This window comes from Anguilla rostrata, chromosome 9 (genome assembly GCF_018555375.3).
Source record: "Anguilla rostrata isolate EN2019 chromosome 9, ASM1855537v3, whole genome shotgun sequence".
In the NCBI taxonomy this organism is placed as follows: domain Eukaryota; kingdom Metazoa; phylum Chordata; class Actinopteri; order Anguilliformes; family Anguillidae; genus Anguilla; species Anguilla rostrata.
The window spans coordinates 30,582,103-30,703,998 of record NC_057941.1 but is presented as its reverse complement, the minus strand read 5'-3'; the positions used below and the strand labels follow the sequence as shown (position 1 = coordinate 30,703,998).

Genomic DNA, 121,896 nt, shown 5'->3' with positions numbered 1-121,896 from the left:
CAGTCAGCACAGTAATGCACAATACAACACCACACAGCACATTTAAGGAAGAATATGGTGTGGTAGCTGCACTTTGTCCACCTTGACTTGCTACACGAGTCGGAAGGTTGCAGAAGCGCATCCCAGATGGGGAAGTGTTACACCCTAGGCCTGGTGTAAGGTATTTAACCTGAATCACATTATTAAATATGCAGCCATCCTGGATAGGCATGTGTGCTTAGTAAATAAATAAGTTGGTGAATCAGAATTTCCCTGGGTCTGGGTTTTGTTTTCTTGCTGAATTGGAGTTGACATTTGTGGTATGACGATGTTGTAATCTGTACTTTGTTCCTTTCACAAGTGTGTATGGTTATTATAGGAGTAATAATTACTCACAGATGGACACATAGATAAGAGGCATACATATGTCTGGGAGATATCACCTTTATTAATGTAGCCTTGATTTATATTCACATTTTAAACATTCCAATTTTTTAATAGAGATTTTAAAAAATAAAATCCAAATATTTTTAATGAGAGCAAGAGTTGTGCCCATTCATTGATCAAACATTCCAAATCTGCCATTGTTATGTTAGAAGAACCAGGCATCCCCCATTTGCCCTATGGGTAAATGAGTATGTTAGCCAGGGAACTTCTCCTGTCCTAAATACTCAACTTTTCCAGTGGATCTCAGGAGGATATGAAGGATATACCAGAATATAACGTGACTGTTGCACAATTAAAAAAAAAAGTGTAAACTCTTACAGAGTACAAATGTCCTATTGGACTCATGTGTAGGCCTACTATGTTAGAGTTCAATTAACACGGGGTATTTTACTGTGTGGTGCATGTTCTTTTGCAGTCTGAGCGAGCTCCACTTGTGCGAGCCCAGCTGCCTCCGTCTATCCGCCCCTTCTCTCTCTCACTGATTATAAATAAACTTCTGCGCACTCTGGAAAATCCCAGCGTCCTTATTCTCCCAATAGTTTAGGCGCTGTGATAAGAGTCCCCTTCCTCCGCTTGTTTCTCCCCAGATTCTCAGATTCTCCCCCTCCATCCACGCTTTCCCTGTGAGTTCCACTTGGGGGAAGAAACAAAACCAGCTGACCCTAACGAATGTGTTTAAATGGGTAAAAGTGTGTCAATATGGCAATGTTCTTCAGTAGCCTAGTAGCACTAGAAGTAGTAGGCTAGTAGTAGCCTTGTTGTATCCTAATAATAATACACAGTCTCAGGATTTTGTTACACATTCTCAGGATTCTCAGTACATTGGTTTTACATTTACATTTATTATTATTGTTACTATGATTATTATAGGTATACTCATATTGCTATTATGATTTTTCTATATATAACAGCAACAACAAAAATATGATTATTCTAGACAACAGCAACAACAACAATAATTAAAAAATAATAATAACGAGAATAATTTCATGATGTTGTCAATTTCTGTTTCTTACTTCACCTAAGTTAATTGATTAATTTGATAAAGATACAAAGGCTTTTCAGTTCTATAGGATTAAGCTTATCAGATTTAAAGGGAAATGACAATATCAATCCTGATTAGGACTGGGAACCATGCTGAACAAACGAGATCCAAAGTCTGAGCGATTATGCCGCCAGCGGTGTACTTTTACCGACAGTTTGCAGACAGTCAATTTTGCATACTGCTTCATCATCAGTGCTTTGCGTGCCTCTCCCTGTTCCCAGCCTCGCATTTACTTAGCTCTCTGCTCTTCTGTAGTAACCCGAACGTTTTGTCACAGCAAATATCCTGAGGACTTACCTTCGGAAACTGCACTGAAAGTGCTCTTTGGACGGGACTACCAAAACTGCTGTACTTGGTCTGCGATAAAAAAGACTATGGATTAACCCATTCGTTTCTTGTGTCCGTTTCAACAATTGTTAAGGACCAAGGACTGCACGTCGCAAGCCAGAAGAGCGACTAGGCTACCCTTTGCGTTATGTTAACTGGCTCAAATAACTGTAAATAATAAACATACTGTTTTAAGCGACAGTACAATCAGTCAGAAGTTTTGAAACATAGGATAGGCTACCAAGTAAGGAAACATTAAAACGATCTAACGTTAACCTACGCAGTCTATATCATGATTCTGGGTCGGTTCCTCTTATGAGCGGGTAATTAGTTTCCGTACATAGCTTTGTGTTTTGTGCGCGTATTTTTCCGCTAGTTTGCAAGGGGGATGGCGACAATTCGCGAGGACTTCATCTGCCTCCGGAACGATGTCAATGTTTAGATCGACAGCATGCTTGTTTCCCCGAATACGACTTGTCATACGGCAACTGTCAGTGGTTTCTATATCTTTACTACAAGGGGGGGAAGACAAGGCATTGCTATTTAGGTATTAATTATTCCTCCGACATACGCCTTGTCCCAGTAAACCAGCTATCAACATGACTTCGGTCTGGAAGAGACTTCAACGGGTCGGCAAAAAAGCCACGAAATTTCAGTTTGTGGCTTCCTACCAAGAATTGATAGTCGAGTGCACGAAGAAGTGGTAAGTAACTCAAAGCAACACCCGCACCCCCTCTTCCTCCAGCTAGCGAGTTCAACCTAAAGAAAAAAGAACGCGTGACACGAGGGCGTTTCATCCCGTATAAAACATTATCTGATGGGGCATATTGCCCATAATAGCCTACTTTACCCGTTTGATTGAAATTTACATTTTCTTTTCCACTGTGAATGTAATGATGCAGTATAGGCTACTGTAGCCCAACTGAAAGAACGTTTGTGATGGCTTACAGCTAAAAGTGTTGCGTTTCCTGTACGATGGTGACATTTGACAGCAAGGCTGCCTTGCTGAACTTTGTTAAGGCAATGTGGAAATTGAAAGCTAGATATGATGGTTGCTCGATCGAATGTACTTCCGCGTTGACTTTCTCTAATGCTGGCTTCTTATTGTGAGGCTATCGTCACCAGTAGACTACGCATTTTACAAACGTTATAACATTATACAGTATGATAAAATGAACATTGTAAGTTCGAAGTTGAAATTGGAAATATTTGATATAATACAACGAATCTAAAATGAATTAAACGAACACGTCCCTCCGAATATACCTTAAAATAGAATTGGAACGTGATATAATCATAATAATAATAATAATTATTATTATTGTTGCTATTGTTTTTGTTATTGGTGTTGTTGTCATATTATTAATAGTTTCGACAACAACTGCAACAAAAATTGTCGTATTTTGTCCCATCATTCTGTTTACTTAATTTGCCTGATTGTTTCATTGGCTCAGAATTGACTTCAATTTTTAATTAGGACCTAGTAGACTATTACCCTTGGAAAGGGCATGGAAAGGATGCATGTCAAAGGGTGCAGTATGTGCTGTGCGCGTGCATGCATTTTTGTTTGTATGATTTTTGCGTTTGTATGACTTGCAATATTGCATTGATAGGCTGGAGCTATATTCTAAACACATTATTTCCCCTGAAGCAGTCGTGTAGAGCGCAGTCTCGTGCTTCCTTGTGTGGTTAAATTTACATTCCAGCAGTCACTCTGGCTGTCCTGGCCTGTATCATTGCACAGGAAGCTAAAAAGCGAGGAAATAGTCTAACTTCAGCAGTCAGGGAAGAGTTATAACTATATCTATGTAACTAGTCCAAACGAAGACATATGCGATTGTTTTCTTACACCATTTAATGTCTCACATAGGGAGAATTGTGCAACCTTTACAAAAACTACCATAGAATAATGACCTTGCTGTGAGGTTGAAGTAAGCAGATAATTCCAGAAAATAGTTTTCCAAAAGACCAAGGCAAATATATTCTGTACATTTCTTGATTTAAAAAAATATGTTGTAGATACTGTATCATGGCTGTCCTTGTTATCATCAGCTTCCAACCCAAAGAGGGGTCTCCAGTGATTAGTCAGCATTCAGTGAGATAATTCGAAGGATCCTGAAACAGTACAAACTTTTTAGCAAATACCATCACAGGCCCAGATTCTAACCAAATCATATATTTTTTCTTAAAAACATGTTCGTATGCCCGCTGCACCAATAATCTCAGAAACAGGGCAAACAAGGATTTTTATTTTTAATTTTGCAAGTAATTTGGGAGTTTGCTATATGTAAGTTTGGATGTGGCAAAAGAAGTTGAGGAGGACGGGAAGATTTTCCTCTTATTTGGTTGCAGCGCGGATGTGTCCTGTTAGTGCGGCGCATTGAACCGTGTTGGTGTAGCACGGCTGGTCTGATGTAGCGACACACGCGCAGGTCATTTGGCTTCTCATCACAGCGGAAGGCTGTGTTCCTGGAAAGCCTTCTTCAGGTTTCTGAAGTCACTCCAGACTAGTGCATGGTTATGTGGTATAAATATTTATTCAGTTATTCTCTCTCTCGCTCTCAAAGTTAATTTAGAATGGAATTGAATGTAAGTATAAAAGTATTATTCAAAAATAGAAAACAATTATTTTTTGAACAAAGGATTTATTATTTATTAAGTAGGGAGCAGGCTAGCCTGCAACAGGTATGACCCATTTAACTTGGAATATCATGCACCAGTGTAATTAAGCAATATCCCTGAGTTGATAGAAAGAAATGCTATAAATTACACTCTCACCTTATTAGTTGTGCCTGCTGATAGGATACAAATAAGCTTATGGTTCCCAGTACTCCTTAGTGAGCAATTTTTATGCTGTGTGCAAGAAAATATGTTTATAGTTTAGAGTACAGACCAAATAGATCAATTAAAAAACAATGAAATCAGTTATTTATTTAACTTTGTGCCTTTACCAAGATCTAAAATGAGACTAGAGGGACAAAGGGTCAATACATTTGGTGGCACTGGTAAATATAGACTGCATTACCAAAATTCCTTGAGTAAATGTACTGACCTAAGGAAAACCCCTGTGTGCTCTCTGGTCCATTTTGTATTTGTGTGTGCGACACATTGTGCTTGAGTGTTATGAACAATTACCATGTTAAAGAATGACATTTTTGTGAATAAAAGCCAAATAGCCCGCTGGTCATGCTGGGAATTTTTTTGGATTTTTGGTGATAATATCATCAACTTGAATAATATGCATGCGTCTAGTTTTTTAAATATAGCCGCAGTGCAACTTCTGAATTTGTATTTACAAAGATGTCTCCTCTACGGTATACACAAAGATGCTTCACTACAAAGCAAAGTGGATTTGGACATGCGACATGGGGAAGCCAATGATCACGTTCATTTATCCATCACTATTTAAAATAATGAAAAGCTAAAATCAACTAAACAATGCATACATCATTAACCATTCATGTTCAATAGAAATGAAATGGGTGAAACAGGGTCGTGTGCAGCATGGCACTTTGCCACTTGCTGTAATAATGGAAAAGCTGAAGCCATTTAGACATTGATGCAAAGCCACAACAGGCGTATTGGACTGGTGTTACCTCAGAGAGTGGGACAGATGAGTCATACGAAACCTTCGGTAGGCATGAAGGCCCCTTGCAGGGCTGTGTTTGACTTGCCTGTAATTTTTTCTTGTGGGCACCAGTGGCGTGGGGCCAGTTTGGGTTGTTCTGCTATAACGGTTTTGCCTTTTAAAACACTGTGCCTATTTTTAACTTTAACTTTGAAAATAGTCCGCCAATTCTGAAGTTTTGTGAAGATTTTCATTACTGTCCACTGTGCACTCAGCTGTGTAAGCCTGTGTCACGACCTGGCTCAAGGGCCATGACAAAAAGGGAGACACCCACTGACACATTTAAAAGTTAGCAAGTTCACATTTATTCTAACTAACCTAATTATACAAAAAAGGACAAATGTAAGGGTGTGAAAGTCAGCATTATCAGTAGTGTAGGTGAGTGGATGTGTGAAAGGTATACTGAAGCAATGTATGGTGTAAAACCAAAAACACAGCCAACACCTAAACAGAAGCCAAAAGGTGGGGAGAGAGCTCCTCCCCTAATCTGGAGACAGGCAATCTTAATCTCTGGACACAGGTGCTCCCAACTGCACCAACGACCCTCAGCTCCGCCCTTTAGGCACCTGTGAACAATACCACAATGAGCAGCATGGGCAGCAGGTTAGGGGGTCGTACAGCCTATATAAAAGCTTTCTTTTTGGAGACAGCTATCATGCCTTGCACATTTTTTTTCCCTGTAATTTTGATTGGAATATGAATATTGTGTGTTTTCTACATGCTCCAACTTAATGTCTCATCAGGTAAAACGTATTTAAAACATGCAATTTGTTTGATTAGCTTTTATCTAACTAGAAGAAAGCAAATTAGGTGTCCAATAAGGTTAAAAGGTCTGTTGGGCTGGAGCTGGTAACCAAAGAAGCTGCACCCATTATTGCCACAAGTATGACCCATATCTCTGTGTGTCACTTTTAGTTCCGGGACACACAGACATTTGGGAATCAGAGTCACTGGTAGTTTGTGCTACAAAGGGACAGTACTTGGGTGTTGGTGATGTCACAGGAGGAAGGTGTTGGTGTGATGTCACAGGAGAGAAGTGTTAGTGTGCTGTCACAGGAGAGAGGTGTTGGTGTGCTGTCACAGGAGAGAGGTGTTGGTGTGCTGTCACAGGAGAGAGGTGTTGGTGTGCTGTCACAGGAGAGAGGTGTTGGTGTGCTGTTACAGGAGAGAAGTGTTGGTGTGCTGTCGCAGGAGAGAGGTGTTGGTGTGCTGTTGCAGGAGAGAGGTGTTGGTGTGCTGTCGCAGGAGAGAAGTGTTGGTGTGTTGTCACAGGAGAGAAGTGTTGGTGTACTGTTACGGGAGAGACTTGTTGTGTGATGTCACAGGAGAGAGGTGTTGGTGTGCTGTCACAGGAGAGAAGTGTTGGTGTGCTGTCGCAGGAGAGAGGTGTTGGTGTGCTGTTTCAGGAGAGACTTGTTGGTGTGCTGTCACAGGAGAGAGGTGTTGGTGTGCTGTCACAGGAGAGAGGTGTTGGTGTGCTGTCACAGGAGAGAAGTGTTGGTGTAATGTCACAGGAGAGAGGTGTTGGTGTGCTGTTACAGGAGAGAAGTGTTGGTGTGCTGTCACAGGAGAGAGGTGTTGGTGTGCTGTCACAGGAGAGAAGTGTTGGTGTGCTGTCACAGGAGAGAAGTGTTGGTGTAATATCACAGGAGAGAAGTGTTGGTGTGCTGTCACAGGAGAGAAGTGTTGGTGTGCTGTCGCAGGAGAGAGGTGTTGGTGTGCTGTTACAGGAGAGACTTGTGTGATGTCACAGAAGAGTTGTTGGTTTCTGGTCACAGGAGAAAGCTGTTGCATATGGGACTTGGAGTGGAGTGCAGTGTGTGGACACTGGACAGATGTGTGGCATGTCCATCCTGTTTATTTTGGGCCTGCATTTATAGCAGAATCTTGTATATAGCCTTATATATATTCAGGGGAACTACAACTTTTTCATTTATCCTACTTTTTTGACAATTTTTGATATGATATAAAATCATATAACAATCTGTCATAACTTTTCAGAACCAATAGACTTTTTATTTTACTGTATTTTAGAAAATCCCTGTCAGCAAATCAGTAGGCATTCAAGCCTGAGCCTTGATTTATAGTATGGGTGGCATGTTTAAACAGAGCAGTGCTCTTTGGTTGCATATGCTTGCTAAACAATGCTTAATCAACTGGCAAACCTGGCCTGATGTTAAAGACAGGGATCCGGTCTGAGCATACCTGTGAATGTGCAATACCAGATGTTTAAACTCAGGGTCTTCCAAGTGCTGATTTTAATCACTGTTTCCAAAGTGCGCTCTTCAGATTAGCAAATTACAACACACTTGTGTGGAAAATCAACAACCCCTTGAGATTAATGGCAATTCCGAGGCTGAGAAACATTTAGGAAAGAATGAAAAGATAAAAATACTGTAAAGGTTTTTTTTTTAACAAACATTGCATTCCTTTGACATACTTGGCAGTCAAGGGGAGAAAGTCTGGTACTTTTCATATGGCTTTAAACTAAGCATTAAGTTGAACTGTTTTGGTTCCACATAATGAATGTAGACTCTGTTCTTTTGCTAGCGTGGACGGTAGACAGGCTAGTGAGCTATCTTACATTATCAATGATGACAGTGGTATGTGAATTTTTTGAATTGTGACACACAATCAAGGAATTGACAGGATGGTGTGTAGCAGGGGTGAGGCAGACTAGTTGATTATTTTCATATTTGACATTTGACCATTGCTATGTCACTAGTCAGTTATTAGACCCAGTGTAAATTCCTTTTAATAAAGAAAAAGCTTTTTATTAAAAACAAATTTGTGATAGAGTACAAAACCCTGAATTGAACATGTTTATTTCAGAATGAATTAATTTTACAAATATCTCACCCAAAATGTATGAGAATATCTAGATCCATTTTTATTTTATGTTCCATACTGCATAAAAAAATAATTGTAAATTGGGGGGTCTGATTATTTTAATGTATAACCATGGGAAAAACAAAATATTAAAATATCAAGATAATAAAATTATGAATTCTCAAAATAAAGTGTATGTTCATCAGCTGGTAAACCCCATTGTTTGTAGTTTGTAAAGCTGGAAATTGTACTGTATAGTATTGCATAGTACTGTTGGAAGAATGTCTTGTTGTCCAGTGAGAAAAACAGAGGCGTAAACTGGACTGCACTGGGTTGGGGTTCGAAAGGCTGGCTGAGCAGGTGGGTTAGACACATGGGGGTGGGCGGTCGCAGCTGGGTGTGGCGTTCACAAGCTCGGACAGCTGACGCTGCGTCATGCCACCGCCTCAGACCCAGGACAGACTTTCCGGTGGTGACCGACCGCGGGGGTAGAGCGCTCTCTGACCTCATGCTTTAGCCAGCCAGGCCCCCTGTCTATTTTTAATGCCCCACGCCACCCTCCCGCTCCCTCATAGCTTCCCCACCCAATGTGGCCTTTATGTCCTATTTGCACCGATGCTATAACTAGCCTGCAACTTGAGAAAGGACGGAAGAACTGCCACTGGGGCGATCTCTCACCCCCCTGTGGATTTCCCACTGTACAGCTGTCGGTTCAGTGCTAAAGCAACATAGCCTAACCCCACTCTGCCAGCCCAACACATCACCCCCCTCTCCAGCCCACGTCATTTTCAAGATTCAGCATTTTTGTGACAAAAAAAATACAATGAAAAGAGAAAAAAGATAAAAGGTCATGAAACAAGTAATAATTTATTCCAGTGATTCTATTCCCATGTGTTCTGGAAAGTGTACTGGAATGTGTCTAGGGAATCAGAGATTCCACAGGGGTTTTACTGGGAATTTTGTCCAAGGCAATTCACACAAGACCCTCATGTTTGATAACGGAGGCATGCGTGAGTTACCTTCCATTGGTCTGGTTATGTCTGAGAAAAGGCTTTCACTCTTCATTTAGAATATTCTGCATATTTGCTTCTCATATTTTCCCATTTAGGGTCAATTGTATCTTCTGTGTGTCACACTAAAAGCAGGCCTTTACGAAAGCCCAACAATACTAAAAAAGCATGATACTGTGGAATAATATTTAATCCAAAAAGCACCAAGAGATTCGGAAGCACCTTTCGGACACCGCAATCCAGGTGCTATTCATTTCTGTTTATGAAAAACGTAGCGGTAAGGAGTCTAGACCTTTGAAACAACCTGCTGCAAGATGTTTTGTGGTGGGCGGGGCTTTTTTGTACTTTCCATATTTAGGGAGGACTGGATAGGCCACACCCTCTGCATGTAAACAGAACTGAAACCAGAGCCAAAGACCAGAGCCAAAATGGCTCTTCCTGTCATTCTCATGTGGGGTCAATGGTCAGCTTTTACTGTATGTGCAAAGGAAACAGGAAAATCCATTTCCCAGTTTTCTCTGGCTACTTACAATTTGCATTTGGTTGGAATGGTTTCTCAAACTTAATATTTCATATTTGGTAACAAATGTTTCTGCCTTACTGCCTTTTTTCATTTCAGTTACATAACACAGAAAATGTTTTTTTTAAAATTAGAAATAGCATGTATTATACATGTTGACAACTTTTTTGAATGCTTGAGCAAAGATTCTCAGCTTTCACTTTCTTTTGTTTTTACTTAAAGGCTCTGTCCTTTGCTGACAGGCACCTAAATTATTTTTCAGCGTGATTTTAATAGAACACATCTGTTTGTCTTGGTAAGCGGCCATGGAGAGGAAACATCTCTACGTCACTGAAGGCCGAGGGGGACCGTTACCAAGCAGCACACACATCTGCTCTCAGACCACTTTCTTCATTGTTTGAAACCTATTCCTCCGACTGGAGGCACATTCCTAACTGCTCTCCGTATTTGTTGTTGCCGTTCTAAACCAGGGGCCGTTCCTGGTGGTTCCCGTGTGACTGCGGCCGTCTCAGTCCAGCTCCGCTGCGGACAGTAATGCTCATCTCGTGATGGATGTCTGAACAAGACCGTGCCTGTCTGTAACTTCAGCCTCTCAGCTTAACTGTGATGACAAAACAAACGTAGAGAACATTGAGCAAAGCAGGAATATAAGCAAACAGTGGAGAAAAAGCCATTCATATAAATATTAAAAAGCAAAACTATCTTAAGTTTAATTTGGACATTTGTTTTTTAAAAAGGACTGTGGCAGCGTTTTTAACTTCACATTAATATTTTTTTTTCGGGTGCCAGGCTTGTGCTACCACGATACCAGTTTCAAATATGTTCAGGTAGCCACTAGCCTCTATAAAACAGTCAGATTTTCAGTACATGGTGTACTTTTACTTTTTTCTATTTCATGTAGCACCAGTGAGGCACTGAATAACATGAGAAATACCTTCAAAATTCCTTGAGAGGCTTTTGTGGGGGGTTGGGGTGTGGAATTGTTATTATGCATTTCCATTGTTTTTTTTTCCTCGTCACTCTTGGACGGGTTCTAGCATCTCAGCAGCTGCTTTTGATTTGAGATAAAGGCTGATCTCAGTTCAGCAGTGAGCTTCTAACGTGGTCTGCACTGAGAAACCTACGATACTGAGTGATGTCATATGTGGGCTCTCCTGTGGGTTTAGCTTGGTTCTGCATGGTCCCGCTGAGGCAGTGTGGAGTATGGTGTGTAAGTGTGTGTGTGTGAGTGTGAGTGTGAGTGTGTGTGTGTCCTGGGTTTATGTTACTGGTAATAATAATATTATAGTGTATGTGGAGTATGCTTAAGCGACAGGGGTTTGCACTGTCCGAGGCAGAGATCAACAGAAATGCCACACTTTCATCAAAATTCTTTTTTTGCTGCTATAGTTATACTGAAAAATGCAGACTACAGGGAGTGATCAGTAAATATGCAAAAATAGCATGAGGGAGGGTGGTATTTCCTGTTTTAGCTTTAATGATTTTATTTCATTATTGAGTAAAAATCTGATGCAAGTCAAAATATAGATATTGTCACTACCCCACCGCTATTACACCCTACCGCCTGCCACCAACCCCCATGATTCACAGAAAGAAAAATATTTGTTCTGATGGTGGTGGAAGCACACGTGTGTTTGTGTGCACTGTGTGAGTATGTGTGTGTCTGTGTTCCTGTGCCTCTGTACCTGTGCCTGTGCATCCAGTTTGTGTGTGTATGTGTGTGTGTGTGGTGTGGTTAGTGTGAGGAAGGGTGTGTCTTTGTGAGAGAAATTGTTATTGTACAACTTTTTTTACTAAACCACGTCAGTACACCCATCTCTCCAAGTTTCTTTCTTTCTTTCCCTCTTTCTTTCTTTCACTCTTTATCTTTCCTCCCTCCTCTGTCTTGAAACTTCTTATGAATATACCCTACTTGTCTTCTTCAGTTAATTATTGCCTGATATCAACAAGATAACTAGAAGGGAGTTGGAGGTAATGTTATCCAAAATGAATTGATCATTTTGAATTTACTAAAGAGTTTTTCTCAAGGTAATTAATTGTGGTTACTTGTCTATTTTTTGTACAGTACTGATGACATACAAAATTCTGTAAAAATCTTCCCTAGAGAAGATTGTTATGTTTGTGGCCCAGTGCCGTTGAGGATTGAAAGGTGAAAGGTCACCGAAAGCTGAGATTTACCGAGGCCTGGCAAAGATATGGCTGATAACAGGGGGTGTTATCGAGGCTGTCTGTACTGTGTGCCTGTGCATGAGGGTGCGTGACTGTGCGCACATGTGCAGTCTTCTGCATAAACACTTCCACAGAATGAGCGTGCGTGTTGTACATCTCACTGCTCCAGATCTTTCTGGTTCTCCTGTAATGTTAATGTGATGTTAATGTAATGTTGGTGTGTAATATGATACCTGTGTTGTGTGATTGCAGGCAGCCAGACAAACTGAGAGTGGTGTGGACCAGGAGGAATAGACGAATCTGCTCCAAGGTAAAATGTGATAAAACCAACAATTATACTATTAATTATGACTGTTATTTTACTTAAACATATAAATATCAGTCATGGAGTTGTTATAGGATTTAAAGCAGTAATCATAGTCTTTAACCATAAAAAACACAAACAGTTAATTCATTATTAAGTGCTCATAGTATTGACTCTGTGGATTACCTTCTCTTGGGAGACTCACACAACCCTTTCACGCAGCTGTAAGGATTAGTGAAGCTACCCAGCCTGGCACCCCAGGCTCAAACACACAACCACTTGGTTGCAAGGCCAGAGGCTCTACACTGCCTCCTCTGGCTAAAGCATTAACAGCGGCAGCAGCAGGGAGGAACATAAGTTAAAATGGCATGCGCAGGTGTAACACTGATGAGTAACGGTTGTGGCGGCAGTGGCTGCCCTTTCAGTTGTGATGTAAAACACGACACCTGTAGTAAAATTCAGGTCTGTTGGAGAAATATGGGCATTTATTTACATTAGTGCTGTAGAAGTGTAGAATATCCTAAGTGTTGATGCAGGATACTGCATGCATGGCTCATCTTTCATAGGGTTCATATCTGGAGCAGAAATGGAGTGATGTTGGCTCTTAGCACTTTCTACAATATCTATATTGCCCTTTATCATGTCTTATGCCTTCTGTACTGGCGTTTAGCACTCCATACACTATCTGTATTGACCTTTAGCAGTCCGCACAGTATCTATACTGACCTTTAGCATTCCCTATAGCAGTGGTGCACAAATGTCTTCATTAACGACCCGGAGACAACAGCCATGCCTATATACATGTTTTGTTTTGATTACTTAAAATCTAAAGGAGAAAGTTGCTGAAATTAGCTGACAATTTACCCTCTCTCCATTTAAAATAAATTACTTGTGGCGAGATGTTATAAATCTGGGGTAACTCATAATGCCCATAATGATTTGAGGACCCAATAGATTTCTCCCCCTATAATATCTATATTGGACTTTGGCATTCCATGTGGTATCTCTTTTTGCCTCCATACAGTCTTTGTGCAAGTTATGTATACACCACCCACGGGCTCTTGCTGAGGCTCTGGTTCTTTGTGTAGTGACACACCCTGTAGTCTTGATCAAATCCTGACCATACCTGTTCTGTGGCCAGTAGTTCCAATGGGCAATGCATTATTGACCACTGGGTCACCCAGTGAGCAAGGGTTTGACTAGCCAGGGTAAGAACTTTGGTCCCCTAGTCCATCAGGTATCTGTGATATGCTTTTTAAGTTCTAAATGAAAAGTACTGCTTCTTTTGAGGGCTGAAATTTCTTTAGACTTTCCCCCTTGGAAATCTCTGAGGGGCAACAGAGGTTCTGCTAGTGGACACAGTTGACCCCAGGCTCAGCAGTGGAGGAGCCCTGCAGTACCCCAGGCAGTCTGGAGACAGATTCACACTTTTTCCTTCTCAGTTCGCAGTGCCCTGATTTGTGCTTGTTGGAAGGTTTTTGCTGTTGGTTTTCACCCGGTTCTCACCTGGTTCTGGTCATGTGTCTGTCCAGCTTCACGGATGGCAGCCTGGGATCAAGAACCCATACCGGGGGATGGTGGTGTGGCCGGTACCGGAAAACGTGGACATCACTGTCACACTATTCAAGGTACGCCTGTCAGGAACACAAACATACCGAACTGTGAGGGGAGTCGTGGGTGGGTGGTGACCCTCAAAAACAGTTTGCTTTTCTGAGAGGAAGGCAAGTATACATGAAATGAAATGTCAAACAAAAAAAAGGCTCTGAGCAACCGAGTGCACTAGTACCCGCCTTGTGCACTGCACACAGAATCAATGTATTCTGCACATTTTGCCATTCATTCATATATGCACCCCAAGCAACAGGTTGACAGTTGCAATAAAAAACATTTCAACTGTGGTCATGTTGTATGGAGATCAACAATAATGGTGAATCATCTCACAGCAGGGCACAAGGGAGTTATGAGTGGTGGACAGATGTCATCCACAACTTGACCAATACAAACATTCCATTAGAAAAAACTGGACAACCCCAAATTGTGTGCATTTCTCAATAAGCAAGTAATCAATGAAAGAGCAAGGTTCAGACTGACCAACAAAAGTCAAACCTGAGCCATGCAAACCCAAATGGGGCAGTTGGTATTCTGTAGTGACACAGCATCCCCAGTACCTCAGTGTCTCTTCCAGATTTGTGGAGCTGGAGATGAACGTGTCACCAAATACCGCTAGGCTCACATAGCTTAAGGTCACAGATCATGTTGTTAGGTGTGCGAGCAGAGAAATCAGAATACATGAAAAATACAATTAGATTGAAGAACTAAGAAATGTATACCAAACAGTTCTTCACCAGACGCACAGTGCGGTCAAAACAGTAAATAGATAATGTAACAAAACATTGAAAGGCGCAGAGAAACTGACAATTTATCACAACCCAGATGCTCTCCAAAAGAATGGATGGATTTTTGAAACCTAGAAATCCTGCACACTAGACTTGACCAAACTCACTGCACTTGATTCTGGAATTTTGTAGGGACTGTCCTTCTAACCTTGCCTTCACAAATTATTCACACAAGAAAACATCACTGTAATGTTACTGGGGGAGTTGTGGGACAGGTGAGAAAATCTTTCCAAATATTTTGCAGAGAGCAAAACTACATGCTTCATTCCAACCATCTCCTTTGATGCAGAAACTGTTTGGGAGGGGAAAATTGTGACACCAGCCAAGATGCATGTTCACGGTTCAGTGATGAAGTCCAAGGCCTGGACCTCCTCCTGGCCATGCTAGTGCTGACTGTGATCAGAAGTCCCTTGGGGAAATACATCATTTCCAAGCTTCCCCAAAGCTATGAGGATTTCAGTCAGTGGGGTATCACACACAAATGATTAGATTCCCAGCTCCCCTGGTTTTTCAGGTGCTTGAGTTTTGCCTTAACCCTGGACACCAGTCAAACGATACCTCTCCATAATGCCTGAGCAATACTCCTGGGTAATGGCTGGCCAGTCCAGCTGGCAGATAATGCATTACTTGCTAGTGTGCTCCCTCCCTGAGCTCATGGCTACAATTGAGCATTGTGTTCCAAACTGGGCAAAAGAAAGAGCAGGAACGTGCATTAATTAGACAGGAAGAACATGCATTATTCTGGGAGAATGTGGATTCTGTGATTAGAAGATTGTGGTAGTCGTGAGTCAGGCTCCTTCTAACCTGTTGATCTTAGTCACAGGCCTTCTCCTTGTCTCTCAGGATCCCCATTCTGATGTGTATGAAGACAAGGAGTGGACCTTCGTCATTGAGAACGTGAGTGTCTGTCTCTGTATAGGATGTTTGTGTGGCATCCTGCCATACCTGGTGCCCCGTGGAAGGCCAAGTAGCTGAAAAATGACTGTTCATCTTTAGATTCAATTAAATAAAATAACAGGGATTAAATATTGGGAGGCGCTGACTGGATAATACAGGCTCTTCTTCTTGCAATATGTAAACATATGTTCTCTGCACTGATATACGGGATTCATGGTTCTGATGATGTAAGTCTTCACATTCCAGGAAGGGCACATAGACTGTGACTCTTTTACTGGAGTCTTATTTCAATCTGGAGGAGATTAAGTAAAAAAACAGCAGCACTCTTCCCATAAAATTCTCAGTAGTAGCCCAGAGGCAAAATGATTTTTTTTTAAATAGTTTTTTTGCAGTTTATGGTTGCCAGTCATGCATATGCCAGAGATTTACAGTATATCAGCTCTTGTAGGTGATAACATTATTTTTTTCTATTTTTCCTATTTGTCAGGTAACTGAAAAAATTGTATTGCCATTTTATGACTAATTTATACCAGCAGTACTGGTTCCGTTTTGTAAACGTTTTTGTTTGTGAGCAAAAGGTACAATTACCATGTGTTTACCAAGGGTGCTTTTTTTTTTTGAAAATGCAGCAATAACTTTATAAAAATATCACTCCGTCTTTTTTGTCTCAGGACGCTAAAACAACATAGAGCACTATTCAGATCACATCTCATGTGCATCTGTGCTGAAAATGTGATTAGCACATAATGCAGAGCGATTTGATGAGTGATGTAATGATGGGTGCACCCTGCTCCCCGGCTCCCCCCGCAGGAGACGAAGGGCCACCGCAAGGTGCTTGCGTCAGTGGACGTGAACATGAAGAAGTTTGCCAGCGCCACGCCCACTCAGACGGACCTGACGCTGAAGCTGAAGCCGCTGTCGGTGAAGGTGGTGGAGGCCACACTGAAGCTGTCCCTCTCCTGTGTCTTCCTCAGGGAGGGGAAGGCCACGTGAGTACCAATACCCGCTACTGCTAAAATGCTTTTTATTATTACCCGCTACCGCTTAAATGCCTTTCATTATTACTCAGTACTGCTAATAAACTGCCTTTTATTATTACCCACTACTGCTTAAATGCCTTTTATTATTACTCAGTACTGCTTAAATGCCTTTCATTATTACTCAGTACTGCTAATAAACTGCCTTTTATTATTACCCACTACTGCTAATAAACTGCCTTTCATTATTACTCAGTACTGCTAATAAACTGCCTTTTATTATTACCCACTACTGCTTAAATGCCTTTTATTATTACCCACTACTGCTTAAATGCCTTTCATTATTACCCACTACTGCTTAAATGCCTTTTATTATTACCCACTACTGCTTAAATGCCTTTTATTATTACTCAGTACTGCTTAAATGCCTTTTATTATTACCCACTACTGCTTAAATGCCTTTTATTATTACCATACTGCTTAAATGCCTTTATTATTACCACTACTGCTTAAATGCCTTTTATTATTACCACTACTGCTTAAATGCCTTTCATTATTACCCACTACTGCTTAAATGCCTTTATTATTACTCATACTGCTTAAATGCCTTTCATTATTACCAGTACTGCTTAAATGCCTTTCATTATTATCCATACTGCTTAAATGCCTTTCATTATTACTCAGTACTGCTTAAATGCCTTTCATTATTACCCACTACTGCTTAAATGCCTTTCATTATTACTCAGTACTGCTTAAATGCCTTTCATTATTACTCAGTACTGCTTAAATGCCTTTCATTATTACTCAGTACTGCTTAAATGCCTTTTATTATTACCCACTACTGCTTAAATGCCTTTTATTATTACTCAGTACTGCTTAAATGCCTTTCATTATTACTCAGTACTGCTTAAATGCCTTTCATTATTACTCAGTACTGCTAATATACTGCCTTTTATTATTACCCACTACTGCTTAAATGCCTTTCATTATTACTCAGTACTGCTAATATACTGCCTTTTATTATTACCCACTACTGCTTAAATGCCTTTCATTATTACTCGTATGCTTTATGTTTATTACCCCTACTGCTTAAATGCCTTTATTATTACCCACTATGCTTAAATGCCTTTATTATTCTCCTACTGCTAAGTGCTTTTATTTACCCGCTAATGCTAAACTGCCTTTTATTACCCGCTAATGCTAAACTGCCTTTTATTACCCGCTAATGCTAAACTGCCTTTTATTATTGCCCATTTGTCTAACCAGCCTATGTTGCTATTACTTACCAGGTTTTGTTATGCCCAATTCCTGAGGCCTAATTGGTCTAAATAGTTCATTTGCATAATATTGCATGCTTGGAGTATATATGTGAATGAGAGTGTGAGTGAGATTGTTGTTCTGTATAAGGGAGCAAGTATTGATTAGTGATCAGTAACACTCAGTGCTGTCCCCTAGTGATGAGGACATGCAGAGCTTGGCCAGTCTGATGAGTGTGAAGCCCACTGACATTGGAAACCTGGACGACTTCAATGAGAGTGATGATGAGGAAGACAAGAGAGCTAGCAGTGGAGCCAGCATGGCTGCTGCAGGTACTGCTTATACACAGACACGCACACTCACACACACGTGCACGCCACAGACACACACACACACACATACCTTCCCACGCACACATGCACACACACACCCCCCACACACGCGCACACATGCACACACACAGTCGTGCATATGCACCCACATGCGCACAAACACACACATGCACATAAGTACACACACACACAGGTATATAGTCTCAAGCCCATACAGTGTTCAGCACCCCTCAGAATCTCTCTTTCCTGCTCCTGCAGGCTGTCGAGTCTTTAGGCTTTCTGTTCTTTCCTGTACTTCTGTGTCTGTTTTACCTTAATGTCATTACTTATCCTCTTTTTTCCTCCCTTTTCCCACCTCTTTTCTCTTTTTTCCTCCACTCTGCTGTATTATGCCCTGCTATGCTGTTTACCCTCATCCTCCCCCTGCCCCTCCTCCCTCCTTCCACTATCTATCTTTCCTGCTCCTCTGTGTCATTGCTCTCTCTCTCCCCCTTTCTTTCCCCCTCTATCTCCTTCTCCTATTTTTTCTCCTTCTCTCCCTCCTTCTGTCCATCAGCCCCTCTGGCTCCAATGCGGCGGGTGCGTGACGAGGAGTGTAAACCTCCGGTAGTGCCCTCCCACCCAAAGAAAGGTATACCTTCACCGGCCCCCTCGAACCCCCCCCCCCCAAAAAAAAACCCCACCACCCTCCACCCCTGGAGGCTTTTTCCATTGGCAATGGCAACCAACCCTGTTCCTGGAGGGCTACCGTCCTGTAGGTTTTCACTCCAACCCTAATAGAGTACACCTCATTCAACAGCTAGAGATTTAATTGAGCTGCTAATTAGTAGAATCGGGTGTGCCAAATTTGGGTTGAAATGAAAACCTCCTGGATGGTTGATCTCCAGGAGCAGGGTTGGTTACCCCTGTGTTAGGCTATTGTTAGTGTCATTTTTGACAGCACTTGCTGTAGTGCATGTATTTGGGCAATAGCTGACTACTCCAAAGCAATAGAATATTTGCTAGATTGAACTAGAAATTCTCAGGTAAAAAGCGTAACTCTAGCTTTTATTTCCATTGTTGTGTGTCTAAGAGCAGTTGCTGTCATTCATTTTTCCATTTCATTCATTTTGTTTCTTTTTCCATCTCTCTCCATCTCTTCTCTGGGTGCCCTAATCCACCCTTCTCCACTCACTCTATCCTTTACCCCTCTTCCACTTCCTCACTCCCATTTATACCTGCAATGTCTTCTCCATTCATAACCTCACCCACCCCATGCACTATATCCATTTTTCCTTTCTCCCTCTCCTCTCTCTGCTTCTCTCCCCCTTCTTTCTGGCTGTCTTATTTATTTTCTACCCTCCTCCTTGCACTCGTTCTTTTGCCACTTTTTCTTCCTCTTCTCTCTCTCCCTTTCTGCTTGTCTTTCACTCTTTTTTACTCTTCCTTTGCTCCTTCTCTGTTTCTCCTTTTCTACACCTTCCTCTTCTTCTCTCTCTCTCTCTCTCTCTCTCTCTCGCCCCAGTTCCCTCATCCACTGTCAGTGTGAAAGAGAAGTGTGGTTCTGCTGGCCCACCCTCCAAAGTGCCTAAGTTCTTCCGAAAGTCACACCCCTCACAGCCAGCCCCCTCTGCACCTCCTGCCCCCCCTGCACCCCTGCCCCCGCCTACCCCCTCTGCACCCCTGCCCCCGCCTACCCCCCCTGCCCACTCTGCCCCCTCTGCCCACCTGGCCCCCCCTGCCCCATCTTCCCCAGTGGCCCCCCCTGCTCCTCCTGACCCCCCTGCCTTGCCAGATGCTCCCCCCCAACACGCCCTCACGGGCCCCTCTGCCCCGCAGCAGGTTCACCCACCCCCTTATGCACCCACGGTGGCCACCCTAACCCGGGCACACCCACCGGCTCTGCCCAAAATCTTCCAGCCCACTGCTGGCTCAGGTACTGACAGACAGACTCCGCCTGACCGACAGAATGACTCACTGCTACAGTGTTTAGAGGTTCTTGTGTGATGGGAGCCTTCAAAAATCTAAAAATGCACTGAGCTACCATGTACTGTCAATCATTTGTGCAAACCAATCAAAAGCCTCTTCTCATTGTGAAACGCTATGATTGGTTCACTTCAGGGAGTGATTGAGAACATGACAGCTCCACTCTGTATTTTGTTTTGTGAAGCCTCACCATACCTTCATCAGCACCTGTGTTGCTGGATGTATAGCGTGCAAGATTGTTTTGCCTGAACAGTCATTATGAATCACCCATGGGTTAGTAAGCCACATTTGGAGACCTCAACGTCTTCTGAAACATTAATCTTACTGAGGTTTATATCAGAATGTAAAAAAATCCACAAAATGATGGAATTTCCCATCCACAGAAGACCAGCTGTGTGAAATATGAGCAACCAAAAGTTCATTTGGCCTATTAGTTTCATTTTCTGTGTATTCATGTCAAATTCTCCTTAGGAGTAGCAGGTTATAAAATGTGTTTTCAGCTTTTTCTGTCTGGCACATGCTCTTATGAGTTTCTTCCTCTTCCTTTTTCTCAAACTAACACTTTCTGTTCTCTCTTCCTTTACTTCTCTTTCCCTCTCTCTCTGTCTCCCCCCCCCCGTCTCTCCCTCGCTTGCTCCCTCTCTCTCTTTCTCTGTCTCTCTCTCTGTCTCTCACTCTCCCTCCCTATCTCTCTCTGTCTCTCTCTCTCCCTCTCTCTCTCTTGGCCCTCAGTGCCCTTGTCTCTGGGGCGGAGGCTCTCTGGGGAGCAGAGTGGCCCCTGGCCAGGCTCTGGGCCCCCAGCCGGCTCTGCGGCCTCTGTGTTCCCCCAGCCCAGGCCGGACATGTCTGCTCTCTCCCGGCCCGAGCCTGCCTCTGCCTTCCTCCCTGCCCCGCCCCCCAGCCCGCAGACAGGTACGAGGGTCACCCGTCCCCTGCCTGCTCAGTTCCTCATTCTCTGTCCCTTTCCTAATTGTGGTGTTCTAATGTGCTCACTTCTTTTTCAGTTTCAATTCAGTTCAATAATGCTTTATTTGTATGGCTGTATATAAACAGTGCTTCTCTTTCTTTCTCTGTTTCTTCCGCTCTCCTCCCCCCTCTTATATCTGTGTCCCTCTGCTGTTCCTGCTATGCTCACTTACCCAGCATCCCTAGCTGCCGCCAGTGTCTGGGGTCCTCAGACTGCCCCAACTGTTACCGCTATGCCCTCCTCTCCCACGGGTGCGACACTCCCGCCAAAAACTGCGTCAGCCACCCTCCCAAAATCCACCTTCGCCCCTACCCTGTCAGCGGACCCCTACTCTGCCCCTCAGACAGGTACCGGGACACAGTGGTATGCAGAAACGTGACATTATGGAGCCTTAGAGGCGGTCAGCGGGTTTTAAATGTTCTTAGCGCAGTAGTGCATGGCTCCGCCACAAAGCCACAAACTCAGACTGTGAGTGATTTGCGGGCCGCACGGACCAAAGGTCTTCCGCCTGCTGTTGGCATAGTGCTGAGCCTCTCTCCTTATGCTGGCGTCCGCTGGTGGTAATGCCATTTCCTCTCTTCTGTCTGTCTTCACTCTTTCCACCTGCCCCATAATCACCACAACTCACTCCACGCCCACTTCCACTCTTTCTCTCTCCTCATCCCTCGTTCTCTCAGCCTCTGTCCCTGCTCCCTGGAGGAGTGAGTGGCGGACGCCCCGGGTCCAGACGCCCCTCTCCTCTGGTCTCTCCCCCTCCTATTTCACCTCCTCTCCAGCTGAGCCCGTGGTCCCCGTCCCCCTCCAGACCAGACCAGACCTGGAGGCCCTGTGTGATCCGGTCTCTTCTCCTTACCCTCCCCTCTTTCTGACCCCTCCCCTTTCTCTTTCTCCCACCCCTTCTCTGTCCCCTCCCCCTCCCCTGTCTCCGCCCCCTTCTATATCACCACCTCTTGCTTTAACTCCTCCCCCTGCCCCCTCTCCCTTCTCTGACCCACCTCTTCCTGAACCAGCTCTGTCTGTTGCTTCTGAGTCAGGTACAGACCAAGAGCGATTCGGTCCTATTCTGCTTTTTTGTAGCAATCTCAAAGTGCTTCACCTAACCATGGTCTGCTCATAGTTCTGAATCTTGTTCACCATCAAATCTATATCAAATGATTTTCTTATTTTCTGTCATCTTTCTTGCTTCTCTCTCTCTCTCAGAATCTTCCTCTGAACCCCCTCTGTCTGAGTCTAAGCCCCAGGGTGTGACTTTCGAGGTTTCCCCACCCTCTGCTGCCATTTCCTTGCCTTCTGAGTCATCGTCCTATGCTCCCCCCCTGCCCAAACCCTCCTCAGCAGCCCTTTCTCAAGCCTCCTCCGCCCCCGCCCTATTGGGCAGCCAAGCCTCCTTCCACCCAGGTACATAGCAGAGTGGTAGAGCCACTTGCATTGACACAGAAATCACAGGCACTGATTGACAGTGACAGTGATTCCTTATTGGCCTTCTCCAGTAACCTGTGTCTGTGCTGGTGAGATGGGTCATCCTTATTTATGTCAGCACCCTTGCTAATCACTCTGGCTGTAATGAGCTGATATGAATGTTGAAGGCACCGTCAACTGAAACATAGCACTGACCCAAACATGGCACTGACCCAGACGCAGCACAGAACCAAACACAGCATTGACCCAAACATGAGCACAAACCTAAATACATCACTGACCCAAACATTGCATTGACCAAAATGCGGCACTAACGCAAACTCAGCACTTCAATTCAAATACATCACTGACCATCACATCACCACAGTACAGACTCAAACACACCAATTACTCAAACACACCACTGATCCAAACGTAGCACAAACCCAAATCCAGTACTGACTTGAGTGAGAGCTGGGGTCTGAGTATGTTTGGTTTCTGACTTTCAGTGACAAAGGTGGGGGCTGTCTGCATGTTTGTTGACTGTGTACGATTTTGCTGTTTTTAGAACCTCATAGAGACTCAAACCTCCGGACAGAATTGGATTTCCCTGGTTCTGCAGTTCAGAGTGAGTAGCCAGCCTGTGTCGTCTCACTAATGTTTCCTCATGTTTCCTGTGAAAGGTGCCAAGGCCTCTTCTGCTTGCCTTGGAAGAGAGCAGCAGACTTGGTAATATTTTCCCATCATGAGGTCAAAATATGCGGGGTGACATCACAGGAGGACGTGTGTAAATATATCATTCCAAACATTGGCCCAAAATAAGTTAAAAACATGTGGGTTTTTGTGTTAATCACTACAAAGCCCTTACTTATCTTTTGAATGGGTTATGTTAGTGAATGTTAGTCCAGCTAGTAATAACTTTCATACTGCAGAAACAAATGAAATTTCCTGCTTGCATATTGCTTTCATTTCATTTAGCCATAATACAGCTGTACCTATGGGATTTTGTACAAAACATACCATACTTGCATCCTATACTTCGCTGTTGGAATTGTTGTTCCGTTTAGTTGCTGTGACCCATTGTTAATAACATGTAGGATTTGAGCTGGTACCATTACCAATAATTTAAAACATTGTAGTAAGTGCTGTCAATGATTTGTAAACATAAAGGCAGGAAATGATTGCCAGTCATTTTTAATCATGCTGCCAATGATTGTCAATGGGTGCCACCACATCAGTGTAGAAACCTAACAAAAATGTGTGGATAAATTTGGCCAGCATCTTCAAAGCTCAATATAAATAAACAAATGAAACTAAGTTCAGTGATGCTCTGTCACAACCTCACTGTTAGCTGCCGCAGATAAATGCTTCTTTTATGAGGCCCTGACCTGACCTGTAGTAAGAGCTCAGCAGTGCTTGACTGTTTCTTTTGGTCGTCTCCTCAGGTGTGAAGCACCCCCCTGTGCAGTCCACGACCACGCCCAAAACCCTGGCCTTTGGCCGTCAGGATGAGGCCCAGCACTCCCACCGCACCGCCGGCGGCATCAGCATCGCCAACCAGCTCCCACCCCCCACCACAGAGAGGCCGCTATTGATCAAGCCCATCCCCACATTTGCCCCAGGAACCAATCAGAGGACAGAAAGGCCAGGGACAGGACAAGGATTAGAGCCTCTGAAGACTGCCATTGGGTAAGTGCTGGGGAGGAATCCTTTGTATGCAGCTGCGGTCTGCTTGGCTCAGGTATACGCACAAATTGCTTAAAGGCCGATGTTTACTTTCCACATCCACACAGGCAAAATTACATGTAATACACGGCTGTCCCCTGCTGTCCACTTTAGATGTTTTTGCGCACGTCCGACATTTTGTGTCTTTGCGGGCCTTTGCGGAGCATGCTTGCACTGCCTGCATAGAGCGCTAGAAGACAACATGGACGTGCTTCCTGATCTGTTGTCAAGATTTGGTTTCTAGTGTACATGTACAGAATGTATACTTTCAGTATAACAAATTTTAGTGTGAAAATGTGGTAGACTGCACTGGAGGATGCTAGGGCACTATGGAACTCACATATGTAGGTCAGTGCTGTGTCATGAGCAACACATCATATCCGGACTCTGCCAATGCATGGCTGGGCATAGTGTTGTCTTGATTTTTTGGTGTAGCAGCTGAGTTAGTAGAATTAGTTTAGGACTGCACAAGCACTCATCTCTTGATTGGGCCCGAGTTCTGTACGGCATGCTACGTGCATGCACAGCAAGTGATTTTCAGTGTGGTTTCTCACTGCAAGCCAATGTGTGTGAAAACTAATGCTCACAGCGGAACTCTTATCTTCTCTTCATATGACGGCAGTATGCACTGAGAATTTAATAATATACGTCAGTGGAGATTGATGCTTGGTTTAAAAGGGCATTTCTAAGCTGTGCGTGTTATGTTCTTGGGATTGGGTTTGGTTTATTGGCTTTATTGTTTCTGTTGCACCATCATGGTTTTTAGCTAAAATGTCAGACTGACACTATGCTATTTATAATATATTTTGCAAAGCGCATGCTGATTGCCTTTGCTGCACAGCTTTCGTATCCCTGACTGCTCTTTGGTGTGTGGAGCGTAACAGTGGGATGAGGGTGACTCACGTTGGCCTCAGTGCTTGGCACAAAAGCAGCTCTATGGAAAAGATAAATGCCGGTCCAAGGGGCTTTTTGTGCTACGTTCCCATCCTGGGCTCAGTTGGAGTGCCTAATATGGCGGTGACCCATTTGTTGCTGGTGCATTCCTATCTGTAACGTGTCTGTAGTACATTTTTTATGGAAGAGGCTCACTTGCTGTGGTCTTGTCTCACAGCCAAACCTTTACTGCATCCCATGCAGCTGTCTATGCTGTGCTATTTTTAAGCTGCTAATTCCATCCTGATGAGTGAGTGTGGCTTCCCCCCCATTACTTTGCGCTTACACACCTGATTGGCCGATTTCCTCACCTGCTGTCACGTGTGGTCTCTGCTCTTCAGCACTCTGAATTCTGACCTTAGTTCCTCTATCCCTCAGCACAGATTCTCCATGCTAACCAGATGGTCAGCATTATTGTTCTGTCAACTGGAGTTGAAATATTTGAAACATTTGATACACCTTATGAAACTTCATGAAGAAGCGCCCCCTTACTAACTGGAACTTCTTGAGTAAGGAAGTTGAGATTTGATGGAAGAAAAATGGTCTTACACTTTGGTTACTATAGAGAATCTGTGCCCTCACTGTTCTCCCTGACCTCTGAACTCTGACCCCAGTTTCTCTGTCCCTCAGCCCTCAAAGTACAGCTGCCCTGCCATCATTTCCAAGGGCCAGTGTCCTTGGTTCTCCACCCACAGAGCCAACTGATTCAGAGGAGTTAGAGGTGGAGGAGAAACTGATGGAGGCCGTTCCCCCTCCCTGGCCATTCTCTTCTCCTGTGCTCCCCGAAGCGATGCGTAGCCCAACACAAGAGCCCCCAGCCAGGACCACCCATCCATTTGGTACCGAAAATCTGCCTTTGGCTGTGGCAGATCATGACCTCAAAGAAATGGCTACATCCAATCAGACAAAGCAGAAGATTGCCCCAGACCCTGAAGTTCACCTACCTCCCCCACCCCCTTATGAGACATCATTAGTCACTGCGCCATTGGCTGAACCAGAACCTGACTTTGAGGTGATGATCACTGAGAATGTTTCAGAGAAAGCCAAAGAGAATATTCGTGAGATCGTCCTTGAGAATATTCAGGAGAAAGTCAATGAGGATATTTCCAAAACAGCCAGTGGTGATGTTTCTGAGACAGCCAGTGAGAATCTTACTGAGGCAGTCAATAAAAATGTTCAGGCGATAGCCAGTGAAAATTTTATAGAGACAGCAGATGCAGCTGTTTGGGAGATAGTGGGAGATAATATTCAGGAGAAATCCAGTGAAAAAGTTCCTGAGACAACCAATGAGAACGTTTCTGAGACAGCCAATGAGAATGTTCAGGAGATGGCTAATGAGAATGTTCAGAAGAAAGTCAGTGAGAATGTTCCTGAGACAGCCAAGGAGAATGTTCTAAAGGAAGCCAATACGGATGTTCAGAAGACCATCAAGGAGAGGAAGGAGTCGCAAATCAACCTCCTGATCTCCAATGAAGGCCGGCTTTTGGAAAAGGAAGTTGTTGAGAGGCAGCAGGAGCTGAGTTTTCCTCTTTTGAAGGAAGTGCCAGCAAATGCAGCCCTAGGCTACCAGGATGAGTGGTAAGTGGGGCCCAGCGTACGCTTCAAGCTCATCTTTCCCCCATTCACTGGGTCCTTACTTGACGCAATGCTTGAAACGCACCTCTTGTACGGTGAGATGTATTGTTATTGGCTGGCATAGATCTAACACTATGTAATATCACACCTGTTTGAGTTCAGTGGTGCTGTGAATTTTGTGACATTTGATGACAGTTTCCTAATATGGCACACGTTCATACACAAACACACACATGTCCATCTCCACATTCCCCCACACACATGCATGTGTTCATACACACTCACGCACACACCTCCATACCTACATGCATATGACCAAACACACTTGTACATGCATATACACGTGCACACACACACACACACACACACACGCACAGTTCATTTGAACAGTCTTGGCATGGAACTGTGGAAATTTTGTACTGCTTGACTCGCGTGTTTGCCCTCTTCCCTGATGGAAGAGTATTATTGCTGTATTAACCTTTCGGGAATTAGTCCTGATTCCCTGTCACCGGGGACATAAATACACTGACCTCTTTGCTCTGCTAGTGGTCTTAGGTTTGAATCTACAGACCACTTCTCACTGTGCTGTACAGACAGCATTGCAGTATACCTAACCTGTAGCCTACTGAATGTCAACTGCAGCCAAACCCTGCTTTGCTTTGTGTGTTCGGAGACTTGGGAGCTTGGCACATTTTTGGAGAAGACAAGATGAGTAAAATCTTGGTGGTTCTCTGATGTACCACACTGTGGCACAGGAGCATTTTGTCTGTGGGCAACATTACGCACTGTGGACGTGCTTCAGAGGGACCCATCCAGCTTTATTCACTTTCTTATTTCACCTGCTTCCTCTGTTCTGCTTAACCACCCACCCACATTCTCACAGCTATTTGCTCTCCTCCTTTCCTCTTTCCCTCTTCGTAACTCCTTTCTGCACTCGTCTTTTCCTCTCTCCCTCTCTCATAGTCCTGAACGCTACTCCCCGGAGCCACAGCTCTTGGTGGCAGGGGACAGGGCGGACAGAGAGGGGGTGCCCCAGCGGCCTCCCTCCCCACAGCCCTGCCTTTCTGAACTCGGGGCACCGCCTAGCCCAGACAGGGAGTCCCCGACCCTACCTGAGTGGCCAGCTCTGTATATAACTGAGATTCCCGAGGAGGATGAGGAGGAGTGGGAGGCACAGGAGGCGCAGGAGGCGCAGGAGGCGCAGCTCCGAAAGGAGACGTTAATGCAGGCAGTGAGCCCATTATGGGAGATGGAGCGGGAGGTGGAGCAGGGTTCAAGACAAGAGGCTGCTCCTGCTGTAGAGGGCTGGGAGGAGCTTGGATCGAGCGCAGTGGAGCCAGCTGAGCAGGGCTTGGAGCGGGGGTGAGTGTGGGCTGGTTGTGTGGTGACTGGGCTTGTAACCAGAAGCTTGTGGGTTTGAATCTTTGGTGAGATACGCCACTGTTGAACCTGTGACCTTCTTGCCCTGTTATCCTCCTTAATAGATTTAGCTGCATAAATGGATACCATATATGCATATCCACACTGCACAAAAGAATACTATCTATGTGCAAAATATGCAAATGCTGCTGGGTAAATGGTGTCCTCTAAGCAAATGAATTTAAACATTTTAAAATGGAGTTTAGATCCTGGTCTCCTGTTTTTGGTTTTGCTTAGTCATCTTTTCTCTGCTTTCCATGAGTGCGAGTTGTATTTCGGAGTTTCCTAGTGTGGAGAGTGTGGAAATACCCTGCTATCCCATGTGCTTAAATGGGCCATGTTAGCCTGATGACTGCATCTGATCCTATGCCAAACAAGCATTGACCATTAAAAAGAAGGTGTTTTTGGTTGGTACTATTAGCTAGTCATTGGCAGTAGAAGGTTTAATCCATCTGGAAGGTTAATAAAGCTTTGCATTGTTGGTATGCTATGAAACTGAAACATAATTTCTCTGCCTGTGGATTGACTGTGAAGTGTTGACTGTGGCTTAAAAACGTAGAGGACTGTATATAGGTGTGTGTTTATGATGGGAATTCAGTGAGTAGGTGGTGTTGGCTTATAGATGTCCGAACGTATGGTTTTTGTAAGATTATCCAAGATCCAATACAGATATGAAGTGTGTGTGCATGTTTCTCCATGTGTGCATGTGTGTGGCTTGAGCAGTTCTCATGAATTTGTCTAGGCCTTAATAATGTTTACAGAAACAAGGTATATTCTTGTCAGATGTGGCACAGCAGTATTTGTTTCTGATGGAGATTATTAGCTCACTTTGCCAGCGGAATTTATGATCTGTTTTTTTTTTTTTTTTAAACATGTAAATGTGATTATAGCTTTATAAGTGCAGTATCACTTTATTAAAAATTAGGGTTATGATGTAATACTTGACCATTGACCACATTGAATGTCCTTGTCCCTCAGCCTAGAAGTAGTGACCCCCAAGTTTCAGCCATCTGGACCAAAAGTTGACAAAGACTGGATAGAAAGTTATAAAAAGCTAGAGGTTCCCACAGAAGAACCTGACAGGTCAGTGCATGCATTCCTCAGTACCACCATGCGGGAGGAAACAGGAAGTGACATCACTGCCGACACGGAAGCGCCAGAGATCTCGATCCCATCCAAACGCCCCCACGCCAGCCTTAAGGTGATGCGCTCATTACAGCCTGAAATACTGCCACTGTCGGAAAGTGGCGAACCCTCCGAGATGGACTGGAGTGATGAGTCACATGATGCATCCAAACTTGCACGCTTTCCATCTGAGGCTGAGAGCCCCATTTCAGTGGAGCTCGCTGTGGAGAAGGAGGGTGTGATGGGGGAAATTCTTGGCGTAACACAGTCAGAGGAGGATACATTGGATGGGAGGTAAGGAGACATCACAGTAGTGGCAGCATGTGGGCTTGGAATGTGCAAGGCGCAAGTTTTACCATTAAACTCAGTGATGCTCCTGACCTGTTTTTCTTTTTTTTTTTGCTTAATTAATAAGTTTTGCTGCTTAGTAGTAATATATATATATATTTTTTTTTTAAAGCAAATCCATTTATGTTCATTTTATTTCCATTGTTTATTCATGTCATGAGACAGTTCAATGTAATCAAATTAATACAGCGATTAAAAATTGACACAAATGATCAATAGAGATGATGAGAAAAAGAATCACTTGTCATCACGTACAGATTATTTGGACAGCTTCATTATTAATCAGAGGAAGGCTGATATCACACATGGCCTTTATAAAACAAAAAAGTAGTTCAACAAACAGCCTACTAAGTCCAAGATCTTCACTAGCATGGCTTGGAGTGAAACTAATATGGATCCCAATTACATACATCTGTCTGAATTAAACAACTTTTTTTTGGTTGTACTGGTGTGGTGGTTGTTGCCTTGCATTGATTAACTGAGGCCTGTGTCTTCAAGGCAAGGCACTGATTCTCTTCATAAGGGGGGGGGGGTGGTTGTTCCAAGAGCCCTGATTGACAGGGGCCCTGGATAAAATATTAAACATAGGATTTTCTTTGGGGGTGGGGCCCAATGTCAGATATTTTCATGGGGTCCAAAATCCCTGGTGGTGCCCGTGTCTCTTAGTCTTGTGTGTCGTGCTTGCTTTCCCTTTATGGAACCAGATACAGCTTCCCTGTTGTATTGCCAAGTGTAATTGACTAACCCACCTGGCACTAGGACCTGGTTTCCCTCTGCTGTTCTGTTGACTGGAATCTGTCAGCCCTATTTTCCGTTTTTCTGTCAGGATGTGATGCTGCTTTGAGAATATTGGAACCCTCCTGACTGAAGCCTTGCGTGCAGTGTCAATCCTGTTTGTGTAGTTTTTCCCCATGTGTGAAAATGATGCAAATGGGGGAGGTTTTGCAGTTGCACAATGCTTTTGGTTTCTTTATTTAAAAACTCAGTCCAGGTTCATCATGCACAGGCACAATATATGAGCATGCTAAATGGTGAGCTAAAGATTAAAGCAGCATGTTACATACTGTGCTATCAAATTGCACAGACCGTCGGTGATAGGAAATAGAATCAGAAGTAGAGACTAGGAAAGGATAAACACAGAAAAGAAGATTAAAATGTAGAGCTACTGAGAGTTCTCACTGTCCACTGTTCCTGTCAGTGTCTCTGACAGCCCAGCCTCAATGAAACCCCCAGCAGAAGAATCCCAGGGGGTGGAAATCCCAGAGGAGGCACCTCCTGCACCTCCTGTGGCACAGAATGAGACCGATGGAGAGGAGGTGCCTGCCCTGAGGAGTCTGGTTGCTCCTGTTCCTCTCCTCGAACCCTCGGCTGCACCCCCTGAACTGCCCCGCACCCCCGAAATGGAGTCTCTCTCCCGGGAGCAGCCATCTTACAAGGCAAAGAGGCCCCTGTGGGCTGAGGCTGACTATTCCTTTGAGTCGGAAGCAGTGGAGATCCAGCAGGAAGAGCATGGTTTGCTGCCTCCCCCCTCCACTGCAGGCCTGCCTCAGGCCGAGCCTCAGGAAACAGTTCCCCTGGAGGAAAGGGTCAAAGAGGAAGAACCAGAGCTGGTGTCTTGTACTGAGCTGGTGGATGAGCCGGATGTCATCTCAGGGCAGGAGGAGAAGACTGTGGGCTTTATGTCCGTGATAGTGGGTGCCCTGCACAAAAGGTAAGCGTGGGAGTAAAGCTAGCCTGCTCCTCCTTATGGCTTGCTTTGGCATGGCTTAGCAAAGACCAGCTTTATACTCTGATACTGTGATACATTCTGCAGTATTTTCATAAATGGTCTCTAACTGAGGGTGGTCAATATTGGTGGCAGCAGTGATACTGAGCAGCATCTGACCTCAGATTCTGCATGTTAAACCAAGTTAATGACTTCTGGATAGTTGCATGTTCTAATAAAGCCACACTTGTGATTCAACAGTGTGACACTAACCTGAATCTGCCAGAACATGCCTATACATTGACTACTAAAGTCTTTTTGGACATCCAGACTCCTAAGTCTTTGTGAACGGTCAGAAAAAACAACCAAAACCAACTTTGTTTGATAGCTTGAAGCTTTGTGAGATAAGAAATGTATTTTTGCTAAGGATAGATTTATTTTTTTGTTTTATTGGATTGGTCCATTGGTTTCCTGGACCAAAATGAATTAGCGCCTGCTGTAAATTCAAATCACATGCTTTTGTGAGATACTTGACATGAGCGTTTGCTAAAATATCCCCCTCCCATCTCAGTTTTGAGATGGTGGCCACCATCTTGCAGCCGTATATTCCAGAAGCGGTCTCCAATGGGGTGGAAAAACCCAAAGAGATGGGCTCAGGGGCCCCAGGTCCCAGCCAAGTACACCCATCCCCCCTGTGGGAGCCCGAGTGCGGTTCCCCTGAGGGAACACCAGTACTCAACCAGGAACCTCTAAAAATAGAAAACAACTTCTTGGCAGGCAAGAAGCCTCAATGCCAAGAAGAAAATGAGAATAGAGCGTTGCCCACTGTGGGTGAAGATGTTCCTACAATGAGTTTGGTGGAGTGCTTGCGATTGGCTGCCTTGGAAGAGTCCATCCGTGGGAAAACAAGTGTGTCAGAGCAGAGCGAACAGAGGCAGAACACGGAATCTCGGACTTCGTCTCGGACGCCCACTAGGGCACCATCCCGCGTAGCCCCGGAGAAAGAGCAGCTTTCCTCTGCATTGCCAGACAGAAAAGAGGGCCCCAAAAATGCAGAAGGACAGAGCTCTGTTAAAAAACCACTACAATCGATGGAAGGGGATGTCAAGAAAGTGACCCGGGAAGAACATAGAGAGACTGGCAAAACAGCGCCCCCTGTGGCTACAGAGACTAAGAGGGAGAAGATGATGAAGGAAAAAGCCGAACCGAAGCAGGGTTTAGAGTTGGACAGCACGCAAGGAGAGGAGATGGAGTTTGAGGACGGGGAAGAGGATATAGGCACAGTGTGGTCATCGTCACTATACATGGATGGAGGGTAAGTGCCTGGGGGCATGTTGCTCTCTGCACTACTCCACTCGCCTGCATGGCCTGACACAACATCTGTCTTCGTGGTCCCTCACATGGAAATGCTCTCCTCCGGAATGTTTCTTTCTTTTTTTTTTCGGTACGATGGCTGAACATGCCGAGTAGTGCACTTTATTTCTTTGTGAAATGAGCTCCGTTACGTGTCATGGTTTGAAGCTGCCTGGTTTTATTCTTTTTGAGCCCATGTGGATGCAAAGCCTTGGTCTTTAGTGCTGTGACATGCATACACCACTGCCCTGGCTGTTTGGAGTTGATGGGACGGGCCTGTATGCATGGAAAGGAATGCTGGTAGATTTGGTTGAAAAATGCTTGGTGTCATTTTGTCTGATTGATATCAGCTTTCATTCGCTGATTGATCCTGCTGTTTTGGCAATGGTCAGTGTACGTCTTGCCCCCCCACTGTTTTTTGTGACACTGCTGAAAAGCTGTGTGGCAGTGTGGGAGGGGGGCCATGCTGGGGTCATTGGGCTAAATGATTAAAGAGTTACGCATAACCCAGTGTGTGACACTGAGGCTTGAGTCTCTAACATCAGTATATTTGTCCCTCAGCCTGGAGGACCCATCTGCAACGCTGCTCACCACAAATGCAGCCAAAGACACTGGGGGCGCACGCTGGCCCCCGTCTGCAGCAGCAGGGCTCCCGGCAGAACAGAAACTGGGTAGCATGGGACCTCCTCCGGATGTCCTACGGGATGTAGGCAGTGCCAGAGTGTTCCCTGTGCCAGAAACCAAGGACGTGGCCCCGCCCCGTCGTGGTAAAAAATTTCAGCTCCTTTCCCTGGTGCCACTGCAGGAAGAAGGCCCTGAGGATGTCAGCCAGGCCTCCCCAGCCATGCCCACCACCAGTGATGTAGTTCCGCCACATCGCAGCAAGAGGAAGACCTTTTCAGCAGAGGAAGTGGCCCCACAGAACACCGTCCCCGCCAGCAGACAGTGTACCGTAGTCGCTAGCGAACCAATTCCGCCCCAGCGTGGCAAAAAGAACCCTCTCCCCTCAGAGATGGGAGGTGGGGAGAAGGTGGATGAAGATGAGCAGCAGCCACCTTGCTCGGCCATGACCTCAGATAAAGGACGGCTAGTGGCCCTGGAGAACTCCAGGGACGCAGAAGAAAACCGGAACCTGAAGGAGGCAATCTCAGAAGAAGACGTTTCTAAAAGCTCGGTGGTCCCCTGGCCTCTACCTTCTACCCCAGAGCTCTTACACAGAGAGCACAAGTCTCTCAGTGGGGAGGAAGAAAGCCTATCACTGCCAAAAAGTCTGCAGGTGGAGGAGACTAGCCCCACAGACTCAATTGGTTCCATTCCTCAACTGGAAACACAACTGAGCTCCTCCCTCCCTGACCAGACCCAGCCACTTGACTCCACCCTCTCTTTACTGCCCGACACTCCTGATGCCCAAGTGTCTTCCTTTGGGGGCGCGGGAGAGCCAGCTTCCAATCAGGAGGAAGTCCCCACCCCTACAGCTACAGAACTACTACAGCCTAAACAGCACATAAAGGAAGACCTCCCTCTTCCTTTGACTCCTCAAGAGGAAGGCACAGGCCTAACCAATCAGGGTGCAGCTCTTGTCCCAGACACTAATGAAGTTCAGATATCATTGCCCCAGGCCGGGGATTTAGGAGTCTGTGAGAATGGTCTGGACGAAGCCAGTGAGACTGTGATGCTTTCCTCAGTCTGTGTGAATATAGGAGGTGGTGAGAAGGACCTGAAAGAGACAAACAATCAGCTCCTTCCAAACACCATTCCCCCATCTCCTGACCAGAGCCAGGGAGTGGTCACCCCAGAAGCCAATCAGGAAGCAGCACCAGACTTGACAGCAAATGAGAGATTCCCATTCTTAGATTCTGCTCTGGGTGAGGGGGTCCCTTCAGGCGAGTGGGAGCGGCCTAGAGAAGAGCTCCCAATGACTGGTGTATCCAATCAGGATCAGGAAACCAGCAGTCAACTGCTCCGCACCCATGTTCCTCCATCCCAGGATGAGAGCTTGTTGCTAAGGATCATAGAGGAGGGAGCCAATCAGAAAGAAACAAAGCCAGAGATAGAGATAAGCACTACACTTGTAGACGAGGAGGTGTGTTGTTCGTTAGGGAAGGCAGAGATGCTCGTATATCCAGCGCAAGCACTGGATAAAGGGTAAGTCTGGTAGGACACCCTTAAATGTATGTACCGGATTAGCCCTTACTTCCGCATTATTAAAATGTCATAGTCATCTTGACTTTAGCCATCCTTAAGCCAAAATATGTGCATTATGTTGCTTCTTGAAAAGAAAGTAGTTTAATGTTTAGACATTGATTTTTGGAGAGTAATCAAATATTTACATCTAATTTGTGTTGCGTGTAGTTGTGTTGTGGTGTGCATCTTGCCTGATTTAGATTCTAGCTTTTCTTAAATCAGTTTGCATTTTGCAGTGTCTTTGGGATAACAGTGTCAGTGCACAGTGTTAATACCACTGTTGGATTGTACAGTTGGCATTGAGGCTAATTATTCAGTGAATTGTTTTACAAAATATCAGAGTACCACATAAAAACGTACCTGTTTCATGTGAACCTCAGTGCGGTTCATTATTAGTGAGAACTCAATCTGACATACAGTAGCTACAGGACACAACTAAAATATGCTATGTATTATTGGTTGAAGGCAGATGTTGACGACTGCTGGGTAAAAGAAAAGTAGCATTATATATTATGTTTAATGCCTGTGTCACAGAACAGAATTTAAACCACTTAAGCAACCTTAAACTTAAGTGTTGAAAAGACTAGTGATTGAAAAGTATTCAGACACTATGGCAACTGAACACATGACTGGTCTTACCTGGTTCCTCTTCTGTGGAAGAAGTCAACATGTCATGGCCAGCACACTTCAGAGCCTGCCTTTTATTCATTGTGGCAGCAGTGCATCATCGCTGAGTACTGTAACCTAACTGAACTCAATGAGAAATTCAATAAAGGAGTATCTTATAGAAAAATTAACTGAAGTGCCCAGAGGCTTTACATATTTAAACAGCCAATTGAGTGTAGATTAAACAATTTACAAAATAATAAATAGCAGCTGCCTGTTTCCAGTGATACTGTGAGTACACTTTTGAATTCTTGAGATGAAATTGCTTTTATGTAATTGAACTGCATCGACCTATTATAAGCTTGGATTCTGAATCAACTCTAGTCAGCATTGGGTTGACCCTTAAAAACTTGTACACAATTATGTCAAATTCCATAATGGTGCTATTCAGTTATGCATTACCTGGATTTTTTGAATACTTTCAACAAGTTGTCATAAAATACTTGAATCAATAACTAGTTAAAAGTCCAGAGCTCTACTAAAAATAAGGCCTTTGTTTCCACATGCTCATAAGAAATTAACAGACTTATGTTATTTCTGCTACTGGACTTGTTTTAACTCTTTGCCTGGGGAGCTAGGTTTGAATCACTGATGTATGATCCCTGTCTGCTGAGCCTGTGAGTTATGCTCAGAAAAACTGTGAGGGAGGAACAACAATTGGTTTTAAAACTGAGTAAATATATCAGATATGTATATATATATGATATCATTCACTGAGCCTCTCTGTGTTTGTATACCTGACATAAGTACTAATATTTGTTATTGCTTTATCCGTATATGGTAGGGCTGTCATGTTAAGTTTTTGGGGTGTGTTTTTACAGTAACATTGAGAGCTATGTTTTAAAAATGTGAACAAAAACAAAAAGAAGCTTTGGTTAGCTGATTTGCCATTTGAGTTGCCTCTACTAACACAAAATATTTTTACCATGTTGGAGAATATTCAAGTTATATTCTAATTTGGCTGTGAGATAACATTATGATGAAAACATTCCCCACACTTAGAAGGTTTTATTGGTTCAAACTTGTTCTGCCAAATTCACACAAAAATGTTCCAAACAGGTTAAAATAACAAAATGAACGGGCAACATCGACTCAAGGTTATTATTGGATGTATTTCTTGTTAAAATGTTCTGAATGAAAGCATTCAAAAGGCAGATTTGCTTAACATTGCTAAAATTCCAGAAAAAATGACCGTCCACAATTTGAATTGAATAACAGAGGTGAATAACATTCTCAGGCTGTTTCTGCAGTGCAGTGCATGCGACTAACTTTCAGGGGACTGCCAGGAAACTTGACAAATGCCTTCTGGGAATGTTTTGAGAAGCAAAACATGATTAGCTGGTCCAGTGTTACTTTCTGTAAGCTCATTGCTCATGTCAGGGTTTTTGACATGATCTCGTTGCTTCACCACATAGCCTTTTTTTGTTGTTGCATGGCATAGTCTTACTTTATTTAAAGGTATTTTTGCAATAATTTAGCATGTTTGTAATCATTTTTCTATTAACCTATTAATTCTTGCATAAAACCAATGTCGTTCTATTAATTACTGGGCTTTGCGGGAATTAAGTGATTGTTCGCGTATTACTTACACAGAGAAAACTGCTGTTTCATATATAGATGGGGAAAAGAGCACAGTAATTAATTTATTTTGATATGCTATCTTTGCAACCGTAGAATATTTGAATATCAGATTATTCACAGTGTATGTAGTACAAAGTTTTCTCCAACCTGTGGGAAGCCACAGAGAGGTGCTGCTGGTGGGAAAGTTGAGTTCCTGAGTTCTTTGTTCCATCATGTTTCCATTGTTGCCATGGCGGTTCTTTGACTGTGACTCTCTCATGTTCTCTCTCCTCAGTCCTCAGACGCAGTTGGAGAAAGAGGAACCTGCGAGTTTGCTGGTCGCAGAGCAGCATGGGAAGGAACATCCCGCCCCCTCCCCTGCCCCCTCTCCGGCAGAGACCACCGCTGTAGCGGTGGGCCCCTCTGAGTCCCAGGTGCCCCTCCGTCGTGCCAAAAAGAAGATCTTCCCCCCTCCAGAGCTCTTAGAGAAATATGACCTGAGCCCTGTCCATGTGTCTACCAAGGGAGAGGAGTCCACACTGGAGGTGGTGATAATAATAATAATAATGAAAATAATAATGAAAATAATAATAATAATAACTGCTATGCATACAGCGAATTCATCTTTAGTGGAGCAGTTGGGCAGCCTCAGGGGTATATCATTAGAATAATAATAATATGGATAACAGTTACATAATGAATATTGTACCCTATCGGACCTGTGTTTTGTATTTGTCTGATGACCTTCGGTATGCACTTATCGTATGTCGCTTTGGATAAAAGCCAAATAAATGCAATGTAATCTAGTAATAATAATATTAATAATAATGTCGAGTGAGACAGACAGGTGCCTGATACTCTCTGATCTGTCCTCAGATCTCCAGCTCTCTGCCCAGTGCTGATGTGCCCCCGGCCAGTGACGATCGGGCCCCTCCCACCGCGGATCTGGTCACCTCCACCCAGTTCCTGCTGGAGTGGTGCCAGGAGGTCACTCAGGGCTACAAGGGGGTCAAGGTCACCAACTTCAGCACCTCCTGGCGGAATGGGCTGGCGTTCTGCGCCATCCTCCACCATTTCTGTCCGGAAAAGATGTGCGTAGCTGTTAAATTACATTTGTTCATCATCAATTTGCCTAGGGATATGTCTCTATTGTTTATTTCAAAGCTGAAGCTGCAGTTGATGTTCCTGAAGTTTGTTTCTTTTCATCTCGTATTGACACTGATTGGAAGCTCATTCATACATACTGAATTGTAGTGGTACATGAATGAGGCTTGGGTGAAATGTAACCAATTTGTTGTTTTTTTCCTGTTTCCTGTCAAAACGTTTTCATTTGGTTCAAACAAGTCAGTGTTTGACAGCCCATTGTAGTTCATACATTATGGGGTTTATGAATCCCCATAATGTGTAAGCTTAATGAACTTGAAAAAAATAGCCAGTGTAAGCTTGCTTTTTTTTCAACTTAATTCAGTAAAAGAATGTCAGAATCCATACTGTATTCTTTCACTTCAAGAGGATATTTGCTTGGATAGTTCACAGAAGTGACAAGTTACACACAGTACTTCACTGAAGAGTGCAACAGTTTTGCATCGACTGGGTTGCATACCTGCAACCTTTCTGTTACATGCCTCACTCTCTCACCCCTGCTCCACGCCCTATGTGCAAACACACCTGCCTGCTTTGATATGTACAACATGTTACACTACTGCTGTCTAAAGACATTATTTCCTACCCTTTCAGAAACTACGACACGCTGGACCCCTACGACATAAAATTCAACAATAAGAAGGTGAGTACATCCTGCATCCCTCAGGCCACATCAGTTCTTTAAAGAACTGATCATTTAATTTCTCTCTTACTTTCTCTTGTTCTCTCCATCTCTCTCTGTCGGTCTCTTCCTCTCTCTCTCAGGCATTCGATGGCTTTGCGGCTTTGGGAATTTCGCGGCTGATCGAGCCATCGGACATGGTTCTGCTCCCTGTGCCAGATCGGCTCATCGTGATGACCTACCTGTGCCAGATCCGCACCCATTTCACCGGGCAGGAGCTGAGCGTGCTGCAGATCGAGCACAACAGCAGCCAGTCCAGCTACTCCGTGGGGGAGCCCAGGGAGGGCGCGGACCCGGACGCCGCCGCCCGCTACTGCGCCGAGAGGCTTCAGGCGGGCGCCATCGCCCTGGAGACCAACGGCAAGGCTGCCGAGAAGGAGGCGGAGCCTGAGCCGGAGCCGGAGAGAGACGCCAAGCCGAACGGGGGCCTGGTGCCCCCGCCCCGTACGAAACGGCTCCAGAAGGCGGAGGAGAGCGGCGGCCAGCCGGAAGGGGGCGGGGCTCCCACCCCCGTGCCCCCGCCACGCCTTCACGCCTCCGCGTCCAAGTCCAGCTTCAGCCACGTGAGGGACGCCGACCTGGTGAAGAAGAGGCGCTCGCGGCTGAAGAGCGAGTCCATGGAGGAGCAGGACACCCCCCCGCAGCACAGCGCCCCCCAGCGCACCACGAAGGTATCACGCCTCATTCTGTTCTCATTTCCCCTCTCCCTCCGTTCACCTCTTTTCCTCGATTGTACAGCATAAGCATGTTTTTCCTTGTACAACATAAGGATAGTGTAGACGGCATCTCTGCAGAATGAATGTTTTTGTGGTGAAAAGTGAGTGAAACCCTGTCAGGGCATTCAGATTAAATCCCAACTACATTTGGTTGAAAAGTGAAAGTTTTCTAGCCAATTGTACGTAGCCAGGCTACATCCGGGTAAAACCTGAGCTATATTGGGGTTAAACTAGTCAGTTTGTCAAAACATCTCTTAACTTACATTTCCATCCCTGTAGGCATCTAGACTCCAGCTTTTGCTCACTGGATCTGTTCTGTGTTGTGACTTTACAGGCCCCTGAAGGGCAAGTGGAGATTGAAGTGAAGAACGGCTCAACAGAACACACTGAATCAGGTACAGGCCTCATCTGGGTTATACTGCTTCAGATTCCTTCTTCCTATATTGGGAATCCTAATCAGTCAATTATCTGTCTATTTTATTTATATAGTGCATTTGCACGGTCAGGATTGTCACGAAGATAGTCTCATTTAAGAAATCAAAGTGGGAAGATGTTTCGTGAATTCAGCTGTAATAATAATGATTGCAAATTAAAATAAGGGTCAACATAAAAACAACCCTCTACTGGTTACAGGATAAAACACTGTACTAAACCCTGAACCTAACAACCTGTGACAAACTAGTTAGATGGCAGTAGATGCCAGGCAGTGATCATGTGAAAGCACGTTTCTGTAGGATTTTCCTCTTCCATTTTAGGGTGGGTAACAACAGCAACCATTGCTTTTGTAGGGACATCCCAGTTATGACAAAACTTTCTCACAATGTTGCTGCCGTGTAGTGGCAATATTATAACACTGATGAAACATTCTAGTAACATTGTGAGAACATTTTGTGTTAGCTGGGATGCTGTGTGTGCTTTACAGTGGTGTAAGAGGTGGAAGTATATTTATGAATCTCTGGCGGGCTGAGTCTGTGCCGTTGCTGCCGTTAGTGTGCCTAAGCTTGACCGAAGCAAAGCGTGACCTGAAGTGTGTTTTGTTTCACAGACACGAGGAGCTCCATCGTGGCCCAGGAGTCGTTGACCCCTGGCGAGGAGAGCAGGCCAGAGGACAGCCTGGTCAGTTTGGTTTCTTACACCTTACAAGCTCTTCCTTCTGTTCATCCTCTGAGGGCTCGCTTTCAAATACAGCACAGCTTCCCTTCGGCTGTTCCTCCTATGATTTCTGTAGCTAGGCCAGTTCATTGCACAAAGATGACAATGCGCAGTTATATTAATGACCTGCTGTTTGCCCAGCTTAACAATTGTATTAATGACCTGTTTCTTGCCCAGCTTAACATGGGGGGCGTGGCTGTGTACGTATCTGTGTGTCTATCTGTGCGTGGCTATATCTGCGTGTTTGTGTGTGTGTGTCTGCGTTTCTGTGTGTGTGCGTGTGTGTCCGTGTCTTTCTGTTTATATGTAATCCTGTGCTCATCTGTATGTTTCTCTGGCTGTGTCTGTATGAATTTGTCTCTGCCACACATCTGTCTGCATGGCTACTCATCTTTGTGTCTGTCCTACGTGCCGTGATTTACCCGTGTGTGTGACTTAACCGTTTGTCCGTGTTTGTCTCTGTGTCTCTCTCCGTGTCTGTTGGTGGGTCTGTGAGCCCAGCGCCTCCAGGACACCAGTCAGTACGTGCTGAGCGAGATTAAGGCCCTGGAGAGCGAACAGAAGCACATCGACAGCAGGGCGGCCATAGTGGAGAGGAAGCTCAGATACCTGATGGAGACAGGTGAGCAAACTGACTGTCACCTGATGGAGATGCTTTGTTGGTACATAATAAGTGAGAGAACAGGTAAGAAAGGAGGAAAAAACTGAAAATGAATAACAGGAGACAGCATTGTGAACAATGAGGAGGAGTATGGTATGCAGTTTGGGAAACTGTATGGTGAACAGTATGGTGAAGAGCATGGTGAGCAGTGTAGGGAGCAGTATGATGAACAGTGTGTTTTGTGGGATCTACTTTCCCAGGTAGTGACCGGGATGAGGAGGAAAGGCTGATCCAGGAGTGGTTCATTCTGGTCAACAAGAAGAACGCCCTGATCAGGCGGCAGGATCACCTGGAGCTGCTGTGAGTCCCACGCCCCTCTCTGCTGGTCTGTGAGAGCCCTGCTTGTCTCTGCCTTTCATCTTTGAGAGAGCTGCTCATCTGTGAGAATGCTGCTCATCTGTGAGAGAGTAGCTCATCTGTGAGAGACATGCTCATCTGTGAGAGCCCTGCTCGTCTCTGCCTTTCATCTGTGAGAGTGCTGCTCATCTGTGAGAGTGCTGCTCAACTGTGAAAGAGCTGTTCAACTGTGAGAGAGCTGCTCTTCTGTGAGAAAGTTGCTCCTCTCTTCCTGTTCCTTTGTCTGTTTGCTCCTCTTCTTAAAAGCAAGAAAATGTTTTAATCTGTCTTCCTCACGCAACACTGGCTGTAAGGTTGAAATGAGGTAAAGTGTGCCACTTTAGAGTTGGGACCTCTCAGGCTGTTTGGATACTGATGTATCTTGTGCTTTAGCCCCATCTGCGTTATAAATAATTACTTTCATGCGCTATGCTTGTGCATTTTTATGCCCTGTTTGTGTCATTGAAGTAATTTTTATTTTAGTAATATTATAGGTCTCTGAGCTTTGACCCTGTGGGTGATGGCAGTGTCTCAACTCGTCTTTGCAGGCAAGAGGAACAGGACCTGGAGAGGAGGTTTGAGCTGTTGACCAGGGAACTGAGAGCCATGATGGCTACTGAGGGTAAGCCCCCGGCCGAAATGGGGTTAATGCCTTGAAGAACTTCACAGCTGGGGCCTGTTAAATAAGATGTGTGAGAAGAAAGATAAGGAGGCTTGGCGGGATTCAAAACCTTTTTTCATTTGGAAACATTTCTTTCTATTCGCGTTCCAGCATTTTTTGAAAAAGACTCGCAAATCATGTTCTGTACACCAGGGTTCATACAGGAATGAATACTTCACTGTTACTTGTAATTAAACATCAAACATGTACTTTAGGAAAGTTTACATTACGCAACATTACATTATATATAATGTAAACTTATACATAGAATATATGGGTATGTTATACTATACGTTTTAGCTGTTTTTGGAGTGCAGCTTATATCTGTGATTCTTTGAAGTGTCTTTCGTGAACAGCGTGATACAACACTGTCCAAGAGCATGATGTTGTGCAAGCCTCATTCCTTTTTATTTTTGTGTGTGGCACAAAAAAACTGCTACCATTGGCTATTAATGGTGGGTGGAAGAAGTTGCTCAATTGCGTTGCTCACACATCTGCTGTAATAACATCACTTTATCATGTGTTGGAAAGGTGTTCTCCAGAGAGATCTGGCTGTTACTAGGTCTTCAGTAGTGCACAGTTGCTGTTGCAAAATTAAATACTGCTTGCAGCACATCAGAAGTAAGCATTCGGATTAGTCGCTGAGGACCTGGGCGCAAGCGGGAGGTTGTAGGTTTGAGGGCTAATTGGGGAGTGTAACTAACCGAATTGCTTGCGTAGATATACCCTACAAATGTGGCATGTCTGTTTCATTGTTGAGCACTGGTGGATATGGTGGGAGTCACAATTGGAGGTTACCTCTGGCACTTTAGTGACTGTGGTATAATCAGCAACTGTGCTGGCAAATCAGAAACTGAGACTAGCTCATAAGAATAGCCCAACAATTCGTCAGATGCTCTTCGCTGAAAAGCAAACCGCATAAAGGACCATCTTGGATGATGTTTGTTGGGCTATTATCGGTGCCTGTGTTGGAGCATTCCTGAAAACACCCCGGGCTGCCCTCAAGCAAACCATATTGCACAATGTTAAAAATGACATATGGTCTACAATGAGTACTTTTTGCTGGGAGTTCAGACGTATAAATGGATACGTTTTCCAATGTAAGAATGTAAATGTGTTTGTAGGCTACATACATTACCATATGTAATTGTAGTGCACACGTATGATGTTCAGTCAGTGACTCTTGTACATCCTGCTTCTCTCCCTGGTCAGAGTGGCAGAAGACCCAAGCACAACAGCACAGGGAACAGCTGCTGCTGCAGGAGCTGGTGTCGCTGGTCAACCAGAGGGATGAACTGGTCCGTGACATGGATGCCAAAGAGAGAGGGTGAGAATACTGCCGTCTTATCTCAGGCCAGCTCTGTTAGGACTGTCTTGTCAAACCTCTTTCAAAGAAGGTTAAGTGTTCAAATTACTGTTCCAAAGTAAATTATTGTTGTTGAGCATCTCATGATCAGTGTGTCTGTGTTCAGTGTCTGTGCTCATCTCTGTACTCAGTGTGTCTGTACTCACCTCTGTACTCAGTGTGTCTGTATTCATTTCTGTACTCAGTATGTTTGTACTCATCTCTGTACTTAGTGTGTCTGTATTCATGTCTGTACTCAGTGTGCCTCTCTTAATCTCTGTTGCAGGGCGCTGGAGGAGGATGAGAGACTGGAAAGGGGGTTGGAGATGAGGCGCAGGAAGTTAAGCCACAAGGAGAAATGTGTGCTACAGTGAGATCCCTCCCCCCTGAAAAATTGCCATAAACTCCTCCTCCCATAAACCTCTACTGTAGTAAACCCCTCCCCTCCCCCTTTAGAAACCCATACGTGGCCCTTCCCCCTAGTCGGTGCCAACACCCAAGGCTTGTTTGTGTGTCTAAGTTGTCCTGGACCTGATTGGCTGGATTGGGTCAGAAACAGCCTGCTGTGGGTCAAAGGCAGCCGACATGGGTCAAAAAGACCCGTGAACCAAACTAAGCCTGGTTCATGTTCTTGTTGCTAGGCAACTTTTCGCTGTTCCCTGTGGATCTGATATTGTTGCGTGTGCATTTTGGAGTTGTGTTTAAGGTCTTTATTAGGGAGGCAGGTTTGCTTTTTGTTACAGAAGCCTTGTATTACGCGACCGAGCGGGAACGTGATGTCGCGTAGTGTTGCCGTTTGCTCAGGAACCTCACTCACCTGGCTCTGTAAAGCATGTATCCCTACGGAACGTGGCTCTCTCTTTTGAGTGATATCAAACGTATGTGTCTAGCCTGGGCCCAACTCCCTGGGTCCCAGTGTCTCTGACTGATCAGCTGTCTGTTCACTGGCCAGAAAACTGTGAGAAGACTACATCTGCTCCACTGCGGTCTGAATTTTGAAATGGGGCTAACAGAGGAGCTTGCTGAAAGCAGTGGTTTGGGGGTGGCATTGGACAAGACTTGGCGCTTTTTCTGCACTAATAAAAAAAAGATGATGAAGGAGAAATGACACTGCTACATCCGAAAGTTTCCATACTTTTTTATTTTGTTTTATTTGTGGAATGAACATCTAGTTGGATGTCATATGCTTTGAATTTCAGAAATCCCCCCAACCCCCACACTCTCTCCCTCTAACTCCCACACCCTTTCCCCAACCTCCACAGTTCACATCCTTTCAGAAAGACTGCTGCTTTTCAGAAACATCTCGCATATTAAGGGAGAGAAAATCATCCAAACTTCATATCTGTTTGGGCTTCAGACTAGCCGCCAAAGAATTCCAAATTTAAAACCACCTCCCTTCACTACGTTACCGATACAGGCCAGACGGGGGACAGCCAGCATTGTTTCCCTTAGTAGGTCCTGCTCTTTGAGTATGAATACTTGGAGCACACCATTGAGGACAGAGTCCATGTCAAGTGCATTTATACTGTTACCCTTGAGGAGAGGTGGAGGCCAGGGAGGAGCCACGGTGTTTGCGCACAAGCGCTGCAGGTGTTTAGACTGAAAAAAGCACTGCTGAAGAAATTAAAGTTTAATTACTGAGCCTCGCAAGGCACTGAGAATCTGTGTGTGTGTGAAGCTGAGACTATCACACAGACCGCGTAACTTATCGTACAGACTGTCACAGAGAACCTGGGTGACTCTGTCCAAAGCATTAAGTGGGGGTACCCCAAATGTCACATGACTTGTCTTCAGGAAGTCATCGGACTCTTCCCTAAAGAGACAAATATCTGCACCTCCAGGATGTGAAGAGGGAGGGTGCAGGGTAAAGAGTAAAGAGAATGTGCATTTGAAAATAAAGAATTTATATGCAAGGTTTAATAAAAAGGGTGCGGATAGTGGGTGTGTGTTTGTGTGTGGGGGGGGGGGGGTTAAAATGTTTGAAAAATGTGTTTGTTTTACGTGTGATTCCATGATCCTCTCTCTCTCTTTCACTCACTCTTTCGCATGGAGCTTAGTCATGGAACTGTATTCTGTGGTACGTATTTACTGTTTCCCGTGGGAGGGAAGACTGCAAATATGTATGTCATTAATTTCAGTTGGTATTATTATAATTTTTTTGTTTTGGAAAATCACCAAATGCACCCTAAACTTCTCTATTTGCACTATTTGTAATATTTGTGCATGGAGAATAAAGCCATTTTGGATGCTTGCCGAGCATGCGTATCTCTGATTGTCTAATTTTCAGTGTAGTTTTCTCATCTGCCCAGTTCTGGCTTGTGTACTTTCGTAAGAAGGTCCCTGGATTTGGGAACCCAGGCAGACAGGTTTGGAACTTAGTCAGGCTTCTGTATCTGCAGTGTAGCTCTATGTAATTTGTAGAGATGTGTGTGTGTGTGTGCGTGTTTGTGTGTGCTGACACACATAGAGACACAAGTTTTTGACATTTTTTTCCTTGGTGTTTGCCTCAAACAAAGTTGCCATTCATTAGCACCAGTAAGATTAATTATTCTAGGGTCCTCAAGGATAATTTATCAACTTATTGAGCTTAATCAAACAAGATAGTTGTCCTATATTTCACTCAATATTAAATGACATTGCATTACACTTACTCAATTGGCAGACACTTTTGCCCGAAGTAATCGCAGTTATGGTAGACAATAACAAGAGCAAATAACGGTGATGACTACTAAAAACTTAATGAAAATCTGAGTATATAAATATAGCCCTCTAAATGGGTTTTATATAAAAATCTCACCCAGACCAAACTTCTTGAGCCCAGTTTAAACAACATTAGGATGACAGGATTGACATGGAGGGTTTGAGCACCAGGCTTAGAGTCCGTCTCAGTAAAGAGATGTGTTCTTGCAGACTTTCACTGAATCACACCATTCATCTACTTATTCAGCTGATTGAATCCGCACCATTTCTTTCAAGGTTTGACTGCATTAATGATTTGTGGAGAGCAGCAGCCATTACTGGATTGTCGGCAGCCACCAGGACATTGAGACTATAGGAAGACACGGAATGTCTTGAAAACAACTGAACATACCATGCAAAGAAAGTGCATTATGAAAGCAAATTTAAATGTGGTAGACTGTTCAATCACAGCCTTTATTGGCCAGTGGGTGCAATACAATGTACACCACATTGAGTTGATTTTTGGGATTATGTTTTCAGAGCTGTTGAGCTATTTTTGGTCTGCTCTTTTTGTCCTTTAATGGCCGAACAAAAATGAAAATAACAGGACACAGAGAGGCTGGAAACTCACATGGCTTTGGGCGAGGAGGATAAATGAAGAAGTGAAAGTAATGTTGACCAATAAAGGGTGGACGCACCCTGCACCTCCTCATCCTCGGGTTTGCTGACATGACAACTTCTCTCTAGGGTTTTCAACATACTTGTTCCTGGTTATGATTATACACTTTGTTGTACGTCGCTCTGGATAAGAGCGTCTGCCAAATGCCTGTAATGTAATGTAACTATACATTGCTATTCATAACAGTAACCATGCGTATGTGAAAAGGGTGCTCAGCAAATCCAGTGTCCAACTGTCGAACCTAGTCCCCAAACACATAATTAAATCCCCAGAGAGAAACATTACTCTGAAAAAATAAAAATATGTGAGGGTTATGACCACTGTCAGGTGCAGAAATTTTTGTTTTCTTTACTGAAAATGGGGAAACATCACATATACTGCAGCATTGACACTTGCTCACAGGTCCTTACATTAAAGCCTCACATTATGCGGCTGCTGGGTGACACAAAATTGGCTCTTGGAGGGTTTCAGTCGGCCGGAACTACAGCACCTCAGTGCTCACTAGCACCCCCTATTGCTCAATCAGGTTTCTGCAAGTCGGCCTGTTGAGCTGCAATCCCTTTCTCTGACCCATGTCTGTATGAGCCTGACTAGCTAACAGGTTTGGTAAGAAGTGGAGGCCATGTCCTTCATGTGCTTTGGAGGATAGCAGATGCTTAATATATGCCATATCTCACAAATCCAAAGCTGAGATTGCGCACGCACGCACGCACACACGCACACACGCACACTACAGGCTAATGGCATTAGGCTACCTGTGGTTTTAAAAAAACTTAAGGTGCCCTTCCACCTCCCACCCACCTGTCCACATCCCTCTTTGCAGAATGACTGGATAGACTTCCAATAATTTGTTTAATTGTAATTAAAGCCAAGGGAGGCTATTTCGAGGAAAGTTGTGTCTAAGACACAACTTTAGTAAAACTTATCTTTTGTGTTATTGTAGGTAGAAAAAAATGTACTTTGGTTTGTTATTTAATAATTACTCATAAATTAACAGAATTCTTCCCTGCCTAAAGTTTTATTTATTTTTTAAAAATCACAGGTGGCCTAATACTTCGGCCTGTACCACACACACACACACACACACATAAATAGGACGCACACATTTATCTACACACATACAGAACATACATGTACACAAAAACATACACACAACACGCACACACAAACACACTCACACACACTTGGAATTATGCATTCCAAATTGGGAGCAAAAAGGCCAAAAAAACTATTTCACATTATGAGATATCAGAACTCTTAACTATGAAACCAAGGAAGAAAACAACTGTGATGTCACCAGGTTTCCTGTACTTGTCAGGACGGCTCAGAGACAGGACCTGAAATGACCTGAGAGGCTGTAATCTGGAGCCATCTCCCCAAATTCCACATGTAGAAGCTTCATTCAGTCAACAGAGGCCCTTTAATTGGTGAGCCAAACACTTTCTGGACTCTTCCAACTGCCGTCACAACATAATCACAGGAATTTGGCTGACTGCTCTTCTGGACTTCCTTTGTGATCACATGGTCTTCTTCGCACTTTCAGTTCAAGTTTCCACAGCAGTAGAGAGCAGTTCAAACTCCTCTTTCAGAACTCCAGTGCCATCTGATGTTCAGTTCAAACGTTTCTGTGATTTATTTTCTAATCATGAACATATTTCAACCAAAGTGCCCTACTGCAGTTAATGATGTCAACTAATTAATTTAGGTCTTTATGACATTTTATCGACATTATGACAAATAAATGCATAATTAATTTTTGCCATAAAGCAAATATGCAGTCTTACTTAACCAGGTATATTTCATTGTATACAAACAACGTTCCTCTCGATTTACTGGGAAAGTTGCTGTCAAAATGAAAAACCCTGCGCCATTTTGCCGCAGTTAATAAGTGTTGCCCACAGAGGTCACTGTATAACTTGCATAGGATTTTCTCCAAACCCCAAATGCTTGAGATTATATGTGAGGCCTTTTTCAGTGACAGTGTATATATTTGAGCATCACCATTTTCATCTATAAAGAGTTTTTAAGCATATGAGGATACTTGTGTCAAGACAAACAAATTCCATATTCACCACTCCCTATGAATGAAGTCATTGTGATAAACTGTGCGGACATTGGGAGGGTGGAAAAAGGAAGATAAACAAACACTGGGGCCCACTGAGCAGCACACAAAACCAACATGAGCGGTATAAAACACTCGCAATAAACCCAAAAGTGGTAATGCTGTCCCTTTTAACAACAACAACAACAATAATAATAATAATAATAATAATAATAATAATAATAATAATAATAAACAATAATAAACATAAAATCTTTATAATCAAAGGAAAAGGCTTATCTCAGCTAATCCGATGTGTAGCCTCACCTGGGTGATGGACAGTAGCTATTTTTGCACAAGAACTCTCATCACACATCAGCTTTGATCTAGAGGGAGTGAGTCTAGGCAGGTGGCCAGATAGCTCCCTTCTCTTTACAATATGTGCCACTGGATTTCAAATTACCACAGTGACAGTACATTGATTAATCATTGCATCCAAAATACAGTGTTTGCTTCACGGCACCAGGGCATTGGTTTTGGCTCAGTCCAGAGGGAAAGACCCACAACTTACTGGCCCACAAACACCACTTTCAGCAGCAACACATATATGCATGCACACACGTGTACTCACACACAGACACACACATGTATCACATGGATGGATCACGTGTGTCTGTTGCTATTGGAAATGCCGTAGTGCATTATGCATAATTGGAAGATCATACTATGCAAATTTAACAGATGACAATTAAACAATTTTACACTCCATGAAAATAAGATAACCATACGTAGCAATTACTATACTTCAGGGAAGTCAAACGTCAGTCCTGGAGGACTGCGTTGTGGTTACCTTTCAATCAGCAGCCAGTTAAGGCCTGACGGTGTATGGTCTCTGTAGCCAATCAATGACCTAAATTAATCACTTGTGCTGACACACAATGAAAACCAGCAGACACGGTGGCGCAACAGGACCGGAGTTTGACACGCTGCTATATGTGTATAATACTAACATTGTGAATTCAGTAAATCAGGGTACACAGCCAGGGCTGATCTGTTTCAGGATTTTGTGCTAAATTCTGCTCTTATTTATTTAATTAGCTCAATCATATCTTAATCTGACATAAACACTTACAGTCACAGACTATATGTAATCTAAAGATTTTACTGTGTTCAAGTCCAGGAGTGAACCAGTGTAGTTTATAGAGCTGTCAGAAAATAAAAACTAAAGTAATTGGATGGAACAAAAACAGACATGCGGACCAGCCCTCCAGGAGCGGAATTGCGCACCACCTACAGTACATAATCAGGTAATGTTCTTTTCTTCAAAACTACGCCTCCCAAAACGCCTGTGAAACCGGCTCAACCACGTGCCCTGGCTCTAACGCCACGTCACTAAACGTCACTACCGCACCTGCGCAGCCATCTTGTATTTTGGGCGAAAAAAGAAAGGAGAAAGAAAATAATATCCGAATGATAAACCTGGCAGAAGAAAGGAAATAGGGCAGGACCTACCGAACGAAAACAAAACAAAGGTTAAACAGAACAAGAGAAGAGCGAGCAGAAGCACGGACATTCGACAATCCGCTTTGAGCCCAGTTCTCAAGTCATCTTTTGGTTCACAGCGGAGACCGAAAGGAAAAGAGGAGGAAGAACCGCCGTCAGAAAAACAGATCCCTACCGTGTCAAACACACCATGAATCCCGAATAGTGAGTAGCCTCGCCTGATAGTCAGCGAGCTAGATCCATTGTACTCCTCGTCGATAACTGCTTTCCTAAGCCAGTTGGCTCATTAGCTGATTAGCTATTGTTTGCTAGCGTGCCACTGGTGTCACCACCAGGGTCTGTTTAACTAAATAGCTAGCTAGCTAATGTTAGCTGTTCTGGCTAGGGTGGTCTGCTGACACAACAGAAGCAGCTAACATTAGCTGGCGGACTCGCCAAGCAACATTTCTCTGGCACAAACATACAATTTCCCATAGCTTGCATTTATCCTTAACAATACAGTCTATTGGTTGCGAGCATAATGCTAGCTAAGAGCTATTATGGCACAAAACGGGAAACGAGCAAGCTCGCTAGCTAGCCAGCCTTGCCGGTATAGCGTCGTTTCCTGTTGGCAATTAATTAATGCTAGTCTAACGTGACCGAGGTTACCAGACGGACAGCGGAGGACCTGATGGTTTGAGACCTGTTTTGTCAGCCGGTACTTAGAAAACTGACGAGATGTGTGTGATGCTTGCTGATGTCATCTCACTTCGTGCTAATTTTCATTATGAAGTACAGTTTGATAGCTGGACCTATCTCATTCCTAATCTAAGATACAAGGTATCCATATTAATTATTACTAGAATATACTCTAGCAAAATAAAGCTTGCTGGATAGAACACTTACGAAAAAATTGTTTAAAATCATTAATCTTACGTAGCCTGTTCCTTTGATTGTAGTTCTGAAAAAATGACTCGATTACGAATCATCAATATTTTGTGTGCTGCCTCACACAAATGAGCAAATAGTGTATTGATTGTTATAGATACCTGGCAACGTTAGTTTTCCATGGCAACGATAGTAGCTACGTATTAAATTACTGGGATGCTAGCAGTTAGCCGACTTGGCTTAAATGAACCACAGACGAGTCAGTATTGACACTCTCTGATGGACAGTTTTATTATGGGACACTTAACATAAATATATTTTTATAATGTCCGAAGTATAATCTGACTCTCACTCTCAGTGAGCAATGCACTAGTCGTGGATTATTTATGTTATACACTTGTACAAAAGAAAATGAGTCTGTTAGACTCGTGTATATGTAAATCCATGGTACATCATAGTTACAGCGATCACACTAATTTCGAAGGTGAAGAATAAAGGTTCACAGAATGCAACCAGACAGACAATACAGTCAGCTATCTTTTTTGCAGTTAAATTGAGATCCTATAGAACTATTGTCTGTAACCTGCTGTGGATTAATGTTACGTCACCAAGTAACTACCTGTTGTCATAGGTAAGACCACTTAAAGTAGGTTTTAAATTTGGGTTCAATGGGCCATGCTTTGATTTCACACAGACAGTAGACAGACTGCAGTGGTGTATGAAATGTATGACCCCAGGCCCAGACCCCTACAGCCTCACCCACAGCTTATTGCTCTTTGGAGTGTCTTCTGCCACACAGCTGAATTTTTTGAAACTGTAATATTGACGGAAATTTGGCCTTGTGGGCTGAAGCTCGCTGGGTGGGCCTCCTGGGTACCACGCTGCTGGAGTAAGCAAGGCAGATAAAAGTGTAGTTCTACTGTAAAATCTTTCATGCTGTACCTTATTTAAATTTTGTGTTTCACCTCTTTGGGTTGCCTTCTTTGCGATAGTATTTGTATAATCAATGAAAAACGAATACAGCTCGCCACAAGCTTCTCTGCTACATGCTGCATTTGATCGCATAGATGGGCCTCAATGCTCACAAATTTCAGACAATTGAAATGGAGATTTTTCTACCTCCTCTGAGTGTCACTTTGTGACTTTGTGCACATGCAGAGACTATTAAGAATATTGGGGATTTTCTGTTTGTGCATTCAGACTTTTATCTAACAAATGTGCTTATTAGCATGTACATGGCCTGTATTATTTCATGCATAGTTACTGTTTACAAAAGCAAATGAATAGACTGCAGTTTGGCTGTGCACAGTTTGCCACAACTGCACAGGCAGGATAGTGAAAGCTTGGAAACATGTTTCTTTAGTTTTGATATATGCTATACCTGGCCAAAAGCACATGGACACCTGTTCTAATTAGTGGGTTTGGCTACTTCAGCCACACCTATTGCTAACAGGTGCACATAATCAAGCATACAGCCATGCAATCTCCATAGACAAACATTGGCAGTAGAATGGGTTGTACTGAAGAGCTTAGTGACTTTCAACGTGGCACTGGGATGCCGCATTCCCAAAGTCAGTTTGTTAAATTTTTGGCCTGCTACAGCTGTCCCGGTTAAGTATAAGTGCTGTTATTGTGAAGTGAAAACGTCTAGGAGCACCAACAACTCAACTGCGAAGTGGTAGGCCACACAAGCTCACAGAACGGGACCACCGAGTCCTGAAGCGCATAGCACTTAAAAACCATCTGTCCTCGGTTGCAACACTCAGTACCGAGATCTAGACTGCCTCAGGAAGCAACGTCAGCACAAGATCTGTTCGTTGGGAGCTTCATGAAATGGGTTTTCATGGCCAAGCAGCCACACACAAGCCTAAGATCACCATGCGCAATGCCATGTGTCCACTGGAGTGGTGTAGAGCACACTGCCATTGGACTCTGGAGCAGTGGAAATGCGTTCTCTGGAGTGATGAATCACGCTTCACTATCTGGCAATCTGACGGACGAATCTGGGTTTGGCGAATGCCAGGAGAATGCTACCTGCCTGAATATATAGTGACAACTGGGGCTGTTTTGCTAGGCCCATTACTTCTAGTGAAGGGAAATCATAACGCTACAGCATATAATGGCATTCTTAAAAATTGTGTGCTACCCACTTTGTGGGAACAGTTTGGGGAAGGTCCTTTCCTGTTTCAGCATGACAATGCCCCCATGGACAAAGCGAGGTCCATAAAGAACTGGTTTGCCGAGTTTGGTGTGGAAGAACTTAACTGGCCTGCGCAGAGCCCTGACCTCAACCCCATTGAACACCTTTGTGATGAATTTTGAACGCCGACTGCAAGCCAGGCCTTATTGCCCAACATCAGTGCCTGACCTCACCAATGGTCTTGTGGCCGAATGAAAGCGAGTTCCCATAGCCATGTTCCAAAATCTAGTGGACAGCCTTCCCGGAAGAGTGGAGGCTGTTATAACAGCTAAGGGGAGGACCAACTCTATATCAGTGCCCATGGTTTTGGAATTAGATGTTCAGCAAGCACATATGAGTGTGATGTTCGGGTGTCCACATACATTTGGCATGTAGTGTATGTCTTCTTTAAAAATGAAATGGCTGCAAAAAAGTTAATTGTGAAATTCATCTTGAACACTGTAGAGCAGTGGTGTCAAACTCGTGCCATGGAGGGCCGTGTGTATGCAGGTTTTCATTCCAGCCTCAGATCTTGATTATATAATTAGTTAAATTATTTGCTGAATTAGGGATGCAGGTTTGTGCACAATGGTGACCCGACGTCTATGGTGACCCGCATTGTCTAAATAAAAATTTTCTTATATTCTGTGCTTCAATGCAGTTAAACGCATATGGCTGAATGAGTAATTGGACTCAATTAAGGCAGCATTAATTGGTTGGAATGAAAACCTGCATACACACGGCCCTCCATGGCACGAGTTTGACACCACTGCTGTAGAGGGTAGCTTGCATCATAGGATGATGCAACACAAATGGTATCTCTCTCAAAATCTCAATAGACTAAAGTAACACACGCCCAAAAAAGGTGCTGATTAACGGTCCATGAATCAAAGTGAAAAAATGAAAATCGCACAATTCGCTCGCTCCATGCAAATAAAGTTTTTTTGAATAGGAAAATCACCTACATTTTTTGGCAGTATGCCTTCATCAGAAGGTACTATCAGTGGTTTTCAAATAAAAAAATTTTTAATCGCACGGAGAGAAGTGTGTGATTTTCATTTTTCACCTCTCTAAATCTCTCCATTCATGCCACCATTTCTTGCAACCAGAGGGCAGTGCTTGAGAGTTTGCAGGAAAGATGGATGGGAGAGAGTTGTGCTTTTAGAATGCACCTGTGTATTTATGCAGGAAAGCCAGGCATATGTGCACTGTCAAGCCTAGTATTCCTAGTGGGTGAGAACTCAAAATAAGATTTTTCTGTTTGTTTTTGATTTATACATTAATTCATAGCACCGTACAAAAAATTACAGCCTTTAACAAGAACATGCAGGCTAAAATATACTGGCATATTCAGTAAAACGGTATAAAAACACAATAAAAGCAAAGGGTCATATAAAGACTATACATTTAATCTTCTAGGCTGGGTAAACTGTTCCAGAGCCTGGAAGCCATAATCTGAAAAGCATGATATGGCAAATATTGAGCGATTTTATTTTATGTTTTTAGTGGAATGTTAACATAATATACAAACATGTCTTCATCAAATGTCTGTATTTGCAGTTTGTGTTTATTCCACATTCTTCATTCAGGACAGCGTCTGTACATGGGAATATCTTTAATTATTTTAAGAATTCCGGAATATTCCAACCAATAATAGAATATTTTAATATTGGTTCACTCATTTACGCTCTCTCATCTCTCACGTTTTCTCTTGTTCTTAGTGACTACCTGTTCAAGCTCCTTCTGATTGGTGATTCTGGTGTTGGCAAATCCTGCCTCCTCTTACGATTTGCTGTAAGTACTGTCTGTTATTGTGCAATGTGACCATAAATAAGCTGTGTGTGCAGACTATACCTGTAATGATGAGTGCATGGGTGTATTTATGGGTACACGTGTGCTTTCAGGATGACACTTACACAGAGAGTTACATCAGTACCATTGGGGTGGACTTTAAGATCCGCACCATTGAGCTGGATGGGAAGACCATCAAACTGCAAATTGTAAGTATATTGCTGCCTGAGTTACTTCCTCTCTAATGCCTCTTTAAACAGCTGTGAAATCAGCTATGTTTGGTGTGTCAGGCCTTTGGCTAGCGTCGTAATTGCTAAAGTACAACCTCCTTTGATTTCATGATTTGGAGAACCTGTATGCATAGACTTGGTTCTCCATTTATTGTGGTTTTCCAGTATTGAGAAATGGAGTTCCTGGAGATTGACTGTCCTATATGTTTTCATTTAAATCCTAATTTGGCATCCTGATTCTACTGATTGGCAGCTGAATGAGATCTCTAGCTGTTGAATGAGATGTGCTTTATTAGGGTTGGAGTGAAAACCTACAGGTCGGTAGATCTCCAGGAACAGGGTTGGGCAGCCCTGTAGAAATGTTTGCATGCAATTTAAGAATTACCTACACCTGTAGCTGGCCACTGCAAAAATAGTATCTATGTTTTGCTCTGAAAAACCTAAGGTGTGAGTTGAAATGTCTAAAAGAATTAATGCGTATTTTGTCAAATTCCGAGAAACTGAAAGCTATTTACAGTGCTTAACACTAGCGAAGGATGCTACGTTCAGGGTTGTAAAAGACACAGCCTTATTGAGGGAACACTGAAAGAGGAGCAGTGGTTGAACATCAAGCTGAACATGTTCTGTTCTGTTAATGAATAAACACAAGAGTTAATAGGGCAAACAATGTCTTAATATGTTTTATTGTATACGAGTAGGTTCTCTTGTTTTTATTTCCTTATGTTGCTCCCTTGGAAACACATAGATTTTCATTGGACCCCAACGTGATTGAAAAGGAGGCGTATTTTAAAGGTTACATTTAGATGTGGTCTCATCTCACCACACAGGCCACCAAAGTCACTTCTTGCTATGCTGGTGTATGCCGGATGAGGCTGGGGTATGCTGGTGTATGCTGGTTTATGCCAGTTTAGGCTGGGTTAGGCCTGTTAAGGTCGATGTATGTGACCGTATATACACCATATCCTGCTGCTTTAGGCTTTAGGGCTGCAGCGGTCCGTGGCCATGGAGCGAGGGACAGGGCTGGAGCGATTCCGTTAACTCTGGGTGGGTACACAGGGCTGGAGGCATCTGTGAACTAGGGAGGGTGAGGGAGGGACAGGAGCCCCAAGAGAAAAAGAAACAAAGAAGATGAGATTAGGCACTGTAAAGATTGTCAACACACTATGTGAATGTACTGCAGCCCAAACTCGATTTCAGTTTATGCTCTAACCCTGCAGGGCTAACTCCGATCATACACTCATGTACTAGGCTGAACTCCCAAGTGTGTCAGCTCCGTTAAGGCCAGCTTGACTCTTGACGTTAAACCAAGTGTGTCAACTCTGTAACGGTCTGCTTGACACCTCGGATGTGTGTAAACAGCGCATTAACAAGTCCTCCTTAGATTTGATAAGCGAGCATCTGGTCCTGCTGGTTTGAGTGGCAGTACTGGAAGTATGCCCTGGCCAGCTAAGCTGTCCAGACAATCACATCTACCTTCATAAACTCCATTATTTATACTTGACCATTTAACAGGATTTACTCTGGGATTATTGGAATGGCTAACTATAGGATTGGCTAAAGAGATAAGTTTGAAGTCTACACTTAAAGACAGAGAGTGTCTAAAGCCTGCACAAGCATTGAGAAGTTGTGCCATCAGACAGGAGCTCTATAAGAGAAGGCTCTACCACCCATTGTAATTTTAGGCATACATGGAATTTTTAGCTTCTGGAGAACAAAGTAATCTTAGAGGAGAGTAAGGAATAAGTAACTCTTAAAATATTCTGGAGCCAAATCGTTTAAGATATATAACATATATAGGTGAACAGCAGAATCATAAAGACAATTCTAAACTTGATAAGCTGCCAGTGAAGAGATTTGAGCCCTTGGCTGATATGTTTCTTTTTCGTACTTCTAGTAAGAACCCTAGCAGGCGCATTCTGTACAAGTTGGAGACGTTTCAGGTCCCAGTTGGTGCTACCGGACAATGAAACATAACAGTAATAAAGCCGGGAGGATACAAATGCGTGAACCAGTTAGTTTTATGCTGGTTAAATAAACAGTAATGTACACAGCAGTGTTCCAGGAAGTGAGTTTGACCGCCCTGGAGCAGCCAATGGGTTCATGTCCTGAAACACTGATGTGCTTACGCTTGCTTATGCTTGTATCGTAGCTCAGTTTTTTAGAGAGAGTTTGTTTTTGAAGAGTTTTTGACACTATTTCAGTTTTATTCTGTTTTTTTTTAGTGGCCCAGTTTTCTGTTTGATTAACAGTTTTTTTAGATACTTAGGGCAGCCCTGTTCCCGCAGATCCATCTACTGTTCAATGAGGTGTGCTTAATTAGTGTTGAAATGGAAAACCTACAGGTCGGTAGATCTCCAGGAACAGGGTTGGGCAGGCCTGACTTTGAAGGTTCTGGCAACACGGTGTGCTTTGCAATAACTGGTATAGAGGCATTTGGGGGTTTGCACTTTGAAGTCAGAAAATACACGTAGTATGTATATAAAATGAATTTGTTCACATGTGTAGTCTCTGGGAACACAACGGCACTTGTACACTCTGGTTGGCACTGGCACAGTGTGGATTAAGTCCCAGGCTGTGGGGCTCCATGCACTGGAATGCAAATGGTTCATTAACCGGATGAGACGCACAGCAGCCCCTGAAATGTATTGTTGTGTGTGATGGCCACTGTCATTGCTCTCTGTGCAGTGGGACACGGCGGGGCAGGAGAGGTTCCGCACCATCACCTCCAGCTACTACAGAGGAGCTCACGGCATCATCGTCGTGTATGATGTCACAGACCAGGTGAGAGCACACACATATTCCAGGCCCTGAGAGTTTTGAAATAGGACAGCCATCTCTCTCTCCCCCCCCTCGCCTCACATTTTGTTTTGCTCTCTCTCAAGGAGTCCTACAACAACGTGAAGCAGTGGCTGCAGGAGATCGACCGCTATGCCAGCGAGAACGTCAACAAGCTGCTGGTGGGGAACAAGTGTGACCTCACCACCAAGAAAGTGGTGGACTACACGACGGCCAAGGTGAGCATGCAAGAGCAGACACCCAGCATCCGGTACCCTTTAAAGCGGCCAGTGGACCTCCTGTGGAATTTCTGTCAAAATCTTGCCAAATATTGGGAGGGCTGTTCCTGTGTTAGAGGGGTTCCCTGCTGAATGGGAGCCCCTTATGGGGGGAAGGGGCGGGGTTCAGTGTTCTAGAACTCCATTGTATTCAATTACGAGTTGTAATTGCTACTTCAGCATTTGAATGTTCAGTTAAGAAGATTCTGATAACATATCAGACTTTAAAGAGTTAAAATGGGGGGGGGGTGTTGGCGAAGGGCATCAGCCCTGAACGCGTCTCTCGTTGATCCCCCGGCAGGAGTTCGCCGACTCCCTGGCCATCCCCTTCCTGGAGACCAGCGCCAAGAACGCCACCAACGTGGAGCAGGCCTTCATGACCATGGCGGCCGAGATCAAGAAGCGCATGGGCCCCGGGGCCACGGCCAGCGGGGACAAGCCCAACCTGAAGATCGAGAGCACCCCAGTCCGGCAGGCCGGGGGCGGCTGCTGCTAGACAGGACTGCCCGGCCCCGGCTCCCCCCGGCTCTCTGCACCCGGCACCCTTCTCCCGGTCGAGCCGGGCCGGGGTTGAGCCGGGGGGAGGGGCTTTGTTAGGGGAGGGGCTGAAGAGCGGGGGGGGGAGGGGTTGGGGAGGGCAGGGCAGGGCGGGGTATATAAGGACTGGGGGACTGACATTTCATTTGGAGCGTAGCCCCGGGTAGATTATGAGAGAAGGAATTCCTGGGGTGGGATAAGCCCCCCCCCCCTCCCCACTCTGCCCCTTTTTACAGAGAGCCAAGGAAGAGTAAACCAATCTGGGAGGAGGAATTGGAATAATTGGGTATAGGCACTGTATGATTTGAGATCATAGCTTTAGATTCTAGTATTCCCTTCACACAAATACACACACACACACACACACAGACACATGTTAACAAACCCATACACAAAAGCAAAAAATGTAGAGAGAGACGCACACACATGCACCTGTGGACACACTGATACAGACACACGGACGCACACGCACACCAGAGCTGGAGGACTGTGATGTACGGAAGGCATTTCCTGTATTTTATCGAAGCAGTGATGGGCCCTTACTTGCCCTTTAGGTGTCAGACTCCAGTCCTGGAGGGCTGCAGTGCCTGCAGGTGTCAGTGGTTTCTTTTTCAATCGGCAGCCAATTAAGGACTTGAGAACAGGGTGTGTGAACTCTCTAACCAATCAATGACTTGCATTAATCACTCGTGCTGAAACTGGCGGACGCTGCGGCCCCCCAGGACTGTAGTTTGACACCCCTGCCTTAAGGCCTGCGGTTGTTCTCTTCGGTTGCAGACTGAATGTGTACGACTGAGGTTTTGGAATGGTTACCTGAATAACGAGAGCGGATGCTTGAAGGGTAAAGTGACAGAAACTGGCCAATGGGAGTGGGGACATTGAGGGTGTGAGCGCGTGAGTCGTTCCAGGCTTTAGCCTGAGTGTCGAACGCGCTTCTACTAAAGCCTTGAATTGCTCAAACTGTTTTGACCAGGGGAGTGGCTTAGCTTTAGTTTAGGGGTGGGAGGCCTCATAGTCCTATACACTCCTGAGGAACTGGGATGAGGAGGGTGGAGCCAGTTTGGATGCAGGCGAGAGGCACGTGTTGGATTGTGGGGGGAAGGGGGGAAGGGGGGGAGAGCAGGATTTGGAGCTACTCCATTCACGTAGTGTCCAGGCAACCTTGTCCTTAATGCACGGGTGCACAACTCCGTCCCTTGAGGCCCGGTGTGCTGTTTGTATTCTTCTGGCTAACTGGTTCACTCCAAGCACGGACCGCAGAGAAACGTGTTTCACCTGCGGTGCATGTGCAAGCTGCAGCCACAGCTCATGCCTTTAATGAAAATGCTTTCGCAAATATATGACAGGGCTCATGAAATAAAGGCCGAAGTTGACATGAAGTCCCAAGAACAGATTGTTGTGCACCCCTGCCTTACAGGATAAATAACACGAAAAAAACAAACCCCAAATTTTATGAGTTGTTCTGTACCTTTAATGCAGGAGGTGTGCATTTTGAAAATACGATTCTCTTTCATTTCTGAGAGCACGAGCTAACTTATATCCGATCTGTTGTTCTTAACCTGATTCAGGCTGTATAACTGTCATTCAAGTCCCAGAATGCATTGCTCCTCCTTTCCTCTGTGCTGGTTCTGTTTGCAAATCGTATTGTTACTTGCTCTTTAAAAATAATAAGGTCTTGATCATTGCAACGCATTAACACAGACCCCAAATGCTTAGTTACACCATAATGCGAGACCCTGAATTTGTTATTTTTGGCAGATTGTTTGAATTGTAACAGGCAGAAGAGATCTGACTGGCTTTGCAGTGCATTCTGGGGATTTGAGTTTATTTTTAAATGTCAAAATTTCAATAAAATGTAAGTGGATTAAATGGTTCAGGATGGGCACCTGCATACCCTTTGAAGGCTCATTTATAGAAAACAAAAACTACATTGTTGCAGGAAGCTTTAGAAACTTGAGTAACTTACCAAGACATCAGACAATGACTTTCCTCTGGAAACTGAGATCTATCCACTCCGTGATTAGGTACTTGCTTTTCAATGTGCATGCTGAACTGTGAGGTAATGAACAATCCCTTAATATACACAGACACACAGTGACGAGGAGTGGGGGTATTTAGGACGGTTTGGACTAGTTCTGGAGAGTGAAGGAGGGGCAGGGCATTGAGCCCTGTGGCCCAAATGGTGGAAACAGCATTGGGACAAAGCGGCAAAAAGAAATCTGCAATATTTAGTGTCTTTGTCTTAACTGTCACTTTTTTAAAATTCTTATATTATTATTGTGGTTTTACTATCGTGATTTTTTTGTTGTTGTTCTTTTACGTTCTCTTCTTTTTGGCTTACATAGAAAGCTTGTACAGGCGCTGTACTTAACCGCTGCTGCGTTAATCAGTGGTGCAGGTGTGGTCCTTCAGAGAGCCACGGTTCTCTCCCGGGTGTGTGTGAGTCAAACGGGAGGCCTGTCTCCAGTCTTACCGCTGCTGTGTCCTCGCGTGGGCCCTGGGGCCCGTGAGGAGGAAATACTCCACTTCAGGGCTTTGTGACTCCTATTTTGAAGGGAGAGTGAGGCATCCTTTACACCCCCCCCCCCTTTAAGAGTGGGTGGAGCCTGGGCATTTGTCATCGGCTCACTCGATCCAAACCAATCGCCATTGTTTGTGCGGTGGAGGGCAAACCCTTTGACTGGTTCTGACAAGTCGGTGTGGTGGCTCAGTCCATTAGCAGGGGCGGTGAGGCTCACTCCTCCCATCCCTGTTGCTTTGTTCCAGGTTTTAATGAGTTGATTGGCAAGGCACCCTTAAAACTCATCAGGATCCCTCTGGAAATACTGTGGGCGCGTATGCTATAACACGGCTGTGGCTTCATCATGTTTGTACAAGCAAGCAGTCGCTGTAAAAGAAAAAAAATTCTTAATGATGGCTCCCTTTTTTCTACCCCTGTGTTGCATCAGGAGTGGCGTTTAGCCCTTTTCCTGCAGTGCTAAGTGAGGCGTTGTAAGTTTTGGGTTAAAGCTGAGAAGTTGTTTTCTCCAAAAAGTGGATCTCATCATTGAAAATCACAGAGCGCTCACCAGTCCTCAAAAGCCAAATGAAATGTCAACGGTCAATGAGATAAACTTGCAACTAGGCCATCCGCTTAACAAAAAATGCTATTGCTTCTTGTTGTTTAAATACACCCTAAAAAAATTGCTACATGTTCTAGTCTTTCTTGAACTTTCCAAATTACAAATTAAAAGGCTTCAAAACATGCGGGCAAAATAATTTTTACTGAGTTCTGTTTGGCAGGTTTGAAAATCTCTCCTAGCTGAGATACTGTTCCTTTTTTGGATAAAAGATTGTACCCTTAGTACTTCAGCTAAAAATGATCAGGGATTTCAGTGTTTTCTGAGAAGTTCAGTTTGGTTTTGGACAGAGGACTCCTGAATCAGTCCAATCTTACAGAGGCTGGAGGAGGAGTTTGTTTGCATTGTCTTCTAGTGCAGAAGCCATTTTAATCATTACAGTCCCTTATTCCTTGGCTGGATGTAAAGAGGTCAAATTCTTGTTGAGCAGCCATTTTATTTTTGGTGTGAAGACCAGTGAAGGTTTTTGGGATGAGGGAATTAACTGCTGTTCACTGAAAAGGGGTTAAACTATATGACATGTATGGATGCAGGGGGTAGGGGTGGGTCATTATATCTGGCTGTGTATTTTGGGCAATGGTTTTCCATAAAATCTCTGCAATGGCCCTTGTGTTTAATACTCTATGTATGACCCTGATTTATAAATAAACTATGAATCCTAACGGGGAGGGGAATTAACTGCAGACTGACTGACTGATCTTTTTAATATCCAAATTATCTTTGTTAACTGTTTTACTGTGGAAAATATTAAATGCGCACGACTGTCAGAATTCATCTAATGGCTGTTCTGTGTGGCTTATGGGAGCAGTTTATGGGAGCAGTTTGGCCTTGAAAGTGGGTGTTGTGTGTAACCTGTTGTTTCCTGTACGAGCCCTCATTTGCTTATGAAATGAAGAAATACCCTTTCAGAAGTGCTATGTGAACAGGTGCACTCCACATTTAACTGATGCAGTACTTTCCACATGCTGCGAGGAGCCTCCATGCCAAATGCATGTGCATCTGTGGGCCTACATGTGTAGATGGTATAACAGCCAAAGTAAAGGCAAGGGTTCACAAGATGTTCCCCGGATGTACCATTCATGATGTAAAAGTACTGCGCACTGTATGCCACTAAGTTCTGTAAAATGATTGAATCTATCAAATAACGAATGCTTCAGTTGAACACCCACCTCCCCAATTTTGGGGAAGGTTACGGATTTGAGTGCTTGCACGTCCAGGTGTTAATTGATGACCGGTGAAAAGATGAAACTTTCTGAGAAATTAAGCGGCGAGATGTGAAAAGAGAATGCAGAGGATGATGTCATTTCGATTAACCTTAAAAAAAAAAAGATCTCAGTGAAGAAATTTATTATAGATAATATAGCTATATGGTTATTACTACTCGGCGTACAGAATTCAAGATCGTGACGTATGTGTCAAATGGAACTATTGTGTTATCTTGCAACCAGCTGAGCCCTGGTCACCACAGATGTCTGTTTATCATAGTCTTACATAATATTTCTCCTTCTGTCTTCTCTTACATGGTGAAGTGCTTTGAGATCAAAAGAAAAGTGACATTGAAGTTATAATCCATTGTTATAGTCATACACATGCACACACTTGCTCAGACACACACAGGCCCAAATGCGTGCTTGTGCCCTTACACATTAACCCACACATGCGTGCCTGTGCATGTACACCTGCGCACAGTTTCGTTCTGCTCCACACACACACACACACACACACACACACACAGCTGTGATCCACGAGCAGACCTACAGCAGCAACGACAATAACCAATAGACCACACAAGAAAACAAACATCTCGTTTGAATTTTTTTTAACCTTTATTTACATACCCCGCCCCCCCACACACACACACACCTTTGTTCTCTACTCCCCCATATGGCTGCTGTCCATCACTCTCTTCTCTACCACGCCCCACCCCCCCCCACACCCCACACCCCACAGCTCTCTCTCTCAGTCCAGCGGCCCTTGGAAGATGAGTTTAATGTAGCCCTGCTCTCCGGTCAGCCAGGTGCCGCAGAAGGGGCAGGCGGCGTGGAAGGCGTGCGTCCCGTGGGGGAGGGGCACCTGGCTCCACCCCCGCACTGTCTTTTCCGAGCACACGTGGCCGCAGGGGCAGAAGGCGTGGGTGGGGGGGCCCTCGTCCAGGTAGAGCCCCCCCTCGCAGCCCAGCCACAGCGGGACGTAGGGCCCCACCCGCCGGCACATGGGGCACTCCCGCTCGCCGGTGGTCGCCAGCGACCCCCCCGCGCCCCCCCCGGCCCCCCTCTCCCGGCGGAAGCCCCAGTTGTGGTAGCCGTGCACGTGGCCGCAGTTGACGTAGACCCAGGGCTGCTTCTTGTCGACGGTCTGGCGCTGCGCCAGGCTGGGGAAGGCCAGCGTGTTGAAGCCCACGGGGCACTGCGGCCGCGCCGCGTTCAGCTCCTGCCGCAGCGACTCCAGCTGCTTCAGCGTGGGCGTGCGCCGAAGCCCCGCCGGCGTCCGCCACAGCAGCGTCGCCCCGCACAGGTCGATCAGCGAGCCGTCCTGCAGCGTGTTGGACTCGTTCTCCACCTGTGGGGGGGGGGGGAGGGAGGAAGAACGATGGAGGGCAAGAGAGAGGGAAGAGGGAGAGGAAAACAAACTCAGGAATGGCAGGAGGGTCAATAGAGGATGGAGGTGGAGAGCCAAGGAAGACGAGAGGAAGTCAAGAAATAAAGAGGAAGGGGAAAAGGACAAGATGACAGGGAAGTGAGGGAGATCAAACAGGATGAGAAACCGCAGCCAGACGTGAGGACAGGAGAGAAAGGTCAGAGCTGGAGTGTTTACACACACCTCCACAGTGTAGCAGTGCTCAGAAAAGCCTAGAAGCACAGTGCCCTGCTTGCAATCACAGTGCAGGTTACACAACAATGAAGTCAAAAAAGCATAGTACATAAGAAACAGATAAGTGATCGGTTTGAGTGTATTCATTAAGGATACAGACATGAGGAGGCATCACAAAGGATGACCGCCAATAATATCCCTGACCTTTAAAATACTATTATTGATCACAGACAACAGTCTCCATGCCTATATTTAAAACAGAATCAGACCAGTGCCTTTGAAACTGCAATCCCTCCAGTCACCACTAGTGGTCTCTGGTGACAGAGGGATCAGTGTTATCTTTATTAAACTTAGTCCTAATTTTATCCATTTGAGATTGTCTGAAAAATTCTTTAAAAAAACACTACTATTTGCTATGTACTTACTGTAAGACTAGTCAAACCCATATATCATTGCCTGAATGTAATTAACTGCAGTCTACCAAACATTTTCAGTAAAATATTGAGAAAATGTTTTGTATTTTTTATTGACTGCAAGCTGGTCTCGTGCTGTAAACTGTAAACATTACTGAGAAGGCCTGATGCAACATCTGAGTTATTCTTAATGTATAACAAGTTTGTCAAGGTCTTAACTTGGTTTTCATACTATATGTTAGGCCAAAATGATTTGAAATATATATTTCCAAATATATTTCCACCAAGCTATTTTATTTGGTGCTTGGTGTGATTAGTTCTCAACAGTCGGGAGAGTATTGTGCAAAAATAATTCTTACCAGGGTATCTTCAAAAAAGGTTAAAAAAAAGACTAACCCAAAGAATGAGGAGAGCTGGCTGACAGTTTGACTGTGATACAGGAGTCAGAGGTGTTAGTCTTCTCCTTTCCTGTTCATTAACTGTGCTAAAGGCTTAAAAGCTCTGTGTGACTCAGCCCACCCCCTCCTTCTGATTGGACCTTTTTTGAAGTCGATTTTTGAATCCTGGTAAGGATTCTTTTTATAAATAACTTGGAAAAATGTCTTCCCGGTGTATGGGCTCCACCCTTGCCCTCCCTCTCTCACCAGTTTCCCTCTCTGCTGGGCGGAGCGGGTCTCCCGCAGGGCGTAGACGTTCCCGCACACCGAGATCTCCCTCCACACCCCGGGGGCCGGCTCCCCGACAAACTCCCCGGCCGGGTGCATAACCAGCACCCCATTGGTGGTGAGTCCGTCCATCAAGCCGTCGGATGTCCGCCATTTTGCCGCCCTCTCCTGAGACGGACAAACAAAGCCGGCCTTAGAGAGTCGGCAGAGCAGGACATAGAGCTTACCCCACCCAGAACAAACACACAAATACACACACATGCACAAACGTACACGTGAACAAACACACAGAGGCGAGCACACTAAAACACACACCCTGGTCAAACATTGCTAAAATTAGTTCTTCTCCAACCTGCCAGTGCAAAACTGGGCTTGCGACCAAAAGATGCAAGTCCAATCCCTGATGGGCCACAGCTATTGTTACAGGATGTAGAACTTGAAGTGCTTCAGTGAGTATGCAGCAATATGAATGGATAATGTGTGAAAATGAAAGCACCCCCCCCCCCCGCCCCAACATAACGCTCTCTGATGAATGAATCATTTAACCTTGTTGGAGAACCAGGCGCAGTCCTCCTGGTTGCACCAGGCGCATGTATTGCGAGCAGGTATTTGATGCGCGCGCGACAGCTGGGCTCTCGCTGCAGGTAGCGCGTCTCCACGTCACGCTGATTCACGCGGGCGGCGGACTGCTTTCTGCCAGGGACATTTTGCGTGGGAGGGCTCCAGTAGCCAGGCCAGACTCTCTCTGCGCGCGCTTCATTAACACAGCATTTATTATCCGCCTGTGGTATTTCTCTTAAGCTGCCTACTGTACCGTCAGGAATCTGGCACTCTTTCTGTACTGCGTACCATGTGAGTGTTTACACCCGGGCCCTCACAGATCCCTATAGCTGGAGTTTCTCCACAGGAAGACATTCAAATTCATCATTAAATTGCATTACATAACAGGCATTTAGCATACACAGCATTCTACATAGCATTTATATTGCATCCATTCATACAGCTGGATATATACTGAATCAATGTAGGTTAAGTACCTTGCTCAACGGTACAATGGCAGTGTCCTACCCGGGAATCAATCTTCAGGTTACAAGACCAGTTCCTTACCCATAATACTACACTGCCATATTGTGTTATTAGTGTTGTTTTTACAGCAGCCCAAATGAGCTGTGCCGACAAAAACAATCTCAGCAGTGATTGATGATTTTACGGGAGGCCGGCTTGGCCGCGGCCCTGGGTCAGCGTGTCTGCACGCGGGGCGTGTGAGAGAGAGAGGCAGATGTGGGGGCAGCCGGCCTGTGGACTCAGCCCCCGCCCCCGACGCAGGGCAGCGCCTGCTTTGGCCCGCCTTCCTGACGTTGCTCCTCTGGAGGAGGAACTCTGTTTCCCCCCCTTGCCCGATTTCGCCCCCACGCATTTGAGCCCAGGGCCCATTGGTTCCGGAGCTTTCTAGGACTTTCACTTCCTGCCCACGCCTCCTCCCGGCGAGCAAGGCGGACAGGCCGCAGCATCAGCATGTAGCGGACCCTTACCGCGAGATGGAGAGTGTTTGCTTACAGTTAGCCTCGAGTACTGCGGTACAGGAGTACATGGTAGCGGATCCTTACTGCGAGATGTAGAGTGTTTGCTTACAGTTAGCCTCAAATACTGCGGTACAGGAGTACATGAGGGATGCACTGGAGAGCCAGTGGGCGATGCGTTTAAGGAGCGGTACTGCAAAGCACAGCCTCATAGATTTCCCGGAGGGGCGGAGGTGTTTTTCACGAAGCAGGATTACTGAGTTACCTGGATAACGGCTCTGAGTAAAAACCTGGAACGGCACTTTTTTACTTCAGTCCACGTTCCAGGTTTGGGAGGGTTCCGGGTTTTACTCAGCACAGTTGTCCTGCTAACTCAGTAATACTGATTCGTGAAGCACCCCCCTGTTCAGCCTTCTCAAATCACGACGCAGCATAACGTAGCGTAACTCGGCACGGCAGATGGCCGTGTCCGCGGGAGGCGATGCGCTGTTGCCAGGGACACAGAGGGGCACTGGACCGCAGAAATGAGCACATTTTTCGGTACGTTTCTGGGTGGAGCGGTGGCTTCACACCCGAAAACCAGGGCAGTGTGTTCAGTCCCGCGAGGCTGCTGTTTAGTTTTAGAAGCATCCGATGCTAATAAAAGAATGGGGAAATGCACATTCATCCATTATTCACAGCTGGCAGACTGCACGTCCCGTTCAGGGTCAATGCTGCGACAGCTGTATGTACCTACAGGGAGAAGCCGGCCCAGAGAAACAGGAGCTCCCGTCTGTAGACAGGAAGCTAACTTAACTCCTGCTCTCTGTTTAAGTCTTAATGCTAACTTAATGCCTGCTCCCTCTCTAAGTCTAAATGCTAACTTAATGCCTGCTCCCTCTCTAAGTCTAAATGCTAACTTAATGCCTGCTCCCTGTTTAAGTCTAAATGCTAACTTAATGCCTGTTCCCTCTCTAAGTCTAAATGCTAACTTAATGCCTGCTCCCTGTTTAAGTCTAAATGCTAACTTAATGCCTGCTCCCTCTCTAAGTCTAAATGCTAACTTAATGCCTGCTCCCTGTTTAAGTCTAAATGCTAACTTAATGCCTGCTCCCTGTTTAAGTCTGAATGTGATCTATATATCTGCTCTGTGTCTAATCCTGCATACTCACTTCATACCTGCTCTACAGAGAATACTGCTTGCTAATTTCATTAAAACCCAATTCACTGAATCACCGCCCCTGCCTTACCCACTCCCCCACCTCCGAACCCACCCCAATTCACTGAATCACCGCCCCTGCCTTACCCACTCCCCCACCTCCGAACTCACCCCAAGGAAGATGTTCTTGGAGGAGTCGAACCCGGCGGCGTAGATGCGGGTGGCGTAGGGCGGGCTGCGCTCACACAGGATGCGACAGGCGTAGCGGGAGATGGTGCTCTGTGCCGACTGCCCCCCCTCTCCCCCCCCGCCCCCCTGCCCGCTGCCCGACGTGTCCGTCACCACAAAGTCGATCATGCTTTCCGTGGAGCGCCCAATCTGAGGGGGTGGGGTGGGAGGGGGGTGGGAACAAACACGCCAAACAAAATAACCGCAGTGTCCTCTCCATCCGAAACTCACGTTGGCGGAAACAAGCTCGCCTTTTACCTCAGCTGTGCAATAAAACAGCACTTCACACACAATCGTGAATTCCCATCTATGACATTACGTCCTGTGCTCCTTATTTATTACCGCGTGCAGCATTTTAAACGGAAGGTTCTAGCGCTGAGGCGAGAGCTCACCTGGAACATGTCCATGGTACTGTCGTGCGTGTACTCCACGATGACTGAGTGGCTCCTGGACAGGGTGTATGAGATACTGTGCTGGCTTTTGTTACTCAGAGCCTGCAGACACACAATGCCCAGCCCATACTTAAGAGCTGCATAACACCTTCACAAGCACTACATAAGCAGTCATGCACACTTGTCAGGTGACACAGGCTGCAGCAAGGAATGCTGTCTCAGCAAACAGTTTCCTAAAATGTTAGGAGAAATGCCAGCAGGTTAAACAGTTTCTTGGACATTCCTTGTGTTATCACAATTGTCAAGTCACAAAGAACTTTCAGAAATTGCTCAAGAAAGTTAATCAGTTTTGTTATCCCTCTTTTAAAAATTTGATGAATTTGAAACAATGTGGCAATTTGGTGCTGAATATGTTCTAACATTTTGCAAACGTTTTAACAAGTGACTTGTATTGCAGTTGTATCTTCACCTAGCACTTTCATGTTACACTTGTATCTTCATCTTGACATTGTAGCTCTTTAGCATATCTTTTGTAATCATGCCTCACTTCTAGCTGATGACTTGTCATAATTTTACTGACTTAGCCAATGCTTACTGTGTGAACTTGATGTTCATAGCCACGAATAACCGATACTTTATGAGAATTGTACCTTATCTGAACTGTACTCTGTAGTTGTTCCAATGACCTTCGGCATGCACTTATTGTACATCGCTTTGGATAAAAGCATCTGCCAAATAAAATGTGATGAAAACTGACTAACTCATAATGATACCCATCAGGAGAGGTCAGCAGTAAGAGTGCATCTAACAGGCGAAATATACAAAACATTTTTCTGTGACCTTGACAGACATTTCTGGAAGAAGAAAAGCATTTTAAAACCATTTGCAGAATCTTCCAGACACAGTAGGTTGCGTCAATGCCCTGGGAGCCATGGCTTCCAAATGACAATATATTCCCAGACTAGTGACTCATTTAGGGGCTCCTCTGGGTGGCTGGACTCCTGTGGTTAGCCTGCGGCAGCTATGTAAGGCTCAGATTATACTCCACAAAGCCTTAGCACTGAAGAACCCACCAATGTGGAGCCATGTGAACATGCACTGCATGGAGCACACCACCACACAGGGTCTTTCAGCACCATGGGGTCTAGCAACTTGATGTAAAAAATAAAAATAAGTCTGTCCTAACAAGGATTTTATTCTTATATTTAGACTTAAAATATTATTTCTATTACTTTTTTCATTAGTAAGACAAAAAAGATGCCAATGAGGTGAGACAGTTTTACTCATTTCAAGATCTGCCAATGGGGTAAGATAATTTCACTTGTTGAGCAAAAAATAACTTCAAAACAAGCTAACATTTCTACTTCAGAGAAAAAGAATAAGACTTTAAGTCTCATTACAAGACTAAATCACTTAAGACTGTTTTTTTTTTTTTTTTGCAGTGCAGCATCTCATGTGCCACAAGGCCACTGTGATTAAAAAGTGACGATACATTTACAAGGGCAAAAGGAAATGAAACCAGTCGCTTCCCGGAGGAATCCTCATCTGCTCACTTTCAGTGCCTAGTAATGTTTATGGGAAAATCCATGTTCATGGCCATAGGATATTCACTTTATGCTTGATGTGGTGTAAAAGAAATAGCACAGAGAACGCTGAAATGACATTATGTGACCAGATGAAACTGAGCATTTACAATAGCGCTTGGTGGAGCACAGATCGCGTCTAAGCTGGCCAGTCCTGCAGTGCAGTGGCAGAGCTGGTCTGTTAGTGAAATGAAACTGCGGTTCGCTACACACACTTTGAAGGACACACGAGGTAGTGTGTACTCTCCTGAGCAGCTGTGTGTGTGTGGGTGTGTGTGTGTGCCTGACTTCACCTCACAAATTCTGGCACCCCTGGGCCACACTGCCGCCCATGTGGCCAGAAGTGGCAGCTCACCTTTGAGACCAGTGGAGTAGAGATGTTGTGGATGACGTCAGGCTTGACCCCGTTGGCTTTGGGCCTTTTGTAAAGGGCAAGACGACTCCTCCTGCGACCTTTATCGCCATTGGCCAGGCAGCCATTATACCTGAGGAGCACAGAGCTGATCACACCCACATGGTCCTCCTGTCTGTCTGGCCATCTCTCCTCCATTATTATATAACAGATTCTCTTTATCAATCAGTCAGTCAATCAATCAATCAATCAATCACAACAGTTGAAAAAGAAAACAAAAATTGAAATACATGCTAATATTTTGGTAAATATAAATAGCAAGAAAGACACAGATAGTTATGAGACTGAAGACATTACTTAAGCTTTCTGGGAAGATCTTGTAAATTGAAAATGATTGCGATTATTCCTAGTTCTGCACTGCGCTAAAGTTTGTAAACGTTCCCTGCCCTGAGGGGAAACTAAGTTCATCTGAATTTGTGCCTGAATTTCTTGCCTGGTGATCAACTAAGCCTTCTGACTTTACTCATAAGAAAAGACTGTTTATAGTAATGCAATATTACTGTGATCCACGTGCACCAAAAAAAAAAAAACCTTCATGGCATAAAGCAATGTTTTAAGTCAATTTAAAAAAACAAAACAAATCCATGTCTGTGAATTTATTCATTTTTAAATCTATTGGCAATTTTAGTCATTACTTTGCTTTGGGGCATGTATAGTTTATTTGGTAAAGGGGGAGGCAGCAGGGGTGGGGAAATGCAGTTAATATCTTACGGAGAGGAAACAGCAGTGAGGGCAGCGTGCTTTCTCCTGCCTCAGAAGGCGAGAAACCCCTCCCGTACACACCAGCCGCAGGATTTACGAGCGCGTGCAGATCGATACGCCAGCGGAGCACTCTGGCGAGGCTTTTACCCGCCAGCTCACGTGCCGTACGGCGTGTGCGCACGCTGGGACGGCCTGGCTGCGGGACAGTTACGGGCATTGTGCGATTTCATTCGCAGACGCCCTCAGAGGGGTTTTCAATGTATTTTTTTTATCGAGGTCACTCGGTTTACGAGGGGAAGGAGAATAAAAAGTGGTTTTTAATCAGGCACTGACTGAAGCCTGCAGGAGGGGGCCTGGCAGTCAGACGGGGGCCCCGACATCGCTTTAACTGCCTGCTATAAACACACCTGTTCACAATTTCTCCTTGATCCCCATCAGCTGGACCTACACCAAGCACAGCATATATTTTATGATATGTCTTACTGCTATGGATCATGGTCTGGCACCATGTCAACATTATGATTTAAGGTATTGTTTCTGTTATGGTTCATCATCAAGCTACACACTTTCCAGGATTGTTTTTAGGCACTGTGTTTTTGTATTTACACATAAATATATATTATTTTTTTGCTATTTACTCTACTTTAATTATAATCTAGTTTTTCTATGTCTTCTTTATTTATTCTGGTGGTATGTATTTAATACATAATACTATATTATCCTTCTAAGTCACCTTGGATACAAGCATCTGCTAGAAAGGATGAATAAGACTGCCTATGCATGCATATATTCATGTATACAGATGTAAGGAATTGAACCGGCAACCCTCCGACTGCCAGACAACCTCCTGAGCTATGTCGCCCCTATATAATATACCATACATATGCGTAGGCTAGGCTTTACCCATTTTTAGCTTTAGCATTTATGCTTTAATGTTACTGTGGTATTAATTTTCCAGCGGGCCATATATTTGTGGGAGCTGAAGTGATGGTCTGTTGATATATATTTTCACAGCCACTGGGAGGCGTTCTGGGGGATTGTTAGAGAGGTTTAGCTCCCAGGGGCCCACGGGGGTCTTAATCCAGCCTTGGACTTGCCCACCTTGGGTTGTGAACTTGGATTTTGAAATTGGTCAAAGAAAGAATTACAGACCGTAGTTTCTTAACCCTTAACCTTCCCACAACTGTGTGTAAGTTCCCCATAAATGAAGTTGTGTTTCTGATTTTCCTTAGCTTGCTATTGTTCTTTGGCAGTGTAAAAACCCAACATCCCTCTTTTTTTGCAGAAGAGAAAGTATACTCACCCCAGCACAATAAGCTCTCCGTATTTGACGGGTTCCTTGTCTCCTGGATACAGGCCCTGGTGGGGGTGAGTAATGGACCCCAGTGGAGGGGGGGGCTGGCCCTTCTTGCAGGGGGAACGGAGCTCCAGGGAGGGAGGGGGGCACAGAGCCTCAGAACTGCCTTCCAACACCATGCCAACCGGCCACAACACGGACACACAGCTGGGGAGTGGGGGGAGGGAGGAGAGACACACATGTCCACTCTTAGTAGGAGCTTCATTAGGCCTGTCTGCTACAGTCATTCTAGCTCTTGTGCACATGTAGCAACTGAGCTCAGCACAACATTTGAGAATATACAGGCAACTTCCTAAATAAAGGAAACATGGGTAAATTAGGGATACAATGCATATTCATGCACAGGTGTGATTTCTTACCATGGCTAGAAGAAGAGATGTGGCAGCCTTTTAAAGACAGGTGTTTGTTGGGGCACATTTGGCAGGAGTTTCAGGGACTAAGACTGCTGAGCTTGCTGATGTTTCATGAGGAACCGATCAAGAACTTTACAGAAAAGGCCAGTATGGTTGCTGTTTCCTTCATTTCAGTAGTTACCTGTATATATTAACCTCAGTTTTAACTATCCAGAATCTCTGGTATCACATGTTATGGGACTACCACTAAGCAAACCATCGGACAACTAATGAACTTAGCTAGCTAGTGGCAGCTAAAAGCATCATAATCACCATAGCTTCAGGCACACTGCAATACTACCAAAGCTGGTGGGAATCTAATAAAGTTGCAGTTATATGTTGTTTTTTTATCATTTTATATTTCATCTTGATGTACCATTGTCTCTTCATCCATTTTTAATGCTACAACAGTCCACCCTAAGTTTCAGCTATAAACTTAAAGTGCATTTTCTTATTGCCATGCAGAAAAAGGACAGCATTACAATATAGGACTTTTAAATTAATGAGAGGTATAATGTTCATATTGCTTTTACTGCCTAACTTGTGCCATAGAAACAAACTTTATCATTTTTACTGGAGGTGAGGGCAAAATTACAGGCCAAGATGGGCTGAACGGTCTGCTACAAATGTTCTCACAACACAAGCACATAAGCAACTCTTGAGAGCCTACTTCAAAGAGTGGGGTTGGGACTACACAAAACCGTTTTTTAACCTCTACATCCATACAGTTTATCTTGACTGATTTATGTATTAACTCCACTGCAGATATCTCATAATTACACTGGGAACTTGAAAAGGCAACGAGGACAAAAGTTAATCTTCCAAAGCCACTGGCTCTACATTAGTCAACCTTGATTGAAATGGACTCAAATGTAGTTTCTCCCTTTTCTGAGGATGAGAGAAAAGTATGTTCTAGAATAAAGCAGACAGGCACTGATTGATGAGATGCACAGAGAGTTACTTAATCAGCGCATTCTGTTCTTGCCCCTGTGTCCTGCTCTGGATAAGAGGCATGCAAAATTTTCTGGCTGGCTTGAATATTTATAGTGTTTTATTGATTTATAAAGGTGGATTCTGGCAGGAACACTCAGGAATGACAAGACATCATGACTGCCACATACCTTTTGCCTGCAATAATTCAACACGCTGAACTGGTTTAGCACGACAGACTTACAGAAGAAAACAAATTCAGTTTATGCTCACTGATATGAATCCAGATCCATGCTGGTTTTGTCAGTAGCAATTTTACAGTAGTTGTTTTCTGTTGAAACACAGAGAAAATGTACTGGTGTGAAAGAATATTTTAGGAGATGTAGGAGTGGGATTCAGGCTTTTCATGAGGTAGAGAGAGTGAGAGTGTGAAAGAGAGAAAGAGAGAGGGAGAGAGAGAGAGAGAGAGAGAGAGAGGGGTGGGTGAATGCAGAAGGAGACAAAAATAGAGAATAGGTGTAAGTGTGGGATGCCGGAGGGAGAGAGAGAGAGATGGATGGCAAAGGAAAGAGAGCACAGAGGGTAAGCACAGGAGGGGTGAGAGAGATGGATAAACATGGGGAAAGAGGAGAGGTTAAACAAACATGGAGGGGAAAGGAGGAAAAGGCACAGCACTGGTCAGAAAAGAGGCGAGGAGAGGGGGAGGGGGAGAGAGCGCTTGTGTGCGTGCGTGTGTGTGTGTGTGTGTGTGTCCGTCCACCCGCGTCCACGCGTATGTGTGGGTGCATGTGTGTGCGTTTGGCAGGGTGATGGATCGCTTATTCTGTGCCAGGCACTTTCTAATCAACCCACAAATCTAGGGGAAGGGGGAGAGGGAAGTGGGGGAGGGACTGCAGGCAGTAGAAAAAGGGATGTAAAGACATTATGGTACTATAAAGATGTATTTAGCACACTGGTATGTTTAGGAATAAGTTAGAATTAAGGAGGTATTGTACACATCTGTTTTGCAGTGAGTTAAACTATAAGGAGGTATTGTCACACAGATGTTTAGATGTGACTTACAATATAAGAAGACATTACAAGTTAGACTATAATAAGGAGGTGCTGTACACAAACGAGATTTGGATTGAGTTAGACTATGAGGTCGTATTGTGTGTACACATGTTTTGGAGTGAGTTAGACCATGAGGTAGTACTGTACATGCTCGTGTTCTGGATTGACTGAATACAGTGCAGTTCCACACCTGTGCACTGTCTCCTTTCATTTACATCACCCCTCCAGTCAGCGTGCCCTCCCCATAAACTCTCTGTTTCACTATCTGCAGTCTTCTGCAGCAGGAAAGTGAGATGGTGGGTAGGTGGGTGGGGGGGGGGGGTGTGTGTGGAAACAAGCTATTTATATTCTAAGCCAATATTTCTATCCTGTAAGAAAATGCACAAAGCTCTGAATGTACGTCGCTGCACTGGGGGATGTGTGTATGCTGGTGTAGTCAGTCTGTATAATGAATGGACCACAGGGTTTGTATCCTTTGCCCCGAAACCCCCCTTTCTCCCCTCTCTGCTCTGAACACAAACAAAAAACAAAGTGAGCCTTTTCCTCTCTGATACACGCATGTGGACACAGCCTCCCCGTCACAAATAAACCATGTTTATTTATACCAGTTTCACCTGTGAATAACCTTTAAGTGTCTTTTCATTTGCAAACATCGCTTCCTTGTATCCCTGTCTGCTGGCCTGCCATCAGAGGTGGAAAGTCCAGGGTTCAGAAAGTAAAAGTCCTCCAATGTGTGTGCTCCAACCATAAACTCAGCCAGTTGATTTCACCAATTAGTTCAACCTCCTGGCTGAAGAAATGTGCTAATTAACAAATCCAGGTGACTGGAAACAGAATACTTTGGAGGACTTTTACTTTCTGATCCCCTGGACTTTCCACGTCTGCCTGGCCAATCCGCTTTCCCATCTGAAGAAACCCGATCGTTAACAAAGTGCTTATTGGGCAGTCAGCATCGCTGTAAACAAAACTCCCTAAATAGCAGGGGGTGCTTCTGTCCCCCGTGTGTCTGGATTCCGCCTGCCCCTCAAATGTGCTTGCCTAAAGGCTTTAGCCTCTCCAATTTCACTTAGCCAGCTAAACCTCTCTTTATCTGCCTACCTGTACTCTTCTTTACCTCACCTCTTTAGCTTTTGCTTACTATGTATTCTATTTATATGTCTATATTTAAAGTATATATGCACATGTATACTAGTAGTGTTGGAGATGGTGTTGGGCTGCTGGTGTAATATTCAGTTTGCAGTACTAAATGTTCTTTCTTGCTAATATGCAGGCTAACATACATGTTAAAATGACTCAATAAGAAGAGACAATATATTCTGCATTTTCAGCTGAAATATTAATAACTATTGTTATGGTAAGACTCAGGAAGTCACAGTCCACAACACGTTATGTTAAATCACTAGACTTCTCACTGAAGGCAGGAAATTGGGAGAACATGAAGGCTGAATTCTCAGAAACGGTGACCATATGCAGTGAAATATCTGGGGTTCGAGCCATTAAGAAAAAATACCAAGTGCAGTCTGTACCACAAAATCTGCAAATGCTATCCGCAATCGGGTAACCGTGCAAAGAAAGTGAGTGAGCGCAGTTTGTGATGGTACAAATGCACAAGACCAAAACATTGAAAACAAACTCATGGAGGAAAAGAAACATAAAGTTTTCTGAACAGGGCCTAGAGTTCGGGTGATGCGGGTCAGTGTTAACTTGCCACTACTTTGAAAGGGGTTCAAATATGGATTTCAATCACACATGAAATACCAGTGGTGTAGGTGTTGCAGGACCTGATGGAGCAAATAGAAAGAAAAGATAGGATGATCTTAAAAGAAGGACCTCCGTTTTACACATCTAACTGTCCACAGACACAATGGTGCTTTATTGTAACGTATGATCTGCAACAAACTGTCCAACAAAGTATTCAACCAGAATAAGTGAAGTGCATAGTATTGACACCACTGAGTCGCACACTGAAAGTTGGCTAAGTAAATTACACCACGGCACGCTACAAACATTGGCATTCGTTTTCTTTGTTGTATACAATCGATGGGTGTGTTTCACTTAGTATAGGCCGAATGGCCTTGTTTACAATGCCATAAACTGAGCTCCAAACTCATTTAGCATCTTGGACAATTCCATTGCCACTTGCATTCAGGCTGCATATATGGGAGCTGGAAATGACCGAATACAATCGCTATCTATATTCTACTGCTATGTTGGCTACAGGCCACAATTTTAACAGACCTCTTACAACAAATGGGTCTTAAAGGAGGAAGTGGAAGGACGCTAACCCACAAATACAAGTTACATTTTTAGTTGTCCATCACGGGTCTGGCCACTGGTTTAAGCAGCCTTCTTCACACACGTGGCCTATTGTAGCAGGAGAAGACGTCATCAATCCGGGGCAATAGCATATTTTAAATTAAATTTAGTGAACTATTGGGAGAAATTAAAGTCCCCAAAACTAATAACAAACCTTTTTTCATACTCCATGCTGTCAGCTGACCTGGTAAATGGAGGATGAATGTGTATTGTGGGCCCGCATCTCCAGTACAATCCTCACCCATGTCAGGAGGTTAGAACTCAGTGCTCCTGGAAGCAAACTACTGTATGCCATGATTCAACTGCCCAAAAGCAATATAGCTTGAGTGCTGGAGGTGTGTAAGATGATGGGAAGATAACATGTTATTTAAATCTATTGAAAGCTTTCTTAATAAGAACAGAAATCCCAGCAAATCAATCAGAAGCTGTGAAAAATCGGTTACAATATAAATTCTGACTCTCCTCTCATATTGCGGCGGGCTTACGCGCTAATGCAATTACATGTAACACATTCAAATTCAAAATCATCAAGCTGGTTTCTTTTGGACGTTTATTTAACAAACAAAATAGCTAGCTGACTATGTGTGAAGTTTGGTGGCGGAGGAATAATGGTCTGGGCTGTTTTTCATGGTTTGGACTAGGCCCCTTAGTGCCAGTGAAGGGAAATCTTAATGCTACAGCATACAATGACATTCTAGAGGATTGTGTACTTCCAACTTTCTGGCAACAATTTGGGGGAGAACCTTTCCTGTTTCAGCATGACAATGCCTCTGTGCACAAAGCAAGGTCCAAAAAGAAATGGTTTGCTCAGTTTGTGTGGAAGAACTTGACTGACCTGCACAGAGCCCTGACCTCAACCCCATTGAACACCTTTGGGATGAATTGGAACACCGACTGCAAGCCAGGCCTTATCGGGCAACATCAGTGCCGGACCTCACTAGTGCTCTTGTGGCTGAATGGAAGCGAATATCCGAGGCCATGATCCAAAATCTAGTGGAAAGCCTTCTCAGAACAGTGGAGGCTGTTGTAGCAGCAAAAGGAGGACCAACTCTATTTTAATGCCCATGCTTTTGGAATGAGACGTTCAACAGGCACATATGGCTGTGATGTTCAGGTGTCCACATACTTTTGGACACCTTTTATGTAGTGTACCCCCTCAAATATTTTCTCTTTGATGGCAGTTTTACACTGTAAACAAATTCAGAGACTAGCTAATAGCTTATTTAGCATAGTAGGCATACTCATTTATGAATACTCAATTTATGGCATTAATGTAGAGCCCTGATACCTCCTTATTAATGAAGCTCATCGCCCACCAATCCAGAGATGTTATCATTGTCATACAGTGCAGCGTTCTGACGTTTACCACAATGCAGTCCTTACAGGGATGTGTTTTAGGTTGGGTTTCATTACCTTGTGTGTAAAAAAATATATTTTGGTATGCTATTGTTCCATCTATCTAATGTCACTTAGCTATGAAAGCAGGAATCATAGTTTTTTTTTAGTCATGTGGTTTGCCTTACAGTACAGAAGAGCAGCAGCCTCCTGAATCTGTAACAGTATTTCTAGGAATCTGCCTGTCTCTTCTCCATGGTGAGTCAACTTATGACTGTTATCAGTTTCAATTTTATCACACCCCCCCCCCACCGCCATCAGGACTGTGTGCTGATTTACCAAAGACCATACATTTCCCGCTCATTTGACACTGGCAGCAGTAGACAGTTGGCTCTACGTCCATATGATGTCATTGCATGGCCTAGGGTCAAAATGGATGACCTGTGCTAACTGACTGCCTTCCTATGGAAAATGAACCTCATCGTTATCAGTTCTGTGGGCTATTGCCACTTCTGTCCACATTTTTAATGATACCCCGCCCATACTCCCCCCCCCCCCCCCCAATAAACTAGCCCATGAGCCAGTAACTATTTTACGCATTAAATGACACACGATACTATAAGACAGATAATGCTGATAGTAGGCGATTATCTTAATGATGAGAACTGGCAGTCTTAGGAGGAACTAATGGGGCAGTAACTGGAGGAACTCTGACAAAACATTAACCCACACAACCTATTACCCCTGGCAGGACAAAGCCAAGTATATGCTGCCACTATCGACTGCTTGCCATAATCAAGCAATGACACAGCCCACACTCAAACCTCCATGAACATGTCTAAGGCTATAGGGCCCAGTTTGCACTTGTGGAAAATGTCTTCAACAACTGAACCACTCAGGAGCCACACCTTCTTGATTTTAATCATTGGCGACATCACCCTTGTGACCCAAATCTGCTTTTCAATAACCCTCTTTGTGCCAAGCCAGTGCAGTGTCTGAAATAATAATTTCCCGGTCCTTTTAGAATTTTAGATTTATTTGATGTTTGAATTTAGGACTTGAACCATTTGCAGTGCAGGCGATTGGACACTGCAGAAACTGAACTTGACAAATTCAAATGAATAGAAAAAATCATGGGGACAGCATTAATACTGAAATTTATTTTATAAATAATAATGAGAAGCAATTATTTGTATAAGGACTCTATAGCCTATTAATAACAAAAAAACCCTAAATGAATTAGGGCTGAGGGTCCTAAATACAAGAATATTGTTTGTCTAGATGTTTTATGTGTTGGTCCTCATATCCCCTTTACCCTAGTACAATATGCAGCAAACAAAAACTGGATTTTCCACAATAGTTCTATAGCAGTACCAAATGTTCCTAAATAAGCTACACAGCATATTCTGCAATACTATTTTCCTTTTTTAATCGAAGTCACGTAATAAATATACCCTTACTTATAAAATACCTCCTGATCACCAACTCCTCCACCTGCGTGGTTGTTCTCGCGGACTCCACATGGAGCGCGTGGGTGGGCGGTTTTCATCTTCCTGCCCCACGACCTGATTGCGTCACTGACTCACGCTCTCTCAGGATGGACTTTGTATCCGGTAATAGCGGTTATGCAATATATATAATGCATAGTTTTGTCATAAATAACGTCAAATTTACGTCAGTTTTCTTGGTTAATGAATTATCTATAAGTATTTAGAAAAATGTAGCTATATTATACTGATCAGGAAAGTATTACTTTTCATGTTGACCACAGAATGATTTGGGTTAGTTGCCCATATGTATTCTTATGATACGAAATAATAATAATAATAATAATAATAATAATAATAATAATAATAATGATGATGATGAACATTCAAATTAGTTTGGGGAAATTATCTTTGTTATTGTTAAATCCCATCTCTGAGTAATACTCCGGGACCTGATGTACGCTCTTCCCCTTTTTACTGTTATGCTCGTCCAAATCAGTACCTCACTTTCTTGACACTCGTTGCCCTTTCAGCGAATAGATTGCACCGGATTGCGTCTCCCTCTGCTGCACATTTGGTGGGTTACGAGCTAATGCTGTCTACTACCGTTCCCCACCTTTCACTCGCGTAAGACCTCATATAACGTCCTAGGAAATAACAATGAAGATATAACATCATAAAGGTATATGCTTTACTGTAAATTGATTCAATTGGTTTCAATGCAGTAAACCAGCTGCCACTAGTGACGTATTAATTTACACGGTTATATCAATTATTAAAATGTACACACATTTACGATCCAGGGAAATTATTTATGTTCGATCGCTCAATTCTGGACAGCATACAGTGGACAATTATTGTTCAACTATTTATTATGTATTATAGCCTATCATGAATTACTTAAACCTTGAATGAACGATGTTATTGTTAGCATACGCAACACGTTACAAGGTACTGTATAGCAGCCATGAAAACCAGAAATGACAATGGAGTTCCTTTTATGGGAGCAATAATACCATACATTTCAAAGACACACACACACACACACACACACAGCGCATAAGATTTACATTGCAATTTAACGGCATTCGTTTGTTGTTAACTCACGCACATTATACACTATACTACAAGTATGTACAGTGACCACATAGCCTAAACAAGTCATCGCCATATCGCTCTGGCAGTAATGAACGCTGGTTATGGTAGACAATGATTAAAAACAGATAAAAATAAATACCCGCTGATGTTTGCCGATGGAGGTCTGGTTGCTTTTCTAAGCACTGGGCGCTGTGATGTTAAAATCCCCCCTAGAGGAGTGGGTTTGATTGCGGTATCATTAGAATGAACGGCCTCCGCATTGCCGCTCCGTTGTCATCACTTAAACGGGAAACGGCGAGGACCTTCCCCCTGAGACAAGTCGTGGTCCAGGCGCCCTATAGTCACGCTCATCTCTTCGGTAAAAAAATCACGCCTTTACGCCCACCCCACGCCTTATCTGGTTGGTCAGGTCCGAATTTTTCCCTCGTTGATCTTGCCTGCAGCTCCGCCCAGCGACGCGCATTGGGCCACACCTTCCTGCTGATCTCTTGTTCCTGAAGAGGTTGTGATGTATAAACGTACACTTGATTTTGCCTCCCAATAAGGATATTTCCGTTTTTTCCCCCTGATTTCTTTAAATGTGTTTTTTTTAGCCAACATGAAAAGCCTATTGTGTTCATAAAGGCAATTCCGAAATTACGAGCAACTTAAAAGTTATTTATGTGAGAACTTTATTAATGAGCAAAACTGTCACTTTGTCTGTCTTGGGCTTTTTGGTTAGGTTGTTCCAAGATGTAAACATTCTGAGATGTTAGCAACTTAGAAACAGGTTTCTCCAAATGCAGAGACATCTCACTGAGGGCATGAACGGAAACAGATGGATTGAGTCTTGGAGTGAGAACACGCTGATTCTATCCGATGACAAGCCCTTCTGGAGCTGACTCACTCAGAGTAATTTCAGATAAATTAACATTGCTTTATACCAATACTTTTCAAAAGTAAATAAACTCAACAATTAGATCACAGAAATATCAGCTGCGTTACAGATTACTGAGCTGTGACAATGTGGAGATGCTGATCAGAATCACAGTCAAAAACAGACATTATTAGGCAAATGTTTTCATGCATGCAAGGAATTTGGCTTGCTTATTCAGTTGCTCTCTATGTAACAGTCAAGACGGAATGAAAAAAAAAGCAATGGAAATAAGTACCTAGCATAAATAGTATAAATTATATTGCATATGTTGTGAGCATATATACATTATGGCATTTCTTATTACCATGATGGTATTTTATTGTAGTCAAAGTGCAAATGTTTGGTTCCAGCAGGTAAAGTGCTCTTATTGAGATAGTGAGGTGCTGAGTTATTATGTGCAGTTTGACTGTTCATGAGTGTGATGGCATGTGGGAAGAAGCTAGTATCATGTCTGGTGGTTTTTGCCGTCATTGATTGGAAGATCAATGAGTTTCATATGACGGTGGACAGGGAGCAAGGGGTTGCCCATTATTTTGCCCGCTCGCTTCCTAGCTCTGGAAGTGCACAGATCCTGGAGGTGGACAGGTTGCAGCCTGTGATCTCTTCCGTAGTATGGATGATACACTGCCTGCAACCTGTGCCTGTCATGTTTTGCGGCTGAACGAACCAGATGGTTGTGGAGGTGTTGAGGACAGACTTGATGGCAGTGCAGAACTGGACCAAAACTCGAAGATCATGTGTGAGAGACTGAATGGAACATCAGAGAAGGATAAATGACAGCAAAATCATTGGAACGGGAGGTATGAAAACAGAACGAGGACTTGGCCTGGAATTTGAGGCGAGAACTGAAAGTTCTCAGTGCGTTGTTTTTATTTCCGACATTAGCATCCTTCCTTAAAGCGAGACCAATTGTGTTCAAATGAAAATAGTTAAAATATAATGTGAAAGCAGAAAACTTTCTCTAGAATTTTATTCTAAATGTAGGCTACATATTTGTATTTAGGCCTAATGTCTTGTAAAAAAAATATAATTGCAATTTCTGTGAAGAATGGAGTTTGCTTTACTTAATTCCTGTTTTGACAAGACAAACTGCTTCTGCTCTGTTGGTTTCACTTACAGCATTAAACCAGTTTTGAAACTCTGCAAATGTTCCAGCACACAACAGTTAACTCTAACAGAGTCAGAGCTTGGTAGCAACTGCCAAAATATGGGAAGGAGTCTCCAAAATCGTTTATGAAAAACGCAGCATTAAGTGTGTTAGCTCTAAAGCTGTTCGGAGGACAGAATCTCCTGAGTTGTAGCCTAGTTGAAGCTCCACAAAGTGAGTCACAGTGGCCGTCACTACCTGCGAATCACTGCGTAGTTGTTAATCTATCATGTCAATAGACCAAACGAGAATCTGCACAAATACATGTGCATGTATGTTTAACTGAAATTTGTCACAACACAAATGGGCTTTGAATATATATTAAAACAGAATAGTCGTAATACTTTGTCGCGAATGTGAACATGAACCAGTCTGCCCCGTGTGATACGATTCGCAGTCCTTAAGCAAGTCTTTTGGTTACACCTGACTTGCATCCATGGTGTCAAGCGCCAGCTGGTGATGACGTAAAATCCTCGCGCCGGGACGCTCTGCTTTCTGTTACTGAATTTTTCGCATCTGTTTGTTCTTTAATTTTTCCCTTAAATAAAAGTACCAGATAGAAAACAAGGGCTGCGATATTTACTTTTATTTACCTCTCCGCTCTCAGCCCGTCCCCCGCGTCATGTCAGAGGATGATGATTTCACGTTTCATTCAATGTTTTCCGACAAAGTGTCGATAAATAACAATGATGGTTTCGTGTCCCCGGACGGACTTTGCTGGGTGTCGGTGCTGTCATGTTTGCTGCTTGCCTGCTCTTACGTTGGGAGTTTATATGTGTGGCGGAGCGAACTGCCCAGGTAAAGAATTTTCTGTACTCAGCATTCGATCCATTCATCGTCGCAATAACAAGCTAACATCTGCCTACCTACCATGACTATGGCGCAAGCAGTTGCTAACCTGTGTTTCCCCTTCATTATCTGGGGGTACTGTAAGTGTTTGCAACAAATGTCTGTAGCTATTTAACAGGCTGTCGAAAGCGAATTGGCTGTCGACCTGACCACATCATATAGCCTATTACTTTTCACTGCAAACGATGCAGCTTCACCTGTCAGATAACTTGCTAACACGTACAGCTGGCAAGGTTGAACTATTTCTCAAGGCAATATGTGATATGTATAAAGCGGGCTCACTGCATAACTTGCTGCATGTTTTCCACATATTCACGATTTTATTGCGGGGTTTGTATAGAATCTCTAATGCACTGAGATGCGTTGTGTGTTTGCGCTTTAGGGATCACCCGGCTGTTATCAAGAGGCGGTTCACCAGTGTGCTGATCGTGTCGGCACTATCGCCTGTCTTTGTGTGGGCATGGAAACAGTACACTGGCGTCAGGGTAAGTGCCGCAGTCTACGACACAGGATTAAGGGGTAGTTTGATACCATTATTCTTCTGCAAAACCTAATTCTAAAACTGCTAACAATATACACTTACATAGATATTGCGCAGGTGCCTACACGTTGCTTTGCCTTGAATAATTTAGTTAAATTAATAGGAGGTACTTGCATCTCTTATACTAATGGTGTGTTCTCAACAGCAAGTCTAGGGGAAGACCCACAGTTCACTACGACTAAGAGGTTTGTAAATGTATGTCATGTGCATGCCTGGTTTGCTTTGTCGAGGGCAGTTTGCTTTGGCCATAATGGAGGAGTATAAACCTCCAGTTCAGACCTTTAGACCACTAAACTTTAATAAAATGGAATGTGTTCCCCATATGCAAGATTAGTTTAAAGTTCAGTAGCTGTATGGTGTTCATCTTGCTGTGGTGGTTGTATATGGCAAGTGTTAATGTTAATGAGACTCCGTAGTCCTGTCACATTTCAGATAACACTTAACACGGCATCAAAGACTTACCAGCTGCATACATGTTTTTCTCCGGAGTGCAAATTGACTAGTTACTTAAATCCAGTTACTGGAGGGGTTTCAGCAATCTACAGTATCACCCAATACAACTGAATTAAATTCAAATAAATTGGGTGATAGGTTGCTGAAACCACTCCACATGTTTGGCTGGACTGCAACAGCGCGGCCAGCCCTACAAAGGCAAATGTCTGTGACTGAGTGACGAAGTTACACCATTGGTCAGCCGAGTTATGAAGCTACACCATTGGTCGGCCGGTCCAGCCATATACTAGGTTTTGACCTAGTCTTGTTTCTATATGCTTTGACACCGTTGTCTTACCAATGGTGTCAAAGCATACATAAAACATGCAAACTAGTGTTCTCTCTTTTAGGCAGGCTGGGGCAGTAGGTTCAGTTCGCCATTTATTTGTAAACCCACTTCAGAACACAGAGAGCAATGTTTCTGTGGCACTGCTGTGATATAGGGATCTGAGTGATCAAAGTGGCTAGGAACTGATGTCTAGCCCTCCTGGAAAGTATTGCACCAGAACCCCCTCTGCAAACCAGTAGCGGATGGTAGTCCATTGGATTGTGGTAGTCGGTAGTGTGGCTGCTATCCTGTTTTACAAAAGGAGCGTTCTTTCTGAAATAAGGAGGAGGATATTCTTCACCTGTTTAAAGAATGTTCAAGTGTACAGCCTGTGTTAAAGCTGTTCAATAAGCTAGGTGGGAAAATTGTATAAGGTCTTTTTAACCCTAGTTGTTTTAGCATTGGGCACAAAATATAGTGTAAGAAATACAAAATATAGAGTAAGAAATATTGGTGCTTGTTGATAAATTTGGCCAAGCAAAGCTGGTAACTTACAAAGCAAGGAAATCCTGTCCGACTGGCTGGCAAGTGATTCTGTTTTCGTCCTGCTGCCTTTGGTGGTAGCTGTAGCCTGGATGAATTTAAGCACACGCAGGCTATAGGTGGGGCTGTGTGTGAGTTAGGTTAAGGAGGAGGTCTGATGTCTGATTTTTGAAAACGGAGTCATAGAGCTGTGTCACGGGATCTTTCTGTTTTGAAAACTTGTTTCTTGTTAGACTTTTGTTGTTTTGTTTTGCTGGGGAGTACCTGAGCACACTGCCAGTGTCAGTGATAGTTTAAGATTCAAAAAGCTGAAGACATCTGCCAATAACGTGCCCATGTCCCTCCTCTGTGCTCCCCTCCACTCCCTTTTTTTTTCTCTCTCATTCTCCCTCTCTCTCTCTCTCTCTCTCTCTTTCTCTCCCACTCTCCCTCCCTCTCTACCTCTCTCTCCCTCTCCCTCTCCCTGTCCCTGTCTCTGTAGCCAGGACCCTCTCTGCTGGCCCTTATGGGTATTCGGCTGGAAGGCGTTCTTGCAGCTGCCACTTTGCCTCTGGTACTCACTATGGTAAGAGCTGTTTCTGCGGACGGGTAAATTCACTGTAAGGCATTTTTTTATTCACCCACCTCAGACTTTAGACAGCCTATCCCTTTATAAACATCCGTAACAGCCTTTCAACAGGACAAACTCCAACTGCTGTTTTCCAGCCCTGGGTAACAAAGGCTCATTTTAATCACGTCTTTATTTATTTGGCGCGTATTTCAATCCTAGGTGTAAGGTGTCTCACTGGTGGTTAGTTTCAGGTGATAAACTGATGCTGCATAATGTTTGCCTGTTCAGCTTTTCTGAGCAACCCTGATGTCGAAAATTTGGAATTTGCAATTCCAATGGGAGTTTTGAAAAACAAACTCATGAGTGTTGCTTGGATAAAAATGCAAAATAGATAGAGCTGGCATATACAAATTACCTGTGTGTAGTTGTGCTGGATCTATTCATTGCTTTATATTGCAGTGACAACATTAATATTTTGTTACATTTGACACAAGATGGAGAGTGATTGATTATTTCCTTTTGCCCTCTAATTTTTCCTCGACTACAGTGCTGTGGGCAGGAGAAAATGAAATGCATTATGCGAGATTATTAGTTTCAGTAAACTGAAAAGGAATAGTTTTATGAAGTCTTATATTCAAAAAAAAAAATCTGTACCCCATTGTGATCGAAATACTTTAAGGAGAAAGTAATCAAAATTGAATGTGGGGGAAAAAGTGCTTTAAAGCAAAACCTACAACTTAAATATACCTATACATTTTTGGTACAGTTTGCTTTAAACTATAAATGTGTTGTTACTGGAAATGGTGCTCCCTCCCCCCCAGGCTCTGTTCCTGGGGCCCCTGGTTCAGCTGGTCCTGGACAGCCCCTGGGGTCTTGTTGATGGAATTAAACTGGGTTTTGGTGAGCACCTTCATGCAACTGCTTACTGTGTATTCAGATTCAGCATAGTGTGCGTGTGTGTGCATGTGCACGTGTGTGTGTGTGTGCGTGTGCGTCATGCGTGTGTGCGTATGTGCATGCGTGTGTGCGTGCGTGTGTGCGTGCGTGTGTGGTTGTGTGGGAGTGTATGTACTCATCTTTGGCATGCGCCATTGATAATGATGCACTGAAAAACTTTATAAAATAAACAACACATGTCACAAGCTATATTTTGTGCTCAAAATTTGGGAAAGCTACGTGTATTCTTTCATTCTAATAAACTGCTCAGAGAAATATAATATATAATATAATAATAATAATATTTTTAAAAAGTGATTTTGTTTCCCAAAAAGTCTGGTTTCAAAATTTTGGCATGATATTTTATGTAAATATTTTCAATACTGAAAACCCTCCTTTCACAAGGATAACACTGCATCATCCCTGATAGTGTTTTATAAGATTGATGAATATATTCGGGGGGGATCTTTGACAGTTCCTCCACATAGAATTATTCAAGTTTCTTCACATCCTTCAGCCTGTGAAATTCCCCCTTCAAACCACAGATTTCTGACCAGGCTCAAGTCGGCCATTATAAAGCGGTGATTTTGCGGTCAGCGTCTGGTCGCGTTAACGCGTTTGCGTGCGATCGCCTCTCGTCCCGCAGACCCCTGGTTCTGGACGCTGTGCGTCAGCGACATGCGCTGGCTGAGGAACCAGGTGGTGGCGCCGCTCACGGAGGAGCTGGTGTTCCGGGCGTGCATGCTGCCCATGCTGGTGCCCTGCGCCGGCCCCACCACCGCCATCTTCGTGTGCCCGCTCTTCTTTGGCGTGGGTGAGTCCCTCTGCCTGCCTTTCGCCAGCTAACCCCGCCCTCTGCCGCCTGGCCTTTCCTTATGTGCAGTGCCGACATATATACATTTTAAGAAAGCATTTTCCCCCTTCCTGATATCCTCCATTGTTGCATATTTGTCACACTGAATGGTTTGAAATCTTTGGACAAAATGTAAAATTAGACAAAAGAAAACTACGAAACACATTTTTTTAAATGATTTTTTTCATTTATTTAATGAAAAGGGTTACTGAAAACACCCATATTGCCCATGTGAAAGAGCACTGTACGACTGTTAGATTCCGCATGGCCCACCTCTAAAACTGCACATGCTCAGCCTGTCGTTCTTCTTGTGTGCCTGTCTGTGAGTCTCTTTTTCCCCCCACTTTGCACCTGTTCTGACTGACTGTGTGATTCCAGCCCACTTCCACCATGCGATCGAGCTGCTGCGCTTCAGACAGGTGTCTGTGTCGGGGATATTTCTGTCTGCAGGTAAGATGCTGTCAGCATCACTCTACCAGTATATCAGTGCTCAGCACTGGTCTGCCTGTACCTGGACATTGTGACCACTCCTATGCCTGTGTATTTTCCTGCTTACAAATGTTCCAATAGCCACAATACTTCCTCATATTCTGGGAACCAGTCTGGAAGGTGGTGTGTATAGAACAGGCTGTTGTTACATAAACAGTTATGTACATGAAATATGCTACATTTCCAAAAGTATGTGGACACCCCTTGTAATTAGTGGTTTTGGCTATTTCTGCCACACCTATTGCTAACTGGTGCATAAGGTCAAGCATGCAACCATGCAATCTACATTGACAAACATTGGCATTTGAATGGGTCCTACTGATGAGCTCAGTGACTTTCAACGAGGCACTGTCATAGGATAACACCTTTGAAACAAGTCAGTTCATCAAATTTCTGCCCTGCTAGAGCTGCCCAAGTCAACTGTAAGTGCTGTTATTTTAAAGTGGAAACATCTAGGAGCAAGAACAGCTCAGCTGTGAAGCGGTAGGCCACACAAGGTCACAGAACGGGACTGCCGAGTGCTAAAGTGCATAGCTTGTATAAAATAATTTGTCCTCAGTTGCAACACTTAATAGAGATCCTAACCTGGAAGAGTACCTCTGGAAATAACGTCAACACAAGAACTGGTTTTCCATGGCCGAGCAGCCATGCGCAAGCCTTAGATCACCATGCACAATGCCAAGCATCGGCTGGAGTACAAATAACCTAAATAATATTTTTGAAAATATTGTCACTGCAACATGATTTTCTCATCTAAGACACTTTTCATCCAAGAAAATTTGAATACTTTATCTTTTTTGTGTCCTACATCTCAGGAGGATGTGTGAGATGAGTTTGAGATGGATGTTAGATTAGTAGGAGATGGATGTGAGAATGTGGGATGTTAGATTAGTAGGACATGGATGTGAGTGATGGATGTTAGATCAGTAGATCAGTTAGGTCTGAATAGTGTTCACTGTGTGAACTAAACTGTGTTCTTGGCTAGAAATAGCTGTACACAATAAGTATTGTACCTTACTGAACCTGTGTTTAGCAGTTGTCTATGACCATGAAATGCAGTTTTGTACGTCACTTTGGATAGAAGCGTCTGCCAAATAAATGTAATGTAATGGATACTAGATTAGTAGGAGATGGATGTGAGAATGATGGATGTTAGATTAGTAGGAGATGGATGTGAGTGATGGATTTTAGATTAGTAGGAGATGGATGTGAGATGAAGAGGATGCTGTTTGTATTTCAGTGTTCCAGTTCTCCTACACTGCAGTCTTTGGGGCCTACACCGCGTTCATCTTTATCAGGACAGGTTTGTGTGCAACAGTGCCCTTCAAAAGCATGAGAACAGTAGAGTGTAATGTTATTTTTGCTATACGCTTAAGGCATTTGGATTTGAGATCAGAAGATTGTGTGCGTGTGTGCGTGTATGTATCTGCTTATATATGCATGTACATGCGTGTGCTTGTGTGTGCGTATGCGTGTGCCCCTGTTTATGTGTGCTTGTGTGTGCAGGGCACCTGGTGGGGCCGGTGCTGTGCCACTCCTTCTGTAACTACATGGGTTTCCCGGCGGTGAGCGCCGCCCTGGAGCACCCTCAGCGCCTGCTCATCGTCTCCTGCTACCTGCTGGGCGTGGTCCTCTTCCTGCTGCTCTTCTTCCCCGCCACTGACCCCTTCTTCTACGGCTCCTCCCCCATCTGCAGCCTGGCCGGCGGCCAACGGGCCATGTGCTCCTGACGCCCGGCCACGCCCGCCCGCCTCGGCCCGGCCACGCCCACCTCCAGGAGATGGCAGAGTGGAGGGGTGCTCAGCCAGCAGGGGGCTCCACTTCCCCTCAGGTCTTCAGTGTTGTCCTCTGTGAGAACTCAGGCTTCTCTCTCTCTCTCTCTTTCTCTCACTCCCTCTTTCACAGTTTCTCTTCCTCCCTTTCTCCTGCCTCTATATGGCCAGTCTGAACTCAAAATCTCATCACTCACCTGTTTACACTCCTCTCCCTATTCCTCTGTTTACCTCTCTTAGTCCCTCTTTTTAATTCTCTCTCTCCCACTGTCCTCTTTTCTGTCGCTCACTCGCACACTCCTCTGTCCAGAACTTTTCCGCCATAGAAACTTGAAGCTTGTCTCTTCTTGAGCTGATCGGGTTCCGCCACGCTCAGAGACTGAGTTTACATAGCCCTGCACCACCCTGTTACTGCACAGTTCTGCCCTGCTACTGCTGGGTCAGGGGAGAGTGGAGGACAGGGAGTGTGTGAAGTCAGGATCACTGCGTCTTTGATGAATGTTGTATACAGCACAACATTTTTCATACTTTTCATTGTTATATTGTGAAACTTTTCAACACCTCAGATTCTTACTACAGTGCACAAATCAGGAAAGTTTGATTAAAAATGAGCATGCTACACTGAGGGACCCGTGAAGTAATACCGCAAACCCAATCATTCCCATGACACCTACACAAAAATGACACATTAAGAGAGAGAGACAGAAGCTTCACATTGAGCATCACTGGAGATTAAAGCAATAACTACAACTTGGCCTGATCAGGGATTGCTTTTGGTAAAACAAAGGTGTATTTGAATGAAGAACTGGCCTATGGCTCGATTTGCGAAATGTGATTTAACCTTCTCTCCAGTTTTTATTTTGTGTTATTTAAAAAAGAGAAAGTAATTCATCTTATTGTTAATTGTGTAGCATTAGCATAGAGTTTCCTGTAAGTGTTGCATAGACTAGGATTTTTTGCAGACTTACCCCTTGATGATTAATTTTCTACAGAGCATAATTCTTGGAATAGGCAACATCATTATTTTTTTAAAAACCAAAAAGGGACATCTGTGCCAGCAAATAAGACAAAAAGTACTATAAGCTCTAAGAAACAGCAGATATGCGGGTATTGTGCAACTTGCAGTTTTATTTTTCATTTTTTAAAACGCAGTTTTAAGGTCATTGTGCGCAGTGATGACCCTTTCCTGTTGTCTCCCAGACTGCGGCTCTTTAACCCCCTCAGCCACACCCGACCACGCCCTTTAGACCAGCAGAGAGCAGAGCGAGTGTTCCGCCTGAGCGTGTCTGCCTGCGATGGCCGTGTTCCATACGAATGTACCGACAAACAGCGGCAGTGTTCTGTGTGTCCCAGTGCTCAGTGTGGTTCTGTTCCTCAGTCCCTCTGACTGAGCTTTGTTGCAGGTAGCAGGTTCATCGTCCAGCCTTTCAAGTCAAAGGGACACTTGTTTAAAATGAAAGCACTACATCTAACATTGTATAGAATCAAAGGGACGCTACAGCTGAACGAGTGTTTCATTGTTTAGAATCAAAGGGACGCTACAGCTGAACGAGTGTGCCTTTGTTTCAAATCAAAGGGACACTCCAGCTGCACGAGTGCTCATTGTGTCTATTCAAAAGGGACAATACACTGAACACTGGAAAGAGTTCCATGCTGATGGTAGTGTGCGCATCCAGCAGGTGGCGCTGTATGACCGGTATTGTAATATTGATGTGGGCGGTGAGCCCCAGCAGCAGAAGGAAACATGAGACACTCAGGGCTTCGCTGGGGCCTGTCTCCTCTTCCTGGTCACCCAGTCTGCACAATTAAAAAATTTTATTGGTTATTTTTTCTGACCATGACACGGACACCCCTTCATTGAAAAGCTGTGGTTTAAAAAAAGTCAGGGGGGGATTGCATTCAGCCGGTCTCTTTCGCATTTCGTCCGTTGAGGGCAGTTTCCTTGTTTGCGTTTCCGCTCTAGCGCACTGAGTCGCACGCTAACGCCCGTCTGGGGTGAAGTGTGTCCGCCGTGGCCGCCTCGAAGCGCTTGCACCAGGGTTAACTCGCTCCCGGAGCGCTCTGCTGTTTCTGTCCATATCCGAGCCTACTGACGTTCACGTCAACTATAAGGTGCATACACTGTACAGCCGTTAAGTATGGTACGTCTACAGAAATATATTTTTGCAAATAAGTGTTATTTTACAGAAAAACCTCGGGAAAACAGTGAAGTACTTTAGGCTTTGGGTCATGGCTTTTGGGTGTTTTAGGCTTTGGGCCAACCTGTTACATTTACCGCACACTGACGAGTTACTTAAAAAGAGTTTAAACGCCACTGGACAGTAATTTAATTATAATTGTTATTATTTTTATTTAGTTATTCCTTTTGCAAAAGATTATGTGGATGTTTATATTACCAATGAATATATTTTGTAATGAGATCTATTTTGATGACCTGAATTGAATGTTTTGAAAGCTGATGTAGGTGCATGTTTCTGTGTTTACATCATGTGCAATTTTGGGACAAAGACTTTAACAGTGTTTTATGACAATCTTGTAAGGGACCTTGATGTATCGATTTATTCTTAAAATCCCGACAGTTTTCATAAATAAATGGGGTTGATTTAACATTGTCAATTTTTTCATTGTCTGATCTGATTGGTCAGTATTTTGTTTAAGTTGGTAAAATCAATTTTCCAGTTTTGCATTTTAGTGATTTGTTGTTTTTATTGTAGCTGTCCATTCGCAAATTATTCGCCCTTTAAGATAATGACGAAAGAAACGTCTCAGGAAAAACTAACTACTAAAAACTAGCTAGTTTCAAAGTTTGAATGCTTTGTTCACAGTCATTTGCTGTATATTGTTACAGAGGTAAGACTGGGTAGTCTACAGTATGATTTCTGTAATAATGTCATCTTGGGTTTGATTTTAAGTGCATATGGGCACCTCCCATTCAGAGGTTCATAAAGCCATGCTTTGTGACAAAAAACCTAATGAAGAAATTCCAAATTGGAATTATACATTTAAGTATCCTGTAATAGAATCTCCTGTCTACATTTTCACAAAATATAGGAATAATCTATCAAAACAAACATTTAAGGTTGAATTAGCTCACAACTGTAAAGATGCAATGAACAAACCCTAAAGATGCAACGAACAAACTATAATATTTTCCTGACAAGACTGGCATGTGTAAAAATGATATGATCACTTGCAAATTTGTGTTTGACAAAATTGTGCTCTGCTCTTTCCATGTGACAGTCTGCTGGCTTGAGCAGAATTCTTCAGTTTCTTAAAGAACGGTTTTTAGGCAAAACGCTGATGTTCAGGTGTATATTTCAGTTCAGTGTATTTTAAAATTTACCAGCTAACTAACTGGATGAATAATAATAATAATAATAATAAATAAAAAACAACTCTAGCAAGGTGAACATTTTCAAAATTACCAAGCTGGATCTAATTACCAAGCTAGCCTGATGGCTAGCTAGGCTCAGTAGGTGCTTGATCACTGTCAATAAAGCTAGCTAGCCAACAATACAAAATACAGTGCTGTCGTGCTGTCGTGCTGTCTGGGGTTGTCTCATAAAACTTAGCTACTTTGAAGATGAATCCACGGGTGGAAAAAATACCAAAGCCCCCCTCATTCCACGTCCCTCCTTACTTCCCTGGTAAACACTGACTGCAGTGGGAAGCTCATTCCACCACCGGGGGGCCAGGACGGACAGGAGACGTGACCTGGAAGTGCAGGTATGCGTGGGGGTGCCAGGCGCCCAGAGTTAGCATGTATCATACGTTAAAAAACTGGCCTGTATCTTTGCATGTGTGTTTGTCTCATCCAGCTGGGCTACGTTGAGGATGAAGCCATGGGTGGGGGAAAAAAAAATCAACCCCCACCCCCTCCACCATTCCACTGACCCTCTGCACTTCCCTGGTAAACAACAGGGGTGGCAGAATGGAGCGGTCTGATGAGGTGTAGGGTCTTTGGAAGATATTACAGAGCTGCCCCTTTTGCTGCCTGTTAGGCTCGCACCAAGGTTTTAAACTTAATGTGCGCTGATATAGGTAGCCAGTGCAGGGAGATTGGAAGTGGAGTAAATTCTCCAGATGTTGTACAGGAAGAATCTGCAAGCCTGTCAAACTGCCATTATGTTGTAGGAGTTTTTTATTCAGTATTACTCCAAGATTCCTAGCTGATGAAAAGGGTGGTACTGTGGTACCAGGGTGAAGGATGGGTCAGTCAGGAGGGAGGACTTGGCTGGGATGCATAGTATCTAAGTTTTAGCCAAGTTTAGTTTTGGGAAACAATTTGTCATCCAGCTTGAGATAATAGGCAAGCTGAGATGATGAGTTGTGTCTTCAGTGTAGCGATGATAAGACTGACCATGGGGGAGTCTTGTTCTGGAGAGAGGAAGGAGGAGAGGACCAAGGACCCAATTCTGGGGGTTGAGTGTGGAATTCTGTATTTACATTCTGATACAACACTCTTGCTCTCACGCTTAATATTAGGCATTGCCGTGAGCTGACATTTTATCCTCGATCTGGCTTCTTTGCTTACTTCATTTTGCAGTTCAAACCGGCACTGAAGTCACACTTGCAAGGCAGGGCATGGCTATAGCTGTGCTTGAGTACTTAATACTTTTGTTTGCAAGGACAGATTTAAATGTGATAGGTTCCAAGAGTCAGTAGAAAGAAGGTAAGTAAACAATCAGTATTCTTTAGTTTGCTAAAGGTGAGTCGGATCACACAAGAAAATGTACGGTCAAAGTCCCACAGAAGGACAGTACTGCTGAGCATTTATAACATTCATATCACATCACTTGGTTTTTCCATTCAGCTTAGCAAATCATCATTTGTTATGTTTCCTGGTCTCCCAAATAAGATTAATAAGGTTGTATTTACACCGAGAGAGAGAAAGAGCCTGGGTTCTCTCCCATCTAAACTACAAGGAGAGTCAGTTATTGTGAACTGAGGATAACATGTTTGTAAAAATACACACACATATATAAAATGTAACATTTTAACTCCTACACATGTTTAAATGCTGTTTTCATTCACACAAATTTAGTTACACACATGAACATCGCAAGCTGAATTAACTGCTCAAATTAACAGCTGTTTTTCTCCTCCTGTCAGAATGGTTAGGAAAATAAGGGTGTTGGAACTCACTTGGAACAGAATGGGGATGACAATTCTCAACTAATAATCAAACTCAAAATTCAAGTTTTTAAAAATATTATATAATATTTTTTGACTTGTGATGGTGGCCTTGGTGTTTCCATGGTTTGCATCTTTGCATGTTTTATACATTAAAAAAGGCTGGTCTACTCCAGGCGATTTTCTGTACACAAACAGATGCTGGCGTGAGCGTTGGAGAGAGCTCTTAGCTGCAGAATTCATCTCAAGGTGTGCAGTATTTATGGAAGAGTCCCACAGGGAACCCCTGCTCTCCTTCCAAACTAAGGAGGGCTCCCAAACATCACCAACTGTCCCTGAGCTTAGGTGAACCGAGGACACGTGTTTGGGACCTTTAAACACCTTATGGGATTTAGTTGATAATCACAGTTAATGCTGTTGTGAAGTCACTGACACTGCTGTAAAATATATTCATGCTTTTCCATTGAAGAAAATGAATAATGCATGCATACACTTAATTAAATTTCTAGGATTTGCTGAGGTCAATGAAGTTTGTATAAGCCTTTAGGGCAAGTACCACTTTAAGGGGAGGATAGTCACCACACGCTGTGCATAAATCCTCACCCTAGATGCTTTATCTGAAGTTAGTTTTTCGAAATTACAGGAAATTTAGTTGGAACCACTTTGCTTAGTTTTAGCTAGTTTTAATGTATACAGTCGTAGATCAGTGGTTGACTGGACCTGAACAGTTACCTCCTGTTGAGCCCCACCTTCATGAGCTAATGCTTCCTCAAAAGTACAGCACGCCCATTTGGGTGGAGGCATCAGAAAGTCAACCTGGTCAGGCTCGCGGTACCTCGCAGTGCCTCTGCACAACATAGCTGAAAATGAGCAGCTGGGTCAAAATATTTCTCACTGCATTATGTAAAGGAATTTAGTCTGACCTTGGTCAGAAAGGCAGAAATGTCAGGCTCGGATTTTTATTTGACTGCTGGCCCCACCTGTACTGCTGGGCCTGTGGTGATCCAGTGCCCATCTCTGGCCTCCGCCTCCATCCCAGGTTGTGGAATGTCTCATGCCTGCCAAACAGCCTTGAGCTGAATTCAGTCATAACAGGCAGAATGGTGCGGACATCTGCGATATTTTCCTTTCCAAGTATTTTAAAATCCTGTATCTTTTCTTCTTTGTTTTTCTCCGGAAGTAGCCATCGTTCTTCGGTCAGACTTGAATTGCTGCCTTGTGAAATGAGACCGTCAAGAAAAAAAAACAATTGCTTCACATGCTGACGTCCATACGAAAAGTGTGTGTGTGTGCGTGTGTATGTGTGCGTGTGTGTGAGTGTGCGTTTGTGTGCGTGCATGTGTGTGTTTGTATGTGAGAGAGAGTGAGTGTTTGTGTGTATGTGTGTATGTTTGTATACCTGTCTCTGACAGGTATTCATGCAGGTTGAATTCACAGACTAATGCCCTCCACCTTGAAACCTAAATGCACTAATACAGACCATGTTGCTATGGCTGAGTGTTCTGGGCTGAAAAGGTAAATAATAACTCTCAGATGGCACCCTATTATTATATGCCTTTACTTTAGAAGCCCCTTAGGATCCTGAAACAGAGTGAGCTTTGAACAGAGAATCATACATCATCTTATATACATTCCAAAATGATTACATTACATGCTCAGAGAGCAATAGGTTTGAAAAATTGGTTTGAAAATCTTTTAACATTACAGTCCAAATTTCAGCCTCTCAAACCCTTATGTTTGTAATTTTGTCTTAGGTTTTTATTAAATTTGTCACAACTGGTTGAAAGCAATCCAGAACAAAAGGTTGAAAGGATGAAAGGTCCAGGATTAATCAATGAACAGAACCTTCATGCAATTCCAAACAAAACAGTTAATTTGCACGATTTTTAAAACATGTTCAACAAGATGCCCAAAGCATATGCAGAGAACAGCAGATTTATTTTCACCATTTGGTAAGAGCTTTGGAGTTGGTGCTGCTTTGGAATCTTCACTGCACCTCTAATTCACACTCCACTCTTGACTGGCAAATGTAGTTTTGTGTGGAGACCCAAATGAGGGTCTTTCCAAAATTATAGATGCTCCGAATCTGCAGCAGCTAGTGAACTTTGTCTGTGTCCCGCTTTCAGTGTACTTGGTGTGAGATTCATTTGGTTCTGTTTCCCTGCAATAATAAAGATGCTCGAGGAGGTTCGGGTAAGGGCGTTGCAGTACCGCCTCAGTTTAGTACTGTTATTGGCCATTCATCATGCGCTGAGAAGTACAGAACAAACGTGTCACAGCTCCTTTTCATTCAGGAGCGTGAAACCCGTCAAAAATCCGATGAGGCGGATAATCCCGACTTCCTCTCTCACACATCAGTCACCAGTCATTCCATTTCAGGAGGGAAGGAGCACTGGCCTGCAGCAGTCATTACTGACCCCCCTCCACCCCCCCTCCCCAGCTGATCCCAGATCAGCGCCCTGCCACAGGAGTGAACACGTGTGGTCAGAGACGGCCCCCGTCTCGCGCCCCGGCGGCTCCAGCCAGCCGTCCCCCGCCGCGTCGTTAAGCGGGATACCTGGCCGCGGTCCTCCGTCTCCATACCAACCTGCCGCTCGGCCCAATCCCTCAAGCGCCGTGGCCTTTTGGAGCGGAATGGGAGGTGAGCCTGGAAAAGGGAGCGTGATCTCTTCTCCGTGCTGCGCGGGCGGGATCCAGGGCCGTAAATCAGGGAGTTAGCGGCCGGTCCCAGCCGCGCTGATGGTGTTGGGGCTCTCGGGCTGGCCTGGTTTTGTGTGGGCCAGCATTTCAGTCTGAAATACGCTGGAGGAGCACCTCTGCAGTGCTCTTACTGTGGAGGGGTGTGTTTTACTTCAGGCTTGCTCCAGGTCTGCTCCAGGCTAATTCCAGGTTTACTCCAAGCTTATTCCAGGTTTACTCCAGGTCTGCTCCAGATTTACTCCAGATTTTTTTTACTGAAACATTGTGTCTGATTACAAGCCTATAATTGAAGTTTTTTCTGACAATAACACAGGTGACATTAGAGAAATATCAAATATATTGAAATGTCAGAAGAGATGTACGCACACCAGCAAACAAAAAATATCAGATGTGAAATCTGTTTTTCATGTCAGCATGTGCCCCATGGTGTTGAATGCTGACTATCAGTGCCAGCTGTGGCTGGCAATCCTGCACCTGTGCAATCACTCAGGGTGGGAGGGTTTCGATCGGTGTTGTCCTTGTCATCTAATTTATATTACCAGCCATCTCATTACAATCGCAACTCATGCAGTCTAAAAAGAGGATTGAAAGGCCTAAGGGTTGAAATATACCTATTGCTGCAACTTTAACCTCTTTTTAATTGATGAAGTACATTGCACTGATGGGACAAGTCTGTAATTATGGCTGGGGATCCCAAATTGGGAGAAAATAGAGAAAAAGGTTAAAAAAAGGACTAATGATTAGTGAAAGATCTGTTCAAAGTTGCTGAGTTATGCATACTTTTATAATGATATGATAACTTTTATAATAACACAAAAATGTGATATTATATCTGAAGTATCTTGTGTGTGTGTGTTTGTGCATGCATGTGTATTTCTTCATCCTTGCACGTGTGTATAAGATATATATTGCCGTAATGTTTAGTATCTTTATTATATTCATATGTATCACCGCCTTCACCTTACTCTATCCATCCAGTGCAGGCGTTTGTTTTAGTACCTGAGAGACCTGCACTTTCCATTATTAACACAGCCGTGGTGGCCCAGCGGGTTGCCTCTCTGTAATAATATATGAGCAGGTCTGGCGGTGAAGAGGTAGCCGTTCGGTGAACCCGGGGTCCTCACGCCAGTGTTGGTCCCTGTGAAACCGCGCTGAAGGAGCGGGGCGGCCGCCGCGTGCCTGCAGCGCGGCGCCGGGAGGCAGATGTTTCCTGTGTGCTGGGTCTCTCTGCAGGAAGCGAGGTGCCGCACCGCAACGCGCCGTGAGACTCGCACTCCGGATCCCGCGCCGCGTTCGCACGGCACGCTGGGGCTGCTCTGAGCGCCCGTCCGCCTCCAGCTGAGCTGCTCTGCTCCACGCACCAGGGAGCCATGGGACACGGAACTGTGGGACTGACTGAAGTACATTTCTTTACGAGTTCTTATGTGGTATCCGGAACGGACTCCTGGATAATTTTCGAGTCCTCCCCCTTTCTCACACACCCACCCCCCACCCCACCCCAAAAAAAGAAAAAAAAGGTCAATATGGTCATCAGTAAATGAAGACAAAGAAACCATTTTCATCTCTGAAACTGAAGGGCTTATTTTGGGCTGAAGGGCCAGATTTGCATTCCTGAAAAAGAAAACTACATTTTAGGGGAGCCCAGACATGTAAAGTGAGCCGGCTCTTTTTCTCTGTGTTTTTTGAGCATGCGGCTTGGGACGCACGCAGGGCTCCAGGAACGTCTCATTCCAGCTTTCCCCAGGGGCCCTGAGAAAGCGGGGGTGGGGGGGTGGGAGGCAGTTTAGAGGGGTTCTCTGGCCACATCTCTGACTGCACACCCAAGCTGTTTTCAGACATGGCGAATGCATTTAGCCTTGCAGCACCTCTGGGCTTACGATCAGGGGGTCCTCGACCAGAGGACGCCAGAACATTAGGCTCTCTAATCAGGCTTCTGGAAAGACAGCTGTCTATGAATCTAAGGCCTTTATTTAAGATTATTTGTTATGTAAGAATCATCACACGCAGAGGTACAGTAGAATTCTGTACATTCTGCTCGATTGCTTTCTGGCACCCTGGGAGCAGTCACAGATTCTGTCAGCTGGGGTTTAAAATTTTTTTTTTTTTAACGTGTTCCTGGGGAACCAACTGTGTACACTGTTTTCCTGGCAACAAGGAAGACATTTACTATATTACATTTTCTAATGGAAACGTTTCTTTCATTTGTTTGACATTTTGAAGACCTTTGGGTTGCTCTTTATTTGGATAGCACAATACATTTTTGCATTAGCTGCGGTTGAATTGCCTTTGTCTAATCTTGAATTAAAGTGCAGAAGTAAATTACATTAGGCTGCAAATCCCTGCTCGGACTTCTTAAAAGTATTGCACACTCAGTTTTCATAAAATCTTCAAATATTTTTGATGTGGATCAGAATCATACAATCTTGATGTGATGTGACAAAACAAATAAAATAAATCTGGATTGAAACTGGATTGCAAAATGGAAGATTACAGAATCCACATAATTTTAATCCAGGTTAAAAGTTTTAAAGTTTTAAAAGACTGTGTCCTAGACATGTACAGTGCTCTTCAAAATTATTTTCACCTTTGATAACCATAAACAAAAATGCCTTTTAAATATACCAGTACTGAGCTATATTTTAATTCTCAAACATGGGGAATATATCTACAATATATGCAAATAAACATGATAATGAATGTTTCCTAATAATTGTATGTAAAATGAAACCAAGGAAGTACAATTGTGGATACAGGCAATAATATGACCAAATATAGTTTGTGATGGCGGATGTACTGTATTCAAATGTTAAGCAAAATAAACAATAAATGGCACTGTTAAATTCCACTGTTTAAATGGCATTTCATCTCCATATCCCCTCCTCTCCATATTACCATTGCATTTTCTCCCAAATGTAGGTCATGCTTTTTTTTGTCATGTTGTTTTTTAAAGAGTCTTCCAACTGTCAGTGACGAGTATAAAACAGCCGATGAATAGCTGATAAATACAGGTCAGTAATCCCTGTTACAGAGTGCAGCACAAAGTGATCCATTAAGGCTAATTTCATGTCTGCTGGCAGTGGCATGGACTGACCGTCAAAAGACACACTGAATAGGTAATGATATTTAGTGTGGATGTACACAGTCTGATGGTAATGTGGCCTCTGCATGGAGTATGCGGGGCTGTAATTGCAGCTCCTGCTGTGTGGCCCCCAGGGGCCTCTAAGAGTTCTGTTTTTTGCTCCCTGTCTCGCACACCCGTCTTTGCGTTCCAGCTGCTCTCAGTCACATTAACTGCACATGACAAAGAGGAAGGTGTGTATGAGCTACTGATAGCACGTTAACGGAACCAGCTTTTGTGTACACGTATATGAAAGTGTGTGTGCGCGTGTGTGTATGCATAAGAGAGCGCAAAATAAATATGAAAGCTTTGCTTATTCAAATCACAAACAGCAAAATAAGATGGATTATTTCGATTTCAAAAAAATATTTAACAATGCCCGGGGCTACCATTCCACATTCCTGATCTGTCGCTGACTTTGAATCAGAGAAATACGTTTAAAGCAATTTAAGTGGGAAGATAAAACGCCATGTTAACACTAACCAGGTCTCATATGCAGAGTCTAGCTTTCAGTCAAACAGATTTACAATATGTGCACAGGATTTTTACAGAAAAGGCAGCCATTCTTCACATGTACTGTTTGCTAAGCTGGGCTATAAAACTTCTGACATTCCTGGGGGAATTACTTTTATGTTTTGGATTCTTTCCACACTTAAGTAATGAAGGGCACCTGCAGGTCAGACTGATTTACCTAAATCTCCCCACGCCAGAGTCCTGCAGTAACTCACCAACTAAAGATCCGTTTCCACCAAGTACAATAAATATGAGTATACCGTTCATGATATACTATAAGTTGGTTGCTAGCATCCAGACCAGGGAATGTTATCAAATTCCATTGAACAGGTCTGTCGATGTGTCTGTGGGTACAGCCAGGGCACAGTGGTGTTCATTATGTGAATGAGAACTGCCTTCTCAATTTGTATTGAAATCAATACATGTTGAATTTCAGAGCAATCTATTGGGGTTAGCTTGTGATTGTTAGGTTAAAAGTTTGTTGCCCCTGCTAACCTACGTTGCCTGAATTTTTGCTGACAAAATATAATGAAGCCATGTCCCTTAACGATACCTGGAAAATGTGAGTTGGACATGTTTGAATGACCATTTAATTGTTCTCCTTTGGGAACATTAGTAGAACCACACCTCCTGCTGTTATGTGGGTTTTGGGTTTCCATGGGAGACCACACAACCCCATGTAAGACAAAGACCGTGATTATTGCCACAAGACTATCTTGACATATCCCACCCAGTTTTGTCAGCATTGATAATGCATGCACCAAACATGATGGTAACACTGCATACTGCACCTAAACCAGCTGAATCATCCTCGACGGGGGAGGGGGGTGGAGGTGGGGTGCTTTCTTCTTGCTTGAGTGACAGACTGTCGTGATCCGAAAACATATGGCAGGGGCAGGGGTGAGGGCGGATAAAAGCACTTTTATGTGGGGAGGTGAGGCGGGAGGAGGGCAGTTAAAAAAACGCCTTCATGTGGTAGGGGATTTATTTGTTCTGTCATGTCCCGAATATTCTCTGTTTCAGTAATTATTTCCCACAGCATGGGGAAAGGGGGGTAAACTCAGGTCCCCGAGTGCCTGTGGAACTGGCTCTCAGGCTGGATATGCTTTTTGGAGGTGTGTCCAGAAACGAAAGCATTTTATTTCTTTATTTAAAAAAAAAAACAAAAACATTTTTCCCCACTCTGATCTTTTGAGCCACTGGAAAGGAGTTATTTGCTAGTGCAACACCTGAGAAATTTCTTAGTTGAATCCCTTTCTCCAATGATTTGATCCTGACTAAGAAAAGATCATTATTCGTCAGAAGTGAGGGACCACTGATTTATTAGGAAAAATGGATTGGAGGAGATGGGTGGGTGTTCCTCACAGCCATGTCAGCCTGCTCAGACTCATACACAAGTATCATAATGTTATGGGTGTGACAAAAGTGCACTCAAACAAAAGGGTTCCAAAAGGCTCCTCTGTGTTTCCACTGAGGAACCCTATTGAGTTCAGGGTTCCTTGTCAGGCAAAATGGTTAAATCCTGGAGCTTTCACACTTTTCACACCTACCATAGGGGGTTCCATAACAAGATAAAAAGGGTTCCCCTACAGAGACAAGCCAAAGAACCCTTTTTTTCTCAGCATGCCATGAAAATATGTGAGAATAATATGCCTCAACATAATGACACAAATCACAAATCTTTTTTCCATGGCTGCAACTATTTATTTATAAAAATAAAAAAAGGATTTCTTTGAGGAGTACCGACCCAGAATTACTATGCCAACAAGGGTTTTTAACATTGCATGGAGGGGATAAGACATTTCATCCGCATTTATGAACCTCAATGCTCTGGTTTTTTTCATAATTTACTTTTATCGCACAATTTGTAGCATTATCCATGTTTACATATAAAACCTGGTATACACATTGACCCTCTGGGAATTGTATGAGGGTACTGTTGTGCTATGCTATGCTAATCTGTTTCATTTGATATCACCCACAGCATTCCTTTTCATATTGAATGTGGAGATATCATGCCTCTCTCATTGAAGAAGAAAATGGATCTTTTTCATCTTGACTGGACCAGTCACTTGGTGCTCACAAGCTAGAAGGAGTCAAGCTAACTGCTGTTCATTTTATCTGTGATCTGATTTTTAGATGTTCAGTATTTTCTTGTAATATAAAGTGCTTAAGAGTTTCTGCCTCTACTGCGTGACCTGGCAGGCTATTCTACTCACGGACTACTCTCTGCATGAAAAGATTCTTCCTAATGTCTTTACGGAATTTACGTTTTGCTAATTTCCATTTATGTCCCCTTGTTCTACTAACAGAACTTACCCTGAAGAATCTCTTGTAGTTCACTTCGTTCCCTTTATTAATTCAAAAGCTCAGTCAAATCACCCCATAAGTCTCCTTTTACTAAGCTTGAATAGATTAAGTATCTTAAGTCTTTCCTCATAGCTTTTATCTTTTATACCAGGATTCAATTTGGTTGCCCTTCTTTGAACCTTCTCCAGAGCCTCTATATCTTTCTTGTAGTACGGTCCCCAGAACTGCACACCTGATGAGGGAGTTGGCCTTACCTTCTCTTGGATAAGCTCACCATGAGGCAGGAGGATCTCCACAAAGAGGTAGTCCTCATCCTGCTCTCTTCAGTCTCTCACTCGCCTCCTACTTTGATATTACATTACATATGTTTGTTTCCCTTGCTTTAAAATCTCATAACTCCAACAAGGATGCAAGTTGTTCCTGGTTTAAAATCCTGCGATTTTATTGACCGCCACTCTTCCAATTGGTGCAGAGATAAGACATCTGAAATTAGGAATGCACAGTCCATAGTGCACAGTAAAATGTTCATTATTAAATCAACTCTTATCTTATTGGACTCATGTGTACTCTGTTAGAGTTGAATTGACACTGGACATTTTACTGTGTCATTCCTTGGAGGGAGGATCCCCAATTGTCACTTGAGAATACTGAGGTAGGACAGTTGAGTTTCTGGTTGGGAAAGCAAGATCCTCAAGGTTGCCTACTATATAAAATGATTCTTTTAAACATATATGCAATACAAGACTTTGAACAGCAGTGGGTCATAGAATGACCTTAAAAAGGTAATGTCATTGCAAAGTACCAAAGGGCTCCCAACTAGCTGTTAGCAGGGGATACATCTCTGGTGTGCTGTCAGTGGTAGACCTAATCTGAAAAGTGAAGTGAAGCATCTTCTGGAATGCTCTGATTTGTTGAGTATTCCCCGCCTCCTTACTCAATAACTATGCCTCTCGTTGATTGGGCACCTGCTTGCCACCTGTTTTGCTACATTAGCTACTGTATGTTGCTGTATCAGCTGCATTGCTGCAATTGTTTGTTTACCTGATAATTCACAATGCAGAATAAAAGAGAAAGTTGTCTTTCTCTTGCTGAATTGATGGAGGGTGCTGTGGTACAGCAATAAGCTTACCTGTAGAGTCTGGTAAGCTTATTGAAAAAGAAAACTGAAAAAAGAACAGTGTCAATATCCTTCGTAAGGTGGCAGTATTGTAAACTTTGTTATTGTCATCATCATCATCACTGGAATCACAAAAGAAAGAAGACTGGGGGCCGTGCTGCTGGAAGTCATATATGTGTATGTGCAGCTGTTTCATGTGCAGTACAACATTCAGGGAGGACTCTTATAACACTGACACGGTCTCTGTTTCCCATTTTAAAGAAGAATATCTAAACAAAAGCATCTTATTTATGAGTGTGATATATGTCTTTTCATAAAAACGTGATTTCCCCTCCCAAGTAAAAAGCTGGAAAAAAAAACTTTTTTAGAGCCTGTTGGAAAATGCCTTAAACAAGAACTATAGAGCTCTCATGAGATACTTTTTTTGTTGCAGTGATGCTAAAAATGTCCCATTTTATTTTTTACACAATATCTCATATTGTGAACCAGTAAAGTCTTATTTAAAGATGAGGGACAGGTTTACGCCTCTGGAAATGAATGGACAACATCGCTTAAGCTTTATGATGATAAAAACAGTAACAGAGAACTGATAAAAGGAAAAATGTGTGAGCACTGAAGTGTGAGAATTTAATAATGAAATGCGGAATGAGAACATTCCAGAATGAGGCGAGTTTATGAAAACTGCCAGAAACAGATGGTCATGCACACTGGCTTTTTCTGTGATGTTAAAAATAAATGGGTGAGAGAAATGAGGAGAAAGGTACTAATCACTTTAATAGTTCCAGACAGGTAGTCTTTCTGCAGCCTGTGAAAGCTGATTCAGGAGGAGGAAATGCCAATCTTCTTCACTCCGGAGGACTGGTTTGTCAATCTTTCTTTGTCACTCTTACTCTCACTCTCAACCTCCCTCTTTCATCTTTCATACCTCTTCACCATCTTCCCCAGATACATAATTAATAAGAGATTTGGATACCTGAATAATTTTTTGTAAAACATCTGGAAAGAATAACTGCACATTCATGTTTAAACAGTGGTTTGAAATTTGCTGAAATTATGATACCAGGGCAGATTGCCATGGTGATCCACACAAAGAGTACAACACACCCAAACACAAAGCATATGAGGCACAGTCATGCGCATATTTCTGAAATGTGATGTAATGAACGAGGTAATCAAGTTTCCCCAAAATGCTGAGGTCTCCAGATCACACACTGTAAGAGTATTCAGCTCTTCTGCTTCTTCTATCTTCATGCTCGTACACTCGTACACACACACACACACACGTAAATGTATGAAGGATTATGTGCGTGTGTATGTGCGCACACACACACAAATACCCTGTGGTTTAAGTAAGAAGTCTAGCTCCACAGACAGACACAGACAAATATTCTGCGGTTAAAGTAAGAAGTTTAGCTCCACACACACACACACACACAGACAAATATTCTGTGTTTTAAGTAACAAGTCCAGCGCCACACACAGACACACACACACACACACACACACACACAGACAAATATCCTGTGGTTTAAGTAAGCAGTCTAGCTCCACACACACACACACACGCACACGCACACATACACACACACACACACACACACACACAAACATGCACAAAAACACAAACCCAATAAAGCATCCAAATAAAAAGTTGAACATCAGAGGACAAAGCAAGACTTGCAGAGGGGGCCTAGAGCTGGTGAGCTCAGTGACATGGAGCACTGGAATGTGCGCTGACAGAGCTGTGCACAACCCATTTAGACTCCCATAAAAACACAGGCCCTTTTTCTCATACTTTTGTTCCACCAAAACTGAAGGAAAGACAAAAGAGAAAAGAGTCTCAGACACAGCACAATCCCCACGTTTAAGACTTTTTGGAGCAGCAGAAATAAAGGAAAAAATTTGAGGTGAGATCTGCCTGAGAGGCTTTTTAAAAACGCTGAGCTTGGGTGTGGCGGTGTTGTGCAATGGTCAAAGAACTGGAACTGGACCAGATAGTTGCTGGGTTAATTCCCTTGGTGGACTGCTATACCCCTGAGCCAAGATGCTTAATCTCAACTGCTTCAGCAAATATCCAGCTGTCTAAATGTATAACATGTAAATACACAAGCCATGCACGAGGTTGCCTGCCAGGCAAACAGATGATGTTAATAACGATAAACATAATTCTGTCTCAGCACCACGCCAACATTTTACATGGAGCATTCACATCAGAGTGACATGGATTACATTACATGGGGAGATTTAAAAAAAACAACCTATTTATTTTTTTGCATCTAGGACAAAAGCAGCTGCTGATATATCCTGCATATAAATGCTTGGTGAGTAAATGTGCACACCCTCTCTTTGTGTCTGGGATTCTCCTGCACCATCGCTAACAAGAACTGAATGAGCTTCAACAGAACGAGTCCATGGATTACTGGTGCACCTTGTGATCAGGCTGTGACAACGGTTTCACTGTTTTCTTATTTCAGTTACCGTCACTATTTCACTTGCATGTGACAGGGTGCTATTAATTTAGCGCTCTTACAATGACACTTTGTTTCGATTGCGTTACGGGTGATGCCTGTCTCTGTACCATGATTCACATGGAGTTATTACACACAGATATGTAATTTTCTAAATGAAGGGAATCTCCTAAAGGAATGGGCTACATGTAATGAGTCCAGCTCCAGCTCCCACGGTCATGCTCTCTTTATCAGGCCTGTTTTATCAGTGTCTCTCAGAAACATCTGCATGCAGTTTCTCCCCATTCCCACCTATGTATGTTTCCCCATGCCCCTGTATGGATGATCACTTCCCCTCCCTCCACACTTACTGTGCATCGTAGCCCGTGTGTCCATTTTAGACTCAGGGTAATTTAGAGCAGAGGCTCAGGAGCCACTGGGTCAAAAAGGCGAATCAGCAGTGCTGTCTCTTCTGGTTATAAACCTGCAATCATTCCTGGCAAACACATCAGTCTGCTGAAACCTGTTCTGCCTGTGGTCCTATTAGCCCGTGGAAGGGGAGTGTTGGGCAGGGTTTTTCCACTCGTTGCATTACATTCATTTATCATACACATTTATCCAGAAGGACTTACAATGTATTAATCATGTACAGATTAATCAGGGGGAGAGCCAGTGTGTCTGGGATAGCCTGACCCAGAGTTTACAGACTGACTCTTATGGCTGTCCATCAAACTTGGCTTTAAACTGACCATCTTTCTCCTCTAAACCCACAAAGCACAGACATACATGGTTCATGGCAATTGTCAAAAGCACTAATCTTCTCCTCCAGGTATGCTGTAGCATGGCATCCATGTTCTTCATAGAGTAGGTGCTGTGATCATGTCACCAGCTGCATAGAGAAAGAGATGTACACAATCAATGCATTGTATTTTCCAATTTCTATTCATTTTCTGAGGCACGTGTAACCAGATGGCCATTTGTTCTTAGGATGTTATCAAAAGTCAGTTGTTGTTTGGAAGGTCTGTCGTTGTCCCTGTAGTAGAAGTTCTTGGTTTCTTAATTAAGCTCGGCCAAGGATATTGTTTCTAAAAAAAAAAGGTTTTACTGAAAAAAATATGCATACATTACACATCTTTTAAGTGCCATAGATGCCATAGATGCTACTGGAGAAAATTTTTGGCTTATCCAATATCAAAAACAAACCCATGTTCTAACTTACTGTTTTCCTAACCCTAACCCTAGCTGAACCCTAATTGGACCCCTAAAACCTAATTGAAGTCATAGGTACCTTTGAAACCATCTGATTGCTCATTTAAAATGGATGAAAAACAAAGTAAATATCACAAATTCAATAATACAAATGCAGAATATTTCATTTGAGAAGTTCCCTTAAGATAAATCAACTTTCCAAAAAAGTAGGAATGATGCCCTCAAGCAAATCATGCATATCTGCAGGAAATTGGTACACAATGGGAAAGGGTGCATACGTCATCTTAGAGAAGGAACATGGGCCCAAGTTTCCATAAAGCAGCAATGACACGAGTGGACAGATCATCTACAGGAAAGAATTTTCTCTTTTACACTCCAAAGACAGCCAGTGTCTCTAAATCCTTCACATCGTTGCGCAGAGGGTGAAAGTCTTTGCCTTGAGATATCATTATTTTTTTGACCAAACTTATCGTCATATTATTGTGGAGAGGCATGCTAACTAACTGCAATGTGTCCACATTGTCAACATTTCTAATCTTGAAAGTAGGCAGCGGTTAACTCGCGTTTGCCTTTGTTGCACCCTGGAGGATTACCCACCTCAAGCTCAAGTCCACACGGAGAGGAAGGCGCACAATATTCCTTTGACAAAGTAAGCGGTTCCTGTTGCAGAAATCCCCGTCTGTGAAATCTCTCAAGATGTCGTCATCTCTAGGGACATCGTCTCTGTTTAAAACTGACCAAGCCGTCGTCATTCTGCGCAACAGTCTCCTAAACGTTATGCAGTGGGGCACTGGAATGGGCCTCAGCTGTTTTCTTCGTCATCACCACCACTCAACAATAGACCTCTCTTTCGTTTTACCATTCCTGGTTCTTCAGAGTGCACTCTGTGCTGGTATTTCTCATGCATTCACCAAAAGCTTTTTTTCTGACTGAAAATTCCACACAGATCATCTTCATCTACATTGGTGTGAAATATTTTGAAAGTGAAATCTCAAGGCTTTGCTTTAGTGGGGCATGAATGATCAAAAACTGAATGGAGATCCTTGAATATACTGGCCTGCAGCGCTGTGGGGACATAGTGCTGTTCTTTGATATTAAGACATATAACACTCAAAACAACACATAACGTGCCGTTTTTTTAACACAACTCCATGGTTAAGGATAACACATTTTTTGCTACTTTCAACAGTCTGCATGTTAAAAAATGTTCCCTCTGTAACACATGAATTGTTCATTTATAAAGTAGTAGCTTTGACACAAAATGTGTTGACACAAAAGTAGTGACACAAAAAGTGTATTGGATATTAACACATCCTTTTTGAGAGTGAACCTTCAAGTGAATGTCAGCTATAACTGGTTTTTCCTGTATAATAATGTTAGAAAGAAAAGCTTCATAAACACTTTGCAAAGCATCATGGTTCACTTCCAACTTTCTACTGACCGAAATAGTACAGTATATAGTAAATAGGGAGCCATTTCAGAGACAGCCTCAGTCTTTAATTTGATCAGTTAAATGATTTTGTAACTGTTTGCAATATAGCACCATAAGCACAATGCAAACATGGGACTTACTCTTCATGGCATGCCTAGCTATTTCTGACAATGTTGCTTAAGAGTGCAAATAATCCCTCTAAACATGGAAAGCAACATCTTGCAAAAACCAGTTGTCGTGGGAATGAAAACCTGTATAAACAGTGAGTCCCCGGGACCGTGGTTGGGACCAACTGTGTTAGAGGACAACAAAATTCTTCTGCACACATGGCCATACAGGGGTCCCGGGTCTGCTGCACTCCCTCTCAAAAAATGTGGCAAATTTTGATTTATTCTGCTTCTATTACTGCTGTGGATCTATGGCATTTTCCCACACTGATCTTCAGCCTCTCTGTCAGTCTCTGCTCCGATCCTAAAATAACTCCAGTCGCTCGAACACTCCTTTCAAGGTAAACAATATTATTTTTTTATTATATTATTTTAACAGCCCCTTACCCGAGCTCAGAGCTGGATAGCTACTCAATGGCATTTCTCTGAAGGGGGGGGGGCTTTTTCAGCAGAGAGGCATGAACTTTGAAATACATTTTTTTTTAAATGGTTTCCTCCTGTGCTATTTATTTTCTTATCTGGCCCCCGCATTTGAAAAAAGATGGTTCATTTGGTTCCACCGTTTAATGGTTTACGTGTCTGAAAGTGACCCGGAGAGCTACAGAGACAGCTGGAGAAGTTGTCTGTTGCCTTTGCTGTAGCGGGTGCTCTCGTTTGTCCTTAAGATGACAGCTTCAAAGAGGTTAAGTAGAAACCCATTCCAAGAGGAACCCGGGTAGCAGGCGACTCCGGGTCGGATCTGCACCAATTCCCCGGCAGGGCTGACTTTGGGCCAGAATCTGCGCAGATCCAGCCCCGGAGTTGGCTGCTATCTGGGAAGTATCCTAGATTGCCCTCATAAATTCAGACCAATTAATCACTCTTCCAAACATCTCTATCAGCAACCTCATCAAAATGGTTTGCTCCCCTCACTTCAACAAAAAAAGGGGAGGAGACAGGTAATGAGTTGCAGTTGCTTAAACAAAGCATGCACCAATAAACTTAATAATGATTGTGATAGCACTGTGATATGACCCGAAATAACTACGTCTGAGAACATGCATTCAAGGAACAAGACTGAATACATCTGGGCATGGGGAGGTTGACACACAAAGTATCTGTAACTCTGACCACCTCCGGTAACATAGACAGGCGTGTTTTCTTCCCTATACGTGGTTGTGTGTCCCCCATCTCATACGTCCGCTCCTCAAAAATAAGCCCAAGTCAAGCAAATGACCAGGATTCATTGCACAATAAGTCCCTTTGAATGTTTCTACTGTTGCCCACAAAGACAAACAGAACATTATACAAACAGTGCCCCAGGTCCCCACTCTCAGTAATCTGTTGGATTCATCAGGAAGCTTGAAAGGGATTCTTGATAATTACATGAAACTTGAAGAAACAAATAATCAACCGTACTGTTTATTATTTTTTCTGTGTGCGTCCATTTTTTGAAAAACCCCAAGCCATTCTCATCAATTAGCTGGTCATACGACCTTGCCTAATAGCTTCAGCATGTCCAGTGGGAGGCAGTGGCCTGTGATTGGTCCACTGAAGTCCACAGGTGGGAGGGGTCAGGTCAGAAGCAAGAGCCACAGTCGTTATGCGGCCAATCGTACAACGGCTCATCAGAACAGCAGAAAAAACAAAAACAAAACAAAATAATAACTGTCCTCAGACAGTAAAAACAAAGCTGAATGTCACAGCATAGCAGAGAGGTTCCAGATAGCTGGAGCTAAATTGGAATAATGATCCTGCGGTCTGAACAGAAATGGCACGACTCCCCTGGCAGGGCACACGGTAAACATTAGAGACTTTTTGGCTGAACTCCAGATGCTCCCCTGTGCCTTCGGCCAGGGGAGGCGGTGGGGCGGCTACGGTCCAAAACGCTGTGCTTGTCGCTGTCTGTGAGTAGACCGGTGGGACAAGCCAGAAACCACAGCCCCAGGACACGCGGACCCTCCAGAACACCGCATTCCCCCCATCCACAGCCCACCCACCCCCAAATCTCCTCAGTTTGGGCCGCCGTTTACAATAGGCCTTCACAGAATTCGCCTCAGTTGTGGCCGCACTCTGCGTTCCACGGGCTCGTTTTTTTTGGTGGACAGTGTGGAAGTGGCTAAACTGGGTAATCTCAGCAATTAGTGCTGTCAGCGCTCGGCACTTAGCTCTGTTTCCTTTCAGTGTACGTTTCATTTATTTTCTGTCGTTCTTCAGGACAATTATAATAACACAACGGTCTTTCAGAACTTCATTGACAACATTTACTCCTGATGAGGTGCAGTTCTATACAGAAAGTCACGTGAAAGCCAACAAAATATTATTATTTTTTAATATGTGCCTTTTTTGTTGTCCTTTATCTGAACTCAGTGTTGGTCTGAACTGCTGTGGGCATTTGGGTATTGCCCTCACAGTAAGTATGGCACTGTTAGGAGTTCAATATAAATTCAGAATTACCTCAGGGTCTCCTTAAAAGACATGGAAGGACCTGTAAAGTATATCAGGGGCTCATAGCACTGTTTACTCCAAGGACAGTTAATCAGGTGTCTTGGTGAATATTAAACAGAAAAATGTAATGGACAACATTTGCAGGAGATGTGTTACTTCTCATAAACAAAGAGAAACCTCGTCCCCCAAATCTTCAATGCCTAACCTTGTCTCGTGTGAGCAGTTTGAAGGTCAGGTCTGTACATTTTAAAATTACATTACAGGCATTTAGCAGACACTCTTATCCAGAGCGACTTACACAACTTTTTACATAGCATTTTACATTGTATCCATTTATACAGCTGGATATATACTGAAGCAATGCAGGTTAAGTACCTTGCTCAAGGGTACAACGGCAGTGTCCTTACCCGGGAATCGAACCTGCGACCTTTCGGTTACAAGGCCAGTTCCTTAACCACTGTGCTACACTCCGTCCTAAAAAATCCTGTCCAAGAAGCTCCAAGGGTTTTTCATATTTTTTATTATAATTTCCAATTGATTCCCTCCCCCTAAGATGCTAATGTAGTCTTGTGCTTCAGAACAGTGAATAGCACTGATGCATTTCACCACACACAGGTGTTCGATGAATTTAAACCTGATTGCAGGCAAGAGCTGAGGAAATGGTACTGTTGGCCCAAGTAAACACTGGATTGTGGAGAAGCACATTAGCCATTGAATCTATAATGAGGCATGGGTCACATTTTATGGAAGTAATTTTACCAGTAAGTAAGCACCTGGAAGGTTCAGAACAACAGAACATTCTTTTCTTTTTAAGTCTGGAATCCATTCCTATACACACTGTCAGTTTTTCCACATTTTTAAAACATAATTGTTCATCTTTCTTTTTTTCTCCCTTGAGTTATTTGTATATTTACTTTGAAGATGAGATCAATTTGCAAATGGAAATAAAAAACATTCAGATGTGAAGGTAAACTTGTGGTCCAGATGTAAGCTTGTGTGGAACATTAAATGTAGGTTTGAAGATTCTCTTGAAAAGCCTCACAGAACATAGCACAGAAAAGTTTTAGAAAGTAAATTATTCATTGATGCTTCACATTTGCTGAAGAAATGAAATGTCTCACTTTACATGATATCTGCATCTTCAGTGTACTCTAAAAAACAAACAGGCCCTTTATGGTGAAAAATGCTATGCTGACAAAACCTCAGCTGCAGGTAAATCGAAAGATCACAATCTCCGTCATTTCTGAGGCTGGCCTGCCCAAAACTGGATTCCATGTTTATTTACAGATTTCCAACAGTGCTGTGGACTGGTTGTGTCATGTCGGGAGCACGGCTTGGTCGGTTCCCAGAATGCAATGCTTCTGAAACCTTGAGTCCGAATCCCTCCACTGTGTACGCAGCTGTATGAAGAGATCGTGTGTAAAATTAAAACCATATGCTCCAAAGCCTGTGGTACAAATATATAGTGCAGTTCTAACTCAGAACTGGATAATACATACTGTATTCTTGAAAGATGACATGAACAGATAAAAAGATAAAACCATGGGATATTTCAAAAGGATAAGTGCCTGTACTGTATATATGAGAGGTCACTCCACAGTTGAAGTAAATACTGTGAGAAGTATGCAACAGTTTGGTGGCGCTCCAGGGGAAAACCCCTTTTAAACAGCCGAATTGCAAAACTGGTCAAGGCCACACACAGCCTCCATGATAGGAAATGCATCAAAGACAGCACTGCGGGCCACACTGCAAGCTGTCAATCACTGCTGATTCCTTTAATTAGCCAGCGAGTGATTACCGAGTTTGTTGCATTCTCATTGCTCTGAAGACCCGGCCATACAGAGACTGTCCGTTCACTCAAGATGTGGGATTGTACAGGAATCGACTCTACGCAGAGGATGTCATATTATGCAAAGATCAACAATACATTTGAAGAGTTCAATTCAGGTTTTTCTTGTTTTTTTCCCCCCCTCTCTAAATGTCATTCGGTGCATTTTGTGGGAATGCCGTTTATTTATAAAGGCCTACGGAGGAGAATTTTGGGCTGACCCAAGACTATCAGATGCACACTCTGCTCTTTCCCAGCCATGTTGTTTTTGCTGCTCGAGGTGCTGTCTCTCTCGCCGGTGCCCAGTGCTCTGACAGCCCGTGGACATGGCCTTATCACAGTCTCATTAATGCTCTCCTTAAGCTCCACACCGCAGCAGCCACTCCTGAATATTAAAGTGCAGGATACCCATAATTCCCTTCTCTGCAGTCGTCCCTCCTGTTCGCCCTTTCCTGCACAGTCTGGCTCGCACTGGCCCCTCCCTCCTCCTCCTCTTCCTCCTCTTTCTCAGGTCCTGGAGGACATACTCTTTATCACGTACTCCAGTTGCCGAGCAGCGGTTTATTTAGGGTTTGGGTTAATCTGCAGTTTATAGTGTTTAGCTATTGGATTTGCTCGCAGACACCTCGTCGGCCTCCAGCTGGCCCTGCGACAGTTTGCTGAGCCGCTGCAGAAAGTGCCGGATCTCTCCGGAAAAATCTGAAAGCTAGCAGGCGCTGACAGCATGTAAGCCTTACGGATAAACAGTGCGCACTGCCTCTCTGTCTGTTTCACTAGGCCATATTCACTCATGTGGCTCTGAGTTGTGAAAATCCTGATTAAACTGGATTAAAAAAAAAACTTGCATCACAATCTTTGACAATCTCTGGTGAGCCATGATATCAAGACACGGTATCATATTCGCTTTTTTTAAAAGAAATCTCTTCACTACTGAGTATATCTTTATCATAGCAATATAGCCCATCCAGGGGTGGTTTTATATGTATGTGAACCCGGTGACTTCAGGGGCTCGTGATTGTATGTTCATTATTTTTATCTTAAAAACCCATTCTCACATATTGCATACATTTAAATGTCCTTTCCCTGCATCACTGATCAATGAAATTACATCATCCACTGCATGTTACATCATCCATTAGAGTTTGGAGCGCCTTCAAATGTGTGAGCTTTTAAGGCTTGAGCATTTAAATGGACATGTTTGCAATACCTGCACACACACAACACACATGCAGGCATGCACACACACACACACACACACACACAACACACATGCAGGCATGCACACACACACACACACACACACACACATGCATGCACACAGCCACATGCATGCAAACACGAACACACACACACACATGGTCATATTTTGCTGACGGCGGCATTGCACACACACCTGGGCACCTAGTGGAATTGCTCATTTCATTGTGTGCAAGAAGATATTGTCCCCAGCATGATGCCAGAAAATGGTTTATATATTTTTTTTATTTCTCTTGGCTGGACTACTGAAATGCTTTACTATCTGATCTCACTAATTTGATCTTGAAAAGTCTCCAACTGGTTCAGAATGCAGCTGTTAGGGAACCAAGAAATACAATGATAACCCTCCACTGCTCACTTCCCGCCATAAGATTTTGGATAGATTTAGAATGCACTACAACATCCTTCTCCTAAAATGGCCACCTTAACTGGTCTTGGTCCAAAATATTTTAGTTGACTTATTTTTTTTTACTCCACAATGATTACTTCGTTTCCAAGGGTCCAAGAACAACTCAACTAACTACAATAGGATCCAGAGCCTTCTACTACAGAGCTCCCGCTCTATGGAATAATCTTCTATGGCATGTTTTGAATTCAGATGCACTCTGTTTTTAAAAAAAGTGTTGGATCAAAACTTTGTAGTCAAGTCTACAGTGAAAGATGTGGGGGAAAAAGTAGATCAGAACTACAGATCTGTCAGGTGATCTGAGCAGGCTTGGCTGTGACTCCATACGAGGGCTCTGATTGGCTGTTCTCTGCTGTGTTGAGGTTCTGGCAGTCCAGGATCGCTCTCAAATCTCTGGTTGTGTAAATCCGTTAGATGTGCTGCAGCAGCATTGAATCCTGGGAGTATTCTATATTACACTCAGGCCAGCTAGATGAACTAGAGGCACTACCAGCAGGAAAATGTGTAGGGGAAGATTAGGAATAGGAAGATAAGGAAGAAGTATAAAAACAACCCAAGTTTGGGGAATGGCGGTGCAAAGTTGTACCTGTCTGTTTACATGAGGTCACGGGGTACACAAGAAAGAGCCCGCAGACATCGTACTTATTTCAGTGGGTTACTGTCATTCATCAAATTAATTGTAATATTCTGTACATTGCATACTACTAATGATACCATAGACCAACTCATACCTAAATTAATCATGCTCATTCATAATTATGTCAGCATGGAGTTGCGGGTGGAGCAAGGATATGAGGGCTGGATTAGATGGAAGCCTATTAGGGCAGACCAGTACGTGCAATACAAATGTCCTCTGTAGCATCTCTTTGACATGATTAACATTCACAGTGAGTTTCACAATATGGCCTGCAGAAACTTTATTCTGTATATCTGGAAATGAATGTGTGGTTATAGTGTTACATAGTGCTCTCCCCTTAAGCAACACATGCTTGTTATCTTTGATGGCATACTGTTTACAGCACATGTTTTGCTAGTTTTAGGCTAATCACATGCTCATGTTTAAATGTCTTGTTCTGAAAAAGCCTACAATATTAATCCAATCTAGTGTAGTTGTCGTAAGCACAGCATTAAATTATTATTGTTGTTTTTTTATATACAGAACTGGTATGTGCACATAATAAAATTGCCTGAACATCAAAGGATTAGTATGCAAATATGTATTTGATTATTAAAAAAAAAAAAAAATTGTCTGTAGGATTTATTTATATATTCTCTTTATACCGCTGCCCTCACTTATCAAAAAATATTACCTCTTGTTTTGAACTGCCAGCATAATGTGGGAGCACTGCATTAGTGAGATTTATTCATGACTTTGCTCAACTGGGATAGGCTTTCAACTCTGGGGGAGACACACTGCTGGACCACCTAATCCCGCATAGTCAAATGTCAAGTCTCGCAAGCACACTAGCGAGTCTAGGGACCAATACATATGAAAGTATTGGGGGTGACATGTCTCCCTGCCCCCCCCCCCCCAAACCTATGCATATGCTTACCTCAAACAGACAGCCTCTGTCCTTCAGAAACGATGACAGAGGAAGAAGTCCATGCAGGGCAGGATATTGGAGAGATGGGGTCAGATGGAGAAGAGGGGAAGGAGGGATAAAATGAAAGAGGGTTGAGAGTGGGTGAGAAAGATGGAGGACAGAGAGGAAGAAAGAAATATGGAGAGAATGAAAAGAAGGAAAGAATGAGAAAAAAGGAGAGAGGGAGAGGACTGTGGAGAGAATTCAGTGGGAATCGTATTTGTTTGCAATGTCAACTTTGTGCACAGGAACAAATGGTTTTCATTAAAAAAAAAGCTATATAGAAAAAAGTGTAGAAGCATAACCATATAAATGTATAACATGAACAATGTGTGTGTCCCTCAGTAGACACTGTACCATGTTAAGGCCACTGTTCAATATAAGAAGCATAAATGAATTGCTGTGTGGTGCTTACTTAAGTTATAAAAGCTGTGGTGCTGAGGTTATAAATGTGTATAATTCGTCCAGGTGCGTAGAACTGCTGAAATCCGTCCTGCTAGAGTGGATAAGTATCTGCGTTCATTTACTAATTACATACCGCGTTAGATTTTAAACTTTTCCCTGTGTGGAAACTGGTCTTTGTTTTCAGGTTGCGTTAGGTGTCTTTGGTTTTAGGCTGCGTTAGGTGTCTTTGGTTTTAGGCTGCGTTAGGTGTCTTTGTGTTTTTAGGTTGTTTGATTCTTAGAATTGATAGATTGCGATTATTGCACTATCACAAACTGTTAACCTGTAATCAGTGCGTTATTCGACTCAGCTTTTCAGCTGCTAATTAGGTACATTCGGAGCGACGCTAGCGTCGCTCCCTCCTAGTTTATGAGCCAGTTCCCCATTCCAGTCTGTGCTCTCCCCCTCAGAAGGCGCTTCCAGCGACGTGGCCCCCCCCGACAACGGAACCCCTCTAACCTCTGCTACCCCCCGCTGACCCCCTGTGAGAACTTCACGGTCACAGGGGGACTATGGAACTGCCAGTCTGCTACGCGCAAGGCAGACTTCATTTCTGCCTATGCCTCCCTCCAATCCCTGCAGTTCCTTGCCCTCACAGAGACCTGGATCACACCAGACAACTCTGCCACTCCTGCTGCCCTCTCATCCTCCTACTCCTTCTCCCACACCCCCCGGCGATCTGGCCGTGGTGGTGGTACTGGTCTACTGATCTCCCCCACCTGGAAATTCTCTGTTCTCCCCCTCCCTGACCTGTCCATATCCACTTTTGAATTCCATCCTGTCTCTATCACCTACCCTGCTAACCTTTATATTATTGTTATTTATCGCCCCCGGGGCCCCTGGGAAGCTTCCTGGATGAGCTAGACACCCTGCTCAGCTCCTTCCCTGAGGACGGCACCCCGCTGATCCTCCTCGGAGATTTTAACATCCACCTAGAAGCCTCCCAGTCTGCTGCCTTCCTACCACTACTTCACTCCTTTGACCTCTCCCTACAACACTCTCCTCCAACCCACAAGGCAGGCAACCTCCTAGACCTGATCTTCCTGAGGACCTGCTCCAGCTCCAATCTTACGGTTACCCCCCTGCATACGTCTGACCATCATTTCATCTCCTTCTCCCTCCCCCTCTCTCCACACCCTCCCTCTCCCCCTCCATCCCACTGTCACTGTCCGCCGTAACCTCCGCTCCCTATCACCCTCTTCTCTTGCTCACAGAGTGACTGCCTCCCTCCCCACTCTTCAATCATTTTCCAAGCTCCCCACTAACTCTGCATCCTCCACCCTGACGTCATCTCTCTCCTCAGCACTCGACTCCCTATGCCCCTTCGTCCCTAGGCCAGCACGTTCATCCCCTCCCAGTCCATGGATGTCTGACATCCTGCGCACCTCCAGGGCCACCCTCCGCGCTGCTGAGAGGAAGTGGGCCAAATCCAGGGACCCATCTGACCTCTCAGCCTATCAGTCTCTCCTGAAAGAGTTCTCTTCTTCTGTCACTGCCGCTAAGGCAAATTCTACCAAACCAAAATTCATAACTCCATTTCTAACCCTCGTCAACTTTTCTCTATTTTCTCTTCTCTCCTCAGCGTGCCACCTCCTCCACCCCAATCTTCCTTCACTGCAGATGACTTTGCAGCATTCTTTGACGAAAAGATTGCAGACATCCGCACCTCCTTTGCCCCCTCTGCGTCCTCCGCCCCTCTGCGTCCTCCGCCCCCTCTGCGTCCTCCGCCCCGGTTTCTCCACATATTGCTCATCCTGTATACACTGAAGTCTTCCCAGGCTCTGTCTATGTCCATCCTCTACCCCTCCCTCTGACCTATTCCTTCTCTCTCCTTCAAGCATCATCACCAGTACATCCTCCATTTTGTCGCCTTCAATCGTGAGCTCTCGTTTATCTTCTGGAATGTTTCACCTGCACCTCAAGAGGCCACATCACGCCGCTGCGAAGAAACCACACACTAATCCTACAGTCATGCAGCATGCACACACACCGTATCATCCCCCACTTCTATCCAACACTCAAGTGCTGCATCCTAACACAGCTCCACTGGTCATATTCTCTGAACACTGCATTGATCACACAGTCTGGCTCTAGGAATGCCATCATTGGACTGAAGATGTCCTCCTCATCGGTCCAGAATGGAATACTCCATGCGCACGAGATGCCTCTCTACTCTGATCTCATAATTTGCTCTGAACCACTG

At 43.8% G+C, this 121,896-nt stretch overlaps 4 protein-coding genes across 27 annotated transcripts; 3 read left to right on the top strand and 1 right to left on the bottom strand.

The window, feature by feature from the left end:
- The first annotated feature begins 1,451 nt into the window (after positions 1–1,451).
- Positions 1,452–45,993, top strand: LOC135263538 (EH domain-binding protein 1-like protein 1). 21 transcript variants are annotated; one of them, XM_064351684.1, is made up of 31 exons: positions 1,452–2,501; positions 12,207–12,264; positions 13,791–13,886; positions 15,498–15,551; positions 16,362–16,540; positions 17,984–18,117; positions 18,674–18,748; positions 19,622–20,032; positions 20,815–20,994; positions 21,226–21,396; positions 21,727–22,083; positions 22,250–22,447; positions 23,016–23,075; positions 23,893–24,136; positions 25,736–26,683; positions 27,644–28,042; positions 29,078–29,518; positions 30,771–31,283; positions 31,849–32,592; positions 33,192–34,775; positions 37,336–37,585; positions 37,917–38,131; positions 38,778–38,826; positions 38,949–39,536; positions 39,916–39,976; positions 40,627–40,697; positions 41,244–41,355; positions 41,595–41,694; positions 42,279–42,352; positions 43,604–43,718; positions 44,023–45,993. In XM_064351684.1, exons 1-31 carry the CDS (start codon positions 2,398–2,400, stop codon positions 44,108–44,110), a joined length of 8,673 nt encoding a protein of 2,890 aa, XP_064207754.1. In that variant the 5' UTR covers positions 1,452–2,397; the 3' UTR covers positions 44,111–45,993. The 21 variants fall into 21 exon arrangements, with proteins under 21 accessions (XP_064207754.1, XP_064207770.1, XP_064207755.1 ...); XM_064351685.1 differs by having other exon boundaries at positions 1,457–2,501; positions 37,336–37,474; positions 41,235–41,355; XM_064351683.1 differs by having other exon boundaries at positions 1,457–2,501; positions 41,235–41,355.
- A 4,537-nt stretch (positions 45,994–50,530) lies between these two features.
- On the top strand, positions 50,531–63,188 carry LOC135263542 (ras-related protein Rab-1B). The gene is made up of 6 exons (XM_064351708.1): positions 50,531–50,842; positions 55,406–55,478; positions 55,589–55,684; positions 58,391–58,486; positions 58,588–58,719; positions 59,060–63,188. Exons 1-6 carry the CDS (start codon positions 50,829–50,831, stop codon positions 59,252–59,254), a joined length of 606 nt encoding a protein of 201 aa, XP_064207778.1. The 5' UTR covers positions 50,531–50,828; the 3' UTR covers positions 59,255–63,188.
- Positions 63,189–64,317: 1,129 nt separating this feature from the next.
- LOC135263541 (E3 ubiquitin-protein ligase pellino homolog 1-like) lies at positions 64,318–82,638 on the bottom strand. 2 transcript variants are annotated; one of them, XM_064351706.1, is made up of 8 exons: positions 82,386–82,638; positions 75,231–75,288; positions 73,582–73,782; positions 71,520–71,649; positions 69,582–69,683; positions 69,133–69,339; positions 66,283–66,471; positions 64,318–64,973 (listed from the first exon to the last, which is right to left on the bottom strand). In XM_064351706.1, the coding sequence occupies exons 2-8, from the start codon at positions 75,248–75,250 to the stop codon at positions 64,374–64,376; spliced, it is 1,449 nt and encodes a 482-aa protein (XP_064207776.1). In that variant the 5' UTR covers positions 75,251–75,288; positions 82,386–82,638; the 3' UTR covers positions 64,318–64,373. The 2 variants fall into 2 exon arrangements, with proteins under 2 accessions (XP_064207776.1, XP_064207777.1); XM_064351707.1 differs by lacking the exon at positions 75,231–75,288 and having other exon boundaries at positions 64,320–64,973; positions 82,386–82,635.
- Positions 82,639–84,741: 2,103 nt separating this feature from the next.
- LOC135263537 (CAAX prenyl protease 2-like) lies at positions 84,742–94,209 on the top strand. 3 transcript variants are annotated; one of them, XM_064351682.1, is made up of 9 exons: positions 85,088–85,107; positions 85,541–85,643; positions 85,845–85,884; positions 87,484–87,567; positions 88,374–88,452; positions 89,135–89,302; positions 89,720–89,791; positions 91,071–91,133; positions 91,337–94,209. In XM_064351682.1, the coding sequence occupies exons 4-9, from the start codon at positions 87,508–87,510 to the stop codon at positions 91,558–91,560; spliced, it is 666 nt and encodes a 221-aa protein (XP_064207752.1). In that variant the 5' UTR covers positions 85,088–85,107; positions 85,541–85,643; positions 85,845–85,884; positions 87,484–87,507; the 3' UTR covers positions 91,561–94,209. The 3 variants fall into 3 exon arrangements, with proteins under 3 accessions (XP_064207751.1, XP_064207750.1, XP_064207752.1); XM_064351681.1 differs by lacking the exon at positions 85,845–85,884 and having other exon boundaries at positions 84,742–85,107; positions 87,488–87,567; XM_064351680.1 differs by lacking the exon at positions 85,845–85,884 and having other exon boundaries at positions 84,743–85,107.
- The last annotated feature ends 27,687 nt before the right edge of the window (positions 94,210–121,896 follow it).

Excerpts from the sequence above, each read along its gene's own strand:
- LOC135263538 (XM_064351683.1), top strand. The coding sequence starts at position 2,398 with ATGACTTCGGTCTGGAAGAGACTTCAACGGGTCGGCAAAAAAGCCACG. Across the intron at positions 15,552-16,361 it reads GGACCTTCGTCATTGAGAAC|GAGACGAAGGGCCACCGCAA; the intron begins GTGAGTGTCTGT and ends CTCCCCCCGCAG. Across the intron at positions 23,076-23,892 it reads CCCTGGTTCTGCAGTTCAGA|GTGTGAAGCACCCCCCTGTG; the intron begins GTGAGTAGCCAG and ends TCGTCTCCTCAG.
- LOC135263537 (XM_064351680.1), top strand. The coding sequence starts at position 84,932 with ATGTCAGAGGATGATGATTTCACGTTTCATTCAATGTTTTCCGACAAA. Across the intron at positions 88,453-89,134 it reads TGGAATTAAACTGGGTTTTG|ACCCCTGGTTCTGGACGCTG; the intron begins GTGAGCACCTTC and ends CTCGTCCCGCAG. Across the intron at positions 91,134-91,336 it reads GTTCATCTTTATCAGGACAG|GGCACCTGGTGGGGCCGGTG; the intron begins GTTTGTGTGCAA and ends TTGTGTGTGCAG.
- LOC135263542 (XM_064351708.1), top strand. Across the intron at positions 55,685-58,390 it reads AGACCATCAAACTGCAAATT|TGGGACACGGCGGGGCAGGA; the intron begins GTAAGTATATTG and ends CTCTCTGTGCAG. Across the intron at positions 58,487-58,587 it reads TGTATGATGTCACAGACCAG|GAGTCCTACAACAACGTGAA; the intron begins GTGAGAGCACAC and ends CTCTCTCTCAAG.
- LOC135263541 (XM_064351706.1), bottom strand. The coding sequence starts at position 75,250 with ATGGATCTGGATTCATATCA. Across the intron at positions 71,650-73,581 it reads GGAGAGCTTATTGTGCTGGG|GTATAATGGCTGCCTGGCCA; the intron begins GTGAGTATACTT and ends TGTGCTCCTCAG. Across the intron at positions 69,340-69,581 it reads GTACCATGGACATGTTCCAG|ATTGGGCGCTCCACGGAAAG; the intron begins GTGAGCTCTCGC and ends CCACCCCCTCAG.